Source organism: Amia ocellicauda, chromosome 4 (assembly GCF_036373705.1).
Source record: "Amia ocellicauda isolate fAmiCal2 chromosome 4, fAmiCal2.hap1, whole genome shotgun sequence".
NCBI lineage: Eukaryota > Metazoa > Chordata > Actinopteri > Amiiformes > Amiidae > Amia > Amia ocellicauda.
This window is the reverse complement of record NC_089853.1, coordinates 51,644,085-51,788,263: the sequence shown is the minus strand read 5'-3', so window position 1 is coordinate 51,788,263 and position 144,179 is coordinate 51,644,085. Positions and strand designations below refer to the sequence as shown.

General features: G+C 39.7%; 4 protein-coding genes and 2 long non-coding RNA genes across 10 annotated transcripts in view; 4 read left to right on the top strand and 2 right to left on the bottom strand.

Moving 5' to 3' along the window:
• slc2a10 (solute carrier family 2 member 10) overlaps positions 1-15,819 on the bottom strand; it is a 17,068-nt gene extending 1,249 nt beyond the window's left edge. The window contains exons 1-7 of one of the 4 annotated variants that reach the window (XM_066702714.1): positions 15,663-15,819; positions 13,839-13,932; positions 11,635-12,951; positions 8,682-8,738; positions 3,974-4,096; positions 3,497-3,632; positions 1-3,167 (exon numbers count right to left, since the gene is read on the bottom strand). The exon at positions 1-3,167 is cut by the window's left edge and continues 1,249 nt beyond it. In XM_066702714.1, coding sequence (XP_066558811.1) covers positions 3,071-3,167; positions 3,497-3,632; positions 3,974-4,096; positions 8,682-8,738; positions 11,635-12,951; positions 13,839-13,842 — 1,734 coding nt within the window. In that variant the 5' untranslated portion in view covers positions 13,843-13,932; positions 15,663-15,819 and the 3' untranslated portion in view covers positions 1-3,070. Of the gene's footprint in view, positions 3,168-3,496; positions 3,633-3,973; positions 4,097-8,681; positions 8,739-11,634; positions 12,952-13,838; positions 13,933-14,018; positions 14,065-15,662 lie in introns of those variants that run through there. The other 3 variants (XM_066702715.1, XM_066702717.1, XM_066702718.1) reach the window with 3 other exon arrangements.
• Positions 15,820-17,801: 1,982 nt separating this feature from the next.
• On the top strand, positions 17,802-20,023 carry tp53rk (TP53 regulating kinase). The gene is made up of 2 exons (XM_066702719.1): positions 17,802-18,167; positions 19,349-20,023. Exons 1-2 carry the CDS (start codon positions 17,942-17,944, stop codon positions 19,831-19,833), a joined length of 711 nt encoding a protein of 236 aa, XP_066558816.1. The 5' UTR covers positions 17,802-17,941; the 3' UTR covers positions 19,834-20,023.
• Positions 20,024-54,737: 34,714 nt separating this feature from the next.
• Positions 54,738-73,147, bottom strand: LOC136748723 (uncharacterized). Of its 2 annotated transcripts, none has more exons than XR_010816613.1 (4): positions 72,907-73,147; positions 55,418-55,455; positions 55,113-55,264; positions 54,738-54,880 (listed from the first exon to the last, which is right to left on the bottom strand). It is a non-coding gene; the product is annotated as an uncharacterized LOC136748723 (long non-coding RNA). The 2 variants fall into 2 exon arrangements; XR_010816612.1 differs by lacking the exon at positions 72,907-73,147 and adding an exon at positions 56,216-56,868.
• On the top strand, positions 70,456-71,488 carry LOC136748912 (uncharacterized). The gene is made up of 2 exons (XR_010816660.1): positions 70,456-70,931; positions 71,275-71,488. It is a non-coding gene; the product is annotated as an uncharacterized LOC136748912 (long non-coding RNA).
• Positions 73,148-75,738: 2,591 nt separating the features above from the next.
• Positions 75,739-114,459, top strand: slc13a3 (solute carrier family 13 member 3). Its single transcript, XM_066702713.1, has 13 exons — positions 75,739-75,961; positions 77,298-77,563; positions 79,368-79,531; positions 95,680-95,743; positions 97,019-97,198; positions 97,811-97,936; positions 106,461-106,553; positions 106,954-107,058; positions 107,358-107,455; positions 108,943-109,055; positions 109,727-109,888; positions 110,500-110,637; positions 110,911-114,459. Exons 1-13 carry the CDS (start codon positions 75,851-75,853, stop codon positions 111,088-111,090), a joined length of 1,800 nt encoding a protein of 599 aa, XP_066558810.1. The 5' UTR covers positions 75,739-75,850; the 3' UTR covers positions 111,091-114,459.
• Positions 114,460-117,079: 2,620 nt separating this feature from the next.
• On the top strand, positions 117,080-137,589 carry ocstamp (osteoclast stimulatory transmembrane protein). The gene is made up of 3 exons (XM_066702712.1): positions 117,080-117,346; positions 134,513-135,548; positions 135,910-137,589. The coding sequence occupies exons 1-3, from the start codon at positions 117,297-117,299 to the stop codon at positions 136,258-136,260; spliced, it is 1,437 nt and encodes a 478-aa protein (XP_066558809.1). The 5' UTR covers positions 117,080-117,296; the 3' UTR covers positions 136,261-137,589.
• The last annotated feature ends 6,590 nt before the right edge of the window (positions 137,590-144,179 follow it).

The window sequence follows — 144,179 nt, the reverse complement described above, 5'->3', positions numbered from 1 at the left end:
AGAGCTGCAGTTTTGGAGATGCTCTGACCCAGTCATCTAGCCATCACAATTTGGCCCTTGTCAAAGTTGCTCAGATCCTTACGCTTGCCCATTTTTCCTGATTCTAACACATCAACTTTGAGGAGAAAATGTTCACTTACTGCCTAATATATCCCACCAACTGACAGGTGCCATGATAACAAGATTATCAGTGTTATTCACTTCACCTGTCAGTGGTCATAATGTTATGGCTGATCGGTGTATATATATGTGTGTGTGTGTGTAAACAGGGACTTTCCAAGCATTACAATTCCCCACTGCGTACAAATAAGTTTGCTCCACCACATGAAAGCCGTCTTTAATGCTGCGTGCTGCCCATATAAGAAAAGTCAGGGGAACATCAAACACGCACTCGACAGAGTGAACAATATTGTTGTTGTAAGTTTTAATTTTAAAACAAACGTATTTCTTAAACTCTTTAACACTAGAAGTGCCGACATTTTGAACTACCTTCAAGCGCCATAGCTGGTCATTGTAACCGATAGCTCTTTAACAGCTGTGATATGACAATCAAAGCCAAGCCATCGTATTAAACTCAGAAGTTTTATTCATGAACATCAAATCCAACACTTACATAGCACAAATGCAGTATTTAAATTGAAATATGATCATAAAACATTAATATTATTGCTATAAATACAAAGCACTTTTTTCTAAACCCACACACTGCAGTCAAAACATGAATTACTATATAACCTACAATAAGCAAAAAGCTCAATAATGGCATACAATAAGATAATGAAACAATTGTAAACGTTAAAAAATAACTATTGCGTTTACAATAAACATAATTGTACACTGAAGTAAACATTTTCAACACCGTGTAAACTTTGTTTTCAACATAGTGCTTTTATTCACTGTAGCTTTGTATTTCAATAAATTATTGACTATATATAGCCTGCATACCTGACAGCTTGTACAGTCCACACAGGACAGTTTCTCCGCTTTCCCTGCATGAGCTCGTACCTCACACTGCATTTTGACAGCCTCTCCAGGTCAAAACTTTTACTCCACGAATATATAGCATCACAATAAATGCTCCTCTGCTGATAATGTCCGTGAATCATTATTTTGGTGGATGTACTGTGCAGTAGCAATCGCGTATTGATCAGTAGAGTAAAAGCACTCGGTGCCATTTGGACCTGCGTTTCACTCGCAGTGTTTTCACAACACTGGCACAAACCCACGAATGATCTGTCATTGCCAGTATCACTGATGCCCCTGAATCAGTCATGTTCATATACACGGCATGTCCAAAATGCGCTCTCTTCAATCTCCGTTTCCAATCCATGTTTATTTGCGGGTAATCACTGTATCAGCTCAATCTGAGTACAGTTGTAAGAAAACACCTGTAATGCTGTACAATGCGTGAGTTTTTCAAGCACATGAAAGTCTGTAGACAGGCAGAGATCAACACTGGAGCGCCAGACTGACTCCATTTATGCAGCTAAAACGCTGTAGGCATGTTTAATACATATATTTAGTAAAAGTCACGAACGGGTATGCACAGTGTATTTAGGAACACAGAGTAATTCAAATTTTAATAACCAAATCGGTCAAATTGACCAGCTCTGCGCTTGTAGTTATTAAGAGGTTGCAGGAATCATCAACAAAAAAAAATAATAATTAAAAAAAAATTGATTTAAATGCAAATGCACAACACTTGTATGCTCCCCTTAAGTAAAACCATCAAACATCAAAAACACAAAAAAATATATACCTTTACACTGTACCCTCTACAAAGCTTACACTGCAAGGTAGGAAATACTTTCCTTTAACTTTCCTTTTTTGACTGTGTAATTCTAGCATTTAACTGCTTACATCAGAGAGGCTCATTTCACAATACATGCCCACAGAAACTTTCAGTCTAAACCACATCATCACAGTAGCCCAAAATAAAAATAACTTCCAAAATAGAATTATTTCTGTAGCAGTATTCAACATCTTCTCTAGCCCAGGTATTACTGATGATTCTTTCAACTGCTGTCTTGGCAGATACTAATTTCCTTTACAGTGGCCTTCAACTATAATTAATTTCAGCAGCTTAACATCAACTAATCTCTACACAGGCAGTAGTTCTAGTATAAATATAGCTTTATGAGCTGGCCTGGGAACCTCCACTCCGTTACATCACACCCATATGTCAATAAAGATTTTTGTTTAAAAATCAATGGAATTAAAGGCAAACCCACTTGCTGGATAATTTCTGGAGAGCTCTGGAAACTTCTATTATCAAAAGTAATAGAAGAAAACCCATACTGAACAGAACTAAAGAGGAGTATAGAATATTATATTACTGATAAATAATGCTATTCATCTGAATAATCATTTCTAGAACTTTTCCAATATTGAAAACATGCAAAGTACACACTACAAACATGCCTTTTACAACAGCTAAAAGGATTATGAAACCCTAACACACACGAGAAGCTATTCCAACCACCAGATCTTTGGATTAACTTAATCTGCTATCCTTCTCTGTGCAACATTACTTCTTTGATTCCAGGTCTCAAGTGAATGCCAAGCTCCAGACCAGTTTATTTTCTAACTTGTACTTTTGAGTCTGTGTTTCCTGCTCTCATTTCCCTACTCTTCCAAACTCCCCTCAGTCTTCATCTGCTCTTGATCTTACCTAGATTCTGGTACATTTACTCTCATTAGTCATTATTATATTTGTTGTCATTTTTTTCCCTTTCGTGGAAAAGCCAGCACAATTCAAACTTTGTGAAAGCCCCTCTCCACTATTGTGGTATTCAGTTCATTCCATTGGTGAATTGTCTTGGTCTGACTGATTTCAGTCACTGTGTATGTATATGTTATACCAAAACATTTGGGGATGGCTGAGCTTCACTGTATGCCATTAAGAAATTCCTGGAGCAAAGAACAAAATGTTTGTGTCCTTTATGTTTTAGTGTAGGGCAGACTTTTATTTGTATTTTTCTTAAAGCATGTGACATTTGTATTATAGCACTTGGGATTACATTTCTTCTATTGCACTTTGTACAGTTTTTTGGCCTGCAGTTGATTACTGTTACTCTCCTGACTTCATGAGCTCAACTCTTTGATACCCGGCTGAAGAAATCCTTTTCCTGCAACACACGTGGCAGCAATTGCCTCTGTGATATGACCTGCAAAACAATCCCACAAAAAAGTTTAAACGTGCATAGAATCAAAACCCCACCCCCATGAATGACGAATCATGAATGTGAAACTTAAAAATAACAAATAAAGAACAACTCCTGAGAAATCTGTGTTAATGCTATGGCACAGTCCAGAGTGGAAACTAGCCTTCTCTGGACTGTAGTTCTCTACCTGTACTCCTTTTGGAGGATTTTATCAGTTTAGCCATGTGTTGTCCTCATGTCTTTCAATGTAAAATTATGAATGAAATCAACAACAGACACCTGTTACTTTTTGTACTTTACTTTATGAAGTAAATATAGTTCCAGATTCTTACCTTTTGCCAGAAAGCTCCTTATCTATTTCCTCAAGGGACTTTCCTTTAGTTTCAGGCAGCAGGAGGTAAATAAACACCACTGCAAGAACTCCAGTCATTCCATAGAGCAGGAATGTCCAAGACAGACCTAAAGTATCTGTTTAAAGATATCATGCATTCCATTACCAAGAAAAATATTTTACTTGTCCCTCCCCTCAGTGTCAAAAGAAATTACCTAAGCAAATTTGGTGACATTTGTGAATAACAGAATTGGGTAAAACGTAAGAGATGTGAATCACAAAGGACAACTATTTCCATAATTTCTCCTTATAAACAAAAATGGGTCCTTTAATGAAATGTGTTCTAAATCAGAGACTAGAACATTGTGTTTTGTTTTTAAGTGTTTTGACAGACTTTACTCGTGTGTTTTGTGAAAGAAAACTTTCAGATGAGCTTTGCATTCAATGTCACTGAAACTGCAGTCATATCCACACTTACCAATTACATTCAGGAAGGTAAAAGTCACGATTAAATGTGCAGCCCAGTTAAAGCAGTTGGTGAAGGCAAATGCTCTCCCTCTCACTGCAGCAGGAAATATCTCGCTAAGAACCAGCCAGGTCACTGTGTAAAACAAAGATAAAGAGAAGTCATTCATATTGTCTGCAATTGTGTAGAACTGTTAGAAAAGTTTTACTTTCCATTTGAATGTCGGAAACCATACTGAAACACAGGAGCTGCTTCCTTCCTAAAAGAAAACTTTACAATGTGACTGCTATTTTAGCTTCCAATCTTTTCATGAGAGTTTGACTCTAATTCTGACTCTACGGCAACAAATTCAAACTAATGACATTGTAGCATTATGTTGGGTGTATTTTGATAAGAGCATTTTAGCTCTGAGCTGAAGCACTGATCTAAAGAAGACCTCTCCCCCCCAAAGTTATCAGATTTCCTTAACTCATCAGCTTGGAACTGGTTTACATCAAAGTGACAGTTTTGGGGAGGATGGCACCGAGAATAGGCCAAATAGTTTGGAATCCTGCTATGAGATGTCTGGAGAAAGGGGCCTGTAGGTAATAAAAAACAATTTGAAATGGACGAGAGCCGAAATCCAGACACAGAGCTACGAACCCGGGCCAACCGGCATTTCCAAAAGATGGCATGGATTGACATCAGTCATAAATCAAGCCCCCCTCCAATAGGACACTGGGGGCTGAAACCGAAATCCAATCTCAAAAACTCAAGAACCAATCACCTATTGACCTGACAGACGTATAAAGAACAGCGCACGGCCTCTTTTTTTCTCTCTCTCACCTGAACCAGAAACTCGCTGCCACAGCTCAACCTGTAGCTCTGTTGCCCGAACCGGAACCAGAAACCAACCAAGTCTTTGCCGGCAACAGAAGAGTTAAACTGGGAGAAGGAGATTGAGCCATACGAAGAATTCTTTTAAAGGACTTTACTTTTGAGCACAACCTTGGAGCCTTCAAACCAGTGGAAAATCTGTTTGGAAAAGACTCTACTTTCGCGAAACCGCAACTTCCAGGTGCATCGACTGAGTGGAAGTTCTTGGACAAAGCCGAACCGGACTGCCTTTGTTCCCAACCACACGGACCTCGTGCCGTGTGCTGTTATCTGAGCCAGAAGCCAGAGAGGCCTCTCTGCGACGAAGTTCAGATAAGTTTAACAGTTTGGAGTTTGTGATTCATGACATTTGAGAAATCAATCAGAAATGTTAATCTGTGATTCATAACTCTAGAATGTGTAATATCATTTAGTTTTCTTGAATATAAATGTGTGTTGCATTAAACTGTTTTGTTGATAATTTTAGAAATAAAATCTGTCAACGCCGAGAAATATCTTCTCATTCCTGTTTAACTGTTTAGTCTGAAATTGACACAAGTTAATAGACATTAGATTATTGGTGGCCCTGCCTATCCTTAATCATTGAATAATAATCAGTTAAAGGAAATTGTGGTAACAAATAATGATTGGATCTTTCTGAGACTGATATATATATAACGAGAAGTTACCTGACATAAATACTAACCTGCGTAGTTATTTAATGTCTGACTAACAATACTAATGAGAGACTCACCTTCGTCTTACTAACCAGTATTGTAGTCAATGTGTTTATAACCTTTTTTGTTTAACGATTTGTGTGTTACCATATGCGATCCCATGGTCTTTGATTTGGTCATGGAAGTGATTTGTCTTTGATTTGTTGATCTAAAGTTGAATTTTAATTAGTTTTTCCCTTTTGTATAATTAGTGTAGTGCTACATTTAGTCTTTGTTTTTGAATAAATTTGACAATTTATATCTTTGGAATTGGTGTCTGCGTCACCTCAATTATTACAGAAATTGAGTTCTACAAGATTCCAGGATTCGTGATAAGGTGATACTATAAATTCACTTCTTAAATTGAAATTTATAAGTGTACCTTACGCTACAACATACACATCCAGCTATAGCATTTGTTAATTACATTGTCGAATATTTTGTCTTTGGTATTCAAGATGTCACCAAATAAACTAACAGTGTGATTCAGTGACGTTGTTTTACACTAATTTCAAGTGATTGGCTTCAAAATGCATAATCAGGCTGAAAACGTATGTTCCCAGCCCAGTGCATGTGGCATTTTGTTTTGTATATCTAGGTGACTCAAATTGGGAAATTATCCAGATTTTGTATCCAATTTGTCTAACCCAGTGGTTCTCAATCCTGGTCCTGGAGTACCACAGACCCTGCTGGATTTTGTTCCAGCCAAGCTCTCAAATACTTAATTGAACCCTTAATTGAACTAATAATTTCCTAAATCAAAGCCTTTTAATGATTTTTAACAGAAGGGGTTTTAAGTATAAAATTTAAAGTTCTCATTTGTAAAAGACTTTTAACTTTCCTAGATCTTTCAATCCACTAACCACTAATACCTGAGAATGAGCTTGAACAGACAACAGTGCGCAAATCCAACTTAACACCCTACCATGTCCAAATCTAATGTCTTTCTTTAGATAGGATCTTTCTTATTTTGGGTTTATAAACCTAAGGCTTTCAGTTTCAGAGGAGATTTTCTATTATGACAAATGCAAAGCTTCCGTTAACTGGTGCTTACATTTCTAGAAATAAAATAATGAATTTCATGCATTATCTACGGTGGCCCTGAAGTGCAACTGCTGAAAAAATAATGCAGCGGCTGTGAGATTTGGAAGTGCTGAAAAAATAAAGCAGCTGCTGCAGCATTTTCAGAAGCAATTATGGAAAGGGAGGGTACATTGTAAAATATATTTGACTTATGCCATTGGACAGCAAGCATGTCACGTGGGCCAAGCCTGCTTCTCCGGAAGAGTCAACAGAATTTGAGAAAGGGGTGCCAACTGCGCAGTGCACGAAGTATTCATATTCATATTTTTGTGATCTTCTGCTCTCTATCCACTTTGTGGTGACATATTAATAGAGTTGTAGGGGTGTCCTAAAATGTATCAAAAATGAATGAAAGCTTAGGTAGGAGACAGAATAGGGTTTTAAAGTAGCTAGATTTACTAAATTAACAACTGTACTTAATTATTACAAGGCAGTGCTTTATTGAAAACATAAATCACATATTTTTATTATTATTCTTAAGCACTAACAGTAAACATCCATTAACAATTCCATCAGAAGGAGCAGCTTACTGATTTAATAGACAAGAGCATGAGCTAATTTGGGAAATGCAAAATTAGAGAGAAGGTTTTAACAAATATGAATAACTCAAAAAAATCAAAGTATATAGTTTATGCGTCTCAGTATGTAGTGTATGCATCTCAGTATGTAGTGTATACAATCTCAGTATACAGCTCTGGAAAAATTAAGAGACCATTTAACATTGATTTCTGAACTTGGAGGGGTCTCTTAATTTCAGAGCTATATATAGTATATGTCTCAGTATGTAGTGTATGCATCTCAGTATGTAGTGTATGCATCTCAGTATAGTGTATGTACCATGGGGTTGAATTATGTCCCTAACGGCGCCTCATAGTTAATGCCACAGTAGTCCTATGGAGACTTTATTTACTTAAATACATTTTTAAATAAATCAATTACTTATTTTGCTCCAGCCCTTTTCAGCTCCAATTCATATGTTGCAGTAGGCTCCGGCTATATGTTTTTACAGCACCTAACAGAAATAATCCTGTATCACTCTTGAGCTTCCTCTGAATCCCATTTTATTTAAAAACCTTTTGGATGACATTGCACTTTTAGGTCGAGAACTAATCTAGGATTACTGAGTGCCCATGCAAGGCCGGCTGTTGTTGCTTCAGAGGAGTATTCTGGTAAGAGCGTAAGAAAGCTTACAGCTCATCATTCTCATTTGATTGCTAAGAGCTAATGGTTGATAAAACTTCATCCAGCCATTTCCTGGGAGTATAGAGGTATCTTAAACAACAAGGTAGGGTGTTTTATTCATGATAAGCATGACTCTGCATAACTAACATGACTCTATTGTTTGTCCCTAAGTGCAGGTCTTAATTTCCACTTGAGACCATATATATTCTAGCCATTTGCTAGCCTTTTTTAATTACTTCATCACAGTAGTGCCTGTATAGGTTTATTATTGTTTCATTGTATTTAAGTGTATGTCTACGTATATATAACATTTATGCATATGTCACTATAATTCAGAATTGTAAATGGCTTGATACAGTTATCGACATAGATGTTGATATGTGGATTATTATTGTATGTTATTGTGTGTGTACAACACATTGTCTGGTCAAGACAATCTCCTGAACTCCAAACTGAATGTCTGAATGGGAAAGAAAGGTGATTTAAGCAATTTTGAGCGTTGCATGGTTGTTGGTGCCAGACGGGCCGGTCTGAGTATTTCACAATCTGCTCAGTTACTGGGATTTTCACGCACAACCATTTCTAGGGTTTACAAAGAATGGTGTGAAAAGGGAAAAACATCCAGTATGCGGCAGTCCTGTGGGCGAAAATGCCTTGTTGATGCTAGAGGTCAGAGGAGAATGGGCCGACTGATTCAAGCTGATAGAAGAGCAACTTTGACTGAAATAACCACTCGTTACAACCGAGGTATGCAGCAAAGCATTTGTGAAGCCACAACACGTACAACCTTGAGGTGGATGGGCTACAACAGCAGAAGACCCCACCGGGTACCACTCATCTCCACTACAAATAGGAAAAAGAGGCTACAATTTGCACAAGCTCACCAAAATTGGACAGTTGAAGATTGGAAAAATGTTGCCTGGTCTGATGAGTCTCGATTTCTGTTGAGACATTCAGATGGTAGAGTCAGAATTTGGCGTAAACAGAATGAGAACATGGATCCATCATGCCTTGTTACCACTGTGCAGGCTGGTGGTGGTGGTGTAATGGTGTGGGGGATGTTTTCTTGGCACACTTTAGGCCCCTTAGTGCAAATTGGGCATCGTTTAAATGCCACGGCCTACCTGAGCATTGTTTCTGACCATGTCCATCCCTTTATGACCACCATGTACCCATCCTCTGATGGCTACTTCCAGCAGGAAAATGCACCATGTCACAAAGGTCGAATCATTTCAAATTGGTTTCTTGAACATGACAATGAGTTCACTGTACTAAACTGGCCCCCACAGTCACCAGATCTCAACCCAATAGAGCATCTTTGGGATGTGGTGGAACGGGAGCTTCGTGCCCTGGATGTGCATCCCACAAATCTCCATCAACTGCAAGATGCTATCCTATCAATATGGGCCAACATTTCTAAAGAATGCTTTCAGCACCTTGTTGAATCAATGCCACGTAGAATTAAGGCAGTTCTGAAGGCGAAAGGGGGTCAAACACAGTATATGTATGGTGTTCCTAATAATCCTTTAGGTGAGTGTATAGCTGATTTCAGTGATACTGATAGTATTGCTAAGGCCATATTAAATCAATACTTTGACCTACCTGCTAATAGAAAACTACAGAACTGTACTCAGTTGCGGCTTCATTTTTAGTAAGATGACACTTTCTTCTAATCAGAAATGTAACCGCTATGATGAACAGGTTTGTAGTTTGCTATTAGCAGGTGGGTCAAAGTTTTGATTTAATCCGGCCCCTAGTAGAGTTCAACGTTTTAAGTACAGAACAATGTAATCCTAGAAATATCTTTGTTAAAATGAAGCTAAAGCTGCTAAAGATAGCTGGAAAATATAAATTGTAAAAACTAAAGGAAAGTGAGAGTGAGAATAAATCCAGATTGCTATTATCTGCTATTAGCAGTTGCCAACGTATCAGACAAAATAATTAAAATGCAATCACTCTTATTTTGGTTATTTTGTCAAGGCAAACACCACAGCCCCGTGAAGTTGACCCCCCCCCCCCACTTACAGCACAAACGATAAATTGCATATTATTTGTTTGTGCTACGTTTGTGCTGGTTTGTGCCATTGAAATAAACGCTTGTGCTGCTTTGGTTTTGAAGATTAACATTTATTTATTTTCAGCGAGCGACGTCACTCAGCCCCCCCACAACAACTGATTCAAACCAAACACCTCTCTTTCATTTGTGCTACGTTTGTGCCGGTTTGTGCTGATTAAATCAATGTTTCAGCTATTATGCTATTATATTGTAAAGCCTGTACTGTTGTTGATTGGCTCTCTATGTAGCTGTAATGGAGACTGACAGGAGGGTAGGATTTGTTATTTCTTGTCTGTGACTGGCTAAAATTCACGCAGCTCCACCAATGGGATCAGTGGAATTCTGCAGATCTGTGCAGATCTGTGGAAATCTGCGCTACAAGAACACGACAAATGGCTTCCTTACAGTTCTGCATGGAAATACTTTGACAAAGTAAATGGAAACACTGTTAAGTGTATAATATGTGCAGTGCAATTAAACTACCACAAATCTACAGCTGGTATGTTAACCCACCTGAAAGCCAAACACCCTTGTGCGAAACTAGAATGACAGAAAAGGGAAGAGGAGCAACAAACACATTAATATTATTAAACTACACACACAGCCAGCTATTGCTATTTATTTTATATTCGCTAGAACTCGAGTGCACAGGTATGTTTTGGAATGCAGACCAGCAGTCTATATGTTGAATGTGGTTTGGAAATGTGTAAAAGTAAATTGTTAATTAAGTAGATTGTATAATTTAGCTGGTTAGATTGTCTAATACATTTTGTATTTTGCTGTTATGACCGGAAACCATTGCCACAAGAACGCTAATGTTAAGGCATTGCCGTTGCAGCTCAATTTGCTAAACTATTATTGAATGAAAAATAAATTAATTAAAAAATTAAAAGAACAACATGTTGGTCCATCAGTTACAGCTGTAATTGCAAAATATTCAATTATTATACATACATCAACTCTGCCATGATATTCTGGAGACACACATATTGTGTAAGCAAGAGTTCCTTTATAAACAAATTGTCACAACCTTTATAGTTTTAAATTGTAATAAAACAGTTGTGACTATATCAGGAAACAATAATAATACGAGAGTTGCATAAGATGCGTGAGAGTTGACAGGTCTGCTTATTGCTACTGTTGTAGCAATATGCCATTTTGGTACGTAGGAAGGTACTTTCACATAGCCTAATGTTTATTTAACAAAGTTGTTGTGTTAGATAGATATTTTAAAATAAAGTTTCAAAATTGTTGCAACTGCAATAAAATTTCGCATTTAATGTCGCATTTTGAATGAGGGTTGGGGGTAGGTATTCGAATAGGACAACAGCTGTGAAATAATCGATGATCAAAATATTTGTCATGCACATCCCTAATAACCATTATTCAAATGGTGCTGGTTTCACCGGCATATACGAAAAAGAGGTGTTTGGTTTGAGTGTTGTAGTGGGGCTGAGTGACATCACTCGTGTAATAAATAATCATCAATAACTTTAAAACCATAATAGCTGAAACATTGATATTATCAGCACAAACCAGCACAAACATAGCACAAACGAACAAGATATTTTTGGTTTGATTCAGTTTTTGTGGGGGGGCTGAGTGACGTAATTCGCCGAAATACGTAAATGTTAATATCTTCAAAACCAAAGTTTATTTCAATGGCAAAAACCAGCACAAACGAATAATATGCAATGAACAAAATGTTGTTCATGCAGGCACTAATGACACAACAAACATACAAGCCAACAATTCATACTGTTGATGAAAACGAAACTTACTTGGACCAAATCCAACTGAATATGCACTCACAAATGCCATCATACTGAGTAAGGTGATCCAATTTACTATTCTGTGTTTTACAAGCTTGGAGTAAATTTCAGTCCCCTGGGTTGAATTTGGTGAGTTTTCCATTGAGGACAGCTGGGGCACTGAATAGGATTGCGAAACACCTGACGCCCCTAAAACAGCAATATCCTTCGCACTGGCCTTTGTCCTTTCAAAGCTGTGATAAGTAGTTGGAAGAGTGTGAGGGTCAAGTATTAATGTGGGCTTTGCTGTGGAGGACAAACTGCTTTGTAAGTGATTGTCTGCACTGCAAGTGTGCCTGGGGTGAAGGAAATTGTGTTGGCTTAAAAGACCAATCGCCGTCACGGATGCTGACATCACAACGCATCCGCCTATCAGCAGCGCCCGTCGACCCACCCTGTCAGCACAGCTCATGGAGATCAAGGTGGCAATGACCTTCACTGCTCCCAGGCCAACAGAAGCCAAGACTGCGGAGGCGTCGCTTTGAAACCCCACTGAGTGAAAGATAGTGGAGGCGTAGAACAAGACATTGGGCTGTCCTGTAAACTGCTGAAAGAGCACCAATCCAAGGCCTATAAGTGTCCTGCTTCTCATGTTGTCTTTGGCCTGAAAGAGATTCAAGATAGTGTAACACTGGCCAGCAACTTTAAGGGTAGGACCATCTTCTGTCTCTCCGGCAGAGGTTAACTGAATCTGGTTTGGGGCCTCCTGGGTGACTTTAACTTGGCTTCCAGAATGGCTTGGGAGGAAGCAAATGGCCCCAAACTGAACCAAAGACGGGACTGTGACCAACCCAAACATATACCTCCAGCCACCTTTGAAGTCGGATAAGACGTAGTTCATAGCGTAGGCGGTCAGAATGCCAATGGTGATGCCAGCTTCGTACAAGGTCACCAGCAGGCCTCTGCGCTGGGGGCTGACCATCTCAGAAATGAAGATGCAGCAGGACATGGAGGAGATGGACATGGCAAAGCCGACCACAATGCGGCCAGCCACCAGGAAGAAAACGGACCCACTGAGTGTGAGAATCAGGCTGCCGCCCAGGATGAGCAGAGTGCTGAGGAGAATGGAGTTCCGGCGGCCTTGGCAGTCAATCAGAACCCCGCCAATCAGGGAGGCCGAGAGAGCACCCAGCAGAAGAGCGCTCACCACTACTTCTTGTTGCAAGCAGCTGAGGTGGAATTCCGTCTGAAGCTGAAGAAGCACCCCGGAGATGATGCCCAACTCGTACCCGAACACCAAGCCGCCCAGTGTGGACACAGCTGAGGAGAGAAACAAGATGGAGCAACCTAGAGCATGGGAAGAGATACCAAACAGAAATTAGGAAGCTGGCAAGTCTTTTCAGATCAACATTTAATATAAATCTAACTTTCTTCTCTCTGTTTTCACTGTATGACAAACTAAACCTCTTGCCAACTCCAAAAAAGAAGGCTTTCCTGTAAGTTTTGCATATTTATTCTCACCTCTGTGGATTCCTCTATATGAGGTTTTGGGAATTCTAATTCCTGAGACTATTAATGTGATGCCTTGTGGTTAACACCATGGTAACCGAGTAAGATCTTAGCCAAGAGTGCAGAAATATGTAAATGCAATTAATGTTTGATTAAATAAAACTGCTGCTCTTTATGAGCTTCTTGATTCTTGTTCTCTTGTTTTGAGCAAGAACATGGAAATGTAATAAACTGAAAATGTATTCATTTTCGGGTAGAACAAACCCACAATCGTCAAACTATTTTCAGTTTTCAGACTCAGCTTCTTAGTACTTGCATGGTGGAGACTGCAGACTGCAATGTCTACAAGACTCCTGTGCCACATATTGTTGCCTTGAGAAAAAGTTACACTGCTATTTGTGAAAGGAACATCTCTGTAGCCGCCAAACTAAACAAAAGTGCTATTTATATGTTAATGTAATAAATAGGAGGCAATGGAGAAATGCCAATGGTCCAACACTTTATTAAGCCCACTGTGATAAATGTATTATCATCACCAACAGCTACAGAAAAACAGCATCAATCCAGAAGGTTACATGATTTTGTCAAGATATTTGTTTTCTAAATCATAACTGTTGCCTGTGTTTTACAAAGGGAAGCTTCGAATGGCAGCAAAATCAGATGAACACTATCTCTATCTTGAAGCTTAATAACAGTAAACAGATAAACAAACCAAATTCACTTACCCATGTTTATGAGCTCCTGAAATTTGGAACTTTTAAAACAGGGATTTCAAGCACAAACTCGGGAGGTATCGGGGTCTAGGGTCATCCTGTTAGACTGAGGAACGCAAAGTAAAATGTGTTACTTAAGGGAACAAATAAGCTTGAATTGTTTGCCATTACAAATTAACACTTCTTTTGTACCTTTTGCTGTAGGCTTTAAGATCTACTTTACCAATTTCACAGGCTGCAGGAAAAACAAAAACATCAAATGAAGGAAAATCATTATACTACTTCATACCAGAGCTACAGCATAGGGAGAAAAAGCTAATGAGAATGTGAAGCTTTGTAACCATGACAACTCTCTTGTTGAGGCTCATAATTTAATTAGACATGTCCACTTAAGATTGTAAGAACAACAAAAACCAACCCCCAAATCAGATTAGATGCTTCCAATATATATTTCTGAAATGAAAAATATACAATACAGAACCCTTTTTATGGTTGCCATAGCATCATATTCAATCCAATCTTCAGTGAAAGAAAAAAACAACTTGACAATACATTCAGCTGTATTTAATATTGATAGGCTGTATTAGGATTTTGACTGTCCGTTATACATTATTTAATGCTAAATGCTCTCCTTCAAGAATTAATAGTTCAGTTCTTCAAAGGTTAAACGTATATGTGGGTTAGTAACCGACAACCTACAGGAGGTCACTTACAGGAGGTCAATATTGTGCTTTTCTTTTTATAGATTCTAGCTTTCAGTCAATTTATATTTTGTTAATTGTTTTATTGGAGCTGTGTTTCCTAAGTGTATTGTCTTACTGTCTTTATTACTGTCTTCTCTAATTCGCCAGAATTTACTGTGACGTGCTATACAAAATGGTAGATTAAAAAACAACACAGTTTAAAATCACACTTAAAATACCCTACCTTAATGAACCTCTGAATGTATCATTTTGTTAGTACTGCAACTTTACACTGTTCACTGACAGTGGATTGCAGCCAGATCCTTATCTTTGAGTTTAACGTGCTTTAAGTAAAACAACAACAAAACACTTCCTCCATGCATACTCTTTAAAGACAGCAATAGCCTAATTAGAAACTGTGTAGTTTTCTTTATTCATTCAGAACTTCGATTAATTCAATTAGACTTGGGGCCGGATTAAATCAAAACTTTGACCCACCCGCTAATAGCAAACTACAAACCTGTACATCACAGCAGATACATTTATGATTAGAAGGTGTCATCTTACTAAAAATGAAGCGGCAACTGGGTACAGTTCTGTAGTTTCCTATTAGCGGTTGGGTCAAAGTTATGATTTAATCCCAGCCTTACTTATTTTATTTGAAACCGTGCTTTAATCTGAACCTTAATGCAGTCGTGCAAACTAAACATTTCAAATTGTGTGTCCTCTAAAATAATTGATTTAACGGGGGTTGTCGGGATCCACGTATACAATTAATTATGTAATGTATCATAAGGTCGCACAGTGTTAAAACAATCGGTAAACGGTTGTTCCATATATACTTCCTAAATTGACATCTTGGAGAGGGTGATGGGAAAAGAAATGCTATTTCTTTGGCCGCATTTACATTTACTGTAGCTGTATTTAGACATATTTTAAATTGCAGCTTAATCGAAAACAATAGTTATTTATAATAAAGTCATGAACGTCTGACTCCCTCGGTGAAACGAATGCAATTAAATATATTTTAATAAACCACAAAAGCCATGTCAGAGATTGAACATCCTATTAAAATGACGTGATTGTGTGGGATTTATACGCGTAATAAATCATTGCTTACAAAAAGAGATTTAACAAAAAGCTTTAAATGCACCTTGCTTAGTATGTGTAGATTCATCTCACCACTTAATTTTGGGAAGTTTCTGAAAGATTTGTCTTCAGAGCAGTGAAATGACGTGTTCTTGCAGAGCCACATTCAAGAATAATCCCCGGGAGCGGATAACAGTTCAGGACTTCTTCAGGAAGTCGATGCTACGTGGCAAAGAATTTACAAGTTACTAACTTTTTTTTTTTTTTTTTTGCAATTGCAAGATGCATGTGTAAGTGCTCTCCACTAGAGGCAGACATTGTGACCTTAAATTCAAATACTGACACATCCCTTTCATACATCTTTGCTCCTAGTGTCAGCTGAATGATGGTAGTGTTTACATCCCTGTTAGTGAGCAATTCTTCTTTGCCAAGATAATCCACCCACCTTACAGCTGTGGCATATCAAGAAGCATGATCATTACACAGGCGCACCTTTGTGCTGGGGAGTGGATACAATAGAAAATACAAGGCCACGCTAAAATGTGCATGTTTGTCACACAACACAATGCCACAGATGTCTCAAATTTTGAGGGAGTGTGCAATTGCCATGCTGCCAGAGCTGTTTCCAGAGAATTTAATGTTAATGTACCTACCGTAAGTTATCTCCAATGTCTTTTTAGAGAATTTGGCAGTATATCCAACCAGTCTGACAACCGCAGACCACGTGTAATAACGCCAGCCCAGGACCTCCGCATCCACATTTTTGACCTGCAGAATCATGTGAGAAACTGGGTTTGAACAAACTAAACATTTCTGCACAAACTCTCAGAAAGCGTCTCAGGGAAGCTCTTCTGCTGCTAGTCGTCCTCATCGTCCTTGTGCAGGTCAGGGTCTTGACCTGACTGCAGCTCTGGTGAACATTCCTGCAGTCAGCAGGCCAACTGCATGCTCCTTCAAAACTTGAGACTTCCATAGATTAGGGCGTAATTAATGTATTTAAATATACTGATTTGCTTAAATGAACTGTAACTCAGTAAAATCTTTGAAATTATATTGATAAAAAAAAACATTTTGCATTTCCTTGCAGACAACACCATTTCTCATCATTATTTATTTATTTATTTATTTATTTATTTATTTCTTAGCAGACGCCCTTGTCCAGGGCGACTTACAAAATATCAGAGCAATACAAAGTGCAATAATGCAGTGCAATACAGTAATACAATAATAATACAGTGCAGTTCAGGCATAATACATTTGACAAATTTAGAATTTACACAAGTGTGTAAGAGATTTAGTAAGCAATATATAAGGTTTTACATACTAGATTGTAAAAGCTGATAAGTGCAGACAAGATGTTAAGTCAAAGTTAAGAACTAAGGGAGAGGGAGCAAAGGGGGAATCAAAATAAACAATACAATTGCTATATGCAAAGGCAAGAGTATGACAAAACGTTGTATAAGTGCAATCTTACGGAATGAAAGACTAAATTACAAGTACACATTCATTATTTATTATATAGTGAGAAAATAGCCATTGAGAACACTTATCATTACTTATTTGTATAATCTTCGTAACAAGTAAAAAACATCTATGCTACCATCGCTACATTATATTGAATCTACATGGAGGCATTAAATTAATTTAACAAAACACACACAAACAACGTATTTGTTGTTTTTGGTGCTGTAGTTAATTACAGATACAAATGTTTTGTTTTAATCACAGATCGATCCAGATTAATACTTTTAAAATAGGTTCTGTACACAGAATGTCAGTCTGTACTACAGCAGCACGGTGCCTTGCTGCGAGAGGCGAGCTGTGGTTGTGAGACAAAGAGAAGATCTAGCAATCAAGAGGGACATGTTTATCAGAATGGAAATTGTGACAAAAACTACTGCTACCCCCTTGTTAGCGGAGGCGAACGTCAATGTATCATAACACACTTAAGCCGTGAACAGCTTTGACAACACCATATATATAGAATTGTAGATTGATTCGAGCCAAAGCTTTTTGTCAATGCTTTATTGTTATTGCATACATTATTTTTACAAACATACTGTAAATGTATTATGCATAATAAAACTGTAACCTAAATGACTGAAAATTCAATTTTTTAATTACAAACTGTAAAATAATATAAATCAATTACATCGATTATTGTAGGATTATAGCAGGCTGTGGTATATACAAACGCGACCCTAGTAACCACAATGCGCATGCGTGCCAGCGGTGCACTTAACAGCGGAAGGGTTTACGCATGTGTTGTTCAGAGTTTCAATTTATATTTGTTTTAACTTGTTAAAAACGTGCATGTTTCAGCCAAAAGCAAAGACTTAATACATGGCTCTTGAAAAAGGGAAAGAAGCAGTCCGCCAGTTTCTCGATCGGCAAGAGTTGCTGAAGCAGGGCGCCGAAGCTCGGGTTTACCGGGGACGATTCCTGGGCAAAGCGGCGGTCATGAAGGAGAGGTTCCCGAAGCAATACCGACACCCGACCCTGGATGAAAAACTCACTCATCGCAGGACGGTCCAAGAGGTGCGCTCAATACTTCGATGCAGAAAAGCGGGTACGTATATGCATGTACGTTGTACGAAAATAAATGCATCTTAAAAAGATGAATAATGTATTCTGCTAAATAACAGTGTAAAGGCCCTGTGTATCATGAAACTACAGTTTACGGCCTTGCTAGTAGTACTGTACTCTCAGTCGTCATAACACGCATGCAGTGTTACATGTAAATGTTTTGTATTTTTTCCATGTCTAAATATAAGAAGGCGCCCCTGATGTATATGCTGTGTGTAAATTATTGAAAAACCTTTTCATAGTTTGCGTAAACGATCGTTTTGTATTATTGTATTATATACGTATGCTAATCATATTGTTTATTTTATAACGGCATTTTGTATAGAGTTGGGGAAGATTATAATATATTCAACTTTTAATAATAATAATTACACTTCTAAAGCACTTCATCTAGACACCCAAAGATTTACATGTTATGGGGTCGCATTTCCAAAACCCACCTAGATGATGTCAGTATGCTCACCACACACCAGCTATTCAGTGTGGAGGTGGGCAGAGAGATTAATTGAACAATGTATATATTATATTAAGTATTGTAATATATATATATATATATATATATATATATATATATATATATATATATATATAATAATATAACATTTCCTTAATCGATAAGGGCCAACGTTGGAAATTTGTGCAGGATGCACCCCTACTCTTTTCAAGAAATGCCCTGAGATTTTTAATGACCAAAGAGAATCAGGAACTCAGTTTCCTATTCACAGCAGTGTCCCCATCCCTGTACTAGGGTATTGGGATCCAAGACCTGGTCTCACCAACACCTCTTCCAGCAACAACCTTAGTTTTTCCCAGGAGGTCTCCCATCCAAGTACTGGCCAGGCACAGACTTGCTTAGGTTCAGTGGAGTGCCACTGTTTTGATTTGAGTGAGAAAGTGTGGTATCATACATCTTTTAGATTACATTTAATTTCTCTTTAAAGAACAACAATTGATTAAACATGTTTGAGGTCTTAAAAGGTCCTAACATTAGAGCATTATAAAAATGCAATACTATCTAGAATTACACATTACAAAGCATAGTACAAATTAGAAGTTCAGAATTACATAAGTGCATACAAAATACATACATACAAAAATGCTGTCTCTCTGTGGTGCTACATTAATATATGTTGTGATTAAAGTAAACTTTTGATTCTTGTCCAGGTATATCGGCTCCTGTAGTTTATTTTGTTGACTACACGTCCCATTGCATCATTCTTGAAGAAATTGTGAAGTCGGCCACAGTTCGAGACCATATCACCTCAATGCAGGCCTCCGAAAAGGACTCTGAGAATCTCCACCCGTTAGCCGAGCAAATGGGGCAGATTTTGGCAAAGATGCATGATGAGGACGTCATTCATGGAGACCTGACAACCTCCAATATGCTTCTGAGGAGAGAGAGTGAAGGAGGGAAAGTGGACCTGGTGCTGATTGACTTTGGATTGAGCTGTATCTCGGCTTTGCCCGAGGACAAGGGTGTAGACCTGTATGTTTTGGAGAAGGCATTTTTGAGCACCCACCCGAACACAGAGGACGTCTTTGAGAGGCTACTGAAAAGCTACTCCGTCTCCTCAAAGAAATCAGCAGCTGTCATTAAAAAGCTGAACGAAGTGAGACTAAGGGGAAGGAAGAGGTCCATGGTAGGCTAGCAGGATGAGTAAATGAGGTAGATGGCTGCAGGAGACATTACCCTTGGACCTGAAATGGGCCCTGATTTATGAAATGTTTATGCCTCAGATATTTAGAAAATTAACTTTGTGACAATAAATGTTTTGAACAACTTGGTCTTGTTTTGTATTTCTGATTTTTGGAGAGAATAAAGAGAGAATTTTAAGAGAAGCCTATTTGATCATGTTTATTATCTAAAACACTTACTTTAGGGATAAAATTTTGATTTTATATCAAACTTGACATAAGTGTGAGCAGTGTGTGTTCTTACCATCTAAATGTCTTGAAATTACGTGAATTGTTTTTCTCATCAGAAAAGTAAAATTGTGATGATAGGAAACTGGTTCCACTCCTTATTTACACCCACACAGAACATTTTCTTAAAGCTTACAGCCTAGTTAGTCTGTTTTTTATTTAAAAATGTAAATGTTTTTAAAAATATAACTCAAATCATAAAGGTCTTGTCAGAAATACTTTAATTTCTCCATTTATGACTTCATATGTCATTACATGTCCTATGATTGTCTTGTTTTTCTACAATTCTAGTAAATTAAATATATACTCTGCAAAAAAAGAAACGTCCTCTCACTTTCAACTGCTTTAATTTTTGGCAAACTTAACGTGTAAATATTTGTATGAACATAAAAAGATTCAACAACTAGTTTCACAGACATGTGACTAACAGAAATTGAATAATGTGTCCCTGAACAAAGGGGTGGGGGGGCAAAATCAAAAGTAACAGTCAGTATCTGGTGTGGCCACCAGCTGCATTAAGTACTGCAGTGCATCTCCTCCTCATGGACTGCACCAGATTTGCCAGTTCTTGCTGTGAGATGCTACCTGACTCTGGAGGGATTGTGCGTTCTGGTGTAACTCGGGCAGTTGTTGCCATCCTGTACCTGTCCCGCAGGTGTGATATTCGGATGTACCGATCCTCTGCAGGTGTTGTTACACGTGGTCTGCCACTACGAGGATGATCAGCTGTCCTTCCTGTCTCCCTGTAGCGCTGTCTTAAGCGTCTCACAGTATGGACATTGCAATTTATTGCCCTGGCCAAATCTGCAGTCCTCATGTCTCCTTGCAGCATGCCTAAGGCACGTTCACGCAGATGATCAGGGACCCTGGGCATCTTTCTTTTGGTGTTTTTCAGAGTCAGTAGAAATGTCTCTTTAGTGTCCTAAGTTTTTATAACTGACATTAATTGCCTACTGTCTGTAATCTGTTAGTGTCTTAACCGTTCCACAGGTGCATGTTCATTAATTGTGGTTCATTGAACAAGCATGGAAAACATTGTTTAAACCCTTTACAATAAAGATCTGTAAAGTTATGCTCTGCTCTTTCTTATGCATCAGGCAGGCAAACCTTGGGTATATTCTGTGCCCTTTCTCCCTCAAAAATCTTGAAGGACTATTTTTTTCAGAAGATCAATTATTGGTTAACTAATCAAATGCATATATTGAGGAACAGAAAAATAAAACTGTGGCATGCAGAACACTTCAAATACCAGTGGCATCAAGTAAGAGCATGATAACAAACAAAGTAATTTATTTACACGCTACCACTGGGGATGGTTTTGGTTGAATTATAATCCAGGCTAATTACTCTTTTGCTTCCTTTAATTTTAATTTTTTTAAACAAAAACGTTTTTATACTACTAAATAATAGCTTTATACGTAATCATAGAAACAAACCATCATCTTCCAAGATAACATGCATATCTTAAAAACTGAAAATACAAAAATACCATCAATTTGTTAAAAGTTGGAACATAACTGATGTCTTTAAAAGACATGATTAAAAATAGTAGAGAACAACAGTGCCTGCATACAGAGCTTTAAAAAATTAAATGAATGTATGTTACGGATAGCTACGGAGAAAGTACTTTTTTATCGTAATTCGTTCGTTTATCATAGTGCGTGTCTAGTTTTCATATATGTACATATGGATTTTATTTGGTATGTTTTGTGAAATCATACGCACTTAATCTATGTATCAATATTGAAAATGGACAGTGTCCAAAATTGGCATGGGTGCTTTAAACATAGTGGTACTGCGTTTGCTTATTTTTCACTGTTACTTGAATTGGCTTAAATTGATATCGCCGAGCTGCAGCTTTTAGCTAAATTTCTAAAAGCACTACGGTAAGGTAGCTCTAAAATTAGTTTTCACTTTATAACCCTTTGTAACACGGGTATTTATTGGGATGTAATTTGAACTGGAATGTACATCGTGTTTCTTTCAAATTACACTTTCATGAATAAAAATAACCAAAAGCATGGGAAATGCTTTATTACACTGCAGAAAAGGGGCGGTACTATAGTGTCTGTGGCGCAAATGGCAAAGTCGCAGCCTCTGATGCTGAGGATCAGTGTTCAAATCCCTGTTCCCCGCGGGATAAAATGCAAGTTGTCCAAACACAACAGGCTTGATCCATGCCTGTAGTGCATTTACACGCTTGCAATATTAAATGTGGACCAAGTGCTGTGTTTCGATACCTGAAACGTCAGTTCCACCAGTCCATTGACACTGCTTCCACAAAGACATTACAACTCTTCCCAATTCGTTTTGATCTGTAGCGCAAGCGGATATAATTAAAAACACAAACTTTAATAGATGCCTACTTAATATAGTTCCTTATTCGTATCCTGCAGTTTGGGAACCGTGCCAGCTGGGTGCGTTATGCATGTAGATACGGCCCTACGTGCGCGTTTCCAAGATTAGCGTTGTCAATGTCTCCACACACTGGTGTTTTAAAACGAGTAGCCGGCATAATGAGAAAATTTCAATGCCCTAGAAGCATTACTCTCTCTGTGTGCATCAGCTTACTATCCATGATCTCTGAAGGTAGGGATTTGTTTAACGTCTTCTGTTAAAAATGCTTTGTTTATATATTCTTGAGTTGAGTTGAGTTGCCATAAAGCTCCCGTCCCACCCATGTACAAAGGTCAGTTTCTACACACACGCGATTTATATACGATATTTACGTTTGAATTTTCTTGTATTGTATTTTCATTAATTAAAAACGAGAGTATACGTCAATCACCTATACCAGTACTATATAGTATAGTAGCATGTGAAATTCGCCTGAACGAGTGAAGTTAATTCAATTGGAATTAGGCCTATGATTATTGGCCCAGATAACTTCAAACTCCCAATACAATGCAAACAAAATGCAATAGTTTTCCTATATGGATAACACAGTACATTTTGTAAGTCAAAATGTGCTGTAATAGGGCTCCGGTGCTCACATACGCAGGGATGGGCAAAGATACATCAAAATGTATTTTAAAATAAGATACCAAATACCTTAATTTTAAGTGTATGAAAGTGTATCAAAATAAACTACTGTATTTTGGTATTTTAAAAATACTAAAAATACTTTTACAAGGGAGCATGAAATCACTTTGCAAACCTTCCTTCTATCAGCCTATTTGATCTATCCCTTCGCCAGTAAACTGACTCTGATTAAGTTGATTAAGTAGACAATGTTTGATAGCAACAGCTTTCCTCTGCCTAACGAGTCATTGCGATAAATTTGACATATGCAACCAGTTAACAGATTCACATATCCCTGTGATCACCCAGATGAAGGTTGGTTTTAAAGTAACCAACAGTTTAATGTTTAATGTTAATGTTAAACTAACAGTTTGCTAATGACTCATAATTGTATTCTAATTTAGTTACTTGGTGTTTGGTAATGAAGGGCCTACTTTTCATCAGCAACACTGACTCAATGACAAACAAGTCATTCAAAAGAAGACAACTGATGGCACCTTTATTCATAGCAACTAGTTTCTTAATAATGAATCATTTGATTGTTAATCATAAATATAATAAATTATGTGTCAGGCAGTCATTCATGCAATGGTATGCAAAATCATAATCCTACTAAACAGCTACTTCAATTAGGGTACAATCATTTAGCATTCAATTATTTATTTATCAATCATTGGACACCTATTTGGAGGTTGAAAACAAACATTTTAGCACTTTGTCAACAATTATGAAATGATCAATGTTTTGATTTTCAATGTAGCCAGAAACATAATCAGAAAGTAGCAACAGAGCTTGCCAAAGAGTGGTGGATGGGTTGACAACCTGCTCTTTAATGGCATTGCAGCACAACATTGTTAATGACAATAAGGCACGCGTGTGTGCATTTAACAAGTTACACCATATCGTGGTATTATAATTTAATATTGTACAACACTGAAACGCTTTTATTTATTTAGGGTTAGAGTCCCCATTAAACTTTCTGCTGGTTTAACTGAATTGGGTGTAGATTTATATGGGCTCAGTTTGACATTTTGGCACTGGCTAGGGCTGGGTTTCAGGCTGGCATTTGGGTCTAAAATGAGGCCAGTACCCTGTTGTTGTAATACAGTGTGTTATAGTGAATAGTCTCTCCTCTCTAACGATTCAACATGACTTGGAACTTAAGCTGATTCACTCCCGTATCAGCATCAACTGAAAATGTGGATGTTTAAGAAAAAATCATAATAAAAAACATTGAACATGATGAATATTGCCCAACCAGTTAAAATCAGTTTAGTTTTAATATGCCATATAGATGAAGATAGGAAAGGTCCAAATCCTGAATTATGATTGGCCAGAGCGAAATAGAGTGACATCACTGCCTTACTGTAACATGGCGCATTGGGACACATGCGGTATCCATGACAACAACTTTAGAATGCTTCACATGTATTCTAATGGTCAACCAGTCCATACAGAGAGAGACACACCTTCTCATTGTTAATCAGACCATACAGAGAACCTAAAGAGAGTGCCAAGATGTGTAGAGTTTTTGTAACACAGAAAGTTAAAGACTTTTTTGGCCAATTCCAAAAAAAAAACAGGCCCAGATGGCTATAGAAGTACCCATGGAGATCGATGAAATGTGGAAATGTTGACTGTGGCTCCCCTGGAGAAGAGAAGTCCAGGAGAAGATGGAGCCACAGAATGTGCCCATACTGACACCGTTAACTGGGCATGGTCCTCTCCTTCAAGGCCAGGTCCAACTACTGGCCTCCCTCCTCCGTCCCCGAGGCTGTGCTGCTGGAGGCTCAGCCGGAGGGCTTCACGGAGGAGGAGGAGATGAAGATCTGGACCTCACTGTGGAGGCAGACAGCAACCTCCTGCTCATGCTCCTCTCCTTCAAGGCCAGGCCCATCTGCTGGACTCTCTCCTCCTTCCCCGAGGCTGTGCTGCTGGAGGCTGAGCCAGAGGGCTTCACGGAGGAGGAGGAGGAAGAGATGAAGATCTCAACCTCACTGTGGAGGCAGACAGCAACCTCCTGTTCATGCTCCTCTCCTTCAAAGCCAGTGAGGTTGAGATTTGCTGGTCTCCCTCCTCCGTCCCTGAGGCTGTACTGCTGGAGGCTCAGCCAGAGGGCTTCACAGAGGAGGAGGAGATGAAGATCTCAACCTCACTGTGGAGGCAGACAGCAGCTTCCTCCTCTCCTTCAAGGCCAGGCCCAGCTGCTGCTCCTCTGTCCCCGAGGCTGTGCAGCTGGAGGCTCAGCCGGAGGGCTTCACGGAGGAGGAGGAGATGAAGATCTGGACCTCACTGTGGAGGCAGACAGCAACCTCCTGCTCATGCTCCTCTCCTTCAAGGCCAGGCCCATCTGCTGGTCTCTCTCCTCCATCCCCGAGACTGTACTGCTGGAGGCTCAGCCGGAGGACTTCACAGAGGATGAGGAAATTAAGATCTGGACCTCACTGTGCAGGCAGAGAGCAGCCTCCTGTCTTTTTCCAAGTCCAAGTGTATTCGACCCATGCTTTCTCTTTTGATGACGCCTTTTGGATTTCCTTGATTGTCTTGTTTGTTTGATCGCCTGACCTGCCGACTATGACTCCACTACACCACTTGCCTAGCCCTATTGTACCACGCACCGGATTCCTGACCCTCAGTCAGTTTTCTGACATATCCCCACTACCTGCACTTCGATCCCCTTCTCTCCTGTCAATCGTGATCCCCAAGAGTGACAGAGGGGGCGAAGGCTTCCTGGTGATGGTCTCTGCACTGCCTAACACCCTGATGGCCACCATTAAGCAGGCTGCACCTCCCAGATCCAGGCACTAGACGTGTGCATGGGGCCCGTGCTGCAGGGTTTCCTGCAGCAGAAGTGGAGTGCCTGTTTGGGGCAATAAATAGAAAAAACAAATGGAATATCTAATCTCTATAAAAGAGTAAATATATAAATATATTGTGGTTCTTGTTTTCCATCTTTGTTATTCCATTTTCTTGAACTGGTTTGATTACAAATGCATCCAACTATGTGTCCACAACCTGATTTTTAAAGGGGAATTTCAAAAGGTTTTTTTTTTTTTTTTTTTTTACAGTTCATTACACACATTGCATTTTATTTGTGTGTGCGGGGAGAGGGTGGGGATGGAACTGAACAAGCCTGTATTTACAAAAATCTCGGATATACTTTTTAAGCCTTCCTGGCGCATCCTGCCCCGATTCTTGTAACTTGTTGCGAGGTTCCATTTTGTAGTAAACATCTCAGTTAACATAGCACTAATTATGTTGTCCTGTGCAGTAGGGTAGGCAATGCTCCAGGTTTGCTGGCTCCTGCTCCGGAGTGGCTCCAGAGTCTCAGTTCTAGCTCCAGGCCAGCTTAAATCAAATGGCGACATTTGCAAAAGTCAACACTGAGATCCCATCATTTGAAAAAACTCCTCCCCTGAACCCATATGAGTACTTTTTATGTGCCAGCTGAGATGATGGCATAGATCAGCAGTTCCCAAACTTTCTGGGTGGCGCCCCCCCAAAAACATTTGAGTCACAGCTCACTCCCCCCCCATGTCTCACACGGTCATATTTATATTAACATTTATTTTTTTGAAAGCCCTAATGCTTAACAAGGATGAATACACTTTAATACTTTCACTTTTCACTATTTTATTTGGCCATTTACATTGGAATCTCTCTGCATGAACCTATTCTTACTCCATCTAGTGCTGCTCACTCAAATTAATGAGACGGGTGAGCCTGAAGATACATTAACGCCCTCTTTCCATTTCATACGATTTTACCCATTTTATATATATTTTCAACTATTCGGTCTCATCCCTAATTATATATACAGTGAGGGAAAAAAGTATTTGATCCCCTGCTGATTTTGTATGTTTGCCCACTGACAAAGAAATGATCAGTCTATAATTTTAATGGTAGGTGTATTTTAACAGTGAGAGACAGAATAACAACAAAAAAATCCAGCTAAACGCATTTAAAAAAAGTTAATAATTGATTTGCATGTTAATGAGGGAAATAAGTATTTGATCCCCTATCAATCAGCAAGATTTCTGGCTCCCAGGGGAGTTGCTTTCTGGCTCTCTTAAAGGGAGTGCTCCTAATCTCAGCTCATTACCTGTATAAAAGACACCTGTCCACAGAAGCAATCAATCAATCAGATTCCAAACTCTCCACCATGGCCAAGACCAAAGAGCTGTCCAAAGATGTCAGGGACAAGATTGTAGACCTACACAAGGCTGGAATGGGCTACAAGAGCATCGCCAAGCAGCTTGGTGAGATGGTGACAACAGTTAGTGCGATTATTCGCAAATGGAAGAAACACAAAATAACTGTCAGTCTCCCTCGGTCTGGGGCTCAATGCAAGATCTCACCTCGTGGAGTTTCAATGATCATGAGAACGGTGAGGAATCGGCCCAGAACTACACGGGAGGATCTTGTTAATGATCTCAAGGCAGCTGGGACCATAGTCACCAAGAAAACAATTGGTAACACACTACGCCGTGAAGGACTGAAATCCTGCAGCGCCCGCAAGGTCCCCCTGCTCAAGAAAGCACAGGCCCGTCTGAAGTTTGCCAACATCTGAATGATTCAGAGGAGAACTGGGTGAAAGTGTTGTGGTCAGATGAGACCAAAATCGAGCTCTTTGGCATCAACTCAACTCGCCGTGTTTGGAGGAGGAGGAATGACCCCAAGAACACCATCCCAACCGTCAAACATGGAGGTGGAAACATTATGCTTTGGGGGTGTTTTTCTGCTAAGGGGACAGGACAACTGCACCGCATCAAAGGGACGATGGACGGGGCCATGTACCATCAAATATAGGGTGAGAACCTCCTTCTCTCAGCCAGGGCATTGAAAATGGGTCGTGGATGGGTATTCCAGCATGACAATGTCCCAAAACACACAGCCAAGGCAACAAAGGAGTGGCTCAAGAAGAAGCACATTAAGGTCCTGGAGTGGCCTAGCCAGTCTCCAGACCTTAATCCCATAGAAAATCTGTGGAGAGAGCTGAAGGTTCGAGTTGCCATATGTCAGCCTCGAAACCTTAATGACTTGGAGAGGATCTGTAAAGAGGAGTGGGACAAAATCCCTCCTGAGATGTGTGCAAACCTGGTGGCCAACTACAAGAAACGTCTGACCTCTGTGATTGCCAACAAGGGTTTTGCCACCAAGTACTAAGTCGAAGGGGTCAAATACTTATTTCCCCCCTTAACATGTAAATCAATTTATAACTTTTTTGAAATGCGTTTTTCTGGATTTTGTTGTTGTTATTCTGTCTCTCACTGTTAAAATACACCTACCATTAAAATTATAGACTGATCATTTCTTTGTCAGTGGGCAAACGTACAAAATCAGCAGGGGATCAAATACTTTTTTCCCTCACTGTATATATATTTCTATGTTAATGCATTTCCAAAATATTGTAGCAGACTCCTGGCGAGCTCATTTCCCATGACTCGATGACATTTTGGAGCTGCAAGTTATTCTTATGTATTTATTTTACCGTAATTATCACCTCACATGCTGTGTATTTTGGTCTGAAACTACCAATTAGTGGCTTTAACAGACGCTGCTATCTGACAATTCACTATTCTCATTGGACTGAATCTCATTGACTGGATATGGAAGAGTCCAATAACCGAGAACTGATTTACACTCTTATTATAAACAGTTTGTTTTTAAGGTGTGTAAGTGTGGAAAAAGTAATTTTATACAGATAGGTAGATGCAAAAGAAATAAGATTATCCAATCTTGCGCCCCACGGTTTGGGAACCACTTTTTTGTGAACAACCAACGAAAACTTAACATAGGCTGAAAGTAGCAAGCTAACCTTAACTGTGAGGGCTGCTACTCGGGTCAAATAGTTAGCTAGAACATTATGTAAATTGGTAAATGATTTAGCCTAGGCTACTAAAACGAACATCAAAACTTAACATGAACTGTTAACATTTTTAGCAATTTATGATAAATATCGATGGAAAAGCTGGCAACCTACACGTTTCTCACCTTGACCTTCTTCTTTGGGTATGGATCAATTTTGTGTTCTGATCTCAACAAGTCTGGGCAAGTAGGCACCAATCAGAGGCAGCATTTTTATGATGTCATCATGTAGACTTCTCACAAAGTATTTTACAGTATTTTTAAACTACAAAATACAAAACACTAAAGTATTTTGATACAAAATATGAAGCCAATTCAATCCTATTTTGTATTTGAAATACGTATTTTAAATACATGTATCATAAATACTGCCCATCCCTGCACATAAGTATACAATAAATGTAATTGTTCTAGCTGCAAAGGAATCTGCAAATGTATTTCATTGCTAAATAACTGATCTACCTAAGGCTAGTTATGTATTCATTCATTCTTATGTATTTTATTTATTGGTATTTAAGGTGCTTTGAAAGTAATGACAGACACTTCGAGGAGCATCTTAATGAAAACCATATTCTTGGAGAAAGTCAGCATGGGTTTAGACGAAGCAGATCATGTCTTACTAATTTATTAGAATTTTTTGAACATGCAACTGCAGCTGTAGATCATGTGAAAGCATATGATATGATATACTTAGATTTTCAAAAAGCCTTTGATAAGGTTCCACACTAAAGACTGATCCTCAAATTGGAAGCTGTAGGCATTCAGGGTAATGTAAGTAGATGGGTTATGAACTGGTTGATGTATAGGAAACATAGGGTGTTGATTAGAGGAGTTGCTTCTATCTGGAGTGAGGTTGTTAGTGGAGTTCCACAGGGATCAGTATTAGGGCCTGTGCTTTTTCTAATCTATATTAATGATTTGGACTCAGGGATAGTTAGCAAACTTGTCAAATTTGCAGATGATACTAAAATAGGTGGCACGGCAGCACAGGCTATTCAGAGGGATTTAGATAATATTCAGTTGAGGGCCGATACCTGGCAGATGAAATTCAATGTGGACAAGTGCAAGGCATTACATGCAGGTAACACAAATGTCCACAAAATGTCCAAAATTACACTATGGGAGGAATAGAACTAGATGAAGTAACCCATGAGAAAGACCTAGGAGTCTACGTGTTCTCCTCACTTTCTTCATACAAACAATGTGGAGAAGCAATAAAAAAGGCAAACAGAATGTTAGGGGATATTGTGAAAAGTGTAGAATTTAAAATAAGGGAAGTAATGTTAAGACTGTACAATGCACTAGTTAGACCTCATCAGGAATAATGTGTACAGTTCTGGGCACCACACTTGAAAGATATTGCTGCTCTAGAGGCAGTTCAGAGGAGAGCAACCAGACTTATTCCAGGTCTGAAGGGAATGTCCTACTCGGAAAGACTGAGGGAAATTAACCTTTTCATCCTGGAACAGAGGAGACTACATGGGGATTTGATTCAAGTCTTCAAAATCATGAAAGGCATCAACCACATCAAACCAGAGGAGCTTTTCCAGATCAGCAGGGACACACGCACCTGGGGACACAAATGGAAATTGGGCTCCAAGGCATTCAAGATGGAAAACAGGAGACACTTCATCACACAGAGAGTTGTCACAATCTGGAAAAAACTCCCCAGCGATGTGGTTGAAGCTGAACATTTGGTAACGTTTAAAATCGGACTGGATAGTATCCTTGGATCACTTAGTTATTAATGGACACCAAACAAGCATGATGGGTCAAATGGCCTCCTCTCTTTTGTAAACTTTCTTATGTTCTTATGTTCTAACTGAATGTATCAGGTAATGCAAAAGGAAACACGTGCCCAATTCCTTGGTTTGTATTAAGGAACGTCAGTTTATACAAACATATTTAATTGCTTATACACAAACATGACTATATATGCTTTGTAAAATTGCATAATAACAATGTGCAATATAGAATACTGCTGTATTACCAAATCTCTAGGGGCCAGAGGAGCAGGGCAGAAATATCTATTTAGTGGACAAAGATACTATTTTTCAGCAACAGTTCTCAACAATAGGTTCTAAATAATGTCTTCAGTCCTAATATGACTTTACAGAAATTGAATCTAAAAGAACAATGAACTGTATTTTCTAAACACGTGAACTATGGGCTTATATTCTATAAATGAGTTACCTTTTCAGAGTTTGGATTGAAAATATAAAATATGTTGTATTTATATATATATATATTGTAAATAAAATATATTAAGATAATGCACATCCTTTGACTAGGACAACTAAGACGTTTAGTGTGTTATTTCAGTGTGTCTAGTGTTTGTTGAAGGCCTCATATCTATAATAAATGGCAGTCACTGTATTGCACACTTGTTTGTGGCTTACATAACAATAGAACAAGTGTATGTGGTTGATTCAAGTTCCAGAAATAATTAATGTTTGGGACATAGGGATGTATTTCGGCACAGTCACATATTGTATGCGGTTTTGTGTGTATGTGTGTGTGTGTGTGTGTGTGTGTGTGTAAAATAAGCTCAAACCTGATATGAGACTGAATCTTTGTTGCTAGTCCTTCTGAGCGATGTTGTTCAAGTGATTTTAATTGCTATCTTCTGCCTGGTCTCTTTTGGTTGATGTGTTCATGTTAATTTATTATGCCTGTCTTCTTAGTTTAAAAGCCCATAAGAGTTTGGAAACACTGTATCATGCCCTATCACATCTGATAGCTCTACAATTACCATTAACACTAATTCTTAATCCTAGCATTTATACAGCAGAGGAGAATATGTAATACATATGCAATATGTCATATGTAATACAAATTATATATATATATATATATATATATATATATATACACTGCTCAAAAAAATTAAGGGAACACTTAAATCACACATTGGATCTCGATGAAGGAAATATATTAAAGATCATAATGTAAAAACACATAATGTGACTAAGTAGTGTGTATGGCCCCCACGTGCCTGTATGCACTCCCAAAAATGTCTGGGCATGCTTCTGATGAAGATGGTGTCGTGGGGGATCTCCTCCCAGACTTGGATCAGTGCATCAGTGAACTCCTGGGCAGTCTCTGGCACTACTTAGTGGCATCGGATGCACTGATACATAACGTCCCAAAGGTTCTCAATTGGATTCAGATCTGGGGAACGTGAGGGCCAGTCAATGGCCTCAATGCATTAGTCATCCAGGAACTGCTACACACTCTGGCCACATGAGGACGGGCATTGCCCTGCACCAGGAGGAACCCAGGGCCCACTGCACCAGCGTAAGGTCTGACGATGGGTCTGAGGATTTAATCCCGGTACCTAACAACAGTCAGGGTACTGTTGGCTAGCACGTGGAGGTCTGTGCAACCCTCCAAAGATATGCCTCCCCAGACCATCACTGACCCACTGCCAAACCGGTTATGCTGGATGATGTTGCAGGCAGCATAACGTTCACCACGGTGTCTCCAGACTCTTTCATGTCTGTCACATGTGCTCAGTGTGAACCTGCTCTCATCTGTGAAGAGAACGGGGCGCCAATGAAGGACCTGCCAATTCTGGTGTTCTCTGGCGAATATCAATCGAGCTGCACGGTGCTGGACTGTGAGCACAGGTCCCACTAGAGGACGTCGGGCCCTCATGCCACCCTCATGGATTCTGTTTCTGACAGTTTGGTCATGCACACCAGTAGCCCACTGGAGGTCATTTTGTAGGGCTCTGGCAGTGCTCCTCCTGTTCCTCCTCGCACAAAGGAGCAGATACCAGTCCTGCTGCTAGGTTGATGCCCTTCTATGGCCCTGTCCAGCTCTCCTCGTGTAACGGCCCATCTCTTGGTATCTCCTCCATGCTCTTGAGACTGTACTGGGAGACACAGCAAACCTTCTTGCGACGGTATGTATGGATGTGCCATCCTGGAGGGGCTAGACTACCTGTGCAACCTGAATGGGCTGCAGGTACCGCCTCATGCTACCAGTAGTGACAAGGACATTAGCAAAACGCAAAACTAGAGAAGAATCTGTCAGGAAGGATAAGGAGAGAGCAATTGCCTGTGGCCACCACCTGCAAAACCATTCCCTTTTTGGGGGTTGTTTTGCTGTTGCCTCTCCAGTGCACCTGTTGTCACTTTCATGTGCACCAAAACACGTGACATTGATTCACAATCGCTTAGGCTTCCTAACTGGACAGATTGATATCCCTGAAGTTTAATTGACTTGGTGTTATACTGTGATGATTACATGTTCCCTTAATTGTTTTGAGCAGTGTATGTATCAACAAAATATTTAACGTGTTCGTCACATGTTTCATGAAGTGTAATTAAAAGCATAAAAAGTTTATTTCTCTAAACAATTTGTGCACACATTTGTGTACATCCCTGTTAGTGAGCATTTCTCCTTTGCCAAGATAATCCTGCAGGATCGTGTTGGACAGCAAATTAACACCGAAGGAGATCTTATGGAAGAAATCAAAAGAAGAGATGGAGTACATTTGGAAGAAATATCATGGCATTGAAAGAAATTACCTATTTGCCCAAAGAGAAGTATTTGATGATGAATTTTAGAAAGATGAAAGATGGATACTTGGAATAACAAGAAGAGACAGACAAATAAATTAATGTATCTGAGAACATTAAAAATGTGACAATTCAAAGACTGAAAATGCTAAAATGGCAATTGGCTGAACACATTGCTAGAAGAACAGTCCAACGATGGATAAAAGAAGCTATAGAATGGATCCCAAAATATGGAAAAAGACTAAGCAGAAGATCACACAAAAGATAGTAAGATGAAATAAGAAGCATTGTTGGTGTGAACTGAAGATGCTGTACATCGAAACAAGTGGAAATATCTGGAGTTGATCAATAAAAGCTGAGTGTACAATGCATTAGGAACACCTTCCTAATATTGAGTTGCACCTCTTTTTGATCTCAGAACAGCCTCAATTCTTCAGGGCATGGACTCATAAGGTGTCAAAAGCGTTCCACAGGGATGCTGGCCCATGTTGACTCCAATGCTTCTCACAGTTTAGTCAAGTTGGCTGGTAATACACCAAATAGTTCATCCCATCTCACCCCAGATTGGGAACCCACTGGACTGGACTGTCAGTTGACTAACTATAACCTGCTCTGCACAATTTGTGTAAGCCTCTTTCATCAATGAGCCCTTTAAGTAACAGACTTTAAGTAACATTGAAGATATTAGTAAGGCCTCATTTTATGAAAGAAAAGAAATTGCTCACACACATACTAATATGCGCCAAAAATAAAGTTAACATTTTATTTCACAAAGAATATTCCTCATATATAACTGTGGAGCATATTAAGTGTATAAGTAAGTTAATTTCTAACGTCTCATTACGTTATGCTCCAACTGAATTGCACAAGTTATCTTTTTGAGACAATCTTAACCCTTTTAGAGCCTTTAAGAAAATATACATTCTCTTTAAGTATTATTATTCACTCATTCATTCTTCAATTCATCATTCATAAATAATTACATCATCCAGTATAGGGATATGGTGAACCAGAGCCTTACCCGACAAACACAGGGTGCAAGACAGGGTACACCCTGGATGGGATACCAGTCCATTGCAGGATTATTATGTAATATTATATTGATAGGTTTGCATTCTTTAATTTCCATTCTTTGGCAGGGCTCCTTCTACGGGACAGGGCCTAAAACACATCCTACAGTAAACAGTCATGTATTCACTGTTCTAATAGCTTAAATGAGAGTTGTAATTTGCCATTCTTGCTTGTACTTAAAGGACAGGTTCCCATTATGATGTTTGTTTGTTCAACATTTCATCCTGCTGTAACAGTGTTACCAGAGCTGGCAATTTTAACACTGGATGAAAAGAGGACCCTACACGTGACATTTCCAGGTTTTATCCCAGTTTAATTGAAGTTACCTGGCTGATAAAGATAGGCGTCGATCCTGAACTTCCTGGTAGTGTCACAAAATGTCTGCACTGGAATCCCAGTTCCAAACGGGGACCAGACATACACTCACCTAAAGGATTATTAGGAACACCTGTTCAATTTCTCATTAATGCAATTATCTAACCAACCAATCACATGGCAGTTGCTTCAATGCATTTAGGGGTGTGGTCCTGGTCAAGACAATTTCCTGAACTCCAAACTGAATGTCTGAATGGGAAAGAAAGGTGATTTAAGCAATTTTGAGTGTGGCATGGTTGTTGGTGCCAGACGGGCCGGTCTGAGTATTTCACAATCTGCTCAGTTACTGGGATTTTCACGCACAACCATTTCTAGGGTTTACAAAGAATGGTGTGAAAAGGGAAAAACATCCAGTATGCGGCAGTCCTGTGGGCGAAAATGCCTTGTTGATGCTAGAGGTCAGAGGAGAATGGGCCGACTGATTCAAGCTGATAGAAGAGCAACTTTGACTGAAATAACCACTCGTTACAACCGAGGTATGCAGCAAAGCATTTGTGAAGCCACAACACTTACAACCTTGAGGCGGATGGGCTACAACAGCAGAAGACCCCACCGGGTACCACTCATCTCCACTACAAATAGGAAAAAGAGGCTACAATTTGCACAAGCTCACCAAAATTGGACAGTTGAAGACTGGAAAAATGTTGCCTGGTCTGATGAGTCTCGATTTCTGTTGAGACATTCAGATGGTAGAGTCAGAATTTGGCGTAAACAGAATGAGAACATGGATCCATCATGCCTTGTTACCACTGTGCAGGCTGGTGGTGGTGGTGTAATGGTGTGGGGGATGTTTTCTTGGCACACTTTAGGCCCCTTAGTGCCAATTGGGCATCGTTGAAATGCCACGGCCTACCTGAGCATTGTTTCTGACCATGTCCATCCCTTTATGACCACCATGTACCCATCCTCTGATGGCTACTTCCAGCAGGATAATGCACCATGTCACAAAGGTCGAATCATTTCAAATTGGTTTCTTGAAAATGACAATGAGTTCACTGTACTAAACTGGCCCCCACAGTCACCAAATCTCAACCCAATAGAGCATCTTTGGGATGTGGTGGAACGGGAGCTTTGTGCCCTGGATGTGCATCCCACAAATCTCCATCAACTGCAAGATGCTATCCTATCAATATGGGCCAACATTTCTAAAGAATGCTTTCAGCACCTTGTTGAATCAATGCCACATAGAATTAAGGCAGTTCTGAAGGCGAAAGGGGGTCAAACACAGTATTAGTATGATGTTCCTAATAATCCTTTAGGTGAGTGTATAGCGCCCACAGTCACATCACAGTGCTGGCAGAGACTGCAGAGAACGAAGTGGTGTACATCTGTCAGATCAAACACAAGTGGTCTTACAAAACACTTCACAGAATAAATGCCATGTTGAAAGTTGTAGGTGAGAAGTTAACAGTTAACAGTCATTGAAATTAAGCCTTCTAAAATATTGGATCTTTAGCCCGTTTCATACTAACATCCTCTACTAGAGTCAAGGGTGTAAATACTTCCACATTACAATTTCAATAAACAGGTCACTGAAGGAAGTACACTGTGCATCTAACTAACCATATTAGTCTTGGCTGACCCACCTCTGAGTCAAACCCACTTTCTAGTCTTGTACATGCTTTAGCACTGAACAACCCATTTACTGTGCTAGTGTGAAATGGGCTTTTGTCTCTTATTTATGCATTGAAAATTCATGCTTGTGCATGCAGCTTGCATGTATTCTGAAGGAAAAGGAAATTAGGTTCTACTTGCACAGGAACCCATTTAGGTTTTACAAGCTCTTGTCCAAATTGCAATAAGGAAGAAGCAAGAGAACATACTAAGTGTTGTTTTCACTGCACTCTTCTATCTGTTGAAAACTACTCCATAGGAAGGAGACAAAATATCAACCCCATGATCATGGGACACTTTGTACAATAGCTTCACCTCTGAAAACATTTAGGATTTCTGTCTTTTGCTTCAGTTTTTATCCTGTGCTTATTTAATTTAGCATTTGTTTTCCTGGCAGAATGGGGTATCAGCTGACACCCAAGGGCTGAACATATCCATCATTAATACCATGCAACCTCAATTAATTAAAAGGCAGTGTCTGTTTAATCACTCGGATGACAAAGGTGCCACAACTTTTTCCTGCCAGGACTTTTCCCTGTCAGGACAAACCTGTATGTTCATGAGTCCTGAGAACATTCTCATTGGTATATGTCTCATTCTTATTGAAAAAAAACAATGTAGGTGTATTATTATTCAACATAATTTTTTTTTTATTTTTTATTTTTTTTATTGGTTATCGTATTTGACCTTTATAGTCTTCAGTTTCAAGCACTGGTGCAATTTGCATTACACTGCCCTCCATTAAGTACATTATTAATTGTCAAAAGGGGAAAATACAAAAAATGCATACAACTTTAATGACACTTTTATTATTATTATTTTTAACCATTCTGCCTATTTATGGTATACACTACTGATTTAACATGTCAACCCAAGCAATATATATTTTTAGTTTTCCACCAAAGTGCATAGGGCCTATATGAAATGCAATTTTTCCCTCCAAAAAATATATTAAATTGAATTATCTACTTTTCAGTTTTCACTGTTGACTGTGGCTGAATTTGTTTTGGCAATGTTTATGAATTTACACTGTAATGTTGTTTTATAATAGATTTATCACACCTGAAATTGCTTGATATAAACTCGCCTTGAATATGGAGTCATATAGCATCAGAAATTTAAATGTGTTCAGCAGTTCATAAAACACATAAAAAAGTATTGTTGATATTTAGACAATATTCAGTGCTTGAAGATAGATCTAGATCAAATAAAATAATGCAACTCCATCCTGCATCCTGCCTTAGCTGTTTTTGTGTGTTGTCTTCTCTAGCACCAATACTGACATATGACACCACGACTGTGATAGGTGGCACCTTCACAGCCAGTGTCCTCCTTGTATCGGCTGTACTGGGAGTAGTGTTAATATACCCGAAACATTTTGGTAGAGGTAAGCGGCTACTTGGAGTTTGACTCTCTCTGTCTATCTCTGCAGAATTCCTGAGCAGATTAAATTTAAATTTTGTCTCCAGTGTCTCTCTTGGAAAAGGATATACATCTGAAGAGAATAGCTTGCTAAAAGAAGTACGATTACAATATAATACAATTAACAATACACACCCAAACAGAAAAAAATATATATTGTAAATATACTGCTCAAAAAAATTAAGGGAACACTCCAAGTTCAGAAATCAATGTTAAGGGTTCCCTTAATTTTTTTGAGCAGTATATATTTTGAAAAATATATTTTTACATACATGTGCTGTATTTACTACAGGTGTATTTTATAGGTTCATAAGCATAATAAAACGTCTAGTTATCTAGCTAATATCAGAAAACGTATTCATATTATTATACTAACTAGGTAGTCTTTCAATCCAATACTACAAACACAATAACATGGAACAACAAAATACAAAATTAGACTATTTTAGGATGTTAGCAGGCAGTAAATATGGTCATTTTTACTTTAACATTTCCCTGGGACAGCATATAAGGATATAACTATTTCTGCATGGACATTTAAATGAACTACAACAAATATACACAGTAACTTTAGCCATTTACCTTTGAAACTTTTGACAGTATTGATAATAATGTGTGTGTAAAATGCAACACTGAAAGTAATATGTATTTGCAACATCAGGGCTTCACATGGTGCGATCACGACAAATGACGCAGAGCACTGAAGAGAGACACACTGGAGCCATGATGACAGGATGGAGACACACAGCTGGTGCAGGCTGCTGCCTCTGGATCAAGGATATTGCACACTGGATCTGTTTAAACCACACGAAGTACTCAGCCTTTCCCGTTACTTGAACTCGTGTGTGTCTTGCAAGCTACGCCTGTTTCTTTACCTCCTCAACTACATTATTAACATTTTAAGCAAGAAAACAAGTAGCTGGGTTAGCCAATAAAGGAGAGCAAGCAATAAGAACATAAGAACATAAGAACATAAGAAAGTTTACAAATGAGAGGAGACCATTCAACCCATCGTGCTCATTTGGTGTCCATTAAAAACGAAGTGATCCAAGGATCCTATCCAGTCTATTGTTAAATGTTCCCAAATTTTCAGCATCTACCACATTGCTGGGGAGTTTGTTCCAGATTGTGACTACTCTGTGTAAAGAAGCGTCTCCCGTTTACCATTTTGAATGCCTTGTAGCCCAATTTCCATTTGTGTCCCCGGTGTTGACAAGTTTGCTAACTATCCCGGAGTCCAGATCATTAATATAGATTAGAAAAAGCAAAGGCTCTAGTACTGATCCCTGTGGAACTCCACTAACAACCTCACTCCAGTTAGAAGCAACTCCTCTAATCGACACCCTCTGTTTCCTATACATCAACCAGTTCATAATCCATCTACTTACATTACCCTGAATGCCTACAGCTTCCAATTTGAGGATCAGTCTTTGGTGTGGAACCTTATCAAAAGCTTTCTGAAAATCTAAGTATATCATATCATATGCTTTCACATGATCTACAGCTGCAGTTGCGTGTTCAAAAAATTCTAATAAATTAGTAAGACATGATCTGCCTCATCTAAACCCATGTTGACTATCTCCAAGAATATGGTTTTCATTAAGATGCTCCTCTATTTTCTGTCTAATAATTTTTTCCAACATTTTACAGGTGATGCAGGTGAGACTGATTGGTCTGTAATTTCCTGGCTCAGTTTTGTCCCCTTTCTTGTGGATTGGTATGACATTTGACATTCTTCCAGTCAGTTGGCACATCCCCTGGGATATTTTTTGTATACCTCTATTAAACCATTTTGGCCAGTGTTTTTTGGTCCTCAGTTTGCTAAATTTCTCCTGAGCCTCAAGTAGTATATTCTTAAAATATAACCATCCATTTTCAGCTGAATCTGTATCCAGTGTGCTCCAGTCTACCTCTTGTGCCGCCTCATACCTTCAAGGTTTGCTTTTCTGAAATTGTAGACCATTGTTTCAGACTTGGGCCTTGTTTTTTGAAAAAATGCCTCAAAGCTAACCATGTTGTGATCACAATTTGCCATTGTTTCTCTAACTAGTGTCCCTCTGACTCTATCTTTGTCATTTGAAAATATCAAGTCAATGTATGCACTCTCCCTGCTTGGTTCCCTGACAAATTGAGTTAGAAAGCAGTCATTTACCATCTCAACCATCTCTATTTCTTCTGTAGTCCCAACCGGGCTTTCCCAGTCTATGTTTGGGAAATTGAAATCCCCCATTATAACAGTCACATCCTTGCTACATGCAGTCCTGATTACACTGTACAATGCAACATCTTGCTGAATATCTGAGTTGGGTGGTCTGTAACACACTCCTACCACTAATTCCCCACATCTCTTGTCCAAAGGTTTCACCCACAAAGATTCTGTTCCGTTACTGGGATTTAATGTTAGTTCTTCTGCCTTAGTGTAATTTTTCACATATAATGCTACCCCACCTCCTCTTCGATTTTGCCTGTCTCTCCTAAACTGTGTGTATCCTTCTAACTTGTATTCATCCCCATTGTTTTCTGTTAGCCATGTTTCCGTCACACCTACAACATTATAGTCACATGCCAGCACTGTGGCTTCTAAGTCCAACATCTTGTTCCTTATACTCCTGGCATTGAGGTACAAACATTTCAGGACTTTCCTACTAGCGGGTCCCCTTTGTTTTCTTTCCTTAGAGGAACATCTCCCATTGTCAGAGCTACCTGCCCCCCTGGGTCCCTAGTTTAAATGATTCTCAATTTCTCTGCCCATACGCTCTCCCAATGCATTAGCCCCCTTCTGTTTAGATGTAGACCGTCTGGTTTGTACAGGCCCCATCTATCCCAGAATAAAGACCAATGCTCCATAAACCTAAACCCCTCTTCCCTACACCAAGATTTCAACCACGTGTTAAACTTTCTAATCTCAGCCTGTCTCCCTGGCCTGGCATGTGGTACTGGAAGTATTTAGAAGAAAACTACTGTGGAGGTTCTGCTCTTTAGTTTTGTTCCTAACTCTTTAAATTTGTCTTGCTGAACCTCTGTCTTACCTTTTCCTATGTCATTGGTTCCAATGTGGACCATGACCAGTGGATTCCCCCCGGCTTTGGCCAGTAGCTCGTCTACTAGTTTAGGGAGATCTGCAACCTGAGCACTAGGCAGGCAAGATACCATGCGGGTCTCCTTGTCACTAGAGCACACTGTGTGATCTACACATCTAAGAATTGAGTCTCCTACTATAACTGAGTGGGAACCATGGTGCTCTGGTGCTCAGCTGCCCCCCCATCACCCTCTGAGCTGTCATTGTCCAACTCGGTGTCCAGCAGTTGGAACCTGTTGAGCAATTCTAGCTCTTGGGGTGTCTCTTGGGGTTGTGCACGCCCTGTTCTGCAGTTACGACCTACTGTAAACCAGCAGGTCTCTACGCTGTCCTGGTCTGAGATCTCAACTCTCCTAGGTTTTGGCGTGCACACCATCTCTCTCATGGGCTGGTTGACCAATTCTTCTATATCCCTAATACAGAGCAGATCAACAAGCTGAGCCTCAAGATCACGAACCTTGATCTGTAGGATTTCAACCTGTTGACAACGTTCACAAATGAAACCTTCTTGGATGAGTTCATCCAGGAAGGCAATCATTCTGCAAACCTGACACTGTAGTGGCCACATGTTTCTAAATGTTAGTTTTTGTTTTGTTGTTTGTTTTTTGTCCCTTGGTTCCTGTTGCCTAGTCAACTGCTTAACTTTTGTGACCGAGAAACAGCGCAAAACTTGTCAATATAGGCAAACTTAAAACAAAATGAGCAATGCTAAGACTGGTCTGAAACTAGTCAAACAACAAGATGGCTGCCTCTCACCTGTACTTTCCTGTGTCTCTCTGTGGCAACTTGTAAATACTTCTGTTTGACTTTGGCCCCTCTGTAGAGGAGATGCTCTCACGCACCCTCCAAGAAATTGAGAAGTCCCTGCAGCTGGCATGGGTTTACCCCATTGCACCCCAGGCCCAGCAGCACAGGCAGCTTGTGGCAGCCCAATGACGGGAAGGCCCCCTGATTGTGGCTCCCAGGCCACAGCCCAGACAATAGCCCCACCCTCCTGCCGACCTCCGCCAATGTCTTTCTGGCAGGCAAGCACCCCCCCAGGCTCGCCACCCTGACCCCTGGCAGCCCATGGCAGCCCTAGCCCGACCCCGCCTCTCCCACCAACCGAACCGCGGCCCTGAAGCATTCCAGCAGCCTCTGGCCCACCCTTACACCCCGCAGCAACTCTCAGATTGGCAACTCTGCACCCAAGACTCTTGGGTGCTCCAAATTATATCAGTTGGATACTCCCTATACTTTCAAACATGCCCACCCCTCTTCCGAGGCATACTGCCTAGTGCCTAAAAAAGATGGAGGTTTCTGCCCCATCTTGGACCTGACCAGCCACCTCTATGTGTTGCGCTTCAAGATGCTCAACCTGCGTACCATGTTACATGCCATCCAAGCCCGGTGACTGGTTCACAAAGGTGGATCTGAAAGATGCGTACTTTCACATCCCCATTGCGCAGGTGCACAGGAAGTTTCTCTGCTTCACCTTTGAGGGTTGAGTGTTCGAGTTTGCTGTTCTCCCCTTCAGCCTGTCGCTGTCACTTTCTCCATTTGCATAGATGTCATGTTAGCCCCCTGGCTGGTTTGTTCTCACTCGAGGGAGCAGGTTCAGAGCCACACAAACCTGATTCTAGACTGCCTCTCCAAATTGGGCCTTCAGGTCAATCGAGAGAAGAGCTGCCTGATGTCAACTCAGCAGGCACACTTACTCGGACTGTGCCTCAATTCCGTTGCCATGCTCGCCATGCTGGTGCCAGAGAGAGTTGCCTCCATACAGACGTGTCTCTCCCTCTTCCAACTGAGAGCTCGTGTCAGGGTGTCCCTTTGACAGAGGCTGCTGGGCCTCCTAGTGGTTGCATCATAGACCCTCCCCCTCAAACTCCTTCAATTGAAGCCATTGCAGTGGTGCTTCAAGTCTCTTTGGATGCACCCTCTCCACTGAGTAGACATGATGACAGACAGCTCCAAACAAGGTTGTGGAGCAGTTTGTGATGGATGTGGAGTCCGAGGCAGTTGGACGGAGCCCACATGGGAGTACTGGAGTACTGGAGTTAGAAGCAGTGCTCCTCAGACTGTGTCATGTGCTGGTTCAGACAGACAACACAGCGGTAGTTGCCTATATCAACAGGCAAGGAGGTCTCTGGTCACACAGACTGTACTTTCTAGCATGCCATCTGCTTCTATGGGCACAGCTTCGGATCCGCTCCAACAGAGCAGTTCACCTCCCCGGCCTATCCAACACGGCAGCGGACCTCCCCTCTCAGGGAGGCCCCCAAGTTTCAATGGTGCCTCCACCCATTTGTTGTACAACAACTGTGGAGCTGGTTCTGCAGAGTCCACCCTCTGCCCACTATGGTTCTCCTTCCGAGACTGCTCAGGAACCCTAGGGATTGAAGTGCTAGCCCACTCATGGCCATGCTGTCTCCTCTACGCATTCCCACCATTCCGCTTTCTCCCGGTGGTCCTGGAGAAGGTCAGGAGAGAACGAGCTGATAGCCCCATGGTGGCCTTCCAGATTCTGGTTTGCAGACCTGATTGCCCTCCTGAACAGAGAGCATTGGCAACTCACAGTGATAGCAGACATGTTGTCCCAGGTGCAGGGCACGTTTTGGCACCTCAATCTGGGCCTCCTCCAGCTCTGGGCCTGGCCCCTGAGCGGGAGCGTTTGATTGCCTGGGGTCTGTCAGATGCGGTTGTAGCCACTATTCAGTTGGCAAGAGATCCCTCTACGGGCCCTCAGGTGCTATTTGAAACGCACTAAGGACATTAGGCGCTCGGACCAACTGTTTGTGTCCTATGGAGTGCAGACACAGGGCCAGGTGCTTTCAAAGCAGCGCCTCTCGCATTGGATTGTGGACACTATTACCATGGCCTACAAGTCCACCGGGACCCCGGTGCCTGAACACCTGGTGGCCCATTTGCACTGGGCAATTTGCAGCTTGGGCTTCGCCGCTTACATTTGTCCGGTTCTACAGGTTGGATGTGACGGGACCGGTCCCTTCCACTGGGAACCCGGTGTTGGCTTCAGTCGAGTCCCAGTAGCCTACGGGCTCTGGCTCCTGATTTCCCTTCCCAGTCTGCCCCTGTTAAGCGCATCCTGGATGGAGCTATTTGAACCATGTCTTGCCCTTCCACCAGACTATGACTTCCAGTTGAGCACCCACGCGAGCTGCTCCTAAACTTGCTAACAGCCCTGTTGATGTGTTCCCAGGGTCTGTCATGCAGCCTCCAGGTACGTTGCCTTACGAGGCCGACCTGTATGTAGTTAATTCATTATTGCATTGTGTTGCTGTGGTGCATGCATCTGGCCTGTACACCACTAAGTATATATTGTGTGTAAACAGCACGTCTGTGGCTCCATTCTAGCTGGCTAGTAGACTGGAGCATCACTGCCGCTGTTCCAAGCTGATGCCTCTTGAGCTGTTCTTACTGCCTTGCTGTGTATATAGTTCCTTGGTTAGTAGGTCTTTGGCCTGCTCTGGCTGTGTGCCATAGGGCAAGAGACCGCTGCTGCTGTCCTCAAGTACTTGAGCTGGTTCTCGTGTTCCGCTGTGTACATAGTTAATTTGTCAACACAGCAGAGCTAACATTGTTCTGCATTAGCTGGACTAATCAGCAGGTGTCAATTGCTCCTGTGTTCCGTGTGTGGTACATGAGTTGGTTCCTGCGCCCCGTGGTGTATATAGTTGGTTTGTATGACATTTTAAGTCTCCGCTCTGTACTGTTCAGTTGAGCAAGGATGCTGAATGTTCCTGCTGCCATGCTATACATACTGTTGTCTTTCAGCTCGTCTACTCTGATTGACTAGCCAACTGTGTATTATGTTTCTTTTCAGTGGGTCTGTGGCCCCACTCCTTTGGATCAGGGGTCCACTTCCATGATATGCGCGGATGCCGCACAAGTTGCTTGATTGTCCGCACCATATATTGTTCAAGTAGATTATGGCCTCGCTCCAGCTGCACTTGTAGTGCAGCCGGCCTTGCTATCGTAAGCAGAGGATGTAAGCATTGACCTCTGTAGCCCCGCTTTGTATATGCTGATTCTAGACAATTCCCGGTAAGAGCATGACTGGGCAGTCCAGGTGTGGCCCTACATGGCCCCTGGGATTACTGTCTGGAGCTGTGTTGCCGAGGCCCCCTAGCAGTATGCCTCAGGGCAGGCTCCCTTATCAGCTCACTGCCTCCTCCCTTGCAACAGTTTTGTTATACAGTAACCCCTACCCCTTGGGCAATGCTTCTGACTCGAAACGTAACGATGGGTTCCGAATGCAACCCCAGTTATCTGAAAAAGGAAGCACTGCCCATGGGTTGCAAGGTCACATGGGAGTCCTAGCTCCTGGCAAAAGAGGACGAACCTATGCAGACATCACCTTTTATACAAACAGGAAGTGGAAGGGATCTGTTTGAGTGACGTGCGAAGGGGCCAATGGCAGCTTTGATAGAGTGACATTTTCGATTGGGTTACTATGGAAGTGCGCAGAAACCCCCTCCCCCTTGGGCAGTGCGTCCTTTTTCAGATAACCCTGGGTTGCATTCGCAACCCATCGTTATATATGTCAAAAATATACTACTAGAGGATCAGGAGAAATATGTACCAAAACATAGCAAACTGAGGACCATACCACTGGGACCACTGGCCAAAATGGTGTAATAGAATTATGCAAAAAATTATAAAGAGAAAGAAAATGTTGTATACCGCATGCAAAAGGGATAGACAAAACAAAATACAAGGAATATATAGTACTGAAACTATTCAAACTAAAACAATTGTAAGGAGCTTTTTTCAATACCATAACAGCAAGAGGTCAATAAAGGAGGAAGTGAAACAGCTAAAGGCTAAAATTGGAAGTATCTTAGAAAATGTACAAGATTTGGCAAATGTTCTCAATGAGTATTTTACAGAGGTGTTTACAAAAGTAAAAACAGATAACTTACCACAGGTTAACAATCACGCCAGTCAAACTCTTAAGCCCCATTCACACAGAAACTTATGCTAGCTTTTTGGTGGCATTTTGTTGGCGGCAAGGTCTGTGTGAAATGTTTATGCTGGTATTTCAACACCAGCAATTTTCAACCTCGGGACCTAGTCTAAATGCTTGCAATTTTATGGCAACGTGTCTGTGTGAATAGATTAGGAATGCTGGCATATGACGCCTCAATTCTTTGCGCTGTCGACACAGTATATTACCTAACTGGCGTAACCAATCAGAATAGGGGTGCGTTTTAAAGTTTTGACTTGTGACCATGACCATAACGAAATACAGACTGGGTCTTTAAAAATTACCATCACGAGAACAGCCCATGTCGATGGCAGCTTGCTGGTGGAGCTCCTAAAAATACTTCACCTTTTAAAGTAATTTGAACAACTTATTTTCCCATTTTTATTTATATTTAGATATATTACCTTATTTTAAATATAAACAGTTAATTTACCATGGCTACTTTGCGCAAGGCACCCGTTGTTTCTCACCAATCAAGCAAAGCACTTAAAGAAGTCACCGGGCCCTGATGATTGGGAATCTCGCCTTGCCAGCTGTTACAGTGGCCTTCAAGGGAACAGTCCAGGAAGCAACTGACACGGCCTTGCGGCCTGTTCTTCAAAGTGTTGCCGATACTGCTGTTGTTTTCAGTTCTCTTACGCAAGAGGTAACTGATATCACTTGGGCTGTTAATAAGCTCACAACAAAGTATGACAACACCAGAGCAGATCTATGTCAGCAAAAAGCTGATCTTAATCAATGCAATGCTTGCATTGACGCAATGCAAGACAAGCTGGCGGATCTTGAGGACAGAAATCGTCACTGCAACGTAAGGTTTGTTGGCCTACTGGAGGGAAAATTTGTTTTCTTGAACAACAAATCCCTTGTTGGTTCCCAGATCTGCAACCAAAAGGTGATCAGCCCTTATTGCAGTTGAACAGAGCACACCAAGTCTATTCCGATGGCTCCAAAGAGTCCAGCATTCCTCACACCTTGATTTTACAGTGCCTCTGGTAAACTGACTGACAGCACATCCTTCAAGCTGGTCGCAAATCAGATGCAGTTATCGTCCAAGGTCAGAAATTAGCCTTTTATGCTGATTACTACGCTGTCCCTGCTATGAAGAGAAAAGTGTTTGGACTGGTCAGGGCAAGGCTCTGCTCCCATGGAGTGGAACATTTCCCAGTGTATCCTGCTGTTCTGAAAGCTAACCACGACGGGACTGGGCTCTCCTTCAGCACGCAGGATGAAGTGGCTGCTTTCATTAACAAACACTTCCAAGACTCTAATCGCTCAGAAAAAAGATCGCTCTGCACGCAAGACCTTGCGATTCTCTCAGAATGAAAATATGAAGGGAGCTGTCTTTTGTTTTTGCAATATATGGTGAGTTCATTAAGATTATTGCAATTAATCTGGATGCAACACATTTTTTATTATTATTATTATTATCCCTCGGATTTACTGCCAGGAGACAGTAAATAGTAACATCATAATTACTCTGGCTGGCAGGTTTTGAAAATAATCTTATATATTATTAACATATGTCAGAAGTTATATACCAATAAATTATGCAAAATATAATATCCCTATACATTGGCAAATGTGCTAGACTGCATTACAGTGTACACTGATGGTAGTTTGTTTCGAGTTATATAAATAGATTTTAAGACAGTAATGTCAAACAAAAAATAAAATAAGTTGTTTTGAGCAATCTATCAAACTTTTGGTATAGATATAGATATACACACAATGTAATGTCATTCTTTTTTTCCTCATTTATTTTAGTTGATTTAACTACAGTATATGTCAAAACCCCACACAATGCCTCTCGTTACATGACCATGAACCAAGAACTGAGTCTTATACTGGGTTCACTAGTTCAAATGATCTGTGACTGCTGGTTCCAGTGACCACACTGCAAAAACACACAACCATACAACCTGATGACCTGGTCATAGCTCGAAAACGCACCCTAAATTGACATATCGTTTGCATTTCCCTCCTGACTATTTGTTCTTTGTAGTGGGTAAGAACCTAACCAACGCCCTGCTGAGAACCAATAAAAGGAAACTGGCAAAACGGGGAAATTATAGAACTTTTACAAATATGTCCAGAATATCAGTCTGTGTCTCCTCTCCTGAATCCACAGGTTTCTGTAGCATCTCATTCCCAAGGCTACAGCACTAATGCCAGCATTCTGTTTTGTGTGTGAAAGGTTAAAAGCAGGTGAAAATGCCAGCATTCAAGGCCAGTGTGAATGGGGGTGCAATAGGAAAAAAGCCTGCATTTTGCCTCCATTTTACCAGCATTTCAGTGTGAATTGGTCTTTACTAGGTGTTGATGTCCAAGCAGAAACTGCTACAACTGCCATCACACAAGTTAATCATGGATGTTACCACGTGATGGAACAGCACCTTGGATATGCTGGATTGTTACCTGGAGCAGCAAGCCGCCATAGCAGCAGCTCTCATCAGCACTGAGATAAGACAAAATGCCCGAAACACAGTGGACAACTGAGATATCATTGATGCCGAAGACCTTGTGAAGCTGCTGAATTCTTTGAAGACAGCCACCACAGTCTTATGTGAGTAGAAGAGCCCCACAGTGTCTCTCATCATGCCACTGAAGAGCATGATTGAACAGAGCATGACACCAAATGATGGCGATTCCACCACCGTGGACGACACGAAGAGAGCAATCCTCAGTAATATTTTGGGCAGGTACAATGGGGATGCATACAACTATCTGCTGTAGAGCACAGTGCTGGACCCAAGCTTCCGGACTCTACTGAAGCTAGACCATTACCAGCGCAAGGCCGTCTTCCTGAGGGTACAGAAGAAGGAGAAACAGGTGCAGCAAAATCAGGTATAAATCAATTTAAATTGCTTTCCTCCATTTGAGTGTGTGTGTTTGTGTGTAACAAAGTTTCTACCTACTCAATTTATGTTCCCAGTTCCAACTGAAAAATTGTAATGGATTCATGCAGTGTGTGTGTGTTAGAAACATGAGAGCATCAGAGTGAGTGTGTGTGTGTTGAGAGGGAGAGGGGGTCTCTTTGCTGCTTATTAAGGTTAACGCCAGTGTTTCTGCTGTTCAAAGACCACAGCTGAAGAGAGTGAGGAGAGGGGAGAAGAGGCAGCAGGTGGAGCTCACTATCCCACACATGGAGGAGAGGGGGCTCTGATACCTGAGCCAGAAGTGACAGAACCTGCTTCCAAGAAGACGGTCCTTGAGAATCTGCTAGGGGACTCTTTCTCTACTGAGCCACAACAGTCCAACAGAGGGATCGAGAGGGAAATTGAATTCTACAGAAGAGAGGCCTCTATCCCACTCAGTAGCTGCCCTCTGAAGTGGTGGAGAGCAAACTGCTCTCAATATCCTTTGCTGTCTCCACTTGCCAAAGCATACATTTCCATCCCTGCTACCTCTGTTCCAAGTGAGCATGTCTTTTCAACTGCAGGAGACATAGTTACTGCCCAAAGGTCTCAACTGCTGAGAGAAAATGTAGACATGCTTATATTTTTGGAAAAAAACATGAAGATTCCTAAAATCTAGGATTTTAATTGCATGCAGAAGATCTGATTTGACACTGGACTCACTGGAACAACACTTTCAAGACTTGCCCTCTCACTAACTCCGAGTGGTAGGATGAGGACTGTAATTGAAACATAGTATAAGGACTGTGACAAAAGAGATAACTATTGTGTTGTTTTCTTGTTTTCTTATTTTCTTTATTTTTAAAAACTGGTTATTGTATTTTGATGTATTTCTGATTTCTAAAGTCCTGATAACTAAAGTTATTAATATTCGCTTATGTTTCCTTAAATTCCTTGGTCTTCTCTTTTATTCCACCTCTTGCCGAACCTAGACCTGGTCCAATTCTTGTAAAAGCATAACACATGCTACAGTAAATTTGGCGAGCCAGCCAGGATTTGGTTAGTGTAAATTTTGTTACTAATAACCTTCAGATCAGATATTATTAGTATAGTAGACGGACTAAGACCAAGAAAAAGAAAACAAAAATGGAGATTGTGACTGTGAAAATCCCCAATGCAGTTATCATTACTGGGCTCACTCATACTGAGGCCAATGAAGAAATATTTACTGAAAGAACATGGTTCTTTTGAAAGGGTGATTTCTATCACAGATCCAGAGTCTGAGTTTGCCAAACAGGTGATTGTGGAGTTTCAGTATGGTTCTGCAGTACAGTCAATTGCACCCTTACTGCCTTACACTCATAAGAGTTGCAGTCTAGCTGATGTTACTTACCAAGTACAGGTCTTAGCTACTGTATACACTCGCTGTGCTAGCATTGCCACTAAGTCTTACCTTGAAAAGCTGCAAGAAATCGCAAAGTTAAGTGGGAAAGCTTTGAATGAACTGCTGAAGGAGGAATTGTCCAGATTAGGTGAGTCAGTAACTACCTCATCTGTAGAGACTGTTGATGAATTGGCTGAGGAAAATTCACCTCAGACCCCAGTTATGCTGACACCTCTGCCACAGCCTGCTGTTTCAGTTTTGCCTCCTTCTGTTTCTGACTCACTGTCAACAGAAACACAGCATTGCGCTGCACCTGTGCCTCACCTTGTTCCTTTTGTGACACCAGTCACCAAATTCTCTTTCCCAGCAAAAGCTGATGTGAAAACCCCCTCCAAGCTTCTGTGTGAGTGATGTTAATCCACTTGAAGTACAGAGGCTTGTGGTTGAACACATAGTGAAGCTGCTTCATGGGTGCAAGCATCTTCTAAGCTAAGAGCATTCTCTGGGAAGCATCCTCTTCCTGCTAATGAAGCAGATTATGAAACAGATTATGAAATCATGGAAAGTCTCTTATCCCCGGCAACAGATGTCATCAAGCCATTATGACCACAAGCTTCACCTAGGGCTTACCTTGATCTACTTGATTCTGCTTTCGGAACAGTTGAAGATGGTGATGAACTGTTTGCTCGATTCCTGAATACCTTTCAGAATGCAGGTGAAAAACCATCTACTTACCTCCACCGGCTTCAAATTTTGTTAAACATGGCCATTAAAAGGGGCGGTCTTACTGCAAGTAATCCTGAACGACATCTGCTCAAACAATTCTGCAGAGGCTGCTGGGATGATGCACTCATAACCGAGCTTTAATTGGAACAGAGAAAGAGTAACCCACCAACATTTGTTGAGTTGCTTCATCTGCTTCGCACAGAAGAAGATCAACAAAGTGCAAAAGCCATCCGAATGAAAAAACACTTTGGTGTCCCAAAGCCAAGAGTCCTCTCAAACTCTCAGACAGTCTGCACTCGTTACCTAGAGGAAGAAGAGCCAGCACCCCCAGTCATTGATCTCTCTGCTGAAACTCAGCAAATCAAGAAACAAATAGCTGTGTTGCAGACCCAACTTGCAAACTTGAGACCTGCAAAGCAGCGGAAAGTCAAGGCCGCGACACCCAAAATAGTTGTGAGTGAACCTGCCAAATGTGAAGCTGAACCTGTTGAAGTGCCGAAGAAACAAGATGAAAGCAACAAGCCAAATAGCAAGCCAAGGCTGTGGTACTGTTTTAAGTGTGGGGAAAATGGGCACATTGCTTATGAAGTCTTATGAAAATGCACCTAACCGCTCGCTGGTTGAATCCAAGAGAACAGACCTGAAAGAGAGGCAGCGTTCGTGGGAATTTCAGAACTCCTTTAACCCCTCTCATTTAAACTGAAGACAGTTCCTGTTGCGGGACAAATGGGAACTAAAAGGTGCCAAAGACGTCCCACCATTGCCAAGCATGAAGTTGTATTGAAGCACTCACATGCAACAAGACAGAAAGGAGAATTGCCTAAAGGTCTAATTGGAACCAAACGCACTGCACAATTCCACTTAGCAGGACAAGACTGCAACTGCTTGTTAGATACCACAATTCCCTGGACATTCTATCAAACTTACCTGTCAACACTTACCATTCATCCTGTAAGTAACCTCCTTGAAGTTGAATGTGCAAATGGTCAATCAGTTCCTTATGAAGGGTACATCGAGATCAACATAACTTTCTTAAAGAATTTTGCAGGACAAGAGATTGATGTCCCAACAGTAGCCCTTGTCGTTCCTGACTTTCGCACCATCAACCCATCCCAAGTGCTGATTGGAATGAACACCCTTGGATAAGGGCGTCTGCCAAGAAAAAATAAATAAATAAATAAATAATAATAATAATAATAATAATATCAGAGGCAGATCTTAAAGAGCACCAAAGGGCTGACCCCAGCCTCAAAGAAGTAATCATACAACTTGAGAGAGGAGAGAAACCCCCTCCTACTGTGAGGAAAGAACTTCCTGAAATACCCTTGCTTTTGAGAGAGTGGAACCGCTTGGTGTTGAAAAATTGAGTGCTCTATAGTAGTCGACAAGATGGGGATCAGACTACCTATCAATTAGTGATACCTGAAGGGTTGTGTTCTGTCATCTTTCAAAGTTGATGACATGGGACATATGGGGATAGAGCATACTCTCGACCTTTGCAGATCAAGGTTTTATTGACCCAGAATGGCAGCTGAAGTAGAGAAGAAAGTGAAGACCTGCCATTGGTGTGTACGAAGGAAAGCCTTACCTGAAAAAGCAGCACCCCATGTCAACATTACAGCTACAAGACCTCTTGAGCTGGTCTGTATGGATTTCCTCTCTCTCGAACCCGTCAGAAGCAATATCAAGGACATTCTTGTTATAACGGATCATTTCACAAAATATGCAGTTGCCATTCCCACTGCGAAGTGCCTGTGGGAAAATTTCATTATCTATTATGGATTTCCTGAGCACTTGCACAGCGATCAAGGCCCTGACTTTGAATCGCCCACCATAAAAGAGCTGTGTGCTTTGGCTGGAACTAGGAAGATCAGAACAAGTCCGTACCATCCAAGAGGAAACCCAGTTGAACGCTTTAATAGGACATTACTCAACATGCTTGGAACCTTACAGGATCAAGAGAAAACACATTGGCATGACTATGTCAAACCATTAGTCCATGCATACAATTGTACAAAGAATGAAGTTACTGGATTCACCCCCTACGAGTTAATGATTGGAAGATAACCTAGACTACCTATTGACATAGCCTTTGGCTTACCTTTCAGACAAAATAAGAGGATATCCCACTCACAGTATGTGAAGAACCTGCTTAATTTGTAGCATAACACATGCTACAAATGCCCCTGTCATCATTCCCCTCAGATTCACTGAAAGCAACAATTGTTATTTAACAAATCAGCTGCCTTGCATCCTCCATTGACACTTACTGTAAAAGCTGTGCCATGGCTCTGAGGTAGAACTCTTTCAATCAATTTCCTTTTTTTTTCTTATGAAGCAAGGGGGTAGTTTTGATTACTTGTTCCCCATTAGTACCCCAAAACATTCATTTATGTAGGCCTTCAGGTCAGGGTAAGGGGTAAAGGCCTTGACAAGACCCCCCAGCAATGCCAAAGAGAAAATCACAAACAACATCTTTTGGCAGCACCTGCTCTGTGCCATTCTGACAGCCAATTTCCTATGATGTTGATGTCGTGACGTTCAGAGAGCATTTGCACTACTGGAACATGAATTGAACTACCTCCTTGTGAAGACAGAACTCATTGGTACAAGAAGACGTGTCCAGATGTGTCAGTAGCTCTTTTCAGTTTTTTGACAACTGTCCCAGTAGCATCAAAACTCACAATGGAGCCTGGGATATTTGATTGTGATTTGTAGACTTGCATTTGAGAGAGGGTCCAGTAATGGCAAAAAAACATATCAAGGCCAATGTCACGTATGCTCCCATTGTGAGACATACTATATTTCAGTAGTTGAAGTGCAAGGATGGGGTCCCCGTCTCCTAGCTCCTTGTTGCCCCTCTCTTGTTTGACTTTTCTTAATGTAGTCAGGTTTGGTAGGTGGCTGGGCTCTGGGTCACCAAAAACCTGTCACTCACATAGCCCTACTTAGATTTTTTTTTTTTTACATTTATTTATTCCTTAAAAAACAGAGTATTATTAATAACACTGATCGTTATTAAGTTTACGTTGTATTAAGTTGATGGCACCTATATGGCGCCTGTAGTGCATGGCTCCAGATCAATAGATAGTTTAATATGATTGAGTAACAGTAACTTATTAATGACAAAATAATTTCTCCTGGAATGTCTAAACCAATGTAGCGTCTGCCTATTTTGTTCTGGGGGGGGGGGGGGGGAAAAGGGAAAAGAGGTATCAATTTACACCCACCCAGGTAACATAATCACTGCCACCACCACCTTTAGTATAGCGGGGAGGCCCGGAAATGTCAGCAATGCACCGTACAGTCGATTAGGCGGACTCGGGGAGACAGGAGTAAATAAAAACAGCCTTTATTAATCACACATAACAAAGCCACTGCCGTCTTTGGTTGGCAGACGTTGCTTCCGCTCTGCCTGTCCACGTTCAATCCAGCGCACTTCAAATAACTCCTACAGCCCTCCTCTCAGTTGAGATCAGATTGCCCCTTTTTATTTTGACTTTCACTCATTCCCCTCGCCTCTCTCGATCGTACACCCCAGTGAAGAATGTGAGCTCACACAGTGAGCTAAATCTGTAACCACTCCGAGAGGTCGGTGTGAGCTCCCAGCTTGAGCTCCCAGCGTGAGCTAACCATGCTCACACTGTGGGTTCATTGTGACATGGATATTCAGTAATTAGATTCAAGACACACACACCGTAATATGTTCAGAAATGTATTTATTAGTGATCTGTACAAGGTTTCAATTTGATGAAGCACTTAAGAGTTCTACTGTAGTCTTCATTTTGTTCAAATTTTTCGTTTTACTTCTACCACCACCTCATCATGAAAATGCTTCACACGTTCTGGAATAGAAAAATCAAGCTGTAAATACAACACAATTTGTGGAATATCAATGGAAATTCATGAGTGTTCACCATTGCATGACTAGTGATTGGTAACAGTTTAATTATTTTACCTGACCACTTAGCACAATCCAGTTGATTTTAAAGCCCAAACTCTTTCCTAAAATGACATACTGTAATCAGTTAGCTATAAATATTGCAAGGGGGAAAATCATAATGCAATTACACTTACTGAAAATCCCTAAAACTCCTCTACTTTGTCAACCAACTGGTTGTGTTCATCCTCATCAGGAATTAATTTTATTAGGATTGATCCCTCATGATGATTCCTTGATTCTGCTCCAATTTTTGTTTTAAGAATGACAAATTGAATATTAGCATTTGCTGCAAGACAACAAAAGGTAAAGAACAATTATAGCATCAACTGGAAGAATGAAAATACTTAAATTTTAAAGAGAATACATATTTTTTCCACCTGCATGACTTAAAGCAAACAGACAATGATCAAATATTTTTCATTACAAATGAAGACCATACCTGATGTCAGGGAGCAGACGTGGCTTTCACTGAATACACTAAAGAAAAAGGAAGCGATTATTTAATCTTATTCCACATTCATAAATGTAGTCATAAAAAGCTATCTTTGAAAATGAGGTCAAACTATCTCCAAAGTATTTAATCCTCCACCAATTCTAAAGCATTAAGAACTCTTAATGGGTCTGTTTCTATATAATGCAATTGTTGTATTGTAGTAAACCTCTGGCGTTTTTTAGTTTTGTTATTGTTACTCTGTAACCTGTTTTAAACTTATTTAACACTAGAACGGTTATAGCTGCTTTTTGTGCAGCTTTCGCAATTCAAAAGTGCGAATGTGAATTTCTCCCGCACATCGGTTATTAACCATTTCAATTAAATACGGCGTTTCAGATGTAAACTCCTCATAATTAATACGTTCTAAATACTTTCTTCTCAAACCCCCGGACCTGCGGTAATAATATAGCCGACAAACTGTACGTTGTAATACATTAGTCACTCAGTGTGAAAGAATTATAATCGTGTTGGTTGCTGAAACACGTGCTTTTCTACAGCTATTCATTAATATCATTATTTTATTAGCAGATTTGCACTGAGCTCTCGCCTGTCCTGACCGGCTCAGTAAGTTTCTAACTTTCCTTGGAATTCAGTCAAACCCGGGATCCGGATCAATGCCGTGATCAGCCATTGATCATGATAATGAAATAACGCGGTGCAGTCTGTAGCGCACAGAGCGCGTTTGGTTTATTCATGATCGCAATTTTCTGGAAAACACAAAAGAAGTAAATTAAAATGCCTTACCATATCGCTCTTCACTGATCCGGACTCCGTGTTTAAACAACAGTGAACTACTGCTTTTCTCCCATCTGTGAGAAAGGCTGCTCTAATACAATCCAGGTGGATCGTGTTAAAAATCCAATCGTTTTTAAAAGAAGACTGGAATAATAAATTATTCAGGTTTCCCATAATGTAGAGAGAAGAAAAATACACCAAAACTTAATGCAAATCCCATAATGCACCATTTCGGGTAACACAAATGTTCCTATCTACATTAGGCGGCGTTTACTATCTAATTTACATAGAGGCTATTTCGCGCCCCCTGTTGGAACGGTCACAGGGAGATCTGCTCTAGTGAGCTCACATCTTCAGTTGGACAGCTCTCCCGTTTTATCCCGATTCACCAGGACTTAGCCTATTAGCGCAATGACTCCCAATAAATTCGCACGCGTATTAACAATCATTAAAAGAACGTGAAGATAGTCCGTGTTAAAATATTGCAATCAAAGTCGATGTTAAATTCCCAATCATGACATCAGCTTATTTCATTATCAGATGTCTGCTAGCTATGCTGTTTTATTATGCTAAATGGCTAATCATTTATTAAATAAAGGAGACCGTTATGTATGAATTCACTTAAAATGCGTGAACACCATTGACCGTTTACTTAGACGTTTGCCCTGGATAACTAGTTTTTGTTTCCAAAAATTACCTTTTCAGTCTTAAGGGGTTCTCATGGAGGGATCGCCTACTTCCGTGTACTCAAAATGCAGTGGTGAAACTTTTGATAATATATAACAATTTATGAACTGCACGTTTATTAATATTGTCATTGTTTCCAGTGTGTTTTTTTCGGTTTCTTAGTAGGGGTTTAGGGTTAAGCCTGTTAAAAAAAAAAATATGTAGTCCTAATCTACGACAATGAGACATGTGTATCGTAAGGTACACTTATAAATTTCAATTAAAGAAGTGAATTTATAGTATCACCTTATCACGAATCCTGGAATCTTGTAGAACTCAATTTCTGTAATAATTGGACGCAGACACCAATTCCAAAGATATAAATTGTCAAATTTATTCAAAAACAAAGACTAAAATGTAGCACTACACTAATTATACAAAAGGGGAAAACTAATTAAAATTCAACTCTAGATCAACAAATCAAAGACAAATCACTTCCGTGACCAAATCAAAGACCATGGGATTGCATATGATAACACACAAATCATTAAACAAAAAAGGTTATAAACACATTGACTACAATACCGATTAGTAAGACGAAGGTTAGTCTCTCATTAGTATTGTTAGTCAGACATTAAATAACTAGGCAGGTTAGTATTTATGTCAGGTAACTTCTCGTTATATATATATCAGTCTCAGAAAGATCCAATCATTATTTGTTACCACAATTTCCTTTAACTGATTATTATTCAATGATTAAGGATAGGCAGGGCCACCTATAATCTGGTGTCTGTTAACTTGTGTCAATTTCAGACTAAACAGTTAAACACGAATGAGAAGATATTTCTCGGCGTTGACAGATTTTATTTCTAAAATTATCAACAAAACAATTTAATGCAACACACATTTATTTTTAAGAAAACTAAATGATATTACACATTCTAGAGTTATGAATCACAGATTAACATTTCTAATTGATTTCTCAAATGTCATGAATCACAAACTCCAAACTGTTAAACTTATCTGAACTTCGTCGCAGAGAGGCCTCTCTGGCTTCGGGCTCAGATAACAGCACACGGCACGAGGTCCGTGTGGTTTGGAACAAAGGCAGTCCGGTTCGGCTTTGTCCAAGAACTTCCACTCAGTCGATGCACCTGGAAGTTGGGGTTTCGCGAATGTAGTCTTTTCCAAACAGATTTTCCACTGGTTTGAAGGCTCCAAGGTTGTGCACAAAATCTTCTTTGTAAGCAGGGTTTCCACCGTAGTTACTTGAAGACAAAGTCTTTGAGGAAAGCAGGGCCCTGTTCGTTCCAAGGGTCAAGTTTCTTAAGACTCAAATAGCTATTTAAATGACTGACACTTTCGTATTCAGTCGAATTAGTCAATTGTCCAGCTGTAAAACTCCACTGATCAGGTGGGCACAGGCGGGCAGCGCAGTCTGTAAAGTTCTTTATTTAATAAAGTCCTTTAAAAGAATTCTTCGTACGGCTCAATCTCCTTCTCCCAGTTTAACTCTTCTGTTGCCGGCAAAGACTTGGTTGGTTTCTGGTTCCGATTCGGGCAACAGAGCTACAGGTTGAGCTGTGGCAGCGAGTTACTGGTTCAGGTGAGTGTGTGTGTGAGAGAGAGAGAGAGAGAGAGAGAGAGAGAGAGAGAGAGAGAGAGAGAGAGAGAGAGAGAGAGAGAGAAGAGAGAGAGAGAGAGAGAGCGTGTGCTGTTCTTTATACGCCTGTCAGATCAATAGGTGATTGGTTCTTCAGTTTTTGAGATTGGATTTCAGTTTCAGCCCCCCAGTGTCCTATTGGAGGGGGGCTTGATTTATGACTGATGTCAATCCATGCCATCTTTTGGAAATGCCGGTTGGCCCGGGGTTCGTAGCTCTGTGTCTGGATTTCGGCTCTCGTCCATTTCAAAGAGTTTTTATTACCTACAGGCCCCCTTCCCCAGACATTTCACAGCAGGATTCCAAACTATTTGGCCTATTCTCGGTGCCATCCTCCTAAAACTATCACTTTGATGTAAACCAGTTCCACACTTTAAGGAAATCTGATAACTTTGGGGGGAGAGGTCTTCTTTAGATCAGTGCTTCAGCTCAGAGCTAAAATGCTCTTATCAAAATAACCCATCATAACGCTATACATGGAAACGTGTATACTGTTTAATTTTAATAAAGCAAAACATTGCTTGATTGCTGTTGTCGGTAGTCCAAACCTGACTATCCTGCTTTGCTGTAGGCAGCTGAACAAAGAACCCTGTTGTGCAATTGCACTGCAACCTACAAGCAGAATTATATTGAAGAATACCATTTTACAGCACAAATCGGCAAAATCGCAGCATACTACTGTTAAGTGATTAAAATATGTTTAATATCTCAAGATGCACAAACCAGCACAAACGTAGCAGAAACGAATGACAACTTTTGATTGATTCTGAGTTTGATGGGGTACTGAGTGACGTCACTCGTTAAAAAAGTACTCGAAAACTAAAATAGCACAAATGTTTATTTTAACAACACAAATCTGCACAAACGTAGCACAAACGAAATAGACTGTTTTGGTTCGATTTGGATGTTGATGGGGTGCTGACCCAGACAGCAAACTAAGTTGGCCCAATGTTGGTTTATGGTTGGCTTGGTTGGCAAGTGGTCAGCTGGCACGCTAACTATGGGCCAACGTTGGCCCAACAATTTACTAGACAGCAAACAAAGTTGGCCCAGTGTTGGTTTATGGTTGGCTTGGTTAGCAAGTGGTCGGTTGGCACGTTAACCATGGGCCAACGTTGGCCCAACAAATTGCATCACAAGTAAAATAAAATAAAAATAGTTATGTAGAGAGAGAGAGAAAAAAGTTATTGTGCTACCCCTTATTTCTTAAAGCTGACTTACGGGATGTACCTATTAAATCTGTATTACTGAGGGTCAGTATTGTTCATGAAGAAGAAAATTGTTGATGTTTTCGATTGTTCTGATTGGTTGTTTACTATAAACATGAGCGCGAGCTCGGGGTGAGGAGTTTGCTGAAGATGCTCGCGCGGTAAACCTGAGGTAAAGTTTGCTTGTTCGTTTTTAGCCTGGAAGAAGACTTACACTTACAGCATCGGATTTCAAGGTAAGATTGAATGAAATTGTGTGTAACTCAATCTGTAAACAATTAAAGTACAAGAAAATAGCCATACATCTTCTCATACAGTAAATGTAATTATCTCTTTAGGGAATCTGATGTCTTGGGAAAACAAATGTCACCTGAAATTAATAATGGTTTATAATGATTATGATTATTATTTGTATTGGTTTGTGTGTGGTACCCAAGGACAGGGTACCGAGTGTTGTGCCTGTGCGTGATTCGCGTTACCTTTTTCTCAATAAACAAACCATAAAACTAGAAGACCAGACATTATGTTTGCCAGCTATTTTAATGTATTTAAACAAAATAAGAAATATTTTAAACTCTTTTTTTAGTTTCTCTATAAATATAAGTTTTAAATTCGCCTTGCAACCATCACTGCCTATGCAAGGTATGGAACCTGCCGCCGCCGCCCTACGTAAAAGTCCAGGTCCGTTTTTTGGTCCCAGTTCGCTCCTGTACATAACATAAGTAATAACTATATATACAATTCAAATAATCGCTTAGGCTACAGCAATCAATGGAAAATGAACAGCACTGTACATTCACACTGAACAAGCGCGGCATCAGCAACGCGCCAGAAATACACAACAATTATTATTATAATATTGATACAACTACAGGCGCACAGGATATCTTAGGATACAATACTGGACCAACACCTCATTAATAAGATCCTTTTGTGGGATTCTTTTCAACCCAGTCTCACAAAAAAATGTAATTAAATCCTACAGTACATACCAGCAGCGAGCATAACAACATGTGAAAATAAATACATGTGATACATACATAAATACATACATCTTAGATAATCTTTTTCTTGATTTCTTCATGGATAATTTAGTAGTAACTAGTATGTCATCAAAGCCCAGCTCTCAGCCATCATCAAAAGCGCACTACATGTGTTCCGAGAAAATTTTGTATTCTTTTCATTTGCGAAAATGAGCGCGTTGCTAACGTTAGCAGACACAACAGAGCCGGCATTAACAGAATAAATTGCTTTTTTGTTTGTTTTTTAAAGCTTCCGTATTGATATTTCAGTGAGCGGCTAAACATTGGACGCTTGACTTTCTCAATTTATTTTGGCGCGGCTCAAATACATTATAACTGTGGTTGGGGCCCCCCTGGTGGTAATATTAGTTTGCAGTTACTACGGCAGTCACTAATAGGAATAATATAAATAATTATACTTATGTATATCATGGCTTTATGTTATCCTGTGATTTTTGTTAGACTGATGAAGACTACAAATGATTAATCCAGAAGGGCAATTCAAACCTGCATCATACTGGACAGTACGGAGAAGAGTGCGAGCACAAATTAGAAATCATCTGCAAACCATTGCAATTGAAACAGAAAATTAGCCATTTTCTGATATATCTGTGGCTAACAGTGGTTCTATTTCAGAGCCATCTATATCACATTACGTTTCTGATTCTGACTCACAGAACACAGATGACAATATTTTTAATTTAAATGAACAGCCCTTATTCAACAGTACAACATCTGAGACTGACAATCTTTTGTACAACACAGAACCAGAATCAGACACAGACACATTAAGGACAGTATTGCACAATGGGCAGTTAAATATAAAATACCAAATGCTGCACTGTCAGATCTATTACTTATAATTGGGAAAGATTATCAATCCCTACCTAAAGATGCCAGAACTCTGTTAGGTACAGTAACAAGTTACAAAATCAAGGAAATCACAGGGGGATCATATTACCATTTTGGTATTTCGAGTAATTTAATTACTAAATTGTGCAACTTTCCACCATTTTTCAGAGACACAGAAACACTGTTACTACAAGTAAATATTGATGGCCTGCCACTGTTCAAAAGTACAAATATGCAATTGTGGCCAATTCTTGGGATGCTCAGTCTGCCATCCCTGAAAGAACCATTTCCAATCGGAATATTTTGTGGTCCAAGCAAACCTGGCAATGTTTCGGAGTTTCTGTATGATTTCATACAAGAAATGAAATTAATTCAGAGTGAAGGAATTTCATACAATGGGAAACATTATGAAGTCAAATTGTTGTCAGTGATTTGTGACACACCTGCTCATGCATTTGTCAAGAATATCAAAGCACATACTGGTTATCATGGATGTGATAACTGTGTACAGGAGGGGGTATGGGATGGCAAGATGACATTCCCTGAGACCAATGCTACGTTGAGGACAGACATTGATTTTGCAGAAATGAGAGACCAAGACCATCACCATGGATCCTCACCACTTAGCGACCTTAACATAGGCATGGTCTCACAATTTCCTTTAGACTATATGCATCTTGTGTGTCTTGGTGTTACCAGAAGGCTAATCGTGTTGTGGGTAAAAGGACCTCTGCATTGCAGATTGGGTACCACTGTAATCAATCAGCTGTCTGAAGAATTACATGATTTACGGACTCCTATGCCAAAAGAATTCAATCGAAAGCCAAGGTCACTTAATGAAGTACAAAAATGGAAAGCTACTGAATTCCTTCAGTTTTTGTTGTACACTGGTCTATTGGTTTTAGCGCGAAGACTGTCTGACGTGTTTTACAAGAATTTCTTGCTACTTTTTGTAGGGATATTTATGCTTGTGAGCCCATCATTCTCTAATGACTGTACAGATTATGCCCATGACATACTTGTTCTCTTTGTGAAGAACTTTGGTGATCTATACAGTACAGACATGCTGGTGTATAATGTTCATAGTCTTCTACATTTGTCTGCAACTGTGAAGCGTTTTGGTCCATTTGATGGCATTTCAGCTTTTCCTTTTGAAAGTTTTCTTGGAAAGCTTAAAAATTGCCATTACAACAAGTTATACGTCGATTGTCAGAAATTGACTCCAACTGGATGAAATTTAAGAAGAAAAAAAAAGGACTGCGAAAACAACATAACAAAGGGCCACTTCCATTGGATTATCTTTTGTCTGAACAGTATGAAGTATGCAAGGATTTTACAATTTGTTTATCTACAGGGGACAACTGCATTAAAATACAAGACAACATTGCTCTTGTACAGAACATTATACAGTGTGAAGGAGAATCTTACATAGTTTTTAAAACATTTAAAACAATAGAAGAGTTATTTTCCTATCCTCTCAGTTCAGTATCTCTTGGCATCTACAGGGTTTCCAATCTTAGTGCTCAGATAGAAATTGCACCTTTGTCAGTTGTTACAAATAAATATGTCCTTATGCCCAGTAGAAATAGCTTTGTTGCAGTTCCTCTTTTACATTTAGTGTAACATGTTAAAGATGAATATTTGGTGAATATCCTTTTAAAATATCCCTTTTTAATTATTTTTTTACAGAAATCCTCATAATGTTTCACATTGTTGAGGTCCTTGAATCACAGGAGGTTGACATTGTGCCAGTCTCTTGGATGGTGAATGGAGAAACATGTAAATGGCTCAATTTCAATGGGGAGAAACTTAAAAAGGCAGTAATGAAAGGCATCAGAAGAGAGGAAGAGTGGGCCCAATATGAAGTTCGCATTCTGTATACAACTGGTAAATTTACATTTATTTATCATAAAATACATGACAATGGCGATGCATTTGACATAAACGTATTTCTACTATTTGTAAAGATACCCACCATGAAGTGTTGAGTAGCTGACCTGTGGTCATTTGCAATTTCATAATTTCTAATTTATATTTGTTTGATTAAAGTCCAAATTTTATATTTTACAATTTGATGAACACATGATCAACACTTAAGGCTCATTTACATGAATGACAATAACAATTACAATTTTAATGTACATAGTGCTGTGCTTATTGTTTTTAAAAGATCTATAATCACTTCCACATTAATTTAATTGAGCAAACGTATTAATTGTCAATGTGAAGGTATGGCAAAGTTGGTCTAGGTCAAGGGTCTCAAACTCTGTTGCTGTTTTATTTTCTCCTCAATGTCCTCAATAATTTAAGTGGTTTAATTGTTTAAGTAGCTAGATACATTTAAACATCTATAAAGGCCCAAGTGTATTTTATAAGCAACTCTACCTTGAATCAAATGCACTTTTAGACCATCAACTCTAAAATACCTCACAATTGCTTTTTTATAATACGTTAAATTAAATAATTAGACAAATTCAATTAATAGGGACTCTGGTGGAATGAAAACCAGCATATACAGGGCCCTCCAGGGATTAAGTTTGAGGCCCCTGGTCTAGAGCATAGTAACTCTAATCAATTGGTGTACTTGTGTCTTAAAGTGATTCATTCCAATGTCACCTATAATTTCTTGTCAGTATTGCTTTCATACAATTCAAATCACAATTTCTTGCAAAATTAAACAGCATTTACAGTAAATTAACTACAAAAATGAACTCCACAGAACACTATGAGAAAGCCAGAAAAAAACTTCCTCAAGCACAAGTGACATCTGATATACACACGACTGATGTCCCACCAAATGTTCAAGACCGGCCCAGGTGAAAAAGAAAGCAACCTCTCTGTAGTTTGTCTTTTAAAGTTACCCTGGCCAATCTAAATAAAGTGTTTATTTGTTTTAATGTTAAGTTTTGTTTTAAAATGCTTCTAATAACAATGCAGTGCTAATTATGTATTTTTTCCATATATATAGTTTAATGTGTGAAGTCATCCTGGTAACTAAACACTGGATTTTAGAGCAAACCTTTTGTTTATTTTTGAACATGAATTAATTGAATAGTTTATATTGTAATTGAGACTGTGTGAGATTACCCTCATTGTATATTAAATAATATATACTATAATATATAATTTTAATATTTCAGGGTGCATAAATGCTGGTCCTCTAGTGAAGATTAAGTGATCCCACCCAAAAAATTACCTCCATAATGTTCGATGCAACGCACTTCTTACTCCCCATCATTGCCACCATCACCCCCCTCATCGTTATTGCCCAAAAGGTTGGTATGTTACATAGAAGGTATACAAAATATGTCCTTATTATTTAAAGGATAATCTGCGGTTAGGCACAATTTTACACTCATCAGAAAGTACATTTAATTTACTTTTCTTCATTTATTTTTTACTTTAACTTATATTTAGCATGCTAATATTTAAATGAAACAGTAAATGTATTGCTACTATTTCTGTCTTTATAACAGAGAATGAAGTGTTTCCTCCATCTGAAAGAGTAAATAAAGATTAATGTTTTTAAATTGCATATGTATATGTAAAACATGACCTACTTGTTTTATTGTTGAAGGTTACCATCCTCAACATCTGGGGCTCACTGATTTGAAGTTTCTCAAAAATCACCATCTCACAATATCAGGATTTCCAACTCATCTGTGCCTTCAGGTACTTCAAAGTTTCACAGCGCACATCGTTTGAAAGCTTATTCTCTTGGCTACCAGCACATTTCATTCTCAAACACATCCAATTTACAGTTTCGCCCGCCATCATTCAGAGCCCGGGAGCTCTCTATGGGTGTATGTTGCTTCTACCAAAACGTGGATAGTCTTGTTTTGATCAGTAGACTGTCTGGTTCCAGAATATGTCATAATTGTCGATATTTTCTGAGATTTTGTATTCCTACTCAGACCTAGTATCCCCCCACCCCTCCATTTCAGAATGCCTATGGAATTTGAATTTGTAGTTCTAGCAATTAATTAATAATCTACATTTACATATCATTATAGATCATGGCCACAACCTGCTCAAAGTAAGTTTAGTAAAGTGTGAATGTTTGCCAGCCCCTTTGTTTTCTTTAGAATTAAAATTTAAATAGAATGTTTTATTAGTACTATGAGTAATTTATAAATTACAGGGTGTCCAGATCCCTGTGCTAATTAACAAAGCCCCTTCAACAGGTTAATAAAGATGTCTCCGTAGCTGCTAGAGTGAGTCCCCATGTTGTTTATACATTTACCATAGCAAATTGTACTTATTATAATTTCCTGTATAGTACCCTGTGCAGTTTTGAAATATAAAATGTGTATAAGCCCTTATACATTGTGTGTTAACTGGGTATCACTGCAGTGTATTTCAAGATTAATAAGTAGATATTGATATATGTTTCTTGTTTAGGTTTGCCATCTTGCTCTCAAAGGAGGATCAAACACTTTGGAAATCTGCAGAAGAATAATGAGGGCCAGTCTTACCAATAGTTTGGCAATTCAATTGAATTGGTTAGGCAAAGGATCCAAACGTGCCTTTTCAAAGCTGAAGTTTTCTGCAGTCATAGCAAGTGAGTAGTAACAGTTTTTTACCTGTGGTAAAATTAACACTATATAACTATATATGGGTCTTCCTGAGCAATTGTCAGGCAGAAACTGAACTTACACTCATCACGGGACAGACATGTGGGCCTGTTATCTTTCTCTCCTGTCTGGTTTGCATAAAAGTGACTGTAGTTTGTAACTTCTCTAAGACTGTTCTTGAGATCGCCTCTTGAACCTCTTCCTTGCAGCTGTTTGTAATAAAAACATTTTGATTGGAGGTGCATCTCTCTCTGGATTTCTGCGACTCTTCACACACACATACACACACACATATATATAACTGTAATTAAAAAGTAAATAAATGATAAAATGTATTAACTTTACTTATTCTGAGGTCAATCCCTCAGGAACTGCAGGGAAGTAAAACAGTTTTCACTGCTTGTGTAATTTGTTGTTGTTTTAATAGGGATTTTATATTTTCATTACAAATAGTTTAATTTAGACATACTAAACGTAAAGTACAATTAAATTCTGGGAATACAAAGGTTACAATTTTGTTACACAAAATGTTATTTATTCAACATTAAAAAGTGATTATTAACCTTATTTATTTCAGAAGCTGTAAGAAGAAACCCTACAACATCACAAGCAACTGATGCTGAAGTGGAAAAAAACATTAGAGAGTGGCTGAAGTATGCTGGTGACAGAGATGGAGGCAGAAAACGACGAATGCTCTCTATTCAGGAGGGAAATCAAATTGAAATGCCAGTGGAAACGCCATCTTATGGAGAGGTGGAACTTCATTTTAATAGTGTATTCGATTTTTTGAAACATTTAAGAAGTAGCATGTTACTGCAGCCATTATTGTATCGCATTGGTGTTGTTGTTGAAAATGTCAATATTATTGTTCAGAATAATATATGCATTAATCTATTAATTAAAGATTTGCCCATTTTTTAAATGATTTAATATGAAATAGTAGAAAATATTGTACTAATAGCAAACTAATGGTCATAATGTTTTGACCTGTTTTTTTTTTAACCTTTTTATGTTACCTTCATAAAGGCTACATAACTTGTCATAATATAATTCTTAAAGCTTTATAACAACTTCTCCAAGTGACATAACAGGTGTGTAAGTATTTGTAATGTTGCACTGACTCAGGGGAAAGGCCAGAAGGAAAGGAGACCGATGAATACTTACACACCTGTTATGTATATTGGGGAAGTTTTTATAAAGCTTTATGAATGCTGTGATGACATGTAGCTTTTGTGAAGGTGTTAGTCAGGCTACATAGAGGAGCTTTCAAATAAAGCGTTACCAACAAAACAAAATATGCACTGAATAAAATAACATTACATAAAACAATGTATGGACTAAACTGTGGAATTAATACCTGACTATGTGTTCCTAATATCTGTGCCTAAAATAAAAGTGTAATTGATCATTATTTTTAAATGTGCTTGGTATGGGTTATTCTATTTTTTTTTATAATATTCATTTTCTTGCTGGACCCAGCTTTTTAAAATGAGAATGATAACCAAATACCAACTTTGGGCCAATGTTGGCCCGATTAGCAAAATGACGTTGGCCCACCGTCAGTTATCAACCTAAAATTGCTGTCTGGGGAGTGACGTCACCGCTCATAAAATATCATCTTTAATATCTCGGGAACCATACCGACACAAAAGATCGTGTTTGCGGCACAAAGCAGCACAAATGCAGCAAAAACAAATGCATATATTTGTATTCATATTCTGAACACATGGGGTACCAACTTCACGGAGGTTCACAAAAGTCCTTTCCACATCAGGCTCTATCGCTCGTAGTGTTTTCTGTCTTTGTTTTTAAAACGAAACAAACCAAACCCACAATCACTATGCTCCTCCCATAACAGGGACGGACTTGCTATAATGGCCTGGTTTTCCAAGGACGGACATTTAAGACAGTGGAACCAAGGCATTAGTTAAACCAGGGCTGCGTCCCAAATCCCACACTTGCTCCCTACACCCTTCGACAAGTGTATACTTAGCGTGACGTAGTGCTGACGCTGTACTCATACCTCCCGGAGACGGGGGAAGCCACACAAACACAATTAACCCACGAAAATCCCTCCCTCGCCCCACATGTAACACACATACACACATGCACACCCACACAGACAAACAGGGTCCCCGAACTGACCCACCCACCCACGATACACACTTTTACCCCCCCAACCCCCCATAGAATGCGAGAAGGGGTTGTAGTATTTTGTGGTCCAAGGTCCGGACCACTGCGACCGAGTGGTCCGGACCTCGGCAAAGTGGTCTGCGGAGTGGTCCAGATCACGTAGCGAAAACTGGGATGGGTTTTTTTCTTTTCTTTTCTTGGAGATATCGTCTAAAACCCGTTTACTGTAAAATATATGTTGTCGAAACTACAAACATAATAATCAATAATGTAAATAAATAAAAACCTAATCGCACACTTGTCTCTCCATCCATTTTCACCGGTCATTAAAATACATAATAACTCAAATATAACCCATAATCCTGCCTGCCCTTTACAATAGAGCCAGTCTGGCGCTCAAGTGGCGATCTCTAGCTGTCTACAGTTTTTCATGTGTTCACGCATTGTACAGCATTACATGTGTTTTCCTACAACTGTAGTCAGATTGAGTGGATGCAGTAATTACACCGCAAATAAACATGGAATGGAAACGGAGATTGAAGAGAGCTAATTTTGGAAATGCAATATTTACGTTTACACTTGTTTCATTATCTTATTGTATGCCGTTTTTGAGCTTTTTGCTTATTGTAGGTGTCACAATTCAAAACATCCCCAATTCTCCACTAGATGTCGCCATCATCCTGCCTTCCCAGTCACCTCTCCCAGCTCCCTTCATTCAATCATTGTTCCTGACACCCATGTACACTTCTGCAATCACCCTCTGCACCTCCCAACCTGGTTTTCTGTTCCACATATAAACCCCTCACCGTCTCTCACTCATCGGGAAGTTTTGTCAGTTTTCAGTTACATCTCTGAGCATTACTCTCCGTACCTTGATCATTGCCTTGTTCCCTCGATTCCTTGCCTGACCTCCCGACCCCCGACCACGACTTTGGACTCTTTGACTTTGTTTGCCTGATCGCCCGACCCTTGCCTGTGACCACGACCACGTCTCTGCCTTGCCCTTGATTGCCCTGTTCTGCCGGTACCGACCCACACCTGTCTGACCTCCTCTACTCCGCACCGCGACTGGGTCCCCTGTTCCCGTGCCCCGTGGTACGTTACAGTAGGCTATATAGTTATTTATGTTTTGACTGCAGTGTGTGCGTTTAGAAAAAAGTGATTGGTTCTTGCATTAGAATGTAAGTTTCATCTGTATTAATGTTTTGATGTAGGTGTATTAATTAAGGTTGTGGCCCGTGAATACATTTGTGAACACTCAAATGGCCCTTGATAGGAAAAAGGTTCCCCACCCCTGATGCAGAGGTTTCATAGATTCCCAGGATACACTGATGAAGTAACACGCTTATTATAAAAATAAATACAGGTTAACCCGGAGCCCTCCTCTCACATGAAGTGATGAAAAGAACTGAGGATGTGAGTTGGAGAAGCCTTTTTGTATCTTCAGAGATAGTCAATAGGTTGCAGTTTTATGTAGAAGAAGGGTCTACATCTTGTTAAAATACAGTTGTACAAATAGATTGACCACATGCATAATTATTAACACAGGCCTGAGTTTGTTACTGTTGCTGTTGTGTTTGATGTGTTGATTGGTGCTAGTCAGCATTCTTCGTGCAGCAGATGTTATCAAGGACATTGTTTTAAGTCCTCAACCAAATATTTGTGCCCAAAAACATACAACCTTTATACTGTTTTAGCTGAATATCCTAAAGACAGTAGCTTATTTTAATAAAGACAATAGCTGTATACATCTCCAATAAACTAATAATTAATCTAGCCCCCAGAAATAATAAAAATTAATGATTGCTTTATGGACAAAACGGAAGTAACAACATGAAGAATATAAATAAAATAATACAAATCTGAACAGGTGTATGTTGAATGTTATGATCAAAGGCTGTAGTGCTGTGTAACTTTCTAACAGGAAACAATATGTAACACTGCATGGAGCCACATCTCTGATGCAGTATATAACAAACCACATTTAATTTTAATACACATTCTCTAAATCTGAAACATACTCATAGACTGTTTTAAAACTACACCTTTTTAACTGTCACATGTTTAAGAGATTATGTCACCACAATACATTTTTTGGTAACTAGCCAAACAGATTTTTCTCTCTCTCCTATGTGCCGTTTCCACTGGCGGACGCAAACCACAAACCGATCCCACAATCGCACTGCTCCTCCCACAACAGGAGACGGACTTGCTACAATGGCCTAGTTTTACAAAAAGCTCTGGGACACGTCCGAGGACGGCACAGCATGGCATGGACGCTTAAGCCAGTGGAACCGAGGCACTAGTTTCCCCAAAGGTCTCTGACATCATCAAACCAAGAATAGTATATGCTAATGAGGTGAATTAAAGTGCAACATTACCACATTCCGACCGAATGACATTGAAGTGAAGTGGCTGAAAGCAATGCAGACCCAGAGCACAGACATCACAGAAGACACAAGACCCTGTCCAGAAACCTTTGCATTGACCGGGTCTAAAGATGTCACTGATAAAGCTATGAAACAGTTTGACAAATTACAAGGGCTCTACATTTCCTCTCTTTAACTTCAGCTGACTGTGGACGATAATATTGTATATGAGTGCATGGTGAGTGAAGAAGACTGGGTAAAAAAGGTCAAAATGTTCTAAACTGCCTTTGTGCAAAAATAGGAAGTATAAGATGAGAAATGCCATATAAGGAGTTGTTTTATTTTAATCTGCCTGAGTTTAACAAGCCTGCAAGCTAAAAGATAAAGAATGTGGTTAAGCCCTATGCTGTGTAAATGCCAATGTGTCTCATGTCTGTGCAACGGGATCCAAACCACCAAAAGCCGTCCACTCTCTAGCAACAGATGACGAGTGAGTCTGCCACAGGCACCGTGGAAAGAGGAATCAAAATATTGTATATGTCATAATTATATATATATGTGTTATGCCCTGTGTAACGTAGGTCAAGACTGCCTAAAACTGTCTGTACCTCAGCAACAGAGCTGAAACATCCGTGCCTCTTCAGGAGTGGACAGAAGTCCGTTGCGTCACTAACTTTTCTGTATAACTATGCCTGACTGTAGAATGTAACTTCGGAGAGAAACCTCACAGAGACTTCCTTTGTGTCTTTCCTCCCCAAGCTGCTTTTGTGAATAAACGTGTCTGATCAACACTTACTACTCTCTCAGTCTGACTTATTGAAGGGAAACTCCTGACGGAAACTTTACCTCAGGTTCCACAGTGAGTTATGGCAGGAAAGAAATCGCCAAAAATACCACATTCAGTTAACAGGTAAATCACAACAAAATCTGTATTAAATCGTCCCAGATCTCCTACTATTTGAATGTACCCTACTAGGAGCTCAGTATGACATACTGAGAGGCCTGGTAAATTGGGATCATGTATTTTTTTGACATACACATTACACTGGTTTCAGTAGTAAAGAAGTGGCAAACTGTGTCAAAGGTTATTTAACCGAGAGTTTATTATGTTGTTTCCTCATCTATCTCAGTGCGTCCTTCCTTTTATGAAATAACTGGTTGAACTCAGGTCCCTCAGCAATTTGAGCTACAGTAGCTCGTCTGTTCGGGCTAGCATTCGCTCCTCATGTACATCAATAAGCCTTGGCCGCCCATGACCCTGTCGCCGGTTCACCGCTTTTCCTTCCTTGGACCACTTTTGATAGGTTCTGACTAGGCATGGGCCTGTATGAGCTTTTGACGGTATGATAACCTTAAGCAAAAATATAATGGTTTCACAGTGTCGCGATTACAGCTATAAAATGTGTTATTTTTAAGTGTCTGGGTAAAAAACAACTTTTATTTTTAAGCAACATATAGAATAGTTGGAACAGTAGTAAACATGTATGTCAGGTTAAATAATTAAATGAATAAAATACATTTAAAATAATTAAAATAAAATAAATGCATTCACTTAAGTGAGCCTAAACCTGCAGCTCAACAATAATTAGAACTTAAATAATTGAATTATTTTCTGTAAAAAAAAAAAACTAAAAAAAACATTCTAAATAATAATAAAAAAATGCAGTCATTTAAGTGAGCCTAAACCTGCAGCTCAACAAGGTTTTTGGAGACATGCTCACTTTCTACACATTTCTCTTTCAGTCCAAGTTATGATGCAGGAATTTGAGCATGTTCACCTTTCCTGGATTAAGTTTGGAGCGGTGACGTACGAGGCTGTGTCCACTAGAACTGAACTCTGGTGGCTGGGATGCAGATACATTGTCTTGCTACGTTGCCACACACACACACACAGCGGCAAAGACACCGGAGAGCCAGCAGTTTTTTTTTTTTTTTTATGTGATTTTGAACAGATGTACACGATGGTGGAAGACTTAAACAAAAGTATAGACGTGATAACAGCTAAATTTATTTATTGTACTAAATCGCAGAAACGTAGTACTCTGCTCTTCCCCGCTCCGTGAAGTAACGTGAGGGGGGAAACTAGCTGATGTTAGCTGGTTAATTAGCCGTGTTATCTGCCTCGGTAGCAAGCCAATAGTATTTATTTCACAACTGCTAAACACGCAAACTCTCTTAGCTTGTTGCAAATGTTCATTTCAAGACAGCGTTACCTTGAATTTAGCGAAGAGTGACGGGTGGTGCTCCCGTAGATGGGATATCATATCGTATTGCCTCCTCTAGCAACCTCTCCTTAAATATGTCTTACAAGTTGAATGTTCTTCCTCCTCCAAGCCGTGGCCGACTGAATGTTTTCACTACCCGAAAAATTCCCATAGGCCACACTCCGTCTTTTTCGACGGGGGAAAAAATCCAGGGGTTCACCTCCTTCGGCTATCCTACACACAGGTGACTGACTGCTCGCACCAACCGGAGGGGAGGGGTCGTGTTACTCCCTACGCTGCATACGACACAACCTGAGGGATTCCTGCACTTTCTGTCTTTGACGAGACATAACAAAATAGCTCATACCGCTGGAACGGTATCACGAAAAATTGTAGTGGTTTTGAAACCGTGACTTTTTCAAACCGTGGTATACCTTGATACCGGTAACTGGCCCATGTCTAGTACTGAACACTGCCGACCTACATCCCACAAGAGCTGCAGTTTTGGAGATGCTCTGACCCAGTGGTCTAGCCATCACAATTTGGCCCTAGACAGAGTCGCTCAGATCCTTATGCTTGCCCATTTTTTCTGCTTCTAACACATCAACTTTGAGGACAAAATGTTCACTTGCTGCCTAATATATCCCACCCACGGACAGGTGCCATGATAACGAGATTATCAGTGTTATTCACTTCAGTGGTCATAATGTTATGGCTGATCGGTTTATGTTTGAGCAAAGGGCAAACAAATCTTGCACAATCATCCTATTATTTTTTATTAATACTGGACATGGAGGATTGTTTATTGGTCATTGTTGCACTTTAATGCAGTAGTGGACATTCTGAAGGTGTACATTTTGAATTGAGAATTCAATTATTTTTGTACCACAGACAACCAGGTGAGGGAGCACTTGAACAATATTTGGTAGCAGACTTTTTCAGTAAGTATCCATTCAATCTGAGATTCCTTCTGACTTTTTGAGTACTTGGTAATAACTATAATGACCCCTTACCCATGATGACTTACAGTTGTTACAAAATATAAACCTTATAATGTGTCAGGAGAAAAAAAAAAGATTTCTTGTTAAACTGGAATGCAATAAATATTAATTTTCACTCATCATAAAGGAACAATCATGTCTGGTTTTATTGGGTCTGCACAGAAAACAACAATTCACAAGTGGAATGAACTTGTTAAACCCAGCTAGGATATTTGAGAATAGGTTTCAAAAGTAAGGTCAGAGATTTTATCATCTCCAATTGCCTTTCTACACATTTTAACCTGCATTTGTCTGTCCTGGAGCACACTGTGATGTGATTGAATAGCATTTTCACTAACATCAAAGTAGTAACATCCGAAGTATGCGACTGTGCACCCAGATTATGCACATTATAGTAAATCTCTTCGGGCATTCTTGAGTCCAGCCAGGACCACCTGATCAAGATCTACTTCAGCACAGTGTGAGTTACTACAGTCTATGTTTCTGTGGCCACAATCTTTAGCAAGAATCAACTATCAGGAAGCTTTGAATAAACATCATCCCTGTAGATCAGTCACACAAACTGGTATCTTCTCTCACCCAAGAGACCCTCTTAATTTTTAACCAAATTTCTTCAAGCCTAGAGACACTTTCCCTGCACCTGACCTGTACTGTTTTGGCTTCTGCTACTCCTATTGTATTCAGCTTGCACATACTTGCACAATATGGTTAAACTAACAGCTCTGGGATGGCTGATATGTCAGCATTTCAGCCAAAAAACAACAACCTAGAAAATGTACAACTTTGTGAATACTGGTATCAAATACATTTCCAGTACACCCAGCAAATTGGTTATATCAATGTCCACTACTTTCAGTCAATCAGTAAAGCATTATTCTGTATCTAAAGCTGTCTGGCATGGGAAAATATCAGAGTGTGTAGGATGCTGTACCTTAATGACTCAGCATTATCAATTGCTGTACATAACTGGGTTCAACAACAGAGCATAGGAACCTCACATTTGTCCAATCAACCCATAGACATTTTGGTTATGCAAATTAAATAGTTTAGAACACAATTACAAGCAATCACAATTTAACCTCTTTTTCTAACATTTGTGCTTTAAACCCATTTGGGTAATTGTAATTAATTAAATGTAATTAAATGAATTAACGGTTATTAAAGATTGTTACAACACACAGCATGCAATTGTATTTTATTGAATTACAAAGGGAAAACAGTTATTTCCTTAATTTAAATGTTTTCCTATGTGCAAAGTAGGAACACACCATATTTTGCAACTGTGTCAGTTTTAGGTTTTCATTCCGATTCTTGATTTCAAAAGACCGAACGAATAAAACGAAAGGCAAATTTTAAATTGTATCTGCAGAGACTACAAATAAATTACGACTAAAAATCTATTACCCCCCACCAGTTAGGTAACTGATAAAAAGTTGGTTCCTTAATACGAAAAGTTCACTTTACAATGTTATACTTAAAAGCCATACTGTCTGAAATAGGTTAATTATTCGTTAAATTAAGGGTTCAATTCAGCATTTGAGAGCCCGGTTGGAACAAAAACCAGCAGGGTAGGGGGTCCTCCAGGCCAGGGTTGGGAACCCTGGTCTAAACCTTTTGCCATTTTAGATGTCTCTAGAATGTGTTTGCACAATTACCAGTAGCTTTGAAAGGGTTACAGAACAAAAAATGTGCTAAATCCTGTCTGATCACCCTACTGGCCTGCCGTTGATCTTATCCCACACGTGCGGGGCTCATCCTTATAGGCTTACAAAGTCCAATGAAAAGTTAACTGGTCACAGATCTACGTTACAGTAGTTAATCTTCTCCAGGAGCGGAAAACAATACTAATAGATAAAGGGGACTCAACTTCTTAACTTCACCTCCACCATTGACAGCCGTGGCGCAGGCTCGCTGCTCAGAGATTGATTAGAAAGGGAATAAATAAATTGGAGATGGAAGCAGTGTCAGCCTTTGCAAAGAAACTTTGGTCCGTCAGAAGACAACTTGTGTTAGTTTTAACGCCAATAACTCTTCTCCCTCTGCTGTTTACCTTGCCACCCAGGGTAAGTTTTGCTAACTTCGTCCTCTATTTCCAATTCTATTTGGCACAAAGTTATATAGGAAAGTGTGAAATTTCCTACAATAATTGGGATTAAAAGTTATCATTTGTAAGGCATACGTTATAACATTCAGCATTAACTACGATTATTCATGCAAGCATTAAAACATGTTTTTGTCAATTAATACTAGTTAAATATAGTTAAAAAGGTTTTGGGAAAATCATAATGATACACACACACACACACACACACACACACACACACACACATACATTTATTTCCAGTGTAATCTAAAATCTGGCATATGTATTTGAATAAATAAATAAATAAATAAATAAATAAATAAATACAATGCCACAGTCTTGCACAATACAGCACCAGAGGACAAATTGAAAGAAAAAAAAACTCTTTTCTGCATTCATAGTTTGTTATGGAACAAGTGTGGAAATAACTGCAGCAGCATAATTTAATAGGAAGGGGCGCAGTTCAGAGATTGTGCATTTGAATGAAACATAAACGTAATTTAACATCATTATTTCTGTATTAAATTGGGAAACCTGGAACCTTTTGCACAGTTTGCATTCAGGGTACATTGTGTAAACGTATTGCATGTTTGCTTGGTAAGCATTGGGTAGTAATATGTCTGTGTTTGAAATTGACCACTAGGCTGTGCAATCTTCTCAAAATCTATAACGTTCTGCAAGGTCTTTGAGATCTCATTTTGACAATACTGTCATGCAGTGCATTTAGATTTATATTGGAACCAATCTTAAATACGCTAATTTAATTATATAGACCTATATATAGATGCAGCTAGATGTACAAGATTTATTCTTGAATGAAAGTAATGTTGAACAAAGGTGTCAAGCAAATACATTTAATGATGACCATCTTATTATTATTATTGTTATTATTGTTTCTATTATTAAGCATATTCGAACATTAGGCTGCCTTTAGGCAATAATAGGCTTATTTACATGACAGAGCCTGTTTTTATTCATGAGGTTTACAAGCAGGAATGAGGACAGAGATTTACATTTACAATACATGGCAAATAAAGAATAAATCCAGAAGATACAAAACAGTCTGGACCACTTCACAACACAATTCCATGGTTAGATTTAAAAGGCCTGAGCAATTATAAAAATGTGAGACTTTTTGTTTAAATTAGAACAGAAGGATAGCTTAAAAATGTGTTTATAGCTGTAACAGATTTTCAAAATATACAGGGAGGGAATAGATAGATATTCTCTAAATTGGTATATAGTATACACATTAACACTGTTTCTCTACCCACTCCCCCCCCCCCCCCACCCCCTTGTAAATTCTTCAAATATAGGAAGGAAAATGCCTGTACGTGGTGCTCTTGATGGCTATGTTTTGGTGCACAGAGGCCCTTCCTCTTGCTGTTACAGCCACACTCCCTGTCTGTCTCTTCCCTCTACTGGGAATCCTGCCTTCCCACAAAGTGTGCCCACAGTACTTCCTCGATACCAACTTCCTCTTCTTTAGTGGACTGGTGATGGCGTCTGCCATTGAAGAGTGGAACCTGCATCGCCGAATTGCTCTGCGGGTCCTGATGATTGTGGGGGTAAAACCAGCCTGGTGAGATATTTTAATTGACTCTGTATATTTACAGGGGTGATTTTCAGTGTTTTTATTGCTCCCTCTTTCCTAAATGCACTTGTAAAAAACAGTTCAGATCTAGTCTGGTATGGGGAGATATGAACTTGGCAAATATATGTTCTTTTGCAGTTTTGGAAAAGCAGGTGCAATATATTTGAACTTTGATTTCAGTCAATTTTGCACCTGGATTCAAACATGGAAATTATGTTTTTGTTTCTTTATGTTATGAGAAGGTTGCTTTTACATCTGCTTTACAATCATTGGTATTTTAAGTGTAAGTTAGATTATGGGCTTGGGGGAGATGATGCCCGCCCTCCAGAGCTAGAGTAGTAGACCCCTCTTTCACAGCATTTGTTGCCTCCCTTTTTTGTTCACCCTAATCAGCATCCCGCAGCAACTCCTTGGTTCCTATTCGGAGGGTGTGTGTGTTGGAGGGTTCTGTACCCTCATCGTACTGTCCAGGCTGTTGTTCCTTCATTCAAGCAAATTTAGACCAAAATATTTCCACTGATACACTATGTTGTTGTTTGAAACTCCTGAATGCTTAAATATAATTGAATTATTGAGGTTGTCCCCACACACTGTCTAAAGCATTTCTGATAAATAACTCCCAATTTTATATGCAATCCTAAACATGCTCATATCCCTCCCCCCCTTCAAATTCAAGATGATAAGTAATTATACTGCCACTGAAAGAAGGTTACCATACTTTATTGCCCCTTCTATCCCAAAATAAAAAGTTAGGTTCATAAATATTTGGACAGTGACACAATTGTCAATTTGGCTCTGTACACTACCACAATGGATTTGAAAGGAAACAATCAAGATGTGCTTTAAGTGTAAACTTTCATCTTTAATTTGAGAGTAGTTACATCCAAATTGGGTGAACGGTGTAGGAATTACACCCATTTTTATATGTGGTCCCCCAATGTTAGGGCTCAAAAGTATTTGGACAAACTAACATAATCATGAATTAAATTGTGACTTTCAATACTTGCAAATCCTTTGCAGTCAATGACTGCCTGAAGTCTGGAACCCATAGACATCACCAGATGCTGGGTTTCTTCCCTGGTGATGCTCTGTTAGGCCTGTACTGCAGCTTTAGTTCCTGCTTGTTCTTGGGGCGTTTTGCCTTCAGTTTTGCCTTAGAAATCAAAACAAACCTATCAGAGAGATAGCGAAAACATGATGTGTGGCAACATCCTATAGACAGATAGATAGACAAAGATCAACTTGTACCAGAATGATGGGAAGAGAAGAATGTAGAGAAGGGAAGGAACTTTTTCATTTTTCATAACACATTTTCCCAATCTCGAATTCAGAACATCTCTAATGCCCGCCTTCTACATGAGTAAAAAATAGTGGTTTACAGGATTAGTCTGCTTAAAAAAAAAAAAAAAAACTACCACCGATCAGACACAAACCTTTCCAAGGCCACATTGCTTTAAGTCAAAGTTGTAAACTTTTTTTTTTATAGGTTAGCCTATTCAGTTTTTAAGTGAATGGAATTGAATCTCTTCCCAACCCTCTTGGGCAACATCAATAAACCAAAATATAGGAGTAGCTGTTTTTACTGTGAACTATTGGTCTCTTTCTGTGTGTTGTGTAAAGGAGACATAATCACAGTGAATGGGGCTTTGTGTATTACAAATGATCCACTATCAAGCTTCTGTCAAGACAATTTATCATTTATTTTTCTTCCATCGCTGGAGAATGGCATTTTAAATGCCTCATTCTCTCTTCATTGTTCTTCTCCCTCCCCTCCTGCTGTGGCTTTCCTTAGGCTGATCCTGGGAATGATGCTGACCACGGCCTTCCTGTCCATGTGGCTCAGTAACACCGCCACCACTGCCATGATGCTACCCATTGCCAATGCTATCCTGGAGAGCTTGTTTGGAGACCTGGAGACTCTGAAGCGCAACTGCCGACTAGCGGACGACTCGGAGGGTGAGATTTTGTTTATTTTTAGGTTTATTTGAGCCTTTTTGTGTGTGCTATGGTAACTCCAAACTAATGCCTCTTTTCCACTGGTTAAAGTGTCCGTACACGTTCCAGAGCTTTTTGGAAAATCAGGCCAATTGTGACGTCCATCTCCTGTAGTGGGAGGAGCAGAGTGATTGTGGGTTTGGTTTGTGTTTCGCTTTAAAAACAAAGACAGAAAACACTATGAGCGATAGAGCCTGACGTGGAAAGGACTTTTGTCTATTCTTTCTACTTTACATGAATGTAAACAGCGTAATAAACATTTCTGTTAAGAGATATTAGGAAGAGCTAAACGTATGGACAGCATTATATTCAGACAAGCATTACGTTACCGTAAGAAAACCTTTCCATGTGCAACAATAACAATACATATTTGCTATTATAATAATATGAGGCCACTCACTATGAGGACCGAGCATTTCAGTGATGTGGTAAGATCGTTTCATTGTGGCGCAGGAGAACAGGGTTCGAGTCTTCGTCGCGGCCGGAACCCCTGAATCGTTACAATATCATCATCACTTGTGCTCCCTTAACATTACTCTTTCTTAGGCATGGGCCGGTTACCGGTTTCAAGGTATACCGCGGTTTGAAAAAGTCACGGTTTCAAAACCACTAAAATTTTCTGTGATACCTTTCCTGCGGTATGAGCTGTTTTTTTTATCTCATCAAAGACGGAAAGTGAAGGAATCCCTCAGGTTGTGTCGTGTACAGTGTAGAGAGTAACACGACCCCCCCCCTCCGGTTGGTGCTAGCAGTCAGTCACCTGTGTGTAGGATAGCCGAAGGAGGTGAACCCTTGGAACTTTTTCCCCGTCGAAAAAGACGGAGTCTGTGTATGGGAATTTTTCGGGTACCAAAAACATTCAGTCGGAGGAAGGACATCCAACTTGTAAGACGTGTTTAAGGAGAGGTTGCTAGAGGAGGCAATACGATATGATATCCCACCTACGGTAGCACCACCCGTCACTCTTTGCTAAATTCAAGGTAACGCTGTCTTGAAATGAACATTTGCAACAAGCTAAGAGAGTTTGCGTGTTTAGCAGTGGTGAAATAAATAATATTGGCTTGCTACCGAGGCAGATAACACGGCTAATTAACCAGCTAACATCAGCTAGTTTCCCCCCTCACCTTCACAGAGCTGGGAAGAGCAGAGTACTACGTTTCTGCAATTTAGTACAATAATTAAATTTAGCTGGTATCACGTCTATACTTTTGTTTAAGTCTTCCACCATTGTGTACATCAGTTCAAAATCACAACATAAAAAAAAAAAAAAAAAACTGCTGGCTCTCCGGTGTCTTTGCCGCTGTTTGTGTTGTACAGAGAGAGACCGTGTGAGTATGTGGCAACGTGGAAATGTGTAGAAAGTGAGCATGTCTCCAAAAACCTTGTTGAGCTGCAGGTTTGAGTTCACTTAAATGACTGATTTTTTTATTATTTAGAAGGTTTTCTTGTAGTTTTTTGTTTGTTTGTTTTTTTAACAGAAAATAATTCAATTATTTATGTGCTAATTATTGTTGAGCTGCAGTTTTAGGCTCACTTAAGTGACTGCATTTATTTTAATTTAATTTAAGAAGAATTCAAATATTTAATTGAATTAATTATTTAACCTGACATACATGTTTACTACTGTTCCAAATATTCTATATGTTGCTTAAAAATAAAATATATTATGTTCAATGGAAAAAAGTTTTTTTTTTTTTTACCCAGACACTTAAAAATAACACCTTTTATAGCTGTAATCGCAATACCGTGAAACCGTGAGATTTGTGCTTAAGGTTATCATACTGTCAAAATCTCAACACTTTTTGCCGTATTATTTTAAATTAATTTAGCAGACGACATTCACCAGGACAATTAGAGTTGGAAAAAAAATACACACGTTTCACGATTATTCATACAGTAACAGCAGCTACAATATAGCAGGTTAATTTAACTAAAGTGTGCACATTTCAGTCATGGCGTTTATGGACACATTTATTAAACCAGTCCTTAATGTTTTAGATGGAAACCCAGATCTGCTGTATTTATTTAATTAACTTGTAAATGGCCACACGTTAACTAAATCGTGTTCGCCTTCATACTGATTGTCTCTGCGGATATGTTGTACAACATACCGGAACACCATCCCATTGTTCATAAAATATTAATAAATAGTATCCTTCAGTTTATTTTTAACTAGTCACGGCACTGCACTAGGGTCCTGTGAAACCCGTGTTCGGCACGTTTTTAATACACTCGAATATTAACTATGCAGTAATTATTCAGGCTACTGTATATAGAGGGTGCCTTCTTTAGGTGATGTGAAACATGATTTTGTATATTGAAACAATAATACAAAAGTTTTCTGCACGTTATATTTTATTATGTTTATTTTGTGATTCTGAGCTATGTTCTAAGCATATATAAAAAATAAAAAAACAATTTACTTTCAAATGATACCATCCATATGCATGTTTACGGAGTTATGGGCCGGTCCTTTTAGGAAGAAATTCCCATTTCTGTCAGTTTTAAAGGTTAACAGTAAGTGATAATATTGGGCTACATACAGGAAGTCATTTGAAGATATCTCGAAATGATTTTCAGATATCTCGAAATGATTTTCAGATATCTCGAAATGAACAGGAAGTCATTTGAAGATATCTCGACATGATTTGCAGATATATAGAAATGATTAAACAATATCTCTAAATCATTTTTAAATATCTGCAAATCATTTATAGATATCTCAATGTACTTTTAAATCGGATATCTTTAAATGATTTGCAGATATCTAAATTATTTCGAGATTTTTAAATATTTGAAGATATGTTTAAATTAATTAAAGATATCGCTAAAAAATTATTTGGCTTGCCATACAAGTTAAATACCCATTGCAATGAATGTGGTGCCTGAAGTCCCCAGCGCAGATTAAAAAAGGCCTCCATTGCAACGAACTCCAAAATCACTGCTGCTGCCCTCTAGAGGATAAAAGTATGGGACTAATTTCTATTCTATTCCAGCTACAGACTTAACTATGGATAGTACTGTACTGTAGGGGAACAACATGTGAAATATCACAATTTATTGACAACTAAATGTTGACAATGGTGACAAAAAGTTAAGCAGTTTACTAGGGAACAGGAACCAAGAGACTTAGGGGAAAACAAACAAACAAACAAACAAAAATTTAGAAGCATGTCGCCACTATAGTGTCAGGTTTGCAGAATGATTGCCTTCCTGGATGAACTCATCCAAGATGGTTTCATTTGTGAACATTGTCGGCAGGTTGAAATCCTAGAGATCAAGGTTCGTGATCTTGAGGCTCAGCTTGTTGATCTGCGCTGTATTAGGGATATGTGCACACCAAAACCTAGGAGAGTTGAGACCATAGAGCAGGAAAGTGGACAGAACTGCTGGGTTACAGTAGGTTGTAACCGCAGAAAAGGGCGCGTACAACCCATAGAGACATCCCAAGAGCTAGAAATACCAAACAGGTTCCAACTGCTGGACGAGCTGGACAGTGACGGCTCAGAGGGTGATGGGAGGGCAGTTGAGCATCAGAGCACCATGGTGCTCACTCCCCCACAGAAGAGGGAGGTAGTTATAGTAGGAGATTCAATTCTTAGAGGCGTAGATCACACAGTGTGTTCTAGTGATAAGGAGACCCGCATGGTATCTTGCCTGCCTGGTGCTCAGGTTACAGATCTCCCTAAACTAGTAGACGGGCTAATGGCCAAAGCCAGGGGGAATCCACTGGTCATGGTCCACATTGGAACCAATGACATAGGAAAATGTAGGAGAATGTAGGAGAGAGGTTCTGCAAGACAAATTTAAAGAGTTAGGAACAAAACTAAAGAGCAGAACCTCCGCGGTAGTTTTATCTGAAATACTTCCAGTACCACGTGCCAGGCCAGGGAGACAGGCTGAGATTAGAAAGTTTAACACGTGGTTGAAATCTTGGTGTAGGGAAGAGGGTTTTAGGTTTATGGAGCATTGGTCTTTCTTCTGGGATAGATAGGACCTGTACAAACTGGATGGTCTACATCTAAACAGAAGGGAGGCTAATGCATTGGGAGTGTGTATGTGCAGAGTAATTGATAATTTTTTTAACTAGGGACCAGGGGGGCAGGGAGTTCTAACAATGGGAGATGTTCCACTAAGGAAAGAAAACAAAGGGAAACTGCTAGTAGGAAAGTCCTGAAAAGTTTGTACCTCAATGCCAGGAGTATAAGGAACAAGATGTTAGACCTAGAAGCCACAGTGCTGGCATGTGACTATGATGTTGTAGGAGTGATGGAAACATGGCTTACAGAAAATGATGGGGATGAATACAAGTTGAAAGGATACACACACTGTAGGAGAGATGGGCAAAGTCGAAAAGGAGGTGAGGTAGCATTATATGTGAAAAATGGCATTGAGGCAGAAGAACTCAAATTAGATTCCAGTAATGGAACAGAATCTTTGAGGGTCAAACTTTTGAACAAGAGATCTGGAGGATTAGTGGTAGGAGTGTGTTACAGACCACACAGAAAATTTTGCAGTGTTAAATTAGCTCTATAAGAGTTCAATTTAACACTGGGTCCGAGTGTATTTGGTCCCACTCAGAATTGGTGATAAATTGACTCGTGTCATAGTGTTACATTTTCAGAGTAAAATTAACTCTATTTTGAGTAAAAATTGAACACTACTCAACACGAAATAGTGTTACCACAGTTTCTGAGGGGAATTAACTCTTATTAGTGTTAATATTTCACTAATGTAGAGTTTATTTACATTTTTAATAGTGAAAAATTCTCACTTTTAAATTCTTAAAACCCATTTGGTGTTGCAACAGATTAATAAGTGTCAGTATTTCTCTTTGTGGTGCAAGTACAGTAAAACAATTACTCTTCTACAATGTCAAATTAACTCTTAAAACAGGTTTTCAAAACAAAGAAAACAACTTCAACAATGTAACATTTAAAACATTTATTAAAACACAAGAGTCAGGAAACACTTATACATGAACAAAAATACATCACATCTGCATTATATGGCAATACAGCACTACATGCAGGATCTGTAGTACCATATTTAATCTGAAGATCAAATGGTTTGAAATAACACAGCTCATTAACATTCACTACCTTCAAATCTCTGTGTGGATGCAGTCTGACTGTAAATGCATGGCAATGGTAATCAAAACATATAGTTTCCATCAGTGTTCCACACAACAGCACATTTTCATCTTTCACAGCAATGGTCTTGATCTTACAAAACACTGGCATCTCACATGCTACTTCTGTACAGATAATAAAGTCAGGGTGATACTCTGTGTTGTGGTGTTTGATCCACTTTACAGAATAGACAACTTCTGACATTACCACTCCTAGTTTGGAAGCAATCTCTTGGCCACATTTAAGTTCACTGAGTTCTACCATCTTTCCTGGGCCAAGAGACAATCTGTACTGGCTAAAAGACTCCCAGTTCGTCGCAATACAAAATTGGTGCTTTTTGGCTAGTGTTTTGTTGATGTTTTTGAAACATTTTAATTGCGTTTTAAAGAATTTGTGTTTAGCTTCATAATGCATACACCACGTGTGCAGAATTGGTCCAATTTTTCTTATACACTGTGGGTAATGTATCATTATATGATCCTTTGGCAAAAGATTTCTTTCAGGAAATAATTTTTTGAATAGCTGGTGATGTTAAATTATTAAATGTTTAAGATAAATGGTCATGCCTTCTGTTAGGACTGGTGAAAATACAATGTTGACTATCTGCAAAAGTAAAAGCAAAAGATGCCAGTGTTTATCACCTCTTTGCACTAAATCACCAAATAATAGGGGCATGTTGCGCAACAAGCACCAAGATTGGATTGCATTTAAACCCAAATTGTTGCTTCCATCAAACAATTTGACCACTGGAGGACGGTTCCTCTGCTGATTGTAACCATAGTCAAAAGCATGTACTCTTTCAGCAAGATCATCAGGGCTCAGAAAATTACACTGAATGTACTGCAGAATGTACTTGGTTCAATAATTCCCCATTTTTCCATGAAGAGTCTCTTTCGTTTGGCTTCAGAATTTAACAAAGTAAATGGATTTTCCAAGTTTTGAAATGAATTTTCTATCTTCCTTTTAGTAGCAGTGTCCTGTGAAGACAGACAGAGCAAAGCTACATCCTGGGCCTGACTATGAATCTCAGAAACAATTTCCTCCATAGATGAAACAAAACCATTTACAGCAGATTTACTTAATCCTGCAACTTTTAGTTGTGCAACAGCAGACGCACACATATCAAAAGTGCTCTTATTTGACGTTAACAATACAGATGTTGTGGCCACCTCTCCAGCACTGCCAATCTGATCAAATATTTCAGCACTACTTTGTCCATCTGCCTTGGCAGTCTCGCAGCTATCAGCGGTGTCAAAATTCTGCTCACTGTCAGCATGGTTTACGTGCAGATGTTTCCTAAAACCTGAAAAAGTACCAAACACAGAACCACAACCTGCTTCTATGCATTTAAGGCGAAGATTCCTTCCAGGTACAAAACCATGAACTAATCTGAAGTGCCTAAGAAGGATTTTTGAACCATTTAAATCAGCCTGACAAACAAAACACTTCATGAGGGCAGAAAAACATAAGGGACTTAGCTAAGCAGCCTTGCTCTGACCTCAGCAACACGAGGACTCTCTTTCACTTTGCCAACATCTATGTTGTACACAGTGGTCTGAATGAAAGTGTACATGTTGAGTAGCATAGTGTTGTAAGAGGTACCAAAAACAAAGTGTGCCTTAAACAGTTTGTCAAAGGCACCAAGAGAAGAGGTTGACTTGCATGGAAGAGGTCCCACAGCCAGGAGATAGGGCTGAGCACTAGCAGTGATGTCTCGAAGATGCTCCTCAATGTTTTTTCCACTCTGAGAAGACCAAACAAATTGTAGAGAACCATCACTGATGTGTTAAATAAAAGAAAACTACAATAAAAACAAAAAAACAAACCTTCTTGAAGACAACAAGATGTTTCTCTGCTTGAGAAGCAGACACCTTTCCTGGTCTCTTCCGGCCTTGGGCAGAAGGTGGCATCAGATGCAACAGTAGTAGTATAGAAGAGAGGTCAGTGTCCCAAACTGTTTAGACAGTATAAAATATGTTAGCAAAACTTCAAAAATAATGAAAACTGCTACTAAAGAATAAATATTAAAAACATTTATGGGGACTAAATACTTCACCCTTATGTTCCTTAAAATATTAAACAAATATTACTAAAATTACCTAAGTATTAAATTAATCTTAAACATCTTACCAAAATTAACACTCTCTTCTGAGTCATCAGTAGGAGATTCAGCTGCTAGCAGGAGATCTTCAACATCACTGCTGGTTGGAAGCTTTTTGCACTGCTGAATCACTTTTTTCTTGAATGCAGTTGTCCACTTCTCCAGTAGCTTGCCTGACACTCCTTCTCCAAACATCAGAACAAAGTCTTGCTCAATCTTTGAACAAACTTATTTTTAGACAACAGCAATGCATTTTTAAAAATCCTTAAAAATATGATTTTAAAGACTTTACTTACCAAGCCTTTAACGTCTTTGAAACACGGAAAGACTGTCAATATATCGCTTGACTGCATAGGGTCAAGAACCATGTTGCGGTGATAGTCAAATGTCAATTTCATCTTCTTCTTGACTGCGTCCTCATCAGCAGAATGGTTCATTAATGCAATTGCTTCCTTGCATTCATACTCACTCAAGACAGTCTCCAGAGTAAACTCTGACTCCCGTCTTACAGTTGGTCCACCAGACATCCCCTCAGTAGACGATCCTTGTCCTGATGAATAAAGCATTTTACGAGCTTCAACACTGCTTAAAGAATGCTATATGCAGATAATACTTAAAAAAAAAGGTAAAAGAGGCTCATCTTTGTACAAATAAAAATGTCACAGTTAAGGCAACTCAGTAGCAACAAAACTGTGATAGATGGCATAATGAGCTATGAAAAAAGCAAAAAAGGCAGGTGATTTCTGAATTTCATTCTGTACCTTCAAATGATGCCTGTCGTTCTTTAGCCAGGCCTCTCTGTATAGTTTTGATTCTCCATGCCAAGTACCCAGTGCCACTCTCACCATCATAGTAATGCTCCATTTGAAAGACAAAAATACAGAAAGAGAAAAAAAAAGTATTAAAATTCAAGAGCAAAATACACCACCTGAATTATGGGTGTGTGATCATCAGCATTTAAGACATGTCAACACAGAATTAAAATTAAAAAATGGTGTGATACTTACGTAGCCATTTTTGGAGAAGGGGTCACTGAGGTAAGGGAACAAAGACACAATTCCTCTGGCGTATTTTTCTTTAACCTGCCTTGGTGGTGATGTACTGTATAATTAAAAAAAAAAATCACCTTTAGCCCAGGTTCAAAAAACAAGAAATGATTTTTAGATTGATGAATTTCAACAGTCTTTTCCCCCCAAAATGTATCAATAATAACAACTTGATGCCCACCTTTTTAGTTTCATCATCTAGCCTCATCCTTTTACTTGAAGAGCTTTCTTCAATAATGGATGTATCCTGTGAGTCAGTGGAGTCAATTGATGAAAACAGGGACCGATTTAACTGCACAGGAGAGGCTTGTGGAGAGGCAGATTCCAAGTCTAGTTGCATATAGGATGGGAAAAATCTTCATGATACTAATAAATAAGCACTGAGAAAATGTCTAGCAAGTAATGTAATAAATACAAACCTGCACCATGTTTTATGGTGAGAACACCAACTGAGGGATCTTTAACTACATCCTCAAAAACATCATCATCCACCTCAGTCCCTGATTCATCAACAACCTTCACATTCTCGGGTACAGTTGGGACACCGAACTTTAAAAAAGCTGGAAAAAAGGTATGCAAATTAATGAGAGGGTACACATTACAAGGTTGATCAGTTACTTGATGGTAACTCTGAACATCAGAGCAAATGCAACATGTGACAGTATATATTCTAAAATAAAATGACCAAATATCAAATAGAAATATGATTTTTTTTTTTTTTTTTTTTACAAATTTATAAAAATACCTAAATTAATATAATAAAAGTAGAGTTGCACGATTCTGGATAAATTGAGAATCATGTTTTTTTTTTGTTTCAAACAGAGATCATGAGTCTCCCATGATTCTGAATAGACAACAAAATAATTTACTAGAGGCTCTGACAAAATGTTAATTGCTGCAGTCTAACTACATTTTTTTATTAACTTGAATGAATTATTCCACCTATTGGCGTAACGATGTAATTGATACAATCTTTATTTGAAGTGTGAAGTTATTTTCAAAAGGTGATTTGCTCGATTTTTAATAGCTACCGTAGACAGTGTTTATATCCAGACAATAAACTTTTATCCCAGTACTTCTGTGATTAATTTTAATATTTGCAACACATAAACAATGATTTTGCGTGGTTGAAAAGACTGTGAAGCTGTTTCATACCCTACACAACTGCTCTCTCTGGGTCAGCAGCAGCACAAATGCATATTTGAATGTTCCGTTGTGATTTTGTCAAAGGTTTAATAGACATAGGCGAATCGTTGTCATTTAGAAATTAGATTGCATGGGTGTTTGAATCGAGAATTTAAATGATGCAGCGCTATAATATTCCTTCAGGCTCAGCTCGGTTATTTTAACACATTTTTGGTCATCCCCAAGTTTTACCTTAACCAGCATGCTCTGTAATAGGTGATAGAGTTTTGACAGTGACATTTGTTTTGTGCCTGTAACAAATAAATAAGAGCAGAAATTCTGTTGCAACAGTTTGCATTGTCACCACAGTATTTTTAACTAGGTCTTTAAATTTGAACATTGCAATTTCGACCGTCCCATAAAATTGGGTGGCTAATGCTCCGTGTAGTTAGATAACTCAACGTTTAAAAATAACAATATACAAATTAACTGGATATAACTATGCTAACTGCAACCAACAGAAATACAAATTAAATAAGATTATTGACATCATTCAAGATTTATCATTACCACATTGTGACGAAATATTTCTCCACCATATGAACTCACCGCGAAGTTGGTCAAGTTCCATTCAGAGTTTGAACCTATCAAATTACACAAAGTTCATCAAACTACAACATATACAGTAATATTAGCACATTTATTCACATAAAATATTAAAATTATGTTTTAATGTGTTCCTTAAAAGAGCTTACCTTTCAGTGCGATGTAAAAGAAAATGGCGATGGTGAGAAACTTCTGTTCAGATTCAGATCTGGTTAGCTTGAGGGGCGGAGCTTAACAGAGTAAAGTTAACGAAGCAGAATTTAACTGATAATTTTCACCAACACTAGGGGGTATCTTTCACTAATTGTTGTTAAATCAACTGCTTGAGTAAATGTAGAGTAACACTGCTTGTTTAACACTGCCAGTTTTACTGTGCACCCAACTCAGATATTCAGCAAGATGTTGCGTTGTACAATGTAATCAGGACTGCATGTAGCAAGGATGTGGGTGTTATAATGGGGGATTTCAATTTCCCAAACATAGACTGGGAAAGCCCAGTTGGGACTATAGAAACAGAAATTGAAATGGTTGAGATGGTAAATGACTGCTTTCTAACTCAATCAACCAGAGAGAGCACATGCATTGACTTGATATTTTCAAATGACCAGGATAGAGTCAGTTAGAGAACCAATGGCAAACTGTGATCACAATATGGTTAGCTTTGAGGCATTCTTTCAAAAAACAAGGACCAAGTCTAAAACAATGGTCTACAATTTTAGAAAATCAAACCTTGAAGGTATGAGGTAGACTGGAGCACACTGGATACAGATTCAGCTGAAAATGGATGGTTATATTTTAAGAATATACTACTTGAGGCTCAGGAGAAATTTGTACCAAAACTTTGCAAATTGAGGACCAAAAAACATTGGCCAAAATGGTTTGATAGAAGTATGCAAAAAAACATAAAGAGAAAGAAAATGTTGCATAGCGCATACAAAAGGGATGGAGAAGAAACAAAATGCATAGAATATGTTGAGCTGCAAAGATACCTTAAGAAAGGGATCAGGAAAGCAAAGAGGGAAATAAAAAGAAACATAGCTCTTGGAGCTAAAGCTAATGCAAAGAGCTTTTTTTCAATACTACAACAGCAAGAGGTCAATGAAGGAGGAAGTGGAACAGATAAAGGGCAAAAATTTAAGCATCTTGGAAAATGAACAAGATGTGGCAAATGATCTAAATTAGTATTTCACAGAGGTTTTTACAAATGAAAAGATGGATAACATGCCACAGGTTAACAATCAGTCCAGTCAAACCCTAAGAGAGATCAGGATAAATGAGGAGGAGGTATTAAAGGGACTAGCAGAATTAATAACAAACAAATCACCTGGGCCAGATGGGATATTTCCAACAGTACTTAAAGAAATTAGGGAAATTATTTATAGGCCGTTAACTCAAATATTCCAAATGACACTTAGAACAGGGGTTGTGCCAACTGACTAGAAGATAGCAAATGTCATACCAATCCACAAGAAAGGGGATAAAACTGAGCCAGGAAATTACAGACCAATCAGTCTCACCTGCATCACTTGTAAAATGTTGGAAAAAATGATTAGACAGAAAATAGAGGAGCATCTCAATGAAAACCATATTCTTGGAGATAGTAAACATGGGTTTAGACGAGGCAGATCATGTCTTACTAATTTATTAGAATTTTCTGAACATGCAGCTGTAGATCACGTGAAAGCATATGATATGATATGATATACTTAGATTTCCAAAAAGCTTTTGATAAGGTTCCACACCAAAGACTGATCCTCAAATTGGAAGCTGTAGGCATTCAGGGTAATGTAAGTAGATGGATTGTGAACTGGTTGATGTATAGGAAACAGAGGGAGTCCATTAGAGGAGTTGCTTCTAATTGGAGTGAGGTTGTTAGTGGAGTTCCACAGGGATCAGTACTAGGGCCTTTGCTTTTTCTAATCTATAGTAATGATCTGGACTCTGGGATAGTTAGCAAACTTGTCAAATTTGCAGATGATACTAAAATAGGTGGCTCAGCAGATACAATCTTGGCAGCACAGGCTATTCAAAGACAGGAAACACTACGAGCGATACAGCCTGACATGGAGAGGACTTTTGTGTCTGTTTTATTATTTGTGCTTTACATGATTGTAAACAGCGTAATAAATACACGTTTCTGTTCAGAGATATTAGGAAGAGCTAAACGTGTAGAGACAACATTATATTCAGACAAGCATGTTCCCATAAGAATACACACGTTTCACGATTAATCATCCAGCTACAATATAGCAGGTTATAATTGAACTAAAGTGTGCGCGTCTCAGTCATGGCGTTTATGGACGCATTTATTTTACCAGTCCTTAATGTTTTAGAGGGAACCCCACATCTGCTGTATTAATTTAATAATTTATGTAAATGGCAACGTTAACTAAATCGTGTTCGCCTTCACAATGACTGTCTCTGCGGACTGTCCTGCACACCATTCACACAACACAGCCTGAAACACCGGCCAGTTATTCATAAAATATTAAGAATATCGGCTGCTACCGCTCCGATTATTATCCTTCAGTTTATTTTAACTAGTCAGGCACTGCAACGGTCCTGTGAAATCCAAGTTTTTAATGCACTCGGATATTAACTGTACGCAGTCATTGTTTCTGTACGTGGATTTCACTCCATGCTGCTAATAAACTTGTAATTTATTCGTGATCGCACACAGCACTTGAGATGATATCTTCCGATACAATGTATCTGATCTCCTCCCTGTGTCTCAAGTCAAGCACACACCTCCAATTCGGAAAGTGAATCATGTCCTCAGTGGGCGGGACGGACGCTTATGGACACGTCTAGCACCAGCAAGTTAACCGTCCACAAAATACGGACGCGTCCGGACGCTTAGACAGTGGAAACACCCGTTTAAGCGTCCGGGGCGTGGAAACGGGGCATATGTGGACTCCTCACTTTCTCCATCCAAACAATGTGGATAATATATTTGTAATGTATGAATAGCGGCAAATGCTCTGGTGTACACGGATAAACTAGTGTACAAATGTATGGGGTGCTAAATGTAAAACAGCGCACACTTTTTTTCCTGAGTGTCTATTTTCACACATTTCACTTAAACCTTTTTTTTCCACATTTATAAAGATTATTTTTTAATAAATACTTAACTAAATGCGTAATCTTCATTTTTGAAAAATAAATATTTATCGTTTGATTAAATATTTAACTATATCCTAAATCTCTGAGTTACAAAATAAATATATAAAATAAAAAAAAGCTAAAGTATTTACTAAATGTGGATAAAACACAAGGTTTAAGTTAAATGTGTGAAAAAAGACACTCGGAAAAAAGTGTGCACTGTTTTACATTTGGCGCCCCATACAAATTGTTGGCTGTAAAGTTTGTAGGAGCGGTGTTGGGCTGAAGTGTGGGAGGTGCCGGGTCTGAAACTTTGCCTGTGCATTACATCCGTTATTTTATTTAAAATAACTCAAACAAACGTCATATTGAATGTTTAGTCTAGATCATAGGTTTGGGTCTCGTTAGGGGAAAAAAGTGTAATGGGAAATGCAATTTAGCCTTCTATATATATTCTGTGCCATAAATATATTTTCATACACAATATAGTGTTTAAATATATTCGCAAACAAAAAATACTTATAAGAAAAAATATGATCGACTATGGTACTAAAATAACTGTACCATTATATAGTGTAAATGGGATTCACATTTTAACACGATTAGCACTGATGCTGCATTCCAGACAACTTGGAATGTCGGATTTTCCAACTTTTGAATAGGAAAAGTGCACTGGAATGCCACTCGATGTCGTAGTTCCGACATGGGCGGAACTGAACAGCCCCGACTTCACCGAGAGGTGGTTATATGACGTCAAGCAAACATGGCTGCACATATGGTTGTGCACAACGTAAATGTAAACAATCGTCTTAAGACTATTTTAAGCTATTAAAATGCATAATTGAGTCAAATGTCCTACATGGTATAATAACAAATCCCGTCTGTAAGCACACGGATTAATCACGAAATGCAACGTTGCTTAGCAAGCAGAGCTGTATGCCAGGAGGCTTCTCTGTTAACATTTCAACTGTTCGTACACCTGCAAAACAAACACCAGCTTCTCAAGTTCAGCCATTTTCTTTTTTCATATGTTATTTTTTCCAGCTCTGAACACTGGAACGCTTTTTGATCGGAAGTCAGAAATATCAAGTAGGAACTTCCCACATCCGTGTTTGTCTGGAACGCAGCATTACCCTGTGTTCACGTCATGTGGAAATTATGGTAGAAACCACATACTTGGTCGGAGCAACAACCTGACGGTGTTCACGTAATGACCTCGAATGAACCCGTTCAGACACCAAGATGGAGATTTTCTGCATACACTTTTGTGCTCGCAATAATTATCTTCAGATTTTTCAGTTACAAACATACATACAACATTCAGATACACTGAATTACAGAAGGTATCAAGAACTTACCAAATTGTGTGGTTTTAATGTCATAACGTTAGTGGTATTGTGGTGGCTGAGTTATGGCTAATGACGGCTATAGTGTCATTAGCCCAGGTGAAAAAAACAGTTGAAAAACATTATATGAACATTAATTGTACTTAAGGAGGCAAACATTATTGAATGAATCAATTATTTGCATTTTATTACACTTTACAGATTAATAGGATGCCATGTATCATATTGTTTGCTTATATTTCCGCATTCGTGATGTAAGGATTCTTGAAGTGGGATACATCTATCTCCAAAGTCTGAGTTCATTATTTACGAACTGAAAGCTGACATGGACGTTTTGTCAAGCCGAGAACTTGTATTTACCATACTTCCCACATGACATGAATACAGGGTCAGTACACAGCTCCGTACTATCTCTGCAAGTTCGTTGCAATTGACCCTGTCTGTCTACAACTAGTCAAGCACACATCTCCGCTTCTGAAAACAAAGTATTTTTTAGTTAGTTAACCGGACAGTGGAAACGGGGTTAATAGTTCCCATTTCCTCCACTCTCATTGTGCAATCCATGGCAATACTGTTTATAGCATCACAACTTGATATAAAAGTAGAAGTCTGAGAGGCAAGACTATACTATCGACTATACTATATTATCAACACTTATCATATATGTTTTATTGTCAATGGGTTTACAACATTTCAAGTATTAATACAACAGGGTTAAGGAATTATCTTCTTTATGAGAATGCAATGTCAGTTTTCTGCTGGTGGTTTCTGTGTGTGAAAGGAAAGTTGACATCATGTTAAATTTTCAAAACTTACATACAGTGACAAAATTCAATAGCTAGCATGCGTTACAAATAAACAGGATTGCTAAGAAGCTAGTGACCCTATCTGCATTGTGGAGCAGGGCACTAACTGGTCAAAGATTCGTGAGCAGAAGGAGGTTTTAAGTGGTTCCTTAAAACTAAATATTGATATACACGTTAGCGGCATCAGAAATAAACTGAACTGACGCTCGCTTGCCATTAATTTAATAACTTGCATTCTTTATTCAACTTTTCCCTTGGACCCATTACACTCTGGCTAGTTAAAGAGGCAGTCCTCCTAATAGAAACATTACAGGATTCGAGGTGAGATCTGAATAAATGAGAGAGAATTGAGTGTTGAGGTGAGCGAAGGAAAAACCTGGAATAATGAATCCAGCTTCAGGAAAACAATCTTGTTAAATTGTTAAATTGCAAGTTGCATCAATATTTACAGCAAATCGAAAAAAACTAAACTAGGATTTAATCTATGATAGGATTTGAAAAATATTCACATGCCTTTCTGTGGTCATCAAACACAAGTCCAATCTCATGTTCTAATGATCAGCAACAACTACAAACAAGTCCAAGAATAACACCCTGAAATCAAAGTGAAATCATGGATTCAGAATTTGGAGAGAGGAGAGTTTGAACTCAGGTTAAGGCACATTTATCACACAATATAAATAAGACGTGTTGCAATAAATTCAATAAATTAATGTAATTCCTAATTCATGTCAATTGATCTGTTACCAATTATGCTGCATTTTTAAGAGGATTCGTAGAGTGAGCTAGGAAGAGAAACTGAAATGACCAACATTGCACCTGTCCAAATCATCTTTTTCCAATAGGGATATCACAAATGAAGCTCCATACTATGGGATCTGAAAAGCAAATATTGACAAAAGATGACAGGTAAGACAACTTTTGTCTTGACAACCAGATGATATACACTGCCGGTCAAAAGTTTTAGAACACCAGTTTTTATTGAAATGTATGCAGTTCAACTCAAGTGAATAACCTGAAATGGTACAAAGGTAAGCAGTAAATTGCCAGAGGTTAAAAACAATGTACATTTCAGAGTTATATACTGTGATACTACACCCTCTTATTTGGCAGTGTTACACGCAGCTCCTGTGCATAGAAGTTACACTGTATTCCTACAACGCACATCGTTTGAAAGCTAATTCTCTTGGCTATCAGCACATTTCATTCTCAAACACATCCGATTTACAGTTTCCGTGTCGCCCGCCGTCATTTAGAGCCTGGGGGGTAAATGTGCAGTCTGCTCCGGGGGGGCTCATTCACATGGTCACAGATCACTCAGTTTTGATCGTATTTCTTTGCAAATAGACTTAATAGGATTCATCCAGTATATGTTATTTGATGTTCTATCAAACACAGAGAAGTTCAGATCCAGTTATGTAAAATTGTTATGTTTAACAGAGTTTCCCATCTTGTCATTTTGAGCTCCCTACGGGTGTGTGTTGGCATGGGATTAAAGAGAAGCACATGGATTTGGTGTACCAGAGGAGTTTGTCATCTTAAGGGGTTACATTTTGTTAAACAAAACGATTCCATGATTTATGTTTTATCTCCAATTGTTTATTTGTTCTATGCTTTAATTTCAGAGTACATTGAGAAATTAAAGTGCGTAAATTTCCATAAAAACTGGAAACATTGAGGTGTTCTAAAACTTTTGACTGATAGTGTAGTCATAGTTTTGTATCCCTTATTCATTCCTGCTTTTATTTATCTTGTCAGCATTTGTGTCTTTAAAAAAATAAACATATTTTTAAGCTTTATGCAAAAGAAAAATATGTGTTTATAAGACCAAGGCCTGGACCAAATGTAGATCCAGAAATATTTATGCATTGGATCAACGTGCATGACGTCCCTGTCTTACTCTTTTAATTTCAAATTTCTTTCCCAATAACAAATATTAATTTCTGATACAGCAAACAAGATTGGTATAATCTGGTTTAGGTCCAGGCCTTTGCTTGATATGTTATGGAACTCTGTGAGTGTTGTTCTTATTCCAGAAATGTTTAATAGATTTTTTTTAAAGATATTAATTATCTCCACCACATCATCTCAGAATATGACTGTAGTTTGTTTAAATTTCTCATTATTATACCTTCTGGCTTTGCTCTTCTCATATTTTGTACCACTATTTATTTTTATCTGAAGGGAGGATATGCTGGAAAAGTGTGATATGCGGACTCCTTTGGAAATCAGGAAAGAATCAGAGTACCAGAAGAGAGTGTGGAAAGGCTTCCTCATTTGCATTCCCTATGCTGCTAGTATTGGAGGCACTGCCACTCTGACTGGTACAGCACCAAATCTTATTCTTGTCGGACAGCTCAAAAGGTAAATGGCTAAGACCCTGACTTCTCTTCACAAGTCCTGGAATAATTTTTCCTTCTGATGAAGATCACAGGCAACCAAGGCTACCTTTCAGCTCCAGATGTCTGGCTTTGGAGTGCAAAACCAAACAAAACTGGATGAAACACGATTTCGGGAACTTGTCCTTGCTTGCATTTGGTGAATGGTGTTTGGAAAGTTAAACATTCACTTTACCTACATTGTCATACTTGATCCATTTTCACTGGCTGAAATTAAATTGCTGAAGCATCTCGTCTTAAATGTATTAAGATGTTAGTAGATTCTCTTGCACCATATTACATGCATTTCAAAGTTTAAAAGTGTAATGCTGATGTATTTATTATTATTACTAGTATTCAGATTTTAGTAATTCTGTGGACTTATTTTACTTTTATAGTATAAATAGAGCTAAATGTAAGGGCTTTGTTTTCTTCTTAGCAGACGGCACAGACATGCTTTTAGTTAACTCTTCTCAGGTGAGTCACTTCAGCAACAGCTTTAAAATAATAGGCCAGAGTTTCCTGGTGGGCAAAAGGCAAACTGAGGGCCAGAGCGTGTTACTGCTTCACAGTGACCTCTGTTTGTTTTTTCCCTCAGTTTTTTTCCAGAGTGCGATCTCATCAACTTTGGCTCGTGGTTCGTGTTTGCATGCCCCCTTATGTTGCTCTTTCTCATTCTTGGCTGGCTGTGGATCTCATTTCTGTATGGTGGTCTGAACACACGGTAAGACGAAAAGTAATCTGAAAAAAGGTTAACTGAATCTGAAATGATCAAAGCATTTCATCACTTAGTTTCCCATGACAAATCTCCTGTTTGGGTTTTGGCTGTAATTTCAAATATGTTTTTGTTTTTTATTCAGTTTGTTTTTCTATGCAAAATTTGTTTCCTTATACCTACAATATCTAAAACACTTCCTGTATGGTATTGAGTTGATGGGTCTGAATCAACATATTTTCGTGTTTTTTCTTTAGTTCCTGTTGACGTTTACTGTAATTTTGTAATTTCACAAATTGGGATGCCATAGGAAGGGTCTGAATACTTTTGCAAGGCACTGTATATTGTAGTATTTGCTGGATTTTCCATACATTGTAATGGACTGGTGATTGCAGATAAGAAGGTTTATCATCACATTTCCATTCCCATATTCCCTAATTACCCATATCCACCCCAACAGATCATTGCTGTCATGGCTTTATAAGAGTGTAGACATACCACAAAACAAAATATTTTAAATTATATATATATATATATATATATATATATATATATATATATATATATATATATATATATATATATATATATATAACAAACACAGTCTGCTAAAACTAATAACACACATCATTGTATTTTTCTTGTCTATATTGAATACATAATTTAAACATTCACAGTGCAGGGTGGAATAACTATGTGAACCCCTAGGCTAAAAAATCTCCAAAAAGCTAATTGGAGTTAGGAGGCAACTAACCTGGAGGCCAATCAATGAGACGAGATTGGAAAGGGTTGGTTAGACCTGCCCTGCCTTATGAAAATCACTCACAAATTTTTAGTTTGCTATTCTCAGAAGCATTGCCTGATGTGAACCATGTCTCGAACAAAAGAGATCTCAGAAGACCTAAGATTAAGAATTGTTGACTTGCATAAAGCTGGAAAGGGTTACAAAAGTATCTCTAAAAGCCTTGATATCCATCAGTCCATGGTAAGACAAATTGTCTATAAATGGAGAAAGTTCAGCACTGTTGCTACTCTCCCTATGAGTGGCTGTTCTGCGAAGATGACTGCAAGAGCACAGTGCAGAATGCTCAATGAGAAGAAATAAGAAGAATCCTAGTGTCAGCTAAAGATTTAAAGAAATGTCTGGAACATGCTAACATCTCTGCTGATGAGTCTACGATACATAAAACACTAAACAAGAATGGAGTTCATGGGAGGACACCAGGGAGGAAGCCACGTCTATAAAAAAAAACAGTGCTGCAAGTTCGCAAAAGAGCACCTGGATGTTCCACATCACTACTGGCAAGATATTCTGTGGACAGATGAATCCAATGTTGAGTTGTTTGGAAAGAACACAAAAAACTGTGTGGAGGAAAAAAGGCACAGCACACCGACATTAAAACCTTATCCCAGTTGTGAAGTATGGTGGAGAGGCCATCATGGTTTGGGGCTGCTTTGATGCCTCAGGGCCTGGACAGGCTGCTTTTATCGATGGAAAAATGAATTCCCAAGTTTATCAAGACATTTTGCAGGCGAATGTAAGGCCATCTGTCCGCGAATTGAAGCTCAACAGAAGTTGGGTGATGCAACAGGACAACGACCCAAAGCACTGAAGTAAATCAACAACAGAAGCGCTTCAGCAGAAGAAAATACTCCTTCTAGAGTGGCCCAGTCATAGTCCAGACCTCAACCCAACTGAGGTGCTGTGGCGTGACCTCAAGAGAACGGTTCACACCAGACATCCCAAGAATATTGCTGAACTGAAACAATTTTGTAAAGAGGAATGCTCCGGAATTCCTCCTAACCATTGTGCTGGTCTGATCTGCAAATACAGCAAATGTTTGGTTGAGGTTATTGCAGCCAAAGGAGTGTCAACCAGTTATTAAATCCAAGGGTTCACATACTTATTCCACCCTGCACTGTGAATGTTTACACAGTGTGTTCAATAAAGACATGAAAACATATAATTGTTTGTGTGTTATTAGTTTAAGCAGACTGTGTTTGTCTATTGTTGTGACTTAGATGAAGATCAGATCACATTTTATGACCAATTTATGCAGAAATCCAGGTAGTTCCAAAGGGTTCACATACAATTTCTTGCCACTGTATATACACCGATCAGCCATAACATTATGACCACCTGCCTAATATTGTGTAGGTCCCCCTTTTGCCGCCAAAACAGCCCTGACCAGTCCAGGCATGAACTCCATTAGACCTCTGAAGGTGTGCTGTGGTATCTGGCACCAAGACGTTAGCAGCAGATCCTTTAAGTCCTGTAAGTTGCGAGGTGGGGCTTCCATGGATCGGACTTGTTTGTCCAGTACATCCCACAGATGCTCGATTGGATTGAGATCTGGGGAATTTGGAGGCCAAGTCAACACCTTGAACTTGTGATTCATCAGACCAGGCCACCTTCTTCTATTGCTCTGTGGTCCAGTTCTGATGCTCCAGTGCCCATTGTAGGCGCTTTTGGCAGTGGACAGGGGTCAGCATGGGCACCCTGACTGGTCTGCGGCTTTGCAGCCCCATACGCAACAAACTGCGATGCACTGTGTGTTCTGACACCTTTCTATCATGAACCTTTTCAGCAATTTGAGCTACAGAGCTTGTCTGTTGGATCAGACCACACGGGCCAGCCTTCGTTCCCCACATGCATCAATGAGCCTTGGCCGCCCATGACCCTGTTGCCAGTTCATCACTTTTCCTTCCTTGTACCACTTTTGATAGGTACTGACCACTGCAAACTTGGAACACCCCACAAGAGCTGCAGTTTTGGAGATGCTCTGACCCACCATCACAATTTGTCCCTTGTCAAAGTCCCTCAGATCCTTACACTTGCCCATTTTTCCTGCTTCTAATAGATCAACTTTGAGGACAGAATGTTCACTTGCTGCCTAATATATCCCACCCACTGACAGGTGCCATGATAATGAGATGACCAGTGTTACTCACTTCACCTGTCAGTGGTCATAATGTTATGGCTGATCGTTGTATATACACACACAAACAATGCATACAGTGAGGGAAAAAAGTATTTGATCCCCTGCTGATTTTGGACGTTTGCCCACTGACAAAGAAATGATCAGTCTATAATTTTAATGGTAGGTGTATTTTAACAGTGAGAGACAGAATAACAATAAACAAATCCAGAAAAACGCATTTCAAAAAAATTATAAATTGATTTGCATGTTAATGAGGGAAATAAGTATTTGACCCCTTCGACTTGGTACCTGGTGGCAAAACCCTTGTTGGCAATCACAGAGGTTAGACGTTTCTTTTAGTTGGCCACCAGGTTTGCACACATCTCAGGAGGGATTTTGTCCCACTCCTCTTTGCAGATCCTCTCCAAGTCATTAAGGTTTCGAGGCTGACGTTTGGCAACTCGAACCTTCAGCTCCCTCCACAGATTTTCTATGGGATTAAGATCTGGAGACTGGCTAGGCCACTCCAGGACCTTAATGTGCTTCTTCTTGAGCCACTCCTTTGTTGCCTTGGCTGTGTGTTTTGGGTCACTGTCATGCTGGAATACCCATCCACGACCCATTTTCAATGCCCTGGCTGAGGGAAGGAGGTTTTCACCCAAGATTTGACGGTACATGGCCCCGTCCATCGTCCCTTTGATGCGGTGCAGTTGTCCGTCCCCTTAGCAGAAAAACCCCCCAAAGCATAATGTTTCCACCTCCATGTTTGACGGTGGGGATGGTGTTCTTGGGGTCATTCCTCCTCCTCCAAACACGGCAAGTTGAGTTGATGCCAAAGAGCTCGATTTTGGTCTCATCTGACCACAACACTTTCACCCAGTTCTCCTCTGAATCATTCAGATGTTCATTGGGCCTGTACATGTGCTTTCTTGAGCAGGGGGACCTTGCGGGCGCTGCAGGATTACAGTCCTTCACGGCGTAGCCAATTGTTTTCTTGGTGACTATGGTCCCAGCTGTCTTGAGATCATTAACAAGATCCTCCCGTGTAGTTCTGGGCTGATTCCTCACCGTTCTCATGATCATTGAAACTCCACGAGGTGAGATCTTGCATGGAACCCCAGACCGAGGGAGACGGACAGTTATTTTGCGTTTCTTCCATTTGAGAATAATCGCACCAACTGTTGTCACCTTCTCACCAAGCTGCTTGGCGATGGTCTTGTAGCCCATTCCAGCCTTGTGTAGGTCTACAATCTTGTCCCTGACATCCTTGGACAGCTCTTTGGTCTTGGACATGGTGGAGAGTTTGGAATCTGATTGATTGATAGCTTCTGTGGACAGGTGTCTTTTATACAGGTAATGAGCTGAGATTAGGATCTTAGTGCTCCTAATCTCAGCTCGTTACCTGTATAAAAGACACCTGGGAGCCAGAAATCTTGCTGATTGATAGGGGATCAAATACTTATTTCCCTCGTTAACATGCAAATCAATTTAAAACTTTTTTGAAATGCATTTTTCTGGATTTGTTTGTTGTTATTCTGTCTCTCACTGTTAAAATACATCTACCATTAAAATTATAGACTGATTATTTCTTTGTCAGTGGGCAAACATCCAAAATCAGCAGGGGATCAAATACTTTTTTCCCTCACTGTATAATCGTACATTTCAACTAAAGCTCTGTGTATTTATTAAGTCACATAAGGGGAAAGGGGAGTGTGCGTGCGTGTGCGTGTGTGCGTTATTTAAGGTGGGTGCTTAGGAAACACAGGCAATTTACGGTGCAAATAAGTGCATTTTATGATACAGAATGCCAAACCAAAAAGACCTGCACAAATGTAAACAAAACCCTAGCTCTTCATTGAACCTAAGTAAACTGGTTAGGTCTACCTTTGACAATTAATTGGTGTAGATGGAGATATTATGGTGAAGAGTATGGGGATGGAGTGCATTTGGAAGAAATCACATGCTGCTGAGAAGAAATCTACCCACTTGTCTCAAGAAAAAATATTTGATCAATGCATACTACCAGTGCTCACTTGTGCCTGTGAAACCTGGTCAACTGGGAAGAACAGTTTAAAGATGGAAAAAGGAGGCTATTGAATGGTCATAGGGCATAGTAGTGGTTAGGGCTCTGGACTCTGATATAGAGAGTCATGGGTTCAGTCCCAGGGGGGACACTGCTGTTGTACCCTTGAGCAAGGTACTTTACCTAGATTACTCCAGTAAATGCCCATATTTAATTGGGTAAAATCTAAAAATGTGATATAACAACAATTGTAAGTCACCCTGGATAAGGGAGTCTGCTAATCATTATTAAGACCTAATTTATAAAGAGACAGAAGTATTTACAAGTTGCTACAGACAGACAGGTGAGAGGCAGCCATTTTGTTCTTTGACTAGTTTCAGACCAGTCTTAGCATTGCTCATTTTGTGTTAAGTTTGCCTTAATTGAAGTTAGCATTGTCTGTAGTTTGCCTAAATTGAAGCCAATTCAGTTGAGTTGAGTTGATGAGTTGGTTGGTTCACGATCTTGAGGATCAGATTGTTGATCTGCGCTGTATTAAGGATATAGAAGAATTGGTCAATCAGCCGATGAGAGAGATGGTGTGCACGCCAAAACCTAGGAGAGTTGATACCTTAGAGCAGGAAAGTATAGAACTGCTGGTTTACAGTTGGTCGTAACCACAGAAAAGGGTGCACACAAATCCTAGAGACACCCAAGAGCTAGAATTGCCCAACAGGTTCCAACTGCTGGACACTGAGTTGGACACTGACAGCTCAGAGGGTGATGGGAGGGCATTTGAGCACCGGAGCACCATGGTGCTTACTCCCCCCCAGAAGAGGGAGGTAGTTATAGTAGGAGAGTCAATCCTTAGAGGTGTAGATCACACAGTGTGTTCTAGTGATAAGGAGACCCGCATGGTATCTTGCCTGCCTGGTGCTCATGTTGCAGATCTCCCTAAACTAGTAGATGGGCTAATGGCCAAAGCTGGGGGGAATCCACTGGTCATGGTCCACATTGGAACCAATAACATAGGAAAAGGTAGGGCAGAGGTTCTGCAAGACAAATTTAAAGAGTTAGCAACAAAACTAAAGGGCAGAACCTCAACGGTAGTTATTATATGTGAAAAAAACAAGGCCCAAGTCTAAAACAATGGTCTACAATTTTAGAAAAGCAAACCTTGAAGGTATGAGGCAGCACTTATAAGAGTTAGACTGGAGCTCACTGGATACAGATTCAGTTGAAAATGGATGGTTATATTTTAAGAATATACTACTTGAGTCTCAGGAGAAATTTGTACCAAAACTTAGCAAATTGAGGACGAAAAAACATTGGCCAAATGGTTTAATAGAAGTATGCAAAAAAATAAAGAGAAAGAAGATGTTGTATAGCACACACAAAAGGGATGGAGACAAAACAAAATACAAAGAATATGTTGAGCTGCAAAGAGGGAAATAGAAAGAAACATAGCTCTCGGTGCAGTGCGTGGTCGGACAGGCGCGGGTCGGGTACCGACAGGTCAGGGCAAACAAGGACTGGGGGAAGACGTGGTTGTGGGAACAGGCAATGGTCAGGCGATCGGGCGAACAGAGCAGGCAAAGGCGAGACGGAGTCGTGGTTGTGAAGTAAGGCAGGAGGTCAAGGCTTGGAATCGCAGGCAGAGTTGACGAAACGTCGCCCTGACTGAGCGAAGTGAGGGGATTATAAAGGGAACAGAAACTGGGAAGGCAGGTGCAGGGCCAATGGAAACAGAGGGTGGAAGCAAGAGTGCACATGGTTGACCAGAATGTTAATAGACTGATTGCTGGGAGAGTGCTAAGAAAGGCAGGGAATTGGCGGCCCCTAATGGGGATAGAGGGGGAGTGCTAGGGGACCATGACACTTGGAGCTAAAACTAATGCAAAGAGCTTTTTTCAATACTACAACAGCAAGAGGTCAATAAAGGATGAAGTGAAACAGATAAAAGGCAAAGATGGAAGTATCTTGGAAAACGAACAAGATGTGGCAAATGTTCTAAATTAGTATTTCACAGAGGTTTTTACAAAAGATGGATAACATGCCACAGGTTAACAATCAGTCCAGTCAAATCTTATCCTCCTGATCAGGATAAATGAGGAGGAGGTACTAAAGGGATTAGAAGAATTAAAAACAAATAAATCACCTGGGCCAGATGGTATATTTCCAACAGTAATTATTTATATGCCGCTAAGTCAAAGATTCCAAATAACACTTAGGGATGTGCCAACTGACTGGAAGATGGCAAATGTCATACCAATCCACAAGAAATGGGACAAAACTGAGCCAGGAAATTACAGACCAATCAGTCTCACCTGCATTATTTGTAAAATGTTGGAAAAAATGATTAGACAGAAAATAGAGGAGCATCTTAATGAAAACCATATTCTTGGAGATAGTCAACATGGGTTTAGATGAGGCAGATCATGTCTTACTAATTTATTAGAATTTTTTGAACATGCAACTGCAGCTATAGATCATGTGATAGCATATGATATGATATACTTTGATTTTTAAAAAGCTTTTGATAAGGTTCCACACCAAAGACTGATCCTCAAATTGGAAGCTGTCGGCATTCAGGTTAATGTACTGTAAGTAGATGGATTATGAACTGGTTGATGTTTAGGAAACATAGGGTGTCGATTAGAAGAGTTGCTGGAGTGAGGTTGGTAGTGGAGTTCCACAGGGATCAGTACTAGGGCCTTTGCTTTTCCTAATCTATATTAATGATCTGGACTGTGGGATAGTTAGCATACTTGTCAAATTTGCAGATGATACTAAAATAGGTGGCTCAGGAGATACAATCTCGGCAGCACAGGCTATTCAAAGGGACTTAGATAATATTCAGTTGTGGGCCGACACCTGGCAGATGAAATTCAATGTGGACAAGTGCAAGGTAATTCATGCAGGTAACAAAAATGTCCACTATAATTACACTATGGGAGGAATAGAACTAGATTACGTAATGCACGAGAAAGACCTAGGAGTCTATATAGACTCCTCACTTTCTCCATCCAAACAATGTGGGGAAGCAATAAAAAAGGCAAACAGAATGTTAGGGTATATTGTCAAAAGTGTAGAATTTAAAACAAGGGAAGTAAAGTTAAGACTGTACAATGCACTAGTTAGACCTCATCTGGAATAATGTGTACAGTTCTGTGCACCACACTTCAAGAAGGATATTGCTGCTCTAGAGGCAGTTCAGAGGAGAGCAACCAGACTTATTCCAGGTCTGAAGGGAATGTCCTACTCGGAGAGACTGAGGGAACTGAACCTAATCACCCTGGAACACCCTAGTGTGATGCATTTGATCCGGATCTGTACCATCTCCCTGAGAGGTACGTTTGATCCAATTGCCGAGCGTTTACACTGCCATTTCTGATCCTGATCAAATGCTACCGATGCATTTCATCCGAATTGGAAATGGCGGTGTAAACGCGCCTAGTGATATGGACCAGGCCCTCGGAGGGTGTCTGAGATGGCGGTTTGAGTCCACGAAGGGGTGCTGAGTGCTCAAGCTGCATAAGTTTTATGTTTAATGTATTGAGTGACTTCTTATAGTTGCTTCCATTACCATTTTCTTTCTTTTAATTTAAAGGTTGTGTTTAAAGAAGAAAGATTTCCGGGCTGATGCTGAAGCTAAAGCCAGAGATGTAATTGCCCAGGACTATAAAAAACTGGGGCCAATCTCGTATGTATAGCTGTGAAGATGATTGAACACCACATCTGACCCATCCTTTTGTTATGTAGCTAGAATCTACCTTGAATGTACCTGTAGAATCCTGTTAATATATTTTTTTTATTTAAAACTTTCCTTTTTTTTTTGTTAAGTATTTACTCAGTGTTTTCAGATGGCTGACTGATTTATCCTGTATTATGGGTCACAAGGTCACAGATTTCATTCAGTTATATTAACCACAGGCTGCAGTGAGGCTAAAGATTACAAAGCTTAGCACACAATATTATACAACAGTACAATGACACATTCCACAACAACTACTGCTACTAATAACTTGTCTCCTAGCTACCTTTGAACCTTGAGAGAGAATTGTCAACTCATTTGCATTGGCCTTTCTGTGATTTTCCATTAGGTTTGCAGAAGGAGCGATTGGATTTTTTTTCTTCTTGTTCGCCATCCTTCTTTTCACAAGAGATCCTAAATTTTTCCCTGGTTGGTCAAAGCTATTTAACAAAGGGTAAGACACAGGCACCTTCCCAATCGGTGACTGCAAATTTAATGTGTGCACTACAACATGACAAAGCTCCCTTTCTGTCTAAGAATGACGTTTTTGTTTTGAACTGAATTTCTTCTGTAGCTATTCTGTTGCTATTAGTTGTCAAATATACAATAAGCGGATCAGTTCAAATCCATTTCTCTTAATAAAGTACCTCTAAAATTAATGAAAGGAGCTGCTTCTCCTTTTCCTTCTGCTGACTCCGACAGTAGCTTAACCATGGTTGATAACAGTCTTGTTTTGCATTTATTTTATTGTAGGTATGTCTCAGATGCTGTAACTGGGGTCACCATAGTATCCATTTTGTTCTTCTTCCCTTCCCAGAAGCCCAGTTTAAATTGGTGGTTTAATTTCCGATGTAAGTATCTGCAGATGTGTATTTCATCCCTAGTTAAAGGACAGGGTCAGGTGACTAACCAAGTTACTGCAGCTCCTGAGTGAAAGTGGCTTTTTGAAGCAGCAAAAGCAAATTCTAAATTCTGCCTTTGTCTCTTTGGTTAGATGCTAATCCATTTATCAGAATTATTGGAAGACAACATATCTCAGGTTAATAATGGAACATATTTCTTTAAACACATGAGCTGAAAAGCAATGTTGTCCTTGAAATATACAGATTGGGAAAATAGATCCTAACATTACATTTGAAAAGTCTAACCTCTGTAATTCATTTTAGTGACTCCCCCTTTTTCTATTTAGTGCAATAGTTGTGCAGATTTATAAAATTAAACATTCAAAACATTCAAAATTCTAACAATTCTACTATTTAATAATGTTTTAACATATTCCAGCAACTAAGTAAAGATGCACCACAATACCCATTACATTATTTTTCAACCAGTATTTTGCTTCCTGAAAATAAACAGGTTTTAGCCCTGTTTGTTTTATCAATTAAATATAGTGAAGATTATGAAAAGAATTTGAATGGCTTATGTTAAGAAGTACAAGAAGGCTCTCATGGGTCAGATGGACTGTGGGAATATATTCATCTTTCCAAAATATGTACAACCTATTTTGCAACTGTCAGTCTAATATGATACTTGCTGTTTGCACTGCACTCATAGAGCAGCATAGAGACAACTATGAAGTCTGTACTGCTTTTTCAGATGACCTCTCTCTCTTTTAAAGGTGAGAAGAACGGTAGTGCGTTTTGTTTGTCAAGCAAGCTAGAGCGATGTGGTGCTATTACTCCTAATAGTTCGTCAGGGGCTAAATCCAGTTTCACTACATGTCTCTGTGCATTGGACTCAAATGATTTGAGCTATCCCCCTGTCTCTTGCTTGCTTCTGTTAAAAATTAAAAGCTCACTGCCACACCAATTCCAGAGTCACCGGGACTGCAGAAATCATTTACTACCTTCTTGTCAGACCAGAATGTGAATGTCTTCGGTGTCCGAGTTTAAAGTGTAATCATTAAACACTTTTCAAATCTGTGCTAACCTTGTTTTTATTGTCTACTTGAATACTCTTTTGCTGTAACATTTGTCCTGGCTTTTTATAGCTATTTTCTTGTTCAGTTTGGTTTTCACTTTGTCTCCTTGTTCTTTTCTCCCTGTACACTATCTTCTGCCATAACAGGCACTTCTGTGTACATGCGACAATGTTAGTACATGTGCCCTTTTGAAATTTTACTAGATTGTGTGATGTTTTATCAGTCTACATTTGCAGAGGGTGCAGCTTAGTGCTGTTTGTGTGAGTAAAGTGTGTATGTGCCCATGTGTTTCCATCAAGAATCCAGGTGAATCTGGTCCTGGCATTGCTTCATACTTGTACAGTTACTTTCAATGGACTCTCAAAAGAAGCTTAAGATGGCAATTGTTTTTAATCCTTTTTCTTTTTTCTTTTGAAGCTTCAAACACTGAAAATGTTCCCCTTTTGTCATGGAAAAAAGCTCAGGAATGTGTTCCATGGAATATTATCCTGTTGCTTGGTGGGGGGTTTGCTATGGCCAAAGGATGTGAGGTAAGTTTCTAACTGTTGGCTTCTAGTACTCTGGTTGCTCATTACATTACATTATTTGTCATTTAGCAGACGTTCTTATCCAGGCGACTTACATTTGTACCCATTTATACAGCTGGGTATTTGTTTTTGTTAATAACCTAGAAGTAAAATTATAGTAAAGTTCCAGGCCTATTTAAAGTACACTGTGTCAGAGTGTTTGACACATAACTAGTGCATAAATTGAGCCTATTTTTAGTTATATATTTCTTAGCAGATACCGTTATCCAAGGTGAATTGCAGTTTACACAAAAACATTTTAAAGCATTAATGCATTAAGTGCAGTAATACAATCAGTATTGTATCCAATAATACAACATTTTGTGATAGTTGTATATCTTTCTGTATGGTGATTGCCAAGGACGTACAGGGGTGGTGACTCTTTCATCCCACAAACGCCTTGTATCACAATGCTGCTGGAGTCCTGCCGACTAGTCTGTCATATTGAATTTGCTTGAATTTGCATTGATGCTCAACCATAGAGCCTTTGACCTACTGGGTGTCCATGAGCCTGCAGTCCTTCTTTGAAAAAACCTTTACTAGATGTACTAGATGTTGGATTTCAAGAACACTGCCCTAATGGGATGACTTCTCCTCATGGTCCTCATCTCATTTCTGTTGCTTCCATGTCCCAGGAATCAGGGTTGTCCATCTGGATTGGCAGCCATCTTCAGCCACTTGAAGGAGTTCCCCCGGGGGTGGCGGTGCTGCTCATCACGGTGGTTGTGGCCTCCTTCACAGAGTTCGCCAGTAACACAGCCACTATCATAATTTTCCTGCCTGTTTTAGCTGAACTGGTAAGCAAGGCACCACTCTGTTTTCCCCCAACCACTGCATTTGCCTTTCTGTACTTTCAAGGACACTTTTACTATTCTTTTGGAGTTATTATTTAATGATTGTCCTATAAAACCTGCTGGATTTTGGCTCTCCAAGACCAGGGTTGGACATTCCTCATTTACAGTTATCCGATTTAGTCCTTTTTTAGTCACTGTTGGTGTGATAGGCAGCTTAATGAAGCCATTATCATCTTTCCACAGCTATGAATATTCCTTATGTGGGATGTTTGAAACCACATTCAGTCAGTAACCTTGGAGTAACTTGTTGTACAATGTTCCAAAGGCACTGTACGCACCAACATCCATCAAAGTTGATTGGCGTCAATGTTTAGTGTCTAGCTTCAGAGGAGGGTGAAGATTTCTGACGAATACCTCCAGATATTGTGCTGAAATTTAACAAGAAATCTGACCCTTTGTAACTTATTTTCCTCTTTTTGTGACATTGCACCAGGCATGGACAGGAAGGGCTTTTATGTGTCAATTTCTTTCAAATTAGTTGGATGTTCTTGAATGACAGAATTTTTTTATAAATAATAATATCCTGGATTTATCTTGGTTTTTCTTCCCTTCAGGCAATGCGTCTAGAAGTGAACCCTCTGTATCTCATGATACCTGGGACTGTGGGCTGCTCATATGCATTCATGCTGCCAGTTTCAACTCCACCTAACTCCATTGCATTTGCATCTGGCCATCTCATGGTGAAAGACATGGTATGTCCCCTTCAAGCATATACAAGAGTATTCTCCTTCTATTTTTATTTAAACACACATTATTATCTCTGCCATTTTTTTGCTTTTGCTTTAATTGACCTTACTTTTTTTTTCCTTCTACCTCATCTTGGTGGCTTGCTCGCATTTCTACCAAGCTTATGCCCTTTCATTCCCAAGGGGTGTGCTAATGCTGACACACTGCATTTGGTTTATAAGAAAAGCTGGGAAGTGCAGGGTGTGCAGTGTGAGTGAAGATATGCCTTTGTCTTTCAGGTGAAAACTGGGGTTGTAATGAACATCATGGGAGTTCTTGTTCTTTCTCTGGCTATGAACACTTGGGGCCGATACATCTTCAATCTCTCCACCTACCCCGACTGGGCCCGAACTCTTAACACCACTGCTGCCTTTGCAGGGCTGCACAACACACTTTCACCACTCAATGTCACCTTGTAACCACTACCATCCCTTTCACAGTAACATTTAAAATGGCAAGATCTGACTTGATAAATTAAGACAAATCTGAATTTAAATATTATTGATTAATTATAATTATTAATATGCTTTGGGGATCAAAATTATCAGAACAGTATGCATCTGCATAACAATTGTCATTATTTTTATGAATGAATGAATGAATGAATGTTTGTGTTTTCCAATATGTATTTAAACAAATTGTGAGGGAATACATTTACCATTACAAAGTTGTGCTCACAAATGTGCCTTTGCAGTTTGTAAATATATATATATATATATATATATATATATATATATATATATATATATATATATATATATATATGTATATGTATATATACACACCGATCAGCCATAACATTATGACCACCTGCCTAATATTGTGTAGGTCCCCATTTTGCCACCAAAACAGCCCTGACCCGTCGAGGCATGGACTCCACTAGACCTCTGAAGGTGTGCTGTGGTATCTGGCACCAAGACGTTAGCAGCAGATCCTTTAAGTCCTCTAAGTTGCGAGGTGGGGCCTCCATGGATCAGACTTGTTTGTCCAGCACATCCCACAGATGCTCGATTGGATTGAGATCTGGGGAATTTGGAGGCCAAGTCAACACGTTGAACTCGTGATTCATCAGACCAGGCCACATGATAACGAGATTATCCGTGTTATTCACTTCACCTGTCAGTAATCATAATGTTATGGCTGATGTATATATATATATATATATATATATATATATATATATATATTTTTTTTTATTATTATTTTTATTTGGGATTGTATTTATTGAGGTTTAATTTCTTATTTTTTATATTTAGGTGTCATATGTTTATTATGTCATTCAACTGTGGTAAATCTTTGGATTTTAAATAGTGATTTACAAAGCAAGCCTTTATGGTTATTTAGTAGTAATTAATGTGCAAACTCACTTTTTTTTTTTTTTACAAAAATGAGAGAGAAGACAATCATGAAGTTACATTAATTTTAAATAATAATACATTTTATTTGGGGGACGCCTTTCTAGATACTCAAGGACATCTTACACAAAGTTGACCTACATAAATTAATACAATAAACATAGATTACGATGGAGAAATACATAGACTGACAGTTACAAAGGAAACATCTGCTAAAATGTAGCCATAGGGCTATAGAAGGTAGGCTTTCTTAAAAAGGTGAGTTTTTAAAAGATTTTTAAAATATATGAGAGTGTCTATTTGTTTTATTTGTGCGGGGAGTGCGTTCCAGAGCCTGGGGGCCGAGCAGCTGAAGGCCCAGCCACCCATGGTGGCGAGACGGAATGGGGGGGTGACGAGGAGATTAGCAGAAGAGGAACGGAGGGAGCGAGAAGGGGCATAGGCTGGGATGAGGTCCGAGAGGTAGGTAGGTGCCAGGTTATGAAGGGCTTTGTAAGTAAGGAGGAGCGAATTAAAGACGATACGGTAGTGCACAGGGAGCCAGTGTAACTGGATAAGGACTGGTGTGATATGTTCAGATGATCTAGTGCAGGTGAGTATTCTGGCAGCAGAGTTCTTGACCAATTGTAGTCTATTGGTGAGTTTAATAGGGATACCAGTAAGGAGAGAATTGCAGTAGTCCAGTCAGGAAGTGACCAAGGCATGGATAAGGGTTTCAGTGCTGGAGTGTGACAATGAAGGATGAAGCCTGGAGATGTTGCGGAGGTGGAAAAAAGATGTCTGGGTAATGGCTTTTATATGGGGTTCAAATGAGAGCATGCTGTCCAAGATGACACCAAGGCTTTTGACTTGTGATGAAAGCAGAACTGAAAAACCATCAATGTTAATACTAAGGTTGTGCTGTTTAGAAATAATAGATTTAGAGCCAATAAGCATGACTTCTGTCTTGTTGCTGTTAAATTTGAGGAGGTTTGAGCTCATCCAGCTCCTAATATCTTGGAGACAGTTAATAAGGGAAGTGGGAGGGAGGGGAATGGTGGATTTGGTGGAGCTGTGTATCATCAGCATAGCAGTGAAAATTGACTTTGTGATGACGCATAATCTTGCCCAGCGGTAGGAGGTAGATCATGAAAAGAAGTGGTCCCAACACTGACCCCCGGGGGACACCCTGTGAAACAGCTGCACACCCTGATCTGTGTTTTTTAATTTAAATACGAAATTAACCAATTACTAAAACAAAATCAGGATTATGTAAATCTGTGCTATTAATATAAAGTATTTACAGAATTTTTTTTCACATTTCCGAATAGTTAGAAAGTCATATGATGAACTGCCAGTTAAAAAGCACTGTTATTAGGTTTTAAAATGTTTTGTGTGTGTATGCGTGTGTCTCCATTTCTATAGCAGATTTGAATTTGAAGTTTTAAACTGAAATCAGAATTGCTGACCATAACACTTCTAGTTCCAAACCAATGCAAACACGCAAATACCAGGAACCATGATTACCAATCAATATTTCATAAGACTTTGGGCATGCAGTGGTTTTTATTTTTATTTTAGTTTCCTCATCCACATTAATTCAGATGGAAAAATATTTTAAACTGTCACTTTAACACAAAAAAACAGCCTTGTCGGGTATTTCGTCATCAGTAAAGACGGTGCAAACTCACTTTTCTGAAAAAGGAGGGAAATTAAACAATTACAGCAAACTAAAACAATAAGGATTTTATTCATCTGTAATATTAATTCTGTAATTACTTTGTTGTTTTTCACAAATTTAAACAGTCACAATATATATTAAAACTTGAAAATAAGTGTTTTTGAGATATAACAGACTGTGTGTGTGTTTGCTGCTGTCTTCATTTCTATTGAGGATTTAAAGTTGAACTTTTAAACTGACCTCAGAATTGCTGACCATAACACTTCTACTCTAGACCAATGCAAACACCAGGAACTAATATTTCAGAAGATGTCTGACATGCAATGTCTGAAAGGTTTTTATTAGCATTTTATTATCATATTAATTCAGCCAGAAAAAAATAATAATGGATATACTTACTTATCTGCTCTCATTAGATACTTGTAGATTGGTAGATATGTCTTATGAATGGTGCAGAAATGGACAGTTTTGTTTGTTATGATTGGTTCAGCTTTGCCCAAGACATGTACAGCCATTGCGGCCTTTCAGATGGTCTCTTGAAGAGCTTTTCTAAAATTGTACAAACTTGTTAAAGTGGAAAAAGAAAAATACTGTCACTCAGGAACTTTGATATTTTCCTGCATTCATTTCAGACTACGTTAAATGTAGAATGGTATTCATGACAACACAAATCCTGTCCTTCGCTGTAACATTTAAAAGTTTGTTTAAAAGTGTAATCTGGTTTATTGTGTTTTTATGTACAACATGTAAGTTGTAATAAATGAGGAATTTGAGGTTTTGTGTTTTAATATGTATAAGACTAATGGAATCAATATGAAGACATTCACAAGGTTTATAGAATGTAATTGTCATTAATTGACAAGTAAGTCCACCCTGCGTAAAGCCCAAGAAAAATGCATCTCGCTTACAAGATTAAATTTTTGATAATTTAAATGGGTTATAATGAGCATAATATAGTGCCAGCAGATGTGATAGACTTATTCTGTTCCCATGCATAAACTACACCAGAACACTCATGCATACACACGGATAAACTCAAAAAATGTGTTTCAACACAGACCTTTTTAAGCCAGTCCACTTCAAACCATGAACTAAGATACAATTACTGGGGCATGTCAGAGGCAGAAGTGTCAGGTTTGTGTGTTAAGTGGAAGGATGATAAGTGTATTGTGCAACAATTAATTTTTTCTCAAGAATGCCTCTTGAATGGTTAAGATGCGGACGTAATGGGTAATCCTGGATAGACCTTGTAAATATGTGCTAGTCTACCAGAGCAAATGGGTGATTTCAGATCAGCTCCATTATGGCATTAATCAAATGCTGTCACTATCTCCTGTTATTGTTTTTTTTTTCCTTCAAGGAAATTTAGGATATTTATTTATTAGGCATTTTATTTTTACATTACAAATCCCTGCATATTTTCTGTTTGATGATTAACACAGTGCACACACATGCTGTTACATCCCTAGATCATATAATAGGCTCTTTCAGCTAGAGAATATGACGTCTTAGTCTGTGCATAATCCTATTATTTACAAAGTATGTCCTAAGAATGGTATTTAATGATTACATAAAACTTACTTTTGTTGCCTTTTCCTTTTTTCCCCACACGCGATTAAAATTAGAGGCTCAGGTGGACTTTAAACTTGAGTTACACTCAAACTACTACCACTGTTTAAAAACTTAGGGGAAAAGTACATAACAGAAGAACAGAAGTTTTTGGTTTGGATTTTGGCACATGCTGGTGGGACAAAGGTTTAATTGAATCCAGGGCCTAAGCAAGCTTTGACTTACAAAAAGTTTAAAATCAATTATGTGTGCAGAATGGTCACATTGATTGATTATTTAGTCATTAGCAGATGCCCCTTAACCAGGGGGACTTGTGGTTGTCATGTAATATACACTTTTCACAAAACATATGGCATATTACAATAAGTGGCTAAATAAAATATATACTTTCCTTATGCAAGTAAACTAAAATCTGTAACATCAGCACTGGGTGCAGTGGGGTCAGAGCAGGCATCATTACCAACAATACAGGAGCTGAAAAATAACAATAAGGAGCAGCAGAGGGGTGCACCATGGCTGGAACTCTCCAAGGAAGGATGTGTTCAGTTAGTTATGGAAATTATTTTGGGGGTGTTCTTTAGACAGATTGTTCCACAGGACATTAAACAAGAAAGAGGGTAGTAGCAGTATGAGTAAAGACTTTGTAAAGTAAAGAAATTGTAGAAAATTAGCATTTCAACATTTTGTGGGGGAAGAGAGCAGAAAGCAAACGGTACAAACCAGGAAGCTGTGAAATTTTCTACATACATTAATCATATTTTCTTTTAAACTTCAGAACTAGACAGTTTACTTTTGGGCCTATCATTCTAAACTAAAATGTATATAAAGTGATGGTTCTTAAGTGGTTGATTTTATGGACGTTCAAAGTGTTCAAGCAGACAGAAATTAATAGAGCTTAAAACCTTTAGTTGTTTACTAAAAAGGGAGTGTTTTTATTTAGTGTTTTATGATTATTATGCAGCATAATTATTTTTGATATATTTATTTAATTTCTTATAATGAACTAAAATTAAAGTTGTCCAATTAATGTATTGAACATGTGTGAAGGATTATGCTATACATATGTTAAAGCCGAAAAATAAATACTGGTCAGAGGTCTACGAGGCAGGATAGCTGTCTGTTGCAAGCTGTACCCTGGCAGGCAATTTTCAACTAAACCCTGACAATCCATTTGGTCAAATAACACCTTTATTAGCAATACATGTCTAAGGCCTATGGTTTCTGAGTAAGTCTTAAGGGCCTAATTAGACTATAACCTCTGTACCTTTGCATGTCAACTTTAATTTCATTTTCACCTTTACCTTTTTGAAAAAGTCTTGAAAAAATATACCACAGCCCCCTATCAAAATAGTAAGCCCATGACAAAATCCTCGGAAATTGTGTAATATGAAAAAGGTTACTACGTTTGCTAAACAAATCTAGGTGAATTATAACCAATAATGAAAGCCATGTAGTAAATGTCTTTGAACCTTTTATATGTTAAATGTTCTTAATTAATTAATGTTTAAGTAGGTTTTCATAAGGAATAAAACAAGATCTAAACTTTCCCCTATCTTGCAAATATATTTGGTTAATGTAGTCAAAATTGAAATAACACTCTTTGATTTTCATTATTTGATGGCACAACATAAAAACTTCCCCCAAGCTAGTGCAGAAGATTGTTCTGTGCAATCAAGATGAATCAGCAGTGTGTTCCAAATTTAGCTTCTGGACCACATGTGTGGAAAGAACTGATAACCATTATAGGTTGAAAATCAGTCACTAGAAAGGCCTTTGGTAAAGGCAAGGGATAATATTCTGAAGTCCCCTTCCAAACTAGAAAATAGCAGTATAAATATTCATAGAAAGACCACCTGTTTCACGACTTTAAAGCAGAGTACCATCCCCCTCCTCCTGATTGGGAGCTACAATACAAAGTCACATTTACCAACAAGCAGCCGCTAAGTTGTTGTGTCAGTGACTGTACTTCCAACTTCCTTTTTTTCTGTTGTTTTGTCAAACTCTCTGAGAGATACTGTGAAGAAGCAGTTTGTTATACACAATGAAGATCAACTCACTCCCAAAGTGTGCTGGGCTTCTTCAGAACTTTAGGTAAGTATCATCTTGACAAGCAGTTCTAACACAGAGAAGAAAACTGAAGTAGGTGAGAGTTTTATTTAATGAAATGTTTCCTCAGAAAGCACTGAAGTGTGCTGATTTACCAGGATTACTTATAGACTTTGGATTTTGAATTTGACCATCATCTAGATCTTTCTATAAAAAAAGTACGGTCACACTTTACAATAACTCATTAATTAATATTTTAATACTTGAATACCACAGGATAAACACATGAATATATCATGCACTTCATCTGAGTTCTTATGTTAATCACATGTATAACAGGGTTAGGGTTAGGTTTTAGGGTTAGGGTTAGGGTAAGTGCAGGTTCATGTGCTCAACATCAGAACTCAGATTATGTTCATGATGTATTGATGTTTAAATCCTATAGTATTCATATATTAATTCATGAGTTATACCGGTACCTTATTGTAAAGTGTTACCAAAATGACATCTGCTTATAATTCTAAAAATAACCTTAGGAAATAATGAAAAATGTTAGCTTCCCTTACCATGGAAGGCATGGAAACCAGCTGGAATCACAAATTACAAAGCAAATCATTTGGAAGTAGTAAAGGACAAGTAAAATCACACTTTACAATAAGGTACCATAATTCCTCATGAATTAATACATGAATACCACAGTATAAACACATGAATATGTCATGAACTTCATCTGATGTTAATCACATGTATAACAGGGTTAGCGTGAGGTTTTAGTCTTAGGGTTAGGATTCATGTGGTAAATGTCAGAAATCAGATGATGGTCATGATGGTATGGATGTTTAAATCCTATGCTATTCATATATTAATTCATGAGGAATTATGGTACTGTTATGCACCGCGGGACACAGAAACAGGGGAACCCAGTTGCAGTGCTTGGTGAGCGTGGTCAGACAGGTGTGGGTCGAATACTGGCAGGACAGGGCAAACAAGGGCTAGGCAAAAACGTGGTCGTGGTAACGGGCAAGGGTCGGGCGATCAGGCAATCAGGGTAAGTCCAAAGTTGTGGTCGGGAGGAAAAGCAAGTGGTCAAGGAATCAAAAATATATAACAAGGCACAGGGAGAGAATGCTCAGAGATGCAGGTAAACTGACAAAACTTTGTAGTTACAGATATTGAGTGAGGGGTTTATGTGGAGTAGAGGGACGCAAGGTTTGGGAGGCACAAGGTGAATGGGAGCAGAGGGTGATTGGGCAAGTGCACAAAGTGTTCAGGAATGTTGATTGACTGATTGAATGATGGGAGCTGGGAGAAGTGACTGATGAGGAAGGGCGATGGCGACACGTAGTCGGGAGAAGTGGAGGTGCTTATAAAGGGATATGACAGGTACCCTATTGTAGAGTGTTACCAAAATCAGGTAGTACGAATGAAAGAAACATACCAACCAGCTCATATTCAGATTACAGTTAAATATATCTTGTTTACAGACAGAAGAAAACTAAGAATCTGGAAAAAATAAAGAACATAAGTAATTCCTGGCATCATCTAATTTTTGTTTCCAGAATTTGAGCTATAGATAGGAAATAAATGTCCGTCTGACACGTTCTATCTTCCGCAATATACCAACCATTGTCCTGAAAAAATATAGTAGGTTGTTTAAATGCCTTTTTAAATTGTTAAATATACTTCCTCAGAGAAAATTCATGTAATGTAATCAATGTAATCAGGATTTAATGTAGCAAGACAATCGCTGTTATAATGGGGGATTTCAATTTCCCAAATAATAGACTGGGAAAACCCAGTTGGGACTACAGAAGCAGAAATAGAAATGGTTGAGATGGCAAATGGCTGCTTTCTAATTCAATTTGTCAGGGAACCAACCAGAGAAAGTGCATGCATTGATTTTATATTTTCTAATGACCAAGATAGAGTTAGAGGGACATTAGTTGAAGAACCAATGGCGAACGCAATCACAATATGGTTAGCTTCGAGGCATTCTTTCAAAAAACAAGGATAAAATCTAAAACAATGGTCTACAATTTTAGAAAAGCAAACCTTGAAGATATGAGGCAGTACTTAGAAGAGATAGACTGGGGCACACTGGATACAGATTTGTTCGAAAATGGATGGTTACCTTTCAAGTCAGAAGCACTGCCTAAAGGAGAGGGTGTTTCTTCGTACTTCCGTAGGAACCTGATCGAAAGTGTCACTCTATCAAAGCTGCCATTGGCCTCTGCACACATCACTCAAACAGGTCCCTTCCACTTCCTGTTTGTATAATACGTGACGTCTGTGCAGGTTCATCCCCTTTTGCCATTTCGCTGGACCCGAGAATGTCAGCTTTCTGTGTCTGTGTGTTGCATTAGACCTTAAAAACTGCGTATTTCAGTTTGCTAGCTTCACTAATAGTGTTGTTCACCACCGTTTTGCTACATCTGTGTCTCTATTGTGCGTCTTATTGTTATATTTATAGCTAATTCCGATTCTAACCATCCACGTAACAGAGCTCTGGCTGCACTTTTGGTTTCAGATTCAGTTCACAAATGGAGCATTTAAAAATAATAATCGTGTTAATATAGTGCCATATATTATCTGATTGCTTGCTGTGTTGGTTTTTAGTTGCAGCACGGCAGTGACACTAAAATCCGAGGCTCGGCTGCCCGGCCTAAGCCTCGGTGTGTCATAAGAGATCTAACCCACGTGAGGGGCTCCTCCATGGATTGAGCCTGCACTACAGCCCGTGTCTAGTTGTCTAAGCTTGCTGGGATTGAGCTCTGATACACTTCCTCGGCACACATGGTGCAGTGCTTGTATCCTACACCCCAGTATTTGGATACACAGTGTTCAGTCCAGCAACAGCAAGATTTCATGTGGTTGGTGTTGCAGTGCCCCTGTGTCCACTAACGTTGCCAAGTGGAGACACCCTATCTTGGAGGTAGTGGCGGCTGACGGTGATGCGCCAGGGGTCAAGGGCAACTGGGCGGTCCCTGGCAGCCATTGTGGTGGTGCACTGCCAGATTTGGCTTTCCCAGGCACGACGGGTCCCTGAGGCGGACAAGACCTGCCTCAAGGATGCCTCCATCTCACCGAGCTTCACCTTTAAGAACATAAGAAAGTTTACAAACGAGAGGAGGCCATTTAACCCATCGTGCTCGTTTGGTGCCCATTAATAAATAATTTATCCAAGGATCATATCCAGTCTATTTTTAAATGTTCCCAAATTTTCAGCATCTACCACATTGCTGGGGAGTTTCCAGATTGTGACTACTCTCTGTGTAAAGAAGCGTCTCCTGTTTTCCGTTTTGAATGCCTTGTAGCCCAAGGTCGATGCCCTTCATGATTTTGAAGACTTGGATCAAGTCCCCACGTAGTCTCCTCTGTTCCAGGGTGAAAAGGTTCAGTTCCCTCAGTGTCTCCGAGTAGGACATTCCCTTCAGACCTGGAATAAGTCTGGTTGCTCTCCTCTGAACTGCCTCTAGAGCAGCGATATCTTTCTTGAAGTGTGAAGCCCAGAACTGTCCACAGTATCCAGATGAGCTCTAACTTGTGCATTGTACAGTCTCAACATTACTTCCCTTGTTTTAAATTCTGCACTTTTGACAATATACCCTAGCATTCTGTTTGCCTTTTTTATTGCTTCCCCACATTGTTTGGATGGAGAAAGTGAGGAGTCCACATAGACTCCTAGGTCTTTCTCATGTGATACTTCATCTAGTTCTATTCCTCCCATAGTTTAATTATAGTGGACATTTTTGTTACCTGCATGTATTACCTTGCACTTGTCCACATTTAATTTTATCTGCCAAGTATTGGCCCATAACTGAATGTTATCTAAGTCCCTTTGAATAGCCTGTGCTGCCGAGATTGTATCTGTTGAGCCACCTATGTTAGTATCATCGGCAAATTTGACAAGTTTGCTAACTATACCAGAGTCCAGATCATTAATATAGATTAGAAAAAGCAAAGGCCCTAGTACTGATCCCTGTGGAACTCCACTAATAACCTCACTCCAGTAAGAAGCAACTCCTCTAATCGACACCCTCTGTTTCCTATACATCACCCAGTCATAATCCATCTACTTACATTACCCTGAATGCCTACAGCTTCCAATTTGAGGATCAGTCTTTGGTGTGGAACCTTATCAAAAGCTTTCTGAAAATTGAAGTATATCATATCATATGCTTTCACATTATCTACAGCTGCAGTTGCGTGTTCAAAACATTCTAATAAATTAGTAAGACATGATCTGCCTCGTCTAAACCCATGTTGATCTCCAAGAATATGGTTTTCATTAAGATGCTCCTCTATTTTCTGTCTAATCATTTTTTCCAACATTTTACAGGTGATGCAGGTGAGACAGATTGGTCTGTAATTTCCTGGGTCAGTTTTGTCCCCTTTCTTGTGGATTGGTATGACATAATTTCCAAAGTACTGTTGGAAATATCCCATCTGGCCCAGGTGATTTGTTTGTTTTTAATTCTGCTAGTCCCTTTAGTACCTCCTCCTCATTTATCCTGATCTTCCTTAGGATTTGACTGGACTGATTGTTAACCTGTGGCATGTTATCTGTCTTTTCATTTGTAAAAACCTCTGTGAAATACTGATTTAGAACATTTTCTACATCTTGTTCGTTTTCCAAGATACTTCAATTTTTGCCCTTTATCTGTTTCACTTCCTCCCTTATTGTCCTCTTGCTGTTGTAATATTGAAAAAAGCTTTTTGCATTAGTTTTAGCTCCAAGTGTCATGGTCCCCTAGCACTCCCCCTCTATCCCCATTAGGGGCCGCCAATTCCCTGCCTTTCTATGTTTCTATGTTTCTATGTTTCTTTCTATTTCTCTCTTTGCTTTCCTGATCCATTTCTTAAGATCTCTTTGCAGCTCAACATATTCTATGTATTTTGTTTCGTCTCCGTCCCTTTTGTATGCGCTATACAACATTTTCTTCCTCTTGATATTTTTTTGCATACCTCTATTAAACCACTTTGGCCACTATTTTTTGGTCCTCAATTTGCTAAGTTTTGGTACAAATTTCTCCTGAGCCTCAAGTAAAATATTCTTAAAATATAACTGAATCTGTATCCAGTGTGCTCCAGTCTACCTCTTCTAAGTGCTGCCTCATACCATTGTTTTAGACTTGGGCCTTGTTTTTTGAAAGAATGCCTCAAACCTAACCATGTTGTGATCACAATTTGCCATTGGTTCTCTAACTAGTGTCCCTCTGACTCTATCTTGGTCATTTGAAAACATCAAGTCGATGCATGCACTCTCCCTGGTTGGTTCCCTGACAAATTGAATTAGAAAGCAGTCATTTACCATCTCAACCATCTCTATTTCTGCTGTAGTCCCAACCGGGCTTTCCCAGTCTATGTTTGGGAAATTGAAATTCCCCATTATAACAGCCACATCCTTGCTACATGCAGTCCTGATTACACTGTACAATGCAACATCTTGCTGAATATCTGAGTTGGGTGGTCTGTAACACACTCCTACCACTAATCCTCCACATGTCTTGTCCAAAGGTTTCACACACAAAGATTCTGTTCCGTTACTGGGATTTAAATTTAGTTCTTCTGCCTCAATGTAATTTTTCACATATAATGCTACCCCACCTCCTCTTCGATTTTGCCTGTCTCTCCTAAACTGTGTGTATCCTTCTAACTTGTATTCATCCCCATCGTTTTCTGTAAGCCATGTTTCTGTCACACCTACAACATCATAGTCACATGCCAGCACTGTGGCTTCTAAGTCCAACATCTTGTTCCTTATACTCCTGGCATTGAGGTACAAACATTTAAGGACTTTCCTACTAGCGGGTTCCCTTTGTTTTCTTTCCTTAGAGGAACATCTCCCATTGTCAGAGCTCCCTGCCCCCATGGTCCCTAGTTTAAATGATTCTCAATTTCTCTGCACATACGCTCTCCCAATGCATTAGCCTTCCTTCTGTTTAGATGTAGACCGTCCGGTTTGTACAGGTCCCATCTATCCCAGAAGAAAGACCAATGCTCCATAAACCTAAACCCCTCTTCCCTACACCAAGATTTCAACTACGTGTTTCTAATCTCTGCCTGTCTCCCTGGCCTGGCACGTGGTACCGGAAGTATTTCGGAGAAAACTACCATGGTGGTTCTGCTCTTTAGTTTTGTTCCTAACTCTTTAAATTTGTCTTGCAGAACCTCTGTCCTACCTTTTCCTATGTCATTGGTTCCAATGTGGACCATGACCAGTGGATTCCCCCCAGCTTTGGCCAGTAGTCTGTCTACTAGTTTGGGGAGATCTGCAACCTGAGCACTAGGCAGGCAAGATACCATGTGGGTCTCCTTGTCACTAGAGCACACTGTGTGATCTACACCTCTAAGAATTGAGTCTCCTACTATAACTACCTCCCTCTTCTGAGGGGGAGTGGGCACCATGGTGCTCTGGTGCTCAACTGCCCCCCCATCACCCTCTGAGCTGTCATTGTCCAACTCGGTGTCCAGCAGTTGGAACCTGTGGGGCAATTCTAGCTCTTGGGGTGTCTCTTGGGTTTTGCACACCCTGTTCTGCGGTTACGACCTACTGTAACCCAGCAGTTCTCTACGCTGTCCTGCTCTGAGATCTCAACTCTCCTAGGTTTTGGAGTGCACACCATCTCTCTCATGGGCTGTATCCCAAATACATCGCAGATCAACAAGCTGAGCCTCAAGATCACGAACCTTGATCTCTGGATTTCAACCTGTCGACAACGTTCACAAATGAAACCTTCTTGGATGAGTTCATCCAGGAAGGCAATCATTCTGCAAACCTGACACTGTAGTGGCCACATGTTTCTAAATGTTAGTTTTTTGCTGTTGTTGTTAGTTTTTTGTCCCTTGGTTCCTGTTGCCTAGTCAACTGCTTAACTATTGTGACCGAGAAACAGCGCAACACTTGTCAATATAGGCAAACTTAAAACAAAATTAGCAATGCTAAGACTGGTCTGAAACTAGTCAAACAACAAGATGGCTGCCTCTCACCTGTACTTTCTGTGTCTCTCTGTGGCAACTTGTAAATACTTCTGTTTACCTCTTGGTCTCAACAGCTGCTTTAAGTAGCTTCTGTCTACCTGCCCCCAATTCACACCCAACTGGCCACGCCTGGCTCCTCCTGCAACAGAATTCCTGCTAGTCCTAGACAAAAACTCCCTTCTACAACCTGTTTACTTTCACCTACTCAGCAGCTGAACTGAATTGACTTCAATTTAAGCAAACTACAGACAATGCTAACTTCAATTTAGGCAAACTTAAAACAAAATGAGCAATGCTAAGACTGGTCTGAAACTAGTCAAACAACAAGATGGCTGCCTCTCACCTGAACTTTCCTGTGTCTCTCTGTGGCAACTTGTAAATACTTGACTTTGGCCCCTCTGTAGAGGAGATGCTCTCATGTACCCTGCAAGAGATTGAGAAGTCCCTGCAGTTGGCCTGGGTTTACCCCATTGCACCCCTAGCCCGACCACGCCTCCCCCACCACCCGATTCAAGATGCTCAACCTGCGTACCATGTCACATGCCATCCAAGCCCGGTGACTGGTTCACCAAGGTGGATCTGGCACACAGGAAGTTTCTCCGCTTCACCTTTGAGGGTTGAGTGTTCGAGTTTGCTGTTCTCCCCTTCAGCCTGTCGCTGTCACTTTCTCCACGTGCATAGATGTCATGTTAGCCCCCTGGCTGGTTTGTTCTCACTCAAGGGAGCAGGTTCAGCGCCACACAAACCTGATTCTAGACCGCCTCTCTGAAATGGCCTTCAGGTCAATCGAGAGAAGAGCCGCCTGATGTCAACTCAGCAGGCACAGTTCCTCGGACTGCGCCTCAATTCCGTTGCCATGCTCGGCATGCTGGTCCCAGAGAGAGTTGCCTCCATACACACGTGTCTCTCCCTCTTCCAACTGAGAGCTTGTGTCAGGGTGTCCCTTCGACAGAAGCTGCTGGGCCTCCTAGTGGTTGCATCATAGACCGTCCCCCTCAAACTCCTTCAATTGAAGCCATTGCAGTGGTGCTTCAAGTCTCTTTGGATGCACCCTCGCCACTGAGTAGTCATGATGACAGACGCCTCCAAACAAGGTTGTGGAGCAGTTTGTGATGGATGTGGAGTCCGAGGCAGTTGGACGGAGCCCACATGGGAGTACTGGAGTACTGGAGTTAGAAGCAGTGCTCAGTGTCATGTGCTGGTTCAGACAGACAACACAGCGGTAGTTGCCTATATCAACAGGCAAGGAGGTCTCCGGTCACACAGACTGTACTGTCTAGCATGCCGTCTGCTTCTATGGGCACAGCTTCGGATCTGCTCCAACAGAGCAGTTCACCTCCCCGGCCTATCCAACATGGCGGAGGACCTCCTCTCTCGGGGAGGCCCCCCAGTTTCAATGGTGCCTCCACCCACTTGTGGTACAACAACTGTAGAGCTGGTTCTGCAGAGCAGAAGTGGATCTCTTTGCCTCGGCAGAGTCCACCCCCTGCCCACTATGGTTCTCTTTCCGAGACTGCTCAGGAACCCTAGGGATTGAAGCGCTAGCCCACTCGTGGCCATGCTGTCTCCTCTACGCATTCCCACCATTCCGCCTTCTCCCGGTGGTCCTGGAGAAGGTCAGGAGAGAATGAGCTGATAGCCCCATGGTGGCCTCGCAGATTCTGGTTTGCAGACCTGATTGCCCTCCTGAACAGAGAGCGTTGGGCAACTCACAGTGATAGCAGACATGTTCCAGGTGCAGGGCATGTTTTGGCACCTCAATCTGGGCTTCCTCCAACTCTGGGCCTGGCCCCTGAGCGGAAGCGTTTGATTGCCTGGGGTCTGTCAGATGCGGTAGTAGCCACTATTCAGTTGGCAAGAGATCCCTCTACCCCTCAAGTGCTATTTGAAACGCACTAAGGACATTAGGTGCTCGGACCAACTGTTTGTGTCCTATGGAGCGCAGACACAGGGCCAGGTGCTTTCAAAGCAGCGCCTCTCACATTGGATTGTGAACACTATTACCATGGCCTACAAGTCAACACCTGGTGGCCCATTTGCACTGGGCAATTTGCAGCTTGGGCTTCGCCGCTTACATTTGTCCAGTTCTACAGGTTGGATGTGACGGGACCGGTCCCTTCCATTGAGAACCCAGTGTTGGCTTCAGTCGAGTCCCAGAAACCTACGGGCTCTGGCTCCTGATTTCCCTTCCAAGTCTGCCCCTGTTAAGCGAATCTGGGATGGAGAGTCTTTCCCTTCCACCAGACTATGACATCCTGTTGAGCACCCTGAACTTGCTAACAGCCCTGTTGATGTGTTCCCAGGGTCTGTCATGCAGCCTCCAGGTACGTTGCCTTACGAGGCCGCCCTGTATATAGTTAATTCATTATTGCATTGTGTTGCGGTGGTGCATGCGTCTGGCCTGTACCCCGCTATGTATATATTGTGTGTAAACAGCACTTCTGTGGCTCCATCCTAGCTGGCTAGTAGACTGGAGCATCACTGCCGCTGTTCCCAGCTGATGCCTCTTGAGCTGTTCTTACTGCCTTGCTGTGTATATAGTTCCTTGGTCAGTAGGTCTTTGGCCTGCTCTGGCTGTGTGCCAGAGGGAAAGAGACCACTACTGCTATCCTCAGCTGTAAGTACTTGAGCTGGTTCTCATGTTCCGCTGTGTACATAGCTAATTTGTCAACACAGCAGAGCTAACATTGTTCTGCATTAGCTGGACTAATCAGCAGGTGTCAATTGCTCCTGTGTTCCGTGTGTGGTACATGAGTTGGTTCCTGCAACCCGTGGTGTATATAGTTGGTTTATATGACCTTTTAAGTCTCCGCTCTGTACTGTTCAGTTGAGCGAGAATGCTGAATGTTCCTGCTGCCATGCTATACATACTGTTGTCTTTCAGCTCGTCTACTCTGACTGACTAGCCAACTGTGTATTATGTTTCTTTTCAGTGGGTCTGTGGCCCCACTCCTTTGGATCAGGGGTCCACTTCCATGATATGCACGGATGCCTCACAAGTTGCTTGATTGTCCGCACCATATATGCGTTCCTCCAGTGCCAGAAGGCTAACTCTGCCTCCTCTCCACTCTCCTTCCTCCAGAGCCCGCTCCTTCTCATCCCTGGCCCCTAAATGGTGGAACGACCTGCCCACCGAAGTCAAAACAGCAGAGTCCTTGACCTCATTCCGGCGCTTACTCAAGACACATCTTTTCCAACAGTACTTGTAATATTAGTCCTCTATCCCTGCTAGATAGCACTTCACAGTTTTATTATGCTTCTCGCGTTCTTGATTGTTTTCCTCCTTGCTCCCTTTCCCATAGCCCTTGTCTGTGACCCTACATCTTGACAGCACTTAGCTTTCACCGTCCAGGATGTAGGAAGTCACTTACTGTTCTTGTGTAAATTGTAAATTGGAATTTGTAAAATGTATTTTGAATTGCTGTTTTAGCTAAATTGAATTTGTAATGATTGATGCTTTGTACTTCTCTGTATTATTGCACTTTGTTTGCACTTATGTTGTAATTCGGCCTGGATAAGGGCGTCTGCCAAGAAATAAAAATAATAATAATAATAATAATAAAATGTAGATTATGGCCTCGCTCCAGCTGCACTTGTAGAGCAGCCGGCTTTGCTATCGTAAGCGGAGGGCTTAAGCATTGACCTCTGTAGCCCTGCTTTGTATATGCTGATTCTAGACAATTCCCGGTAAGAGCATGACTGGGCAGCCCAGGTGTGGCCCTACGGGGCCCCTGTGATTACTGTCTGGAGCTGTGTTGCCGAGGCCCCCTAGCAGTATGCCTCAGGTCAGGGTCACAGCCTCCTCCCTTGCAACAGTTTTTATACAGTAACCCCTACCCCTTGGGCAATGCTTCTGACTTGAAACATAACGATGGGTTGCAAATGCAACCCCAGTTATCTGAAAAAGGAAGCACTGCCCAAGGGTTGCAAGGTCACGTGGAAGTCCTAGCTCCTGGCAATAGAGGACAAACCTATGCAGACGTCACCTTTTATACAAACAGGAAGCGGAAGGGACCTGTTTGAGTGACATGCGAAGGGGCCAATGGCAGCTTTGATAGAGTGATGTTTTTGATCGGGTTCCTATGGAAGTGCGCAGAAACCCCCTCCCCCTTGGGCAGTGCTTCCTTTTTCAGATAAGCGGGGTTGCATTCGCAACCATAAAACACTGGCCAAAATGGTGTAATAGAATTATGCAAAAAAATATAAAGAGAAAGAAAATGTTGTATAGCACATGCAAAAGAGATAGACAAAACAAAATACAAGGAATATATAGTACTGCAAAGAGATGTTGAGAGGGATCAGGAAAGCAAAGAGGGAAATAGAAAGAAACAACTATTCAAACTAAAACAATTGTAATACTATAACAGCAAGAGGTCAATAAAGGAGGAAGTGAAACAGCTAAAGGCTACAATTGGAAGTATCTTAGGTGTTTACAAAAGTAAAAACAGATAACTTACCACAGGTTAACAATCACTCCAGTCAAACTCTTAAGCCATGTGACCATGACCATAACAAAATACAGACTGGGTCTATAAAAATTACCATCGCGAGAACATCCCATGTCGATGGCAGCTTGCTAGTGGAGCTCCTAAAAATATTTCACCTTTTAAAGTAATTTGAACAACTTATTTTCCCATTTTTATTTATATTTAGGTATATTACCTTATTTTAAATATATACAGTTAATTTACCATGGCTACTTTGCGCAATGCACCCATTGTTTCTCACCAATCAAGCAAAGCACTTAAAGAAGTCACCGGGCCCCGATGATTGGGAATCTCGCCTTGCCAGCTGTTACAGTGGCCTTCAAGGGAACAGTCCAGGAAGCAACTGACACGGCCTTTGCGGCCTGTTCCCTGTTCCTGTTCAAAGTGTTGCCGATACTGCTGTTGTTTTCAGTTCTCTTACGCAAGAGGTAACTGATATCACTTGGGCTGTTAATAAGCTCACAACAAAGTATGACAACACCAGAGCAGATCTCTGTCAGGAAAAAGCTGATCTTAATCAATGCAATGCTTGCATTGACGCAATGCAAGACAAGCTGGTGGATCTTGAGGACAGAAATCGTCACTGCAACGTAAGGTTTGTTGGCCTACTGGAGGGAAAATTCGTTTTCTTGAACAACAAATCCCTTGTTGGTTCCCAGATCTGCAACCAAAAGGTGATCAGCCCTTATTGCAGTTGAACAGAGCACACCAAGTCTATTCCGATGGCTCCAAAGAGTCCAGCATTCCTCACACCTTGATTTTACAGTGCCTCTGGTAAACTGACTGACAGCACATCCTTCAAGCTGGTCGCAAATCAGCTGCAGTTATCGTCCAAGGTCAGAAATTAGCCTTCTATGCTGATTACTACGCTGTCCCTGCTAAGAAGAGAAAAGTGTTTGGACTGGTCAGGGCAAGGCTCTGCTCCCATGGAGTGGAACATTTCCCAGTGTATCCTGCTGTTCTGAAAGCTAACCACGGCGGGACTGGGCTCTCCTTCAGCACGCAGGATTAAGTGGCTGCTTTCATTAACAAACACTTCCAAGACTCTAATCGCTCAGAAAAAAGATCGCTCTGCACGCAAGACCTTGCGATTCTCTCAGAATGAAAATATGAAGGGAGCTGTCTTTTGTTTTTGCAATATATGGTGAGTTCATTAAGATTATTGCAATTAATCTGGATGCAACACATTTTTTATTATTATTACTATTATCCCTCGGATTTACTGCCAGGAGACAGTAAATAGTAACATCATAATCACTCTGGCTGGCAGGTTTCGAAAATAATCTTATATATTATTAACATATGTCAGAAGTTATATACCAATAAATCATGCAAAATATAATATCCCTATATATTGGCAAACGTGCTAGACTGCATTACAATGTACACTGATGGTAGTTTGTTTCGAGTTATATAAATAGATTTTAAGACAGTAATGTCAAACTTAATAAAATAAGTTGTTTTGAGCAATCTATCAGTTGCAGATCTGCATACCCAGACTTTTGGTATAGATATAGATATACACACAATGTAATGTCATGCTTTTTTTCCTCATTTATTTTAGTTGATTTAACTACAGTATATGTCAAAACCCCACACAATGCCTCTCGTTACATGACCATGAACCAAGAACTGAGTCTCATACTGGGTTCACTAGTTCAAATGATCTGTGACTGCTGGTTCCAGTGACCACACTGCAAAAACGCACAACCATACAACCTGATGACCTGGTCATAGCTCGAAAACGCACCCTAAATTGACATATCGTTTGCATTTCCCTCCTGACCATTTGTTCTTTGTAGTGGGTAAGAACCTAACCAACGCTGAGAACCAATAAAAGGAAACTGGCAAAACGGGGAAATTATAGAACGTTTACAAATACGTCCAGAATATCAGTCTGTGTCTCCTCTCCTGAATCCACAGGTTTCTGTAGCATCTCATTCCCAAGGCTACAGCACTAATGCCAGCATTCCCTGTTTTGTGTGTGAAAGGTTAAAAGCTGGGGAAAATGCCAGCATTCAAGGCCAGTGTGAATGGGGGTGCAATAGGAAAAAAGCCTGCATTTTGCCTCCATTTTGCCAGCATTTCAGTGTGAATGGGTCTTTACTAGGTGTTGATGTCCAAGCAGACACTGCTACAACTGCCATCACACAAGTTAATCATGGATGTTACCACGTGATGGAACAGCACCTTGGATATGCTGGATTGTTACCTGGAGCAGCAAGCCGCCATAGCAGCAGCTCTCACCAGCACTGAGATCAGACAAAATGCCCGAAACACAGTGGACAGCTGAGATATCATTGATGCCGAAGACCTTGTGAAGCTGCTGAATTCTTTGAAGACAGCCACCACAGTCTTATGTGAGTAGAAGAGCCCCACAGTGTCTCTCATCGTGCCACTGAAGAGCATGATTGAACAGAGCATGACACCAAATGATGGTGATTCCACCACCGTGGACGACACGAATAGAGCAATCCTCAGTAATATTTTGGGCAGGTACAATGGGGATGCATACAACTATCTGCTGGAGAGCACAGTGCTGGACCCAAGCTTCCGGACTCTACCGAAGCTAGACCATTACCAGCGCGAGGCCGTCTTCCTGAGGGTACAGAAGAAGGAGAAACAGGTGCAGCAAAATCAGGTATAAATCAATTTAAATTGCTTTCCTCCTTTTGAGTGTGTGTGTGTGTGTGTAAAAAAGTTTCTATCTACTCAATTTATGTTCCCAGAGTGAGTGTCTGTGTGTTGAGAGGGAGAGGGGGGCTCTTTGCTGCTTATTAAGGTTAATGCCAGTGTTTCTGCTGTTCAAAGACCACAGCTGAGGAGAGTGAGGAGAGGGGAGACGAGGCACATGGAGGAGAGGGGGCTCTGATACCTGAGCCAGAAGTGACAGAACCTGCTTCCAAGAAGAAGGCGCTTGAGAATCTGCTAGGGGACTCTTTCTCTGCTGAGCCAGAACAGTCCAACAGAGGGATCGAGAGGGAAATTGAATTCTACAGAAGAGAGGCCTCTATCCCACTCAGTAGCTGCCCTCTGAAGTGGTGGAGAGCAAACTGCTCTCAATATCCTTTGCTGTCTCCACTTGCCAAAGCATACCTTTCCATCCCTGCTACCTCTGTTCCAAGTGAACATGTCTTTTCAACTGCAGGAGACATAGTTACTGCCCAAAGGTCTCAACTGCTGACAGAAAATGTAGACATCCTTATATTCTTGAAAAGAACATGACCATATCTTAGGCTGGGCTGTGTAGTTGTAACCATCTCTTAGCTCTGTATCATGCTTGAAGAATTATGTGGTCAGTCTCTGTTTGCACTTTTGGTATTGAGAGAGGACTACTTTGATTATGGTTGCACTTATTATTCACACTTAAAAAATAAGACTAAGAAAATCATACAGCAGAGAAGCCAGTCAGTTGAGTTTGTGGCAAAACCTTTTACAGTGCTTGCATATTGTTCTGTCTTTTACTGCATATGATAATTCATACTCAGAAAGTAGAACTGAAGTGACATTCATTACAAGATGATTAGTTAAAACATTTCAAAATGCACCTGCATTGTTTTGCATTTTGTGACTTTCAGTCGAATAAAATACTTTTTCCAGTCATTTATTTAGTAATTTCAAGATTTCTTAAAGATAGTGTTAAAATATCGTCTCGTCTGGTTCTTGTGAACCTAATATCGTGTATCCTCTGGTCTTGTGAGCTAAGTGTATCATCACACCCCTAGTCTTTACAGATCAGGAAAAATGAAGAGGAGGTACTAAAGGAACTAGCAGAACTAAAAACAAACAAATCACCTGGGCCAGATGGTATACTTCCAAAAGTACTTAAAGAAACGAGGGAAATTATTTATAGGCCACTAACTAAAATATTACAATTTACACTTAGAGCAGGGGATGTGCCACCTGATTGGAAAACTGCAAATGGCATGCCTATCCAAAAGAAAGGGTACAATACTGAGCCAGGAAATTACAGACCAATCAGTCTCACCTGCATTACTTAATAAATAAATAAATGATTTGACAGAAAATAGAGGAGAATCTTAATGAAAACTATATTCTTGGTGATAGACGAGGCAGGTCATGTCTTACTAATTTATTTGAGTTTTTTGAAAATGCAACTGCAGCTGTAGATCACATGAAAGCAGATGACATTGACATACTGAGATTTTCAGAAAGTTTTTGATAAGGTTCCATACCAAAAACTGATCCTAAAATTGGAAACTCTAGGTATTCAATATAAGTAGATGGATTATGAACTGGTGGATGTATAGGAGATAGAGGGTGTCGATAAGAGGAGTTGCTGCTAACTGGAGTGAGGTTGTTAGTGGAGTTCCACAAGGATCAGTATTAGGGCCTGTGCCTGCTAAAGCACCTACTAAAATAGGTGGCTCAGCAGATACAATCTCTGCAGCTCAGGATATTCAAAGGGACTTACATAATATTCAGTTGTGGGCTGACACCTGGCAGATGAAATGTGGACAAGTGCAAGGCATTACATGCAGGTAATACAAATGTCCACTATAATTACACCATCTGAGGAACAGAACTAGAAGAAGTAACACATGAGAAAGACCTAGGTGTTTTGTGGACCCATCACTTTCCCCATCCAAACAATGTGCGGAAGCAATAAAAAAGGCAAACAAAATGCTAGGGTATATTGTCACAAGTGTACAATCTCATCTGGAAAATAGAGAATCTATTTGTACAGTTCTGTGTACAGTTCTGTTCTGTGTACTGGGATTGTATGCAGGACATCTCCTGCTGGACAAATACAATTGTGCATGGCATGACCATGGCACATCGGCACTTAAAACAGAGACTAAAAAGATTCATCCACAGCTGTGATTTAAAGTCTAAGACAAAGGGTGACATCTCTTACATAGGCTGGAAGGTCATTCCACAGTTTCAGGGCCATATAACTAAATGCTCTGCTACCTGTAGTTTTCTTAACCAGCTTCCTAGGAACTCAATTGCTGACCTGAAATTTTTTATACATCTAAATTAAAAAAAAAATCTGAGGTGGTAGTAAGTACAAAACAAGAAGGCATACATCAAAGAGACCAAGAAATTAAAGCGTTGTGTGAATTAAAGCATAATCTAGGCCACGCATTTGCACCTCTCTGTCTGCAAGCCCAGCCAGCATTCTCTAACATGTTTGGTTGCCAATACCTTAACATAAAGACACTCTTTCATAGCTCTCAATGAAAGTGGCATAATCCAAAATAATAACAGAGACTGTTATCTTTATACCTGTTCCTTCCTGAAGGCTGACTTATACTTCTGCATCTGCATCTCTGCGTACATGCACGGGCGTCGTACGCAGATGTTCGCATAGCTGTCTGCCAACATACTTGCACATAAGGTTGATGCATCCATAGGGGGCAGTGCCGCATTAACACATCACAATCTACAGAAAACGAAACCCATTTTCTATGGTGCACCTACTATTGTATGGATGTAAATTAACACATACTGTTAATGACATATTACAGAAACTACACGCACACACATGCGTCGGCTTCTCTGCGAGAAACCCAGAAACCCCTGCTCTGCGTCGCTACACAGAGAGGCATATGCATAACTACACAGAAGTATAAATCGGCCTTGATATGTAATGCATGTCAAAAGTAAGAGTGGGTAGGATTACAAAGGCAATCAAACTTGGGAAAGGCTTGGAGGGGAACACAGTACTGTTATGGTCTGCCAATGAATATACCTCTGATCATATTTTATTGTTTTCCAGGTTTCATCCCAATGGCCTTCCAGCCATAAAGAACGCTCTGGAGTTTTGTTGGCGTGCTTATTCCAAACCTGCCCCTGAGAGCTCCACAGAACTTCTGACTTTGCTGCTGTTGTGTCTCGTCATTGCTGTTGTTTCTGGTGGCCTCCTATTCCACTGGATGTTTCAAACTCTGAATTATGAATACTTTGCATCCAGTGTAATGGCAGGGATATACAGTATGAGTGCCTTCCTCCTTCTCTCTCTAGTACACCCAGTTCGGTGCATGTTTACTATAATATTGCCCACTTTGGGCACTGGTCAAGGCCTCAGGCTAATTATGTCCTCCTGTGTTATGCTTTTGGTCCTTAATGTTATCCCCAACATAACTGCCAATATCAGTGTGGTCACACATGTCTTGGAATGCACTTCGGGGACCCTGACTGAGAGTCTCATCAATTCCACGCAGCTGGTGATTGAAGCGAAACATGATCTAATCCAAACTGTAATCGACCTAAAGCAAAAAGAAAACTCTATCAACTTGGAGCTTGTGAAAGTATTGAGCAACTTTGACATCTCCACGAGAATTGATGCCTCTAGCGTCCGGCAGCAGTTCAGTCACGTGAGCCGGCAGGTGGTAGAGGGCTTCTCATTCACCAAAATGTTCCTTGAGGAAATCAAGAAAGTATCCAATAAGATTCTTGCTGCTGTCTTCGTCTTCTGCATTCTCGTTGGATCAGCTTGTTACCTGAAAGAGTACCTGACCAACGTCAAGTTTGATAACATCTACATCACCCAGCAGCTGGAGCGACTGGCGCAGGAGAATGGAATCCCAATTTTGCCCACCTGCACAAAGCTATTAATCAACTCCAGAGGCTGCAAAATGTCACAGGAAGAGTTTTTCCAGTGCATTCCGCGCCTTCTTGTACTGACTTTATATCTCATCCTCACGGTTGTTGTCATTATATTGGATCAAGTTGTGTTCTGGCTGGTGGTTGCCAGTGAACCATGGCTCAAAGACCTCCCACAGATATTGGTCTCCATGGATGTGAAGTATAAGGTAGGCATCAATCCTCAAACATCTCATTCAGCTGAAGAATAATGCTTTTGGAGTTTGATGGGTTATGCAAAAACAAGAAGTTGTAACATGACCTTGAAAGGGTGGGGGTAGTTCAAATGAAGTTCAGACACAACTTTGAGAGGCACCTAGTTTGTTCTCACTGTTAAAGAGGCAGCTTTTCAATAGCCATTTCAAAGAGAACCAAAAGAACATCATGAAAAGCCATGGTGCTGATTTTCTTTTTAGCTATAACACACTGCTGTTGAGAAAGACAAATAGTCCAATCCTTGGATGATGCTATATGAGCACCTTTAGTTCTTAAGAAGCCATTATTTATATTTGTTTCTTTTTGTCTTGGCAGGTTCAGTATTATCTAGTAATCTGGCTCGGGAACAAACTCAGCCTCAACGATCTGATCGACTTTCACAAGGTATACTGCTTCAACCTCAGCACCATGTCGAGGCAGTGTATGATAGAACCATCCAAACCTGACATCAGTGTGGTCCTCTTGATAGGGTTCCTATATGTTCTGGCTTATATTGTGGTGGTCTGTGAGATCTACCTCAGGCGCATGCGCAGGAAAGTCTCCTCATCCTTCTTCAAAAGGCAGGAAGAAAAGAGAATCAATTTCCTATACCATAAAATAGTGGCAAAGCAGGAAATGGAAAGAGGTGGCATTTTCTTCATAAATACAACCAATGGGAAAATGTAATGTGTCTGGACAAGATCTATGACAACCTTGAAGACTCTCGCCTAAGTGTGGAATTTTACAATGCAGCAATCAAACCACCTGCCTCCTCTAGCTCTAATGAGTAGTCTAGTTTCACTAAGTAATCCTAATACGTAGCTTCCAAATATAACTTTGCCACTTTCTTGCAAAGTCATAAGGCCACAGTCATAAACCTTTAATGATAGCCCTTTTAAAAAAGAGAAAATACTCAATGCCCCCTGCCCCTACACATACACAAAAACGTGATTTAATTTGCACAAGTTAACTCTTAGCTAAGCACCTTAATAAGCATCTCAGGAAAAACAGGTGTCAGCTTAGTGTGTTGATAAACATTTTAAGAATTTCGCCCACAGAGATTCAAATCAAATGGCACAACAGATTGGAAGGTTTTTGCAGAACTCAATTACCCAGCATGGCTGCAGGATTCAACACGTGGTCTCTTCAATAGTATGAAAAGTATTGTTTCCTTCATAGTATGAAACCAGATTTAGCATACTAACAACTAGCAAGTGCTATTTGAAACCATTTCCAAGTTGTTAGAAGTTGCAAAATTGCTTGGGGGTTTATTTAATTTAATTTAAAATAATTTTGTATCCAGCAGGCACTATGAGATTTTTATTATTATTTTCTTGGGGAAGGCTGTCTTCTAATAAACAGATAATAATAGTAATAATAATTTAATTTAAATTTAATAAGAAGTCGTTAAAACATTTTTTTACATGCAAATCTTTAATTCTTCCAGGTGTTCAATACTGTAAAAAAGAATGTAAATCTATCACTAATAATAATAATACACTACATGGGATAACAGTCCAGCAGATTGTATATATACCTTTCTAACTTCAAGTAATGAAAACATGGCAAGACATATGAATAATTAACAGAAAACATAGGTATTGTCAAAGTAGATTGTAAGTCTGAACAGAATATAAATCTATTTGTAATTTTGTTTGGTGTATAGACTGTGTAGGTATCTATGGTAAGATACCAACTTTTCACAGGGCATTGGTACTGTATAAGGAAACATTAACATTAGGTTTTATCTTTTCTTTCTTTTTTTTGCATGGATTGTGAGAAAATAAATATTTGTTGATGCTAGCTGGGTCTATTATATTTTTAGTCAAAAGTACTTTGACAGTCCAGCAGATTGTAAACATAATCTACAAAAAGTTGTAGATCATGTTGAAAGAATACAACTGAGGTCAGCTGAACCTTATAGTCATACATTTATCAGTGTATCAATTAGCAGTGTTGCAAATGTACTGAAGCTTACATCAATGTCTGTGTTTTAATAAAAATAGATGCACCTTAGTAACTGGTTACTATTATTATTATTATTATTATTATTATTTATATTGTTTTTGTTAGTATTATTATTGTTGTTGTTATTATGCCATTCTGATATTTATTCAACTTTGTTTCACCTAAATAAATTGATCTGACTATACATATCCCCCCCACAAAAAAACAGGAACATTTTAGGAACATCTCATTTTAATAAAAAAATACCTTTAGATTTTAAGCATACTGATGGTTGTTGTACACCACCTGGTGTACAGCTCAGACCCTGCACAAGTGTAATTTTGATTCAGCAACAAAAAGTGATTTTACAGCAGCTTTCTTCAATCAGCTTTACATGGGCATGGTGCAATGATTATCATGTAATTTATGCATTGACTGAAATTATTTTTAAAAAGAAAAAACACAACAGAAAAAGATTGATACTGTGTATTCATCCGGTGCCCTGTGGGGGTGCACTGTTGCAGGAGAAAACACCCCGCTGCCCTTACCGTAGAAAACACCGTCACCACCCCCACTGCCCACTCTTATCGAATAAAAACCGCCAACAACCCTCCCTCCACTCCGGCCCTAGGGCTCATAATTTATTTTTGGCACCTGGGCCCGTCATGATTAAGCTACGCTACTGGTACAGTGGCCCTGAAGTGTAATACACGAATGCAAAAAGATAAACACAAAAACAAAACAAGAGACAAAACTGAAATGAAAATCACAAATGCAAATATATATATATATATATATATATATATATATATATATATATATATATATATATGGAATTGAGTCATTGAGAGCATTGCCCATAGAATCACAGAGGAATCACAAGACTGGATACATGTATACAATATCTATTAGCACTTTTCCAGTGGCATATCCGACCCGAGTAGGAACCAGGCTGCAGCAGCTCGGCATGTTACCCACTGGCAAATTTTGGCGAGCTAAACCAGGCCATGAATTTTCCACCCTTCTCCTTAACTAGGGGGAGGAGTTAACTGAACTCATCATCACATAGCATCAGTCTACCCTATTACTAAGTTTAAATACATTGCAAACACTTAATACATTAATAAAATACATTACAAACACCTAACAAACTACTATTGCTATTTATATACACTACCGGTCAAAAGTTTTAGAACACCTCCATTTTTCCAGTTTTATGCAGTTTAATGTCTCGATGTACTTTGAAATTAAAGCATAGAACAAATAAGCAATTGGAGATACAAAAACAATCATGGAATTGTTTTGTTTAACAAAATTTAACCCCTTAAGCTGACAAACCCCTCTGGTATCCTTAAAAGGGCACCAAATCCATGTGCTTCTGTTTAATCCCATGTGTACTCTTCACTGTTGTGTTGTTTGCCAAGTGTTTGGTATCCCATGAAATTCTGAAATGGGGGGGTGGGGGGATACTTGATCTGTGTAGGAATACAAAATCTCAGAAAATATTGACAATTATGACATATTCTGGAACAAGAGCAAGTCTACTACTCAAAACAAGACCATCCATGTTTTGGTAGTAGCAACACAGACCGGTAGAGAGCTGAAAATGTGAAGATGGAAAACTCTGTTTACAGCATACTGATACAGAGGTTTTCAAACAAGGGGTCAGTCAGTCAGTCCCCAGCTAAACAATCGTCAGCACCCCCCCCCCCCAAAGCTCTCGAACGTTTTCACTGTCAGCTCCCCCCGCTTTCACACGATTTTACCATTAGCAACCCCCCCCCTCTTCCACCGTCATCCTTTCGTAGGTGGGGGTCCTCAGCCAAAATCTGGGCGGCAAAGGGGTCCCTGGGTCAAAAAAGTACTAATACACAACGATTTTACATAATTGGATCTTAACTTCTCTGTGTGTGATAGAACATTAAATAATATGAGTGAAATTGAGTGATCTGTGACCATCTGAATGAGACCCCCCCCCCCACCCCCCTCCTCAGGGGTTCAGAATGTGCCGCCGGCTCTGAATGGCGGGTGACACAGAAACTGTAAATCGGATGTGTTTGAGAATGAAACGTGCTGGTAGCCAAGAGAATAAGCTTTCAAATGATATGTCCATTTTAGGAATATAGTGTAACTTTTATGCACAGGAACTGTGCGTAACACTGCCAAATAATGCTTAAGAGGGTGTAGTAACCCTGACAATAAATATATTTCAAAATATATTGCCATACTTGCCATATATGTAGCCTTCATAGCAAAATATATTGTAGAGTATGCCACAGATATACACTCACCTAAAGGATTATTAGGAACACCATACTAATACTGTGTTTGACCCCCTTTCGCTTTCAGAACTGCCTTAATTCTACGTGGCATTGATTCAACAAGGTGCTGAAAGCATTCTTTAGAAATGTTGGCCCATATTGATAGGATAGCATCTTGCAGTTGATGGAGATTTGTGGGATGCACATCCAGGGCACGAAGCTCCCGTTCCACCACATCCCAAAGATGCTCTATTGGGTTGAGATCTGGTGACTGTGGGGGCCAGTTTAGTACAGTGAACTCATTGTCATGTTCAAGAAACCAATTTGAAATGATTCGACCTTTGTGACATGGTGCATTATCCTGCTGGAATTAGCCATCAGAGGATGGGTACATGGTGGTCATAAAGGGATGGACATGGTCAGAAACAATGCTCAGGTAGGCCGTGGCATTTAAACGATGCCCAATTGGCACTAAGGGGCCTAAAGTGTGCCAAGAAAACATCCCCCACACCATTACACCACCACCAGCAGCCTGCACAGTGGTAACAAGGCATGATGGATCCATGTTCTCATTCTGTTTACGCCAAATTCTGACTCTACCATCTGAATGTCTCAACAGAAATCGAGACTCATCAGACCAAGCAACATTTTTCCAGTCTTCAACTGTCCAATTTTGGTGAGCTTGTGCAAATTGTAGCCTCTTTTTCCTATTTGTAGTGGAGATGAGTGGTACCCGGTGGGGTCTTCTGCTGTTGTAGCCCATCCGCCTCAAGGTTGTACGTGTTGTGGCTTCACAAATGCTTTGCTGCATACCTCGGTTGTAACGAGTGGTTATTTCAGTCAAAGTTGCTCTTCTATCAGCTTGAATCAGTCGGCCCATTCTCCTCTGACCTCTAGCATCAACAAGGCATTTTCACCCACAGGACTGCCGCATACTGGATGTTTTTCCCTATTCACACCATTCTTTGTAAACCCTAGAAATGGTTGTGTGTGAAAATCCCAGTAACTGAGCAGATTGTGAAATACTCAGACCGGCCCGTCTGGCACCAACAACCATGCCACGCTCAAAATTGCTTAAACCACCTTTCTTTCCCATTCAGACATTCAGTTTGGAGTTCAGGAGATTGTCTTGACCAGGACCACACCCCTAAATGCATTGAAGCAACTGCCATGTGATTGGTTGGTTAGATAATTGCATTAATGAGAAATTGAACAGGTGTTCCTAATAATCCTTTAGGTGAGTGTATATATATATATATATATATACAGGTATATTATATAATATATTATAATACACACAATCTATACTGTAATATATTGTGCTTGATGTTGCCCTGAGAGCAGGTAATATATAAACTATTAAAATAAGACAAATTCATAAATTTGGGTTAGATGTTAGAATATTTACTTTGTTAATAATGTATATTAAAGTACAATTAAACATTTGTTAATTAATGAATGTATACATATGAAGACACTATAGCTCAGAGAACATTTTGCACCTGCACATACGAGTACATTTTTGTTTAGTACTAATACTAGTACTTTACTAATATATATAAGTACTGTGCAAATGTTTTAGGCAGGTGTGACAAAATGCTGTAAAGTAAGAATGCTTTCAAAAATAGGCATGTTCATAGATTATATTTATCAATTAACTAAATGCAAAGTGAGTGAATAGAAGAAAAATCTACATCAAATCAATATTTGTTGTGACCATCCTTTACCTTCAAAACAGCATCAATGTTTCTAGGTACACTTGCACAAAGTCAGGGCTTTTGTAGGCATATAGTCAGGTGTATGATTAAACAATTATACCACACAGGTGCTAATGATCATCAATTCAATATATAGGTTGAAACACAGTTAACTGAAATATAAACAGCTGTGTAGGAGGCATAAAACTGGGTGAGGAACAGCCAAACTCAGCTAACAAGGTGACGTTGCTGAAGACAGTTTACTGTCAAAAGTCATACACCATGGCAAGACTGAGCACAGCAACAAGACACAAGGTAGTTATACTGCATCAGCAAGGTCTGTAGCAGAAGGCAGTTTGTTCACTGAAGGGCTGGATTCGGTACACAAATGAGTTTCTGCAGGCAACAGTGAAGCATGGTGGAGGTTCCTTGCAAGTTTGAGGCTGCATTTCTGCAAACTGAGTTAGGGATTTGGTCTGAATGAATGGTCTCCTCAATGCTGAGAAGTATAGGCAGATACTTATCCATCATGTAATACCATCAGGGAGGCATCTGATTGGCCCCAAATTTATTCTGCAGCATGACAATGACCCCAAACATACAGCAAAAGTCATTAAAACTATCTTCAGTGCAAAGAAGAACATGGAGTCCTGGCAGTGATGGTATGGCCCCCACAGAGCCCTGATCTCAACATCATTGAGTCTGTCTGGGAATACATGAAGAGAGAGAAGCAGCTGAGGCTACAGTAAAATATAACTACAAATATTACTCAAAAACATTTGTTTACAAACACACAGTAATTTTGAACAATGGTTTGAACAGCTTGAACAATGGTTATAGTGACGATGCATTTTTTGTTCTTCTGATTTTATTGTAGGAGTGTCACCACTGTTTCTGGTAACCAGTGTTTCTGTTTTATGCTCTTTTACTGTCGAGACTAGTTGGGAATAACACGCAGTTCAGCTATCATAAGACACACTCAACACTGAACTTACAATTTACACTACTAATATATACACTATAAAACATCTATCTATATTTTGAGAATGCACTATACTGTACTGAAACACATATGCTGTACTAAAATTACAGGCTCATACACTGAACCAAGATATAGGCTTACCACTGAAACACATTTACACTCTAATACATAAAGCCCTTTTGCAGCTTTAAAAACTCTATAACTTTGTATGAATATACAACAGAAGAAAACTAGTATATGTTGTTATAGTTTTAATGTCATAGGGAAAGTAAGTACTATATATATATATACATTTTAAGTTAGGATAAATGTTGGAAGACAAACCTGGGAGAAAAGAGAAACGTCAAAAATATCCTCGAGGCGAGCAGGTACACAAGCTCATTTTCTATCAGCTTGTTATCTTGTACAGTGAGGGAAAACAGTATTTGATCCCCTGCTGATTTTGTACGTTTTCCCACTGACAAATAAATGATCAGTCTATAATTTTAATGGTAGTTGTATTTTAACAGTGAGAGACCGAATAACAAAAAAAAAATCCAGAAAAATGCATTTCAAAAAAGTTATAAATTGATTTGCATGTTAATGAGGGAAATAAGTATTTGATCCCCTATCAATCAGCAAGATTTCTGGCTCCCAGGTGTCTTTTATACAGGTAACAAGCTGAGATTAGGAGCACTCTCTTAAAGGGAGTGCTCCTAATCGCAGCTCGTTACCTGTTAAAAGACACCTGTCCACAGAAGCAATCAATCAATCAGATTCCAAACTCTCCACCATGGCCAAGACCAAAGAGCTGTCCAAGGATGTCAGGGACAAGATTGTTGACCTACTCAAGGCTGGAATGGGCTACAAGACCATCGCCAAGCAGCTTGGTGAGAAGGTGACAACAGTTGGTGCGATTATTCGCAAATGGAAGAAACACAAAATAACTGTCAGTCTCCCTCGGTCTGGGGCTCCATGCAAGATCTCACCTCGTGGAGTTTCAGTGATCATGAGAACGGTGAGGACTCAGCCCAGAACTACACGGGAGGATCTTGTTAATGATCTCAAGGCAGCTGGGACCATAGTCACCAAGAAAACAATTGGTAACACACTACGCCGTGAAGGACTGAAATCCTGCAGCGCCCGCAAGGCCCCCCTGCTCAAGAAAGCACATGTACAGGCCCGTCTGAAGTTTGCCAACATCTGAATGATTCAGAGGAGAACTGGGTGAAAGTGTTGTGGTCAGATGAGACCAAAATCGAGCTCTTTGGCATCAACTCAACTCGCCGTGTTTGGAGGAGGAGGAATGACCCCAAGAACACCATCCCCACCGTCAAACATGGAGGTGGAAACATTATGCTTTGGGGGTGTTTTTCTGCTAAGGGGACAGGACAACTGCACCGCATCAAAGGGACGATGGACGGGGCCATGTACCGTCAAATCTTGGGTGAGAACCTCCTTCCCTCAGCCAGGCCATTGAAAATGGGTCGTGGATGGGTATTCCAGCATGACAATGACCCAAAACACACAGCCAAGGCAACAAAGGAGTGGCTCAAGAAGAAGCACGTTAAGGTCCTGGAGTGGCCTAGCCAGTCTCCAGATCTTAATCCCATAGAAAATCTGTGGAGGGAGCTGAAGGTTCGAGTTGCCAAACGTCAGCCTCGAAACCTTAATGACTTGGAGAGGATCTGCAAAGAGGAGTGGGACAAAATCCCTCCTGAGATGTGTGCAAACCTGGTG

What these genes read in the sequence shown, in the direction of transcription:
- tp53rk (XM_066702719.1), top strand. Translation starts at nt 17,942, where the DNA reads ATGGCTCTTGAAAAAGGGAAAGAAGCAGTCCGCCAGTTTCTCGATCGG. An exon ending in ACTTCGATGCAGAAAAGCGG is followed by an intron (nt 18,168 to 19,348) that starts GTACGTATATGC and finishes ATTCTTGTCCAG; the next exon opens with GTATATCGGCTCCTGTAGTT.
- slc13a3 (XM_066702713.1), top strand. Translation starts at nt 75,851, where the DNA reads ATGGAAGCAGTGTCAGCCTTTGCAAAGAAACTTTGGTCCGTCAGAAGA. An exon ending in CTATGGCCAAAGGATGTGAG is followed by an intron (nt 109,056 to 109,726) that starts GTAAGTTTCTAA and finishes TCCATGTCCCAG; the next exon opens with GAATCAGGGTTGTCCATCTG. An exon ending in ATCTCATGGTGAAAGACATG is followed by an intron (nt 110,638 to 110,910) that starts GTATGTCCCCTT and finishes TTTGTCTTTCAG; the next exon opens with GTGAAAACTGGGGTTGTAAT.
- ocstamp (XM_066702712.1), top strand. Translation starts at nt 117,297, where the DNA reads ATGAAGATCAACTCACTCCCAAAGTGTGCTGGGCTTCTTCAGAACTTT. An exon ending in GGGCTTCTTCAGAACTTTAG is followed by an intron (nt 117,347 to 134,512) that starts GTAAGTATCATC and finishes ATTGTTTTCCAG; the next exon opens with GTTTCATCCCAATGGCCTTC. An exon ending in CCATGGATGTGAAGTATAAG is followed by an intron (nt 135,549 to 135,909) that starts GTAGGCATCAAT and finishes TTGTCTTGGCAG; the next exon opens with GTTCAGTATTATCTAGTAAT.